This window comes from Loxodonta africana, chromosome 20 (genome assembly GCF_030014295.1).
Source record: "Loxodonta africana isolate mLoxAfr1 chromosome 20, mLoxAfr1.hap2, whole genome shotgun sequence".
In the NCBI taxonomy this organism is placed as follows: domain Eukaryota; kingdom Metazoa; phylum Chordata; class Mammalia; order Proboscidea; family Elephantidae; genus Loxodonta; species Loxodonta africana.
Genome location: NC_087361.1, coordinates 47,946,368 through 48,068,263, shown reverse-complemented (window position 1 = coordinate 48,068,263; position 121,896 = coordinate 47,946,368). Strand labels below are relative to the sequence as shown.

At 40.9% G+C, this 121,896-nt stretch overlaps 1 protein-coding gene and 2 long non-coding RNA genes across 6 annotated transcripts; 2 read left to right on the top strand and 1 right to left on the bottom strand.

Moving 5' to 3' along the window:
• The first annotated feature begins 14,938 nt into the window (after positions 1-14,938).
• MRPL39 (mitochondrial ribosomal protein L39) lies at positions 14,939-55,475 on the top strand. 4 transcript variants are annotated; one of them, XR_010318717.1, is made up of 11 exons: positions 14,939-15,070; positions 16,401-16,607; positions 19,748-19,887; positions 21,943-22,042; positions 23,997-24,064; positions 26,928-27,040; positions 30,143-30,208; positions 31,146-31,299; positions 41,452-41,499; positions 41,971-42,060; positions 45,605-47,256. XR_010318717.1 is itself a non-coding variant. In XM_023548491.2 (10 exons), the coding sequence occupies exons 1-10, from the start codon at positions 14,998-15,000 to the stop codon at positions 50,937-50,939; spliced, it is 984 nt and encodes a 327-aa protein (XP_023404259.2). In that variant the 5' UTR covers positions 14,939-14,997; the 3' UTR covers positions 50,940-55,475. The 4 variants fall into 4 exon arrangements, 3 of the variants coding, with proteins under 3 accessions (XP_023404259.2, XP_010588650.2, XP_023404260.2); XM_023548491.2 differs by lacking the exons at positions 41,971-42,060; positions 45,605-47,256 and adding an exon at positions 50,925-55,475; XM_010590348.3 differs by lacking the exon at positions 41,971-42,060.
• Positions 35,535-70,463, bottom strand: LOC111750721 (uncharacterized). Its single transcript, XR_002785807.2, has 3 exons — positions 70,309-70,463; positions 63,265-63,325; positions 35,535-56,525 (listed from the first exon to the last, which is right to left on the bottom strand). It is a non-coding gene; the product is annotated as an uncharacterized LOC111750721 (long non-coding RNA).
• A 9,907-nt stretch (positions 70,464-80,370) lies between these two features.
• LOC111750722 (uncharacterized) lies at positions 80,371-118,472 on the top strand. The gene is made up of 6 exons (XR_002785810.2): positions 80,371-81,403; positions 81,806-82,727; positions 89,971-90,146; positions 105,436-105,598; positions 107,136-107,209; positions 113,917-118,472. It is a non-coding gene; the product is annotated as an uncharacterized LOC111750722 (long non-coding RNA).
• The last annotated feature ends 3,424 nt before the right edge of the window (positions 118,473-121,896 follow it).

The following is a 121,896-nucleotide window of genomic DNA, read 5'->3' as shown; positions in this document are numbered from 1 at the left end:
CACCGAAATCAAAGGTGGAGATACACTGGCCATTCAAGAAGCAGGACTTATCTTCCTAGGCGCATTCCCTGTGAGGCACAGTTGTATAGCCGACACTGCACTGAGGTTGGCTTTAGAGGATCTTAGAAGAAGAACTGATGCTTTTAAATTACGGTGTTGGCAAAGAATATTGAATACACCATGGACTGCCAGAAGAATGAACAAGTCTGACTTGGAAGAAGTACTGCCAGAATGCTCCTTAGAAGCAAGGATGGCGAGACTTCGTCTCACATACTTTGGACATGTTATCAAGAAAGACCAGTCCCTGGAGAAGGACATCATGCTTGGTAAAGTAGAGGGTTAGAAACCTAGCCAGTGAAAACTTTATGGATCACAAAAATCTGAAACTGATCGTAGGGATGGCATATGACTGGGCAGTGTTTCCTTCCATTTTGCATGGAGTCACCACGAGTCAGGGCTGACTCTACAGCAGATAGAAACAGGAGCTCAACTACTACAGGTATTTTTTCCTTCCCTCCTGTCCCCAGCCACTGAGTGCACATACGCTCACCTTCTCACTCACACACACACACACACACACACACACACACACACACGTGCTCTCACCCAGGGGTGGATTATCCAACAGGCAAGGTAAGCACAGTGCTTCCCTGGCTTACCAGATCATCTGTAATGAACAATTTCACATTTTTTCCATCACATTAAAGATCCTGCTTCTAGGTAAGGCTGGCATCTGTGTCTCTCCCAACTCCATAGCACCTTCCTGCAGAATCAAAGTCTCTTTTCAAATTTATGATCCCTAACATGGACGGATTACCCAGGAAGCAAGGTATGCATGGATTTACTTGTGCCTACTAATAGTGACTAATTTCACATGGATTTCACCACGTCATGCGCTTACCTTGTTTACTGGGTCATCTGCCCCTGGTCTCACCCACTGTTTGAAGGATGCTTAATTATCCAGGTAAATCAAGAATGTTAGAAGAGAAAGGGATTTAGGGAGATAGAAGAAATAAATGCCTTCATTGTGGCATATGAGCTGCGGTTTATGTCCACCTGTTTCTTTTCTTCTCTCTTCTGTTCTTCCTCTTACCACTGCTTTTCTCTTTCCAACACTCCCTTCCCTTCCTTCTGCATTCAAAAGTTCCAACATGTTGACTGTGACTCTTAATTAAGAAAAAGCTACTGGTATTTGGCCAAATCTGTCCACTGCATTTTTCAGTGAGGCATGTCTTTGGCTATCGGTCTAACTTGAGCACAGTCTTCATCAATAGCTTATGATTAAAGGAAACTTTGCTTTCTGCTGTCAGTACCCTTCTGGAAGCATCAAAAAATAAAGTCTCAGCTGGAACTTGGACCAGTCCTAACTGGTCCAAGTGTTTTTCTTCTCCTTCTGCTGGTACGGCAAAAGGTGATGGGAATAACAATGGGAGTTCTTGGTACTGGAAATCTCTCCGCTTTTAGCCTAAAAAGTGTTAGCTAAGTATAACTCATCATTTATGTAAGAAAATGTTATTATTATTATTATTTTTAAAGATACACACTGACTGAAGAATTTGGGGTTTTGTACCATAATACCTGTAATTTATATGAAAATGCTTCATTAAAAAAAAGATGCAAAATGAGGTAACTTGTTAACGTAGGTGGTGAGTATACAGCAGTCATTAAGTTGTTTTTTGTGTGTTGTGTGTGGTTGAAGTGCTTCATACCTTTAAAAAGTTAATAAGAATTAAAAAATTAAGCTCATCTTGATAGAAAGGAACCAAAGTTACTGAATTAATTTGGCGCCCTCTTCCCCCAGGCTAACTTACTGACTCTTCAAAATAGTAAAATAGATAAAATCGCATTTCTTTGCTGTGTTCCTGGCTCCACTTATTCACTTGATCCAAGGGTGGTGCTCAGCAGCAAGACAAGTTTAATTTGACAGAGAACTGCTCAAGTGCTACCGCTGCTAACCAAAAGGTCGGCAGCTCAAATCCCCCAGCCTCTCCTGGGAAACTCTATGGGGCAGTTCTACTCTATCCTATAGGGTTGCTATGAGTCAGAATCGACTTGATGGCAACAGGTTTGGTGTTTTTTTTTTTGTTTACTAGGAGTTGGCAAACTGATTCTTTAGGGAGTACAACAGAAATTTTTACACTTCATTGCCTGTATCTTGCTCTCTCCAACTAATCCTAAAAAAAATCTGCTTTCACATGGAGAAGAGCAGAAGGAAAGAAGTGGAGGGGGAGCAGTGAGGGAAGACTTCATGGGATTTTCACTTGAAGTCCTTGTGGGATGCAAAAGTTTAATGCACCCAGCTGTTACCTGGAAGGTTAGTGGTTTGAGTCCACCTAGAGGTACGTCTGAAGAAAGGCCTGGTGTTCTACTTTTGGAAAGTCAGCCTTTGAAAACCCTGTGGAGCACAGCTCTACTCTGATACACGTGGGGTCACCAGGAGTCAGAGTCGACTCCCCGGCAACTGACTTTACTGGTAGGAGAGGTCAAAAATAAAAACAAAAAACCCACTACCCATCTGTCAGTTTGTCATACTGTGGTGGCTTGTGTGTTATTATGATGCTGGAAGCTATGGCACCAATATTTCAAATATCAGTAGGGTCACCTGCTGTGGACAGGTTTCAGTAGAGCTTACAAACTAACACAGACTAAGAAGAAAGCCCTGGTATCTACTTCTGAAAATGAGCCACTGAAAACCCCATGTATCTGTCATGGAATGAACTGTGTCCCCCCAAAATATGTGTCATCTTGGTTAGGCCATGATTCCCCAGTATTGTGTAGTTGTCCTCCATTTTGTGATTGTAATTTTATGTTAAAGAGGATTAGGGTGGGATTGTACCACCCTTACTAAGATCACATTCCTGATCCCATGTAAAGGGAGTTTCCCTGGGTGTGGCCTGCACCATCTTTTACAAGAGATAAAAGGAAAATGAAGCAACTCATACCATGGAGAAAGCAGTGCCAAGAGCAGAACACATGACCTTTGAACCCAGGGTCCCTATGTAGAGAAGCTCCTAGTCCGGGGGGGATTGCTGAGGGGGCCAACAGAGAGAGAAAGCCTTCCCCTAGAGCTGACGCCCTGAATTTGGACTTTGAGCCTACTTTACCTGAAGAAGTAAATTTCTCTTTGTTAAAACCATCCACTTGTGGTATTTCTGTTATAGCAGCACTACATGACTAAGACAGATGGCAACAGAATATTGTTCAATATAGTGCTGTAAGAGCAGCCCCCTGGGTTGGAAGGCACTCAAAATACAGAGGCCGCAACAATAGATTGGAGCATAACAATGATTGCGAAGATGGCCCAGGACCTAGCAACATTTCATTCTGTCGTACCTGGGGTTGCCACGAGGCGAAGCTGACTTGAGGGCAAGTAACAACAAGTAAATAAAATTAACCCTTCTCAAACAAACATACAATCTTTATTATTCCCTTTTTCTGCTAGCTTTGGGTTTAGTTCATTCTTCTTTCTTCTGGTTCCTTAAGGTATAAAGTGGAAAGCCTGGTGGTGTAGTGGTTAAGAGTTACGGCTGCTTACTAAAAGGTCCACAGTTCAAATCCACCAGGCACTCCCTGGAAACCCTATGGGACTGTTCTACTCTGACCTATACGGTCGCTATGAGTCAGAATCGACTTGATGGCAGCAGGTTTGGTTTGGTTTTGGGTAAGGTATACAGTTAGGTTATTGATTTGAGATCCTTCTTTTTTTTTTTTTTAAGTAAGCATTTACAGCTATAAATTCAGGAAACAACGGAGACCGTTTTTGGCCTGAAAAAGATTTCATAGTCTAATAGAAACATACCAGTAAGACTGGATTACTCATCATTCTACTTGGATGCCTTTCTTAGCCTCTGATTTTAACCAAAATGCACAGCTTACATTCCTAAACTGCATTCAGGCTTTCAGTGTAGAACTAACAACTACCCAAAGGGTTTATGTAATTTTTAATTTTGAAGAACTACTTACTTGATGACAGTTGTGAAACATTCCCAAACCTGTCACATGTAGCAATTCTGCAGTCTGAAACATTGTTACTGGCATTTGCAAGCAAAGCAAAAATTTAAGAAACTGTGGCCAAACCACTTGTTTGTTTGAATGCCAAGCTTCGCTTCTCCACATCACATGCAGTGTCCTGCTGCCAAAAGTTATCAAAATACTCCCACAGTTGTCACAGAGGGGGTTGTTCAGAGTTACTATTTTTTATTCTTATTGTCTCTGTATGTCATTGCCTTGCCACTTCCACTTGGGGATTTATTTGAAGAACCTGAATAACATGCATACAGAGCAGTTAGACGTGAAATAACAGATCGAGAAAATAAGAACATCTGAGATACAACTATAGATATGTAGATATAAATAAAAAACCCATTGCTACTGAGTCATTTGCAACTTGCAGCAATCCTATAGAACAGAGTAGAACTGTTCCATAGGATTTCCCTGGTGGCACAGTGATTAAGGGCTACAGCTGCTCACCAAAAGGTGGGCAGTTCGAATCCACCAGGCGCTCCTTGGAAACTCTGTGGGGTAGTTCTACTCTGTCCTATAAGGTTGCTATGAGTCGGAATTGAGTTTGGTTTGGGTTTGTTTAATCTTCACAGAAGTAGACTGCCACATCTTTCTCCCATGGAGTAGCTGGTAGGTTTGAGCCACTGAACCATCAGGGCTCCTTATATATTAGTATAAAACCAAACCTGTTGCAGTCAAGTCACTTCTGACTCATAGCGACCCTGTAGGTATAAGCCTAAAAACCAATTACCATCAAGTCAATTCTGACTTACGGTGACCCCATAGGACAGTGTAGAACTGCCTCATAGAGTTTCCAAGAAGCAGTTGGTGGATTCGAATTGCCAACATTTTGGCTAGCAGCTGTAGCTTTTAGCCACTGTGCCACCAGGGCTTCCTATATAGTATAAGCCAAAAAACAAACAAACAAACAAAAACCTGCTGCTTGAGTCAATTCTGACTCATAGGACTCTACAGGACAGAGTAGAACTGCCCCATAGAGTTTCTAAGGAGGACCTGGTAGATCTGAACTGCCAACCTTTTGGTTAGCAGCCATAGCTGTTAACCACCATGCCGCTAGAGTTTCCAGGAAACCCCATAGGGCAGTATTCGTTACAGCAGCATTAGATAACTAAGACATTTGCCTTCCTAGGTTCTGGTGGTTCCTGACAATCCTTGGTGTTCCTTGCTTGTAGATGCATCACTTTGATCACTGCCTTGGTCTTCACATGGCCATCTTCCCTCTTGGTGCCTCTTTTTATAAGGACACCAGCCATACTGGATTAGGGCCCACCCTACTTCAGTATGACTTCATGTTAACTGATCACATCTTCAAAGACCTTACTTCCAAACAAGGTCACATTTACACGTATCAGGGGTTGGGACATCAACATATCTTTTTGGGGGGACACAATTTAACTTGTAACAGAGAGTATAGTTAAGGAAATCATAGTGTAACTTGACTAGGGTCAGAGGGCTCAGTAGTGGAGAGCTGGAGTCGATCCTGAGCAGTCTGAGTCTGGAACCTGCGTGTTACCGCTCACTAGACTACATGTCATGAGTTGTTGTCAGTTAGTGTAGATGGCTTTTGGGTGATCAGGACCCTTCTTGTGTGTTCACCCCAGGCTAGATCAAAATTGGATAATGGAGGGAGGAGGGGAAGTCAGACAATTATCGTGGCCAAAGGACTAGGAATAAGGCAGTATAGTTCAAGAATTTAAAACAATAAAAACTGGGGGAAAAGTTATGGATAATTCAGGAAGAGGGATTCTAGAGGAAAATATGTATTTGTTTCAACAAAAGAGTGTTAACCAAATCCCACTGAGTAGATTCCGAGTCATAGCAACCCTGTAGGACAGAGTAGAACTGCCCCATAGGGTTTCCAAGGCTGTAATGTTTATGGGGGCAGACTCCTGCATCTTTCTCCCACAGATCGGCTGGTGAGTTGGAATGCTGACCTTTCGGTTAGCAGATGGGTGCTTTACCCACTGCGCCATGAAAATTCCCAAAAGAACATTACCTTAACCAATTCTCTTCCCATTTCACAGGAGCTATGAGGTTCCATCCTAAATGAAGGACTCTGAGTGAGCTTGTGCTTAGTCTAATAGACTTCCTCCCTCTGCAATAGGGTGGGGGCCGAGAGAAGAGCTGCTGGAGAATATGTTTGTCCTGTTTCATCAAAGAAAATCCATGTTAACATGTGTTTCAAGGATTACACATTTTTGAAATCCCAAGCAAATGGGAAGAGAATTCTTTCAGCATTCACACAACCCTGAAATGCGGGGGTCGATGGGGCTGCTGCAGGGAGGGACTATTTAGTGTTTTGAGGATTGTGATAGTGTGCCAGTTTCAGGAGTCCTGGCATTTTCCACATGCCCTGGTGTTCCCAACTATTCTAGATGCTACCCTGGCATTCTGTACGACCTTGAGCCAAATACTAGCCTTTCTGTGACTCATCTTCTGTATTAAATAAAGAGGGTTGAACACGTGACATTCACTATCCCTTCAACTTGTGATTTGATCTAGAATTTTCAAGACTTACTGGGTCAGTAGCATTTCTAATAAACGTTCTTTGGTATCTATTAAAGAGGTTAGAAACATACAAATTACGTTTTTAACACTATTCACATGTATATATGTGCATGTATGTACCTACCTACCTACCTACCCACCTACCTATCTACCTACCTACTTACTTATCTACCTACCTACTACTTAGGTATCTACCTATCTACATACCTGTCTACCTACTTACCTACCTACCTACCCACCCACCTAACCTACTTATCTATCTACCTACCTACCTACTTACCTATCTATCTACCAACCTACCTACCTACCTACTTACCTACCTACCTACCTACCCACTTACCTATTTACCTACCTACTTACCTACCTACCTACCTACTTACCTACCTATCTACCTACCTACCTAGCCATTTCGTAAAATGAAGCAGAAAATGTTATCTACAAGAAACTCTAGACCTTGGTGATCTGTATTCCTGGTTCCCCCGACTATTAGGAAGGAATTGATAGGATTTTCTTATGGTGGAAGGAAGAAAGGGATGGTTTAAGGAGGAATGGCAGCTGAAGGAGTAGAGCATGTATACATCTTTATATTCAACTTTTATTTTTCCATAAAGTCCATATTCTGACCCACCAACACACACACCACTGCTACCTGAGACCACAAAGAGTTGGCGAGGGATGATGTGGAAGTAAAGATACCATTTGCCTCGTGGTATCACAAGGTAAAAGAAAGATAAGCCATGGTTTGAACGTGTTTTTTTTTCTCTTATTCTTTCAGAGGTGTATACCTATGCACACATATTAGGCCAAGAGGAAGTGAAGGGTGTTGAGTGCCGGTATGGAATAATTGTCTGCTACAAATATCTGTGTTTATTATACAGGATGTGTAAAATGCATATCAAACCAGTTGTCATTGAGTTGATTCCAACTCATGGCAACTGTATGTTTGTCAAAGTAGAACTGTGTTACAGAGGGTTTTCGATGGCCGATTTTTTTTGAGCAGATCACCAGATCTTTCTTCCAAGGACCCTCTGGGTGGACTCAAACCACCAATCTTTCGGATGGCAGCCAACTGCTAACCATTTGCACCATCTGACAAAAATAAGTACCTGAGTCTCTGGGTGGTGCAGTTAACACACTCAGCTGCTAACCAAAAAGTGGGAAGTTCTATTACCACAAAGCATGGATTCCAGCCACCTGCCACAGAAACCAATATTGAGACAGGGGTGTGGTGAGCAGCAAGGCGGTCTTTATTGTATACCTTTATTGTATACAAGAGACAGAGGGGAATGGGCTCCTCCAAAATCTGTCTGTCTCCTGGAGGCTGCGCAGAGAGTTTTACAGAGATGGGTTTTGGGTCTGAAGAGCTCAAGAAATTTGTTAGTTCCCCCCTGAGGTGGGCACGATAACCACGTTCCAGACATGTTGACCTTCTACAAGTATTCTCAAACATCCCCGATGCCATCTTAGTTCCTGTCACCAGGTTGACCCTTTGTTTACTCTCCCTCTCCTCCAGATTTATTGCTTGTTGTTCACTTCTCAAATGGGAACATAGGTTAATTTCAAACTTTATAGGGTCATGGAAAAGACAAAGGGGTGGGGGGAGGGAAACCGCAAAATCACAAAATCACTGGGGTATGCAAAAGTTAACTAGACAAGCTAGGTGAAATCAATACCATAATGCCTGGGATGTTAGACCTATACACTCTCTTTCCTATGCTGCCCCTTTTAGTTCCAATCCTCCAGAGGCATCGCTGAAGAAAGGCCTGGCCATCTGCTTCCAGAAAATCAGCCACCGAAGACCCTAAGGAGCACGGTTCTACTGTGACACCCATGAGGTTGCTGTGAGTTGGAGTCAACTCAAGGGCAACTGGAGGTGATGGTAGACTTTTGCTGAGCCCCTTGAGAGTTAGTTGTAAGTATAATGATACCTAACCCCTAAATATTTCAACATGTACATGCTAAGAACAAGGGCTTTCTCCTATCTGGATACAGTGCTATTATCATATCCAAGAATTATATCACTGGTACAATAGTACTAACATACTGTTCATATTCACATTTCTCTATCACGATAATATCCTTTGTACGTTTTTTTTTTTTTTTTTTTTTGATTCAATTTAGAACAGTTCCCCTACTTTTTTGGGTCCTTCTTTCAAGAAACCAATGTTCTTGAGTAGTTTTTTGGGCAGTGTCTCACATCGTGGATATGTCTGATTTCTTTTCCTCCCGGCTCCTTAGATTCAGGTTAAACATTTATGGTGAGAATACTACAAAGGCAATGTTGTTTACGTGATGATCAGGAGGTACAAATAATGTCAGATTGTCCCACCTTCCTCACTGATAGTTTGAGCATTTGGTTAAGGTGGTATTCATCAGATTGCTCCATTGAAAAGAGTCCTTTATCCTTTTGTGTTTAATATACTTAGACTGTGAATAGCTAACACATTTTTCCCACTGATTTTAGCATTGATTGATGATTCCTTCCTGAACCAGCTATGGCACTGGTAGCTGTAAATTGGTGATTTTCCCTGTCCTTCTATTCTCACTGCATAAGAAAGGCCTGCCTGCCTGCTTCCATAAAGATGACAGCCAAGAAAACACTATAGAGCAGTTCTACTCCATAACACATGGGGTTGTCATGAGCTGGAATTGACTTGATGGCAACGGGTTTGGTTTTCTGGTTTTAATATCCCTACTACATTATTGGTGGCATAGTGGTTAAGAGCTATGGCTACTAACCAAAAGGTCAGCAGTTTGAATCCATCAGCCGCTCCTTGGAAACTCTATGGTGTGGTTCTGCTCTGCCCTATAGGGCCACTATGAGTCGGAATCGACTTGACAGCAATGGGTTTTTTGGTTACTACATTATTATTATTACAGAGTTGCTATGAGTCAGAATTGACTCAACAGCACTGGGTTTGGTTTTTGGTTTTGGTTACATTATTTTTTGGCGTTGTCTTCTAAAGAAAACGTCCCATCCACTTTGCATCCCCATTTATTTTTGAGTATCGTGAGTTGGACTCGACTTGACAGCAATGGGTTTGGTTTTGGTCTCATGGGTTTTTAATGTAGGTAATTTGTTATAATATCTTGTAGTCAACCTTCAGGCAGGAAATGCAAGAGAAACCCTGCAGAGAGACCCTCTGGGGCCTTCTTCACAAAGAAAGAGAGCCCTGTGGAGCAGATGGAGGTACAGAGCCCCGTGACTTAAACTGGACAGGTGGCTTCTCTGCCTGCCTGTAGTTGTCCCGGATGAGGGGCTGTGGAGGACTTGTCCTTTCTTCCTCCTCCTCCTTGCATCAGTATTCTTTTTGTTATTTAAATTTTCCTAAATTTGGACAATGGGAAACCCTTCAAGTCCCCCCCCCCGCCCCGCCCCATGTTACAGAGTAGAAGTGCCCCAGAGGGTTGTAGCTATAACCTTTAGGGAGCCCTGGTGGCACAGTGGTTAAGAGCTATGGCTGCTGACCAAAAGTTCCACCAGCTGCTCCCTGGAAACCCTATGGGGCAGTTCTACTCTGGTTTTGATTTTGGTTAATCTTTATGGAAGTAATCTCCAGGTTTTTCTTCTGTGGAGCCTTTTGGTGGGTATCAATCACTAACCTTTCAGTTAGTAGCCAAGCACTTAACCATTATGACGCAAAAAAAAGAAAAAAACAACTAAACCTGTTGCCATCCAGTTGATTCTGACACGTAGTGACTCTATAGACAGAGTAGAACTGCCGCATAGGGTTTCCAAGGCTGTAATCTTTATAGAAGCAGACTGCCACGTCTTTGTCCCACAGGATTGCTGGTGGGTTCAAACCGCCAGCCTTTTGGGTTAGCACCAAGCGCTTAACCACTGCACCACCAGGGCTCCTATTGTACCACCAGGGCTCCTTGATTAAATGTTGGTTTTCTATCATTTTATTCTAGTTCAGGACCCCCCTAGAAGATCATCTCCCGATGAGTCTGAATCATTGAACCTGATCTGTTTTCCTGACAGCAGTCTGGACCACAAGTGATTTCTTTATTCCTCCCAGGATCCTGCAGACAGTCAGGGCTTGGGAGCTTAGAGGAGATAAGATGGAAAAGGTGGTAAGTCAGGGCCAAGCTACGGAGAGCCTTGGAAGCCAGGCTATGGAGGAGGACTTTGTCTTGCCAAGTAAGTAATGGGGCCCTTTGAAAATTTTGAGTAGGAAATGGTGATGGTGGCTTATAGCAGGTACTGGGGGAAGGATACAAACAACTTGTGTGGGAGGTGGACAGATGTGATTCCTCACTTACGAAGGAATCTGAAAATCAATAGGAAGGTCAATGATAACACCATGTCCAGAAAGAACAACAGAGTCTTTCATGAATTTTAGCTAAGGATTTGTACCTATATCTTATTAAAGATGAATATTAATGCAAGAAAAATAATGTCTGCACAACCTAAGCATTTCTGTAATACTGTTAGAAATTCTTGTCCAAAGTATTGTCAAAAACCCTAATGCGCAGACAAATACCAGACATTAGTGTAACCAAAAATAACTATACCTGTTGCCGTAGGGTGGATTCCGACTCATAATGCAGCCGAATATATTTATTGTGAGTTGATACAATTCAAATGGGCAGCGTCAACCCAAAGGTACCGGGAAGGGGGCCCAGAAGGGGGGGAGGGGTAGTGAAAACAGGTTATATAGGTGGGGTCAGGGTAGGGTTGTCTCCTGAAGGTCATTGTGACTCTTAGAAACAGCCCAATGCCTAAGGCAAAATGATCTCTGCTCGGCTGCTTCCTAGGCTATTGTTTGACTTGAAGGTGACTTTATGAAAACCTTTCCTTAAAGACTCAAGGTTCAAGAGAACACCTAAGGGCAGATGGCTTGAGTGAGTCACCCCAACCCCATGGACACAGAGATCTGGATTCCAGGAGAATTAAAATGGTTTCTCAGGATCTAAAGGCTGTAAGGCAGTGGTTGAGTGCGTAAGCTCTATAGTTAGAGAGACCATGCCCAATCCGTTCCTCTCCTTGACTGTGTGGCTTGGATGAGTGACTTATTTCTCTGGTTCTCAGATTCTTCACTTGTAAAACTGAAGTAAAAAAAGAAAATAGCAGCTGTTATGGTTTGATCTGCATTTGCCCAAAATATGTGTTGTAAATCTTAACCCCTATACCTTTTTTTTTATACCTACAGTTATGATCCCATTTGGGAATGGGTTTTCTGTTATGTTAAAGAGGCTGTACAGAGTCTGTCTTAAGTCAATCTCTTCTGAGATAGAAAAGAAGATTAAGCAAGCAAGCAGAAATGGGGGGAGATAGATGCCAGGCCACATGAGGGTCAGCAAGAAATCAACGAACAGAAGCTGAAAAGAGACAAAGAGCCTGCAACCCTAATTTGGAATTCGAGCCTCCTAAACTGTGAGAAAATAAATTTCTGTCATTAAAGCCACCCACTTGTGGTATTTCTGTTGTAGCAGCACTAGATAACTCAGACAGGACCTGTCTCATTGGGTTGTTGTGAAGGTAGAACAACACTGTTACAGGGCGAGTCTTCCCGGCTTGGGACCAAGCCCTGTCTAGGTTCTTGCCTTCTACTGACCAAGAACGACCAGAAAGGCTCAGAGGCTCCACACGAACAAAGGTTTATTAGTGACAGAAAGAAAGCAGAGACTTGCAAGGGAGGGACAGAGAGAGCCTCTCCCCAAATGGAGGTTTTCCTGGAGTTTAAAAGGGGTTTCTAGGTGAGAAGGATCTCATGTTTTATTCATTGCTTTGGGGGGAAAAAGGCCGGGCTTTCTGAGAAATAGAGGGGTTAAGAAGTTAGGTGTGTGCCCATCTGGAATCCCAGGTGGAGTCAGTTTGGACAATGTCACGTCAGCACTATGCAGTCTCAGTGGCCACCTGACAGACAAGACTGTAAAGTCGCACCCATTCTCACTGCGCATGTCCCGGGATCGGCTGATTCTGTTCATCTCCGGAAAACAGCTTGTAGGGAAGATAGGTGGAACCTCATGCATCAGAGTCCAGAATGTGGGTTATCTTGTTACGCCACCGGCTATGGTGGAATCCTGAAGAACAACTTACAAGAGAGAGATGCAGGATGCCACCCCTATGGCAGGATCCTGAAAAAACAACTCGAGAGAGATATCTAAGACTTTGTGTGTCACAGGCTGCATGTGTGGGTTGTCTTGTAACATCCCTCACAGGATAGAGTCTCAGATCAATGCGCCGGTTATTCTGGTTTTGAGGCTCTCCACCCTTCTGCCCCGTCTCAATACGATGCCAGTAACTGCTTAGCAAGGGGCCTGGCACATAGTGAGTGCTCAGTAATGCTGGCTGTTAGTTACTGCCATTGCTGGCTTGATAATCATCATTACCTCTTGGATAGTTCCAAAGAATATTTTTTATAGAAAAAGGCTGAGGCAGTGAAAGGTGGATGTAGAACAGTTTTACTCTTTACCTATTAAGGGTAAAGAGATGTTTTAGGGAATTCTTGGCCAAAGAGCCACCTGGGGTAGGTCTTGTTAGCTCGCTGAACCTGCATTTTGTCTTCTGGAAAAAGGCTTGTTATACCAACTGTACAGAGAGGCTGTGAGGGTTGATAAAGCTGGCCCCTTGGTTGGCACAGGTTCAGTATTTGTCGGCCATTAGCCTTACTAACATTCTCCCAGTCAAGTTAATTTCTGTGACACCAGTAAGCCCAAATTACCTGCTCCCCAATGTGATTTATGATTAAACTTGCTTAAATTTGATGATCAGTGATTTTGTTTAAATCTTGCTCTAAAATGTTCTGAAGGCGACCGTGTGGTTTCTCGTTGTTGATGTTAGCTGCCGACCGTCTGCTCTGACTCATGGCGGCTCCACGTACAACAGAAGGAAATGTTGCCCAATCTTTCAACCATCTTCACAATTGTTGGTGTAGTCAAGTCCGTTGCTGCTTCACTGTGTATTCTGAGTGCCTTCCAACCTAGGGGGGCTCATCTTCCAGGACTCTATTGGGCAATATTCTGTTGTGATACACAGGCTTTTCATTGGCTAGTTGTGGGAAGAAAATTGCCAGGCCTTTCTTCCTAGTCTGTCTTAGTCTGGAAACTCTCCTGAAATCTGTCCACCATAAGTGACCCTACTGGTATTAGAAGTACTGGTGGCAGGACTTCCAGCATCACAACAACGTGCAAACCACCACAGTAGGCAAACTGACAGACAGGTGGTGGATATGATTTCTAAAAAAAAAAAAAAAATTGGGTGGGGTTAAATGGGGACAGTCTCTAAAATGCTGATGAAACAAAGAGCTTCTCAGGGAATCATGCATGCAAAATTAAATAGGAACCAAAACACACGCACACACGTGTACATACATACAGTTTGTGGTCTCAATTAGGATCTTACACGAAAGTGGTCAGGTAAAATGTAAGCTCAGCCACTTCATTACATGTCTCGTTTTAAAGGTGAACACACTTAATCCTACCCTGCGGGGTTGTCATGAAGGTAAAACCTAGACCCAGGAGACAGTAATCAATAGCGGTGTGGTGTCTTGTCATAGAATTGTTTTTAGCTGTTATTTCCACGTGGTGTGTTCCCATTGCGAGTCAAAGAGCAGAGGGGTAAAAGGCCGAGGGCCGCATTTGTCAACGTACACTCATTAAGTAAAGCCGCAGGGATAAAACAGCTAAATAACTATAGTAACAAAATTCCATACTTTACCTATGAAACAGGAGCTTTGGTGGCGCAGTGGTTAAAGCGCTTGGCTGTGAATAGAGAGGTCTGTGGTTCGAACCCACCAGGCGCTCCACGGAAGAAAGATGCGTGTGCTTCCGTAGAGATGACAGCCTTAGAAACCCTATGGGGCAGTTCTACGCTGTCCCAGAGGGTCGCTGTGAGACCGAGTCCTCTCCATGGCAACGTTTTTTTTTTTTTTTTTTTTTAACCTATGAAATGCTTATTTCAAATAGCAATAATGTCTTGGTACAAATGAATTAGACATTGTGTTGAAGTTTTTCGTAAGCCCGTTCATTCACTGAACAAGTATCTATTCAGTGCCTACTATGTGCCAGGCAGTGCTCTAGGCTCTTGGAAGATATCAGTGAACAAGAGCCAAAAATTCTGCCCTGGGATGCCTTTTTATTATGCTCTGCATATATACATATGCTAGATATTTTGTAAAGAGCCCTATTATAGCGTTCCCCCCAAGGTTAACACGTCGAGTTTCGAGGTCCACTTTAATATGGCTAATTACATGGAAAACCGGGTGCAGAGCTTCTCCAGCCGACCTAAGAAGCCACCCCTGCACACTGAGAGTTAATGAAGCCACGAGCCAGCGCCTGCGCTGGGACACTAGACCTTGCCCGCTAATCCCCATGGCAGCGCCAACGCGCCCCCTGGTGGCAGCTCGCAGCCGGCGCACCGGGCCCGGAACAGAGCTGTCCCACGGAACCCGAGGAGCGCGCTCAGGGTTCCGGGGAAGAGCACCGCAAGGACGCGAGCGCGGCAGTGCCACCGCTGCGATGGAGGCAATGACCTTAGGGGTCCGGGGGCTGCGGCTGTGGCGGGTCGCCCGCGGCGGCGGGGCCGGCCGGAGTGAGTTTCAGCGGCCGTGGGGACGGGGAGCGAGGCCTCGAGGGTGCTGTCGGCCCCGGTTGGGCAGGAGGCGGGGCCTGGGCGCCGCGGGGCCCCGCGGGGCAGAGGCGCAGGGTCTGCAGGGCCGGGTCGGGGGCGCAGGGCTCGGGCGGGGCCGCGGGAGGAGCTTGGGGGGCCTGTGCGGGGAGCCCGGTCCCCAAGGAGCCCTAGTGTGTCCTGTTCCCGTAGGACCGCGCTGATTCCTCGTCAGGTCCCCTGAGCGGGGCTTTGGACAGCAAGCTCGGCGTTTGTCGCCCTGGATGTTGGCGTTCCGCTGTGGGAGCGCCAGGCTGTGGGAGCTTCCTTGTCTTCCTCAGGGCTCTTCCAGAGCGACAGCTTTGCTCACCTGCCCGGTGATCCTGGAAACCCCGGCGGCACAGTGGTTAAGGTCTCGGCTGCTAACCTGAAGGTCGGCAGTTCGAATCCACCAGGCACTCCTTGGAAACCCTAGCGGCAGTTCTCCTCTGTCCTACAGGGTCATTAGGAGTCGGAATCGACTCCACGGCGAGGGGTTTGGTTTTTAATGGGTTTCCTAATGATTCTGGCCTAGTTTGGACTCTACTTCCTGGTGACTTTTTGCCCCTTATTATAAAGCGCAGGAAACCCTGGTGGAGGAGTGGTTAAGACTATGGCTGCTAACCAAGAAGGTTGGCAGTTCGAATCCACTAGGCGCTCCTTGGAAACTCTATGGGGCAGTTCTACTCTGTCTTATAGAGTCTCTATGAGTCAGAATTGACTCGGCGGCGGTGGTTTTTTTAATTATAAAGCACAGATTATAAACCACAGAATTATAATTTTTTAATTATAAACCACAGAAGCAATGGATGGGAGTAGAGATCCGAGGGTGAAGCGGGAAAGTTGAAGTAAAGGCATAGATCTGGGCCAACTGCTGTTTTCTTCTGTTGGCGTTTTGTCTCATTATTGTTAGAAAACGATTTAAGTTTACCTCAGAGCAGCTTTTTGGCAAACTCTTTTTAGAGTTCTCTGGCTTCTTATTCTTTCCTTTTTATATCCAGTAAGCAGTTGCTCTAACACATGGTGACCCCACGTGTGTTGGAATAGAACTGTGCTCTGTAGGGTTTTGCATGGCTGATTTTTTGCAAGTAGTTTGCCAGGCCTTTCTTCTGAGGTATCTGTGGGGTGGACTTGAACCTCCAACTTGTCTGTTAGCAGCCTAGCAGGTTAACTGTACCACCCAGGGATTCAGGAGTAGGGTGGAGTGGAAGTATCAACAGTGTATCATTCATTTTTTTTTTTTCCAGTTTTCACATTCATTGTAATTTTTCCACAGAATTTATAGCGACATCGCCAGCATCTCAGCTGTCACCGACGGAATTGACAGAAATGAAGAATGAGCTCTTTAATAAAGAGAAAAGCAGGCAGTTATCATTAACACCTCGAACCGAGAAGATTGAAGTTAAGCATGTTGGGAAAACTGACCCTGGCACTGTCTTTGTGATGAATAAAAATGTTTCGACTCCTTACAGTTGTGCCATGCGTAAGTAATGGAATCAAGATAATCAATTTTGACCACTTTACATGATCGGTGCCCAAGCACTGGTACAGAGAGGACATGCTGTAATTGCTGCTTGAACTTCTCAGAAGTTCTCCTTTATTTGGCATCTTTGTTCATTGTCTGTTTAGCTCTTGGGAGTGCTGTGGTCTTGCAAAGTTGGGACTCTTGGGCAGAGGTTGTCTCGAGACTTGCTTGAGTCTGGCTAGGTTAGGGAGTCATAATTTTTCTGACAGAAGGATGGCCGTAAATGCATTGTTACTGCTTTGCTTGCTCTTTCTCATGTCCTGGGAGCAGTTACCCTGCTGGTCTCTCATTAAGGGATTTTCGATAAAGAGACTCTGCCCTGGCGTCATAGCTTTTTTTTTGTTGTTGTTGTAGTGTTCCTCTCTAGCTCTTTATAGCCTACTTTGTATTTATTCTTTGCTTGCCACCTGCCTCTTTGTTGTAACATTTGTTGAAGTTCATCTCTGCATGTGGTGGGTATGTGAGGGGAAACGTGCACAGGGTGGTTGTGATTGGGGTGAGAATATTTGTTTCTGTTGTTAGCTTAGGAGAAGTCACTACCCTGTGTGTAATTTAGTATGGGGATGAAGGAAGCAGGCCTGCTATAGATTACTTTTTAAAAAATACTGTACTGTGTTTTAGGTGAAAGTTTACATAGCAAATTAGGTTCCCATTTAACAACTTTTATACACATTGTTCCGTGACACTGGTTACAATTTTCCCAAAATGTCAGCGTTCTCATTATTTCCATTTTACTTGTTCTGTTTCCATTTATCTAGCTTCCCTGCTCCTCCTTGCCTTTACATCTTTGCTTTTGGGTAAATGGTGACCGTTTGATTTAGTATAGTAGATTGTTTAAGGGAGCACATTCCTCACAGGTGATATTACTTATTTTATAAGCCAACTTGTTATTTGGCTGAAAGGTGACCTCTGGCAGTGACTTCAGTTCCAAGTTTAAAAGGTATCGTGGGGCAGTAGTCTTGGGGGTTCCTCTAGCCTCTGTCAGTCCAGTAAGTCCAGTCTTTTTTTAGAAATTTGAGTTTTGTTTACATTTTTCCACCTTTCTATCAGGGACTTTCTATTATGTCCTCGGTCAGAATGGCTGGTAGTGGTAGCCGGGCACCATCTAGTTCTTACTGGTCTCAGGCTAGAAGTGGACTAGTTTCGTCTTTGAGTCTTTGGTTTCCTTTAGTCTCTTTTGTTTCAGATGAGTAGGGACCAATAGTTGTATCTCAGATCACCGCTCACAAGCTTTTAAGACACCAGACGCTACTTACCAAACTAGGATGTAGAACATTATTTTTATGACGTGTTATGCCAGTTGACTGAGTTGTTCCACAAGACTGTGGTCCTAAGCCTTTTAACCCTGTAAACCAATCCCACAAGGTGTTTGGATATATCTAGGAAGTCTCTGTAACTGTGCCCCCACGTGCTTTATTGTATATGTGAATATATGCAGTGCAGTCAAACATGCTTATACACATGTATATAGATACACCTATACATGCACACACATGTACTCACATGTGCCTTCCTATACACATACATGCATACATAAATACCTGTGTAACCCAGCTCATATTTTTTGGTTATTTTACTGTTGTTGCAAAAGTGCACCTATTATAGTATTTACCAAAGTTGTCCCTTATTTTTGCATATTTCTTAGTGTCATTTGTCTTGGTCAAGTTGTGCAGACTTCACCGGTATTGGTATTGCCTTTCCCATCACCAGAAACAATAAGTGTCTACTATCTAGAAAGTGAGTCTCCCTCCCACCTGTGGTAACCAAAGAACGTTGCTTTCTGTGTTATACCTATTCTTGACTTTTTATAAAAGCGAGACCATGCAATATTTGTCCTTTTGTGATTGACTTACTTCACTCAGCAGATAGTCCTCTAGATTTATCCATGTTATGATATGTTTCACAGACTCATTCTTTATAAAGTTGTATAATATTTCATTGTATGTATGGTATATATTGCTTTTAAGCAGAATGTTTGTATACGTAACTTTAACAGAACTGGTAACATTTAAATTTGGAAAGCCCCCAAAATAAAGCATGGCATAGATACACAAACACACAAACACAACTAGCTGCATTGTTCTAACTGGAAAACTCAGCAGTGTTTCCATTTAAGTCATTAACAGCTTCAGTTACAAGCTTAAGCTGGTCTACAGAGAGTACACTCAGCCTTCTTTTACTCCAGCACTTGAATTAGTACTCTGGTGATTGTTCCTTCGTGTGTTTTGTGAGCGTTTGTTGAACCTGTGCTGTGTGAGAGGCATTGGTGTTACAGAGGAGACTGACCCAAAGCCCAGGCCCTTATGGAGATTTGTCCACGTGACATGTAGAAATGAAGCGTCTGAGACTCGTCATTCACACCTTCAGTCATGCAGTAACCTTTTCTCCAGTGCCTACTATGTTCCAGGCCCAGTGCTAGGCTCTGGATATCCTGATAAGTGAACAAAAACAAACATGACTCCTGCTTTTATGGAAATTATATAAAAAATTATATAGTGGCCGATAATTTAGACCCTGTAGTTTGACCACTTTTGTGACTAGCTGCATCCTCAAGAACGTCTGATTGGGATTTCATTCTTGGTCCCTAGAGCAGACCACAGCTGATTGGCTTACATGTGAATTCATATTAATAATTAAAAACTGGTAACTACAGTATTTAACTTGAAGTAAGAGATGGTTTGGGAGCAAAGCCTAAAACCCGTATAGAACAGATTTATTGTGGGTGCGTATTAATACATTTTCACTTCTAAATTGTATGCATGTATATCCAAATATATCTATGATGCTGCTCTCTGAGTATGTGTATTTATCTCTTAGAAAATCATTTTATTAAACATTGACAAATTCATGTACAACTCGGTTCAATGATTTTTATAAAGGGTTTGCATAGTTTTGTTAATAATCAAGAATATCTTGGGTGTGTTGGATATTATTTTTTATTGGTTACTGATGTAACTCATAATGCATTTTTTGCCAGAAAGACAACTTGAAAAATCTTGCCTTTCCATTGTTTTAAATATTAACGTGTTACTTAAATGTGTAACATTTCACTGTGGGTTTTGTTACATTTGAATTATTAATCCATTGTAAACTTGTAGATCTAAGTGACTGGTACTGCAAGAAGTCCATCTTGGCTCTCGTGGACGGACAGCCTTGGGACATGTACAAGCCTTTGACCAAGTCCTGTGAAATTAAATTTCTTACTTTCAAAGATCGGGACCCAAGAGAAGTGAATAAGGTATTTCTGTCTCTCCATTCCCCCACCCCAGCTTTATTATTCTCCATTTTTTTTTTAAAAGCTCTTTTTCTGTGGCATATGAAATGTTAAAATAAGGCCACAGGTCCAATGTTGTGCCGTACTAGATAGTTAGGGTTTTGCTTATTACATCAGGCATTTCCCTAGTTCCCAGATACCTGTGTCATCCAGTTCTCTGTATTTTGGTTTGAGAAAGCTCTATGACATGGCTTTCCTATTCATGTCTTTGTTCACTGTACATTGATTGATCACCCTTTATGTTGTGGGTGGTTCCATTCCCATTGCTACTGCTTGCATTCAGCCTTTGACCATCTTCTCTGAATTATTTCAATAACTTTTTACCTTTCTCTGCCCCCCTGCCCCCCAATACTTAAAGCCTTTCTTCATAGTCCCATGTGATTTTTATTAAGCGACATGTTTGGATCATGCCACTTCTCCCTGAAGACCTTGCTGCCTTTAATGTTCATGTAACCTTCAGCCCTGTTTAACACAGCCCCAGTCTGCTCTTTCAGCTTTGCCCCCTACTGTATTTTTCCATTTTTTCTTCCTTCTGGATGCACTAGAGTACTGTGTCACTCAGGGTTTATGTAACTGCCTGACTTTTGTCGAAGTTACTCCCTTAATGCTGAGCGTTTTCTTTCCTCTGCAATTAAAACCCTGTTCATCTTTTACAGTTCAGTTAAAATGCCATCAGCTCTATGGAACTTTCTGTTTCTTCTTATCAGAATGAATCCTTCTTTAGAGTCTCACAACGCTTTGCTCGTGCCTCTGGGTATAATATTTGATTTTGCCTGTAACAAACTGTTGAATGTATTAGATTCTTGGCTCTGGGAAGAGAGGGACCCTGTCCCTTATTACACCTCATCCTTGATTTGCACATAAATCCAAAAACCAAACCCGTTGCCGTCAAGTTGGTTCCAACTCGTAGTGACCTTATAGGACACGGTAGAACTGCCCCATAGGGTTTCCAAGGAGCGGCTGGTGGATTTGAACTGCCAGCCTTTTGGTTAGCAGCTGAGCTCTTAACCACTGCACCACCAGGGTTGAGCATGTGTTATGTATCAGGCATTGTTCTCGGTGATTTACAGGTAGTAACTCATTTAATCTCATAAAAACTCTACAAAGTAGGTGCTCTTATCTCCATTGTCTAAATAAGAAACTGAGACAAGGAAAGATTAAGCAGCTTGACCAGAGTTACCAGTTTAATAAGTGGTAGAGTCCCGATTTAAACCTAGCCTTTTTACTCTAGAGTTCAATGCCAAGGGCATTTAAAAACGTTCAAGTAGGATTGATGAAGAAGTACGTTTTGCAACTTGCCTTCAAGCCTGAGTTTGTACCTATTTTTGGCACGTGTAATATGGTCCCATAGAATACATTCGGTAGCAGGGCTTGCCACACACAACCAAGTGACCTCACTTTAGTAGAAAGTGCCTAGTTACAGTATTGCCACTAAAGAGAATCAGATGGGCAGGTATGATGCAGGTATCCTGTTTTTTGGCTGAGGTGTTTGCATGGATACCCATACCAGGCATGTGCTGTTAAAATGAAAGCCCACATGGGTTGCTTTGATATAAATATGAGTAACTTGAGTGCTGTCTCATGGATGTGATGTATAAGGAGTCATAAATTTTGAAAAGGTATTTTTTTGCTTCCTGTATATGATATAAATAGTTATACATTAGTGTATTTATATTGTTTTAGCATAAGCTTATTAACAAATTAACTATCATGGGTTTAAAAGAAAGTTACTAATGGATAGTAAAATTTTCTGTTGGTTGCTAACCATTATAGCGTCTGAGGCCTTGTAAGAAATGTGGCAGCAGCGTGAACTGGTACTTCATTTTTCTGTGGATTTTGCTTTGATGAATAAAAGTTGAGGTCATGTCACAGCGTGATGGTCACTATCAGTGCAGGCTGAGAATGGGCAGATATTGAGAAATATTTCCCGAGTCAAAGTTTATCTAAATTTTAATTATTGTGGAAACTTCAGCGAATGCTTAGTACACATTATGTCTGTATGTTTTATTTTTCCCCTAGGCATATTGGCGTTCCTGTGCCATGCTGATGGGCTGTGTGGTAGAGCGCGCATTCAAAGATGAGTACGCGGTCAGTCTTGTCAGTGCTCCAGAAGTTCCTGGTAATGTACATAAATATATGTGTATATATGTGCCCTTCCTAATCCTTGAATATTTTGGTGCCTATTTCTGATGATGTATAGAGTTCATTTATGATTTTATCTAATATAAATTACTGTCACAAATAAAAAAAAAGTCACAAATACATTCCATTTATTATGGGTAACAAAATCCATCCCATTGTGAAGTAATGTGAAATAATAATTAACCCATTGCCATGAAGTCGATTCGGACTCATAGCAACCATATAAAAAAAACATATAGGACAGAGTAAAACTGCCCCGTAGCATTTCCAAGGAGCAGCTGGTGGATTCCAACTGCCGACCTTTTGGTTAGTAGCTGGACTGTTAACCACTGTGCCACAAGGACAATAACTGGTGAAGAGTGCTTCTCCTGAACATGAATTTAGTGGATTACCCTCCACAGTGTCTGTTTCTTACCACTTTAAGTGCTTGTTCCCAAACTGAGTATGTGAATGAGGAGGACCTGGGAGTACAAGGAGGCTTCTGGAAAGAGCTGGGCTTAGTTGGAGCCATTTTACCAGAAAGAGCTGTGGCTCTGGAAGGGGCACGTCTGGAATCAGGGAAGTGGAAGGGTACAGACTCTTCCATGTTCTGGTTGATAGTTCATATTGACATTGTTTGGCTAATGCAGATGCTGGCATTTTTGCTAAAGAAAATTTTTTTGTGTACGATATGCACTCAAGATGAACGACTTGATAGAAAACAAGCAATGGACATGAATGGGCAAGTTCCAAATTGGAAATACTCAATTTCACTTGAATGACATTTTGAAACAGTAATAGGTTACCTTTGTTAGACTGAAAAAGAAAGTGTGATGATAGCCGTTATTGGCAAGTATGTGATGAAGAGTACTACTGTACATTATTGGGGGATGTTTGAAAATGGTGTAATTCTTTTTGGGTTACACTTTGTTCATATCCACCAACGTTTTAATGTGTGCATTCTCTTACACCTGAAGAATTTATTCTGTAGTTACACAAGAAGCTAAAGGTGTGTGAGCATGAATGTCCTTTGCAACATTGTAATAGCAAATACCTGGAAACTATATAAATGTGTATACATAGGGTTTGAATAGATAAAATGTGAGATAGGTCATTTTCAGTGGACTGTTATTTGACTATTAAAAGAATGAAATACAGCCACTGATAGGGTAGTTACTGTGTGCTGTTGAGTCAATTCTGACTCCTAGTGACCCTATGTGTTTAAAATAATTTTAAGTAAAAATAGGATTTCACAGCAATATGTATAGTAGGATCGTATACATATATATATATATTTTTTTTTTAAGAGGGTAGGAGTATATATACCAGAAATATTTGAAAGAAACTCAAGAAATGATTCATAGTGTTGATTTTCTGGGAGGGGGAATTTTTCAGGTACACTGTCTCTACTACGTGAGTCTTTTAGTATGAACATGTACACATTTTTATAAAACGAACAAAACAAAGATGAGGTTATTTAGGAGGTATTAAATAAGAAATGCATCCAATGTTTTGTGAACATTGAGTCATTCATCATCTTATTAAATATTTTGTTCTTTTGGAATTGTTGTATCTAGTAACTATTTGAAATGTGTATTATGATGCTAGAGCCCCATTGGCGCAGTGGTTAAGTGATAGGGCTGCTAACCAAAAGGTCAGCTGTTTGAATCCACCAGCCGCTCCTTGGAAACCCTATGGGACAGTTCTGTTCTTTCCTCTAGAGTTGCTATGGTTTGGAATTGACTCGACAACAACAGGTTTTTTGGTTTTTGTAGTGATGCTGTTCTTGGAGAAAACTGGAGTGTTTTACAAAATACCAGTGATTTGTGGTTAACAAAAAAAAATGGGGTAGAAAAAAGTGACGGAGGTTGGGCAAGCAGCTGGATAATGGAAGCAGTTTTATAACTGGTAGAGTAGGAAGAGATTGCTGAACCTTTCTGTTGTGTTTACAGTGATTGCCGGAGCCTTCTGTTATGATGTGGTTTTGGATAAAAGACTTGACGAGTGGAAGCCAACAAAAGTAAGCCCTTTAATTCTTTGGAGTATTAAATTAGAGTCTGTGCCTTTCCCTGGTTGATGTGGTGGGCCTGCAGCTGTACCTGCTTAGGTCCTCTGGGCACAGTTTGGATACCACTGCCTAAACCGTTTTAGCCTGTTGAGTACCGCATATTCTCCTTTTACCTGAGGGTTACATGTGGAGAACTGGGGGGGAGTTAAAGAATCAGACTATTGATAAAGCTGCCCCCTGAAATAGCAACAAATAGCAAGAGTTTTCTTTGTGAGTGTCCTGCCTTTGTAATAAAGGGTGGTCCTGTTGTTTCAGGACTTGGGGAGCAATACCAGTTACCACTTGCTGTCCCACTGATTCTGACTCATGGTGACCATATATGTGTCAGGATTGAGCTGTGCTCCATAGGGTTTTGAATGGCTGGTACTTTTGGAAGTAGATCAGCAGGCGTTTCCTCTTGTGGACTCAGACTTCCGGCCTTTCGGTTAGCAGCCCAGCATGTTACCCATAGGGTCTTGCTAACAAGCATGACTCGTGCCAGAATTTAGTAGATAGGAGTACTGATGGCTGCCAGAAGGCAACCGTAGATACTTAGTTATGATTGGGGGTACTGTCACTTCCCTCGTAGTTAAGCAGAAGTGTCTGCCCTAAGGGTAGGAAATCTGGCCATCAGAAGAGAGGAGGCAGTATAGTCGTTCCATTTTATCAATCCCATGGTGCACATTTCCCCCCACATTTCAGTTATCTCTGAAAACAGTATATCTTACAGTAAACGGCGTCTTAAACAGAATCGGTAGTGTTTGTTTCTTAGTCGTAAATTTTATATTCAGTGAAAGAACTGTAGTTCTTAAAAAAATCAAAGGCTTTGGAATTAGGAGAAATCCAGGGTTAGATTCTTGCTTTGGAAGTTATTATTTGTGTAACTGAGAGAGAGAGAGAGGAAGGAAAAAGGAAGGAAGAGAGAAAGGGAGGGGCAAGAGAGAGGCTGGGAAAAGATTGGTTCTCTTTCTTCGTGATCTCTGGGTTCTTGTCAGATTCCGTTTCTTCCTTTTCAGGTGTGTCCCCAAATTTAAGAATAAGTTCTCACTTTATTGGGAGAATTAAATAAAGACTGGTTAACCAAGATTCAGCTCTTATTATCCATGACATTTACTGCCTCTTTTTTCTTTTTATTTTTTTAAGTTTTTTCTAAGAAATGTCCTAGCTAACTGCAGACTCCATGGGGTGGGTAGATGGCTTAGAGAAAGTAGGAGAGAGTTACATTGAAGTAGCAGATACACTAAACCATGAATGTGGATATGGTATATGATAAAACACACCTTTAAAGAATAGAAAAGAATTATTTCATTCAAAAAATTCTAATAGGAAATTCATGGAAATGATTTTATTATAAAAATTTTTGTATAGAAATTATTTGCGTAATAGTGGTTGATCTTTGTGAAGATTTATAGTACAAAGCCTCAAATTTTTCAATTTTGGTAAAAATATAGACAATAAAACATACATCCATACAAGAGTTTTTGCTTGTATAGCTCAGTGACAATGGTTACATACTTCACGTTGCGTCACCATTCTCATTGTCTCTCCCCATGTTGTTTCACCACCATTAACTCAGACTCTCTGTCCCTTGAAGCTCTCACCTGTGCTTTAGAGTTACTTTTGGCAATTTGAAGGAGCCCTGGTAGCACAATGGTTAAGGACTCAGCTGCTAACTGAAAGGTCAGTGGTTCAAAACGACCAATCATTTCAGGGGAGGAAGAGGTGGCAGTCTGCTTCCCTAAAGATTTATAGCCTCGGAAACCCTGTTAGGCAGTTCTACTGCGTACTGTAGGGTGGCTGTGAGTTTGAATTTGACTCGACGGCAATGAGTTTGGTTTTTGGCTTGGTTTGTTGATTTGATTTTAACAAAGACATTTCTTTAAAAGAGCACAATGTCGAAGGGAGACATTATTAATTGAGCTAAACCATTGTTTAGCTCAAAGGTGACTTCATGGGATAGTTCAAGGTTTAAAAACTGTTTCCAGGCAATACATTCGGGGGTTCTTCCAGTTTCAATATGTCTAGTAAGTCTGGATTTCATAAGAATTTGAAGTTCTGTTACTTATTTTTCCTCGTTTTGATCAAGACCCATCTATTGGGTCCTTGATCAAAAAGTTCAGCAGTTATAGCTGGGGCACCATCTAGTTCTTCTGGACTCACGGCAGAGGAAGTAGTAGTTCATGGAAGCAGTTAGACCTGCAGTCCATTTCCTTCTCTGATTCTCAGGTCTCCTTCTTCCTCTGTTACTCCAGGCTTCATCATTTTTTTTTTTTTTATTAAAAATCTCATAAACATTATTAGTGTGTAATATTAAATCATTTTAAATGTGTAAAATTAATATTTTCATTAAACAGAAATATAGAGAGGTGAATGTATGGTATTTTTTGAAGAGGGCCGATGGTGACATTTTCATATTCTAGTAAGAACTTTCTGAATCATGTAAACGATAATTTTTTTCCCACTTATTTTAAAAACTTATTTTTACTCATAGTATAAACAATTTTTTTGTGTGTCTTGCTTATTAACATTTCTTCTTGTTGCACCACAGTTTTAATAAATATAATACTGTATAGTTTGGATAAAATGCTTATGAAAAATTCTTATAGGATTATTTTGGGGGATGATTATTAGGGGAGGCTGATAGCATAATTACAAGTTTTATAATTTGTAGAATCAGGAGATATTGCTAACCCTGTATTTTATGGCCCAGATATTCAGTTGTTGCAAATTGATAACTTTTTCCCCTAACAGATTTTAGTTTTTTTTTATCTTGTCTAATTTATGGAGAAATACTTTTAAGTAATGTGTTATTCCGGCTAATGCTTTCATTTTTAAGGAGAACCTGCATTCCTTCACAAAAGATGCACATACTTTAGTTTATAAAGATCTTCTATTTGAAACTTTGGAAGTCGAAGCAAAAGTGGCATTAGAAATATTTCAGCATAACAAGTAAGTGTTCGTTTCCTTAGAAGCAATATTAAGCTTCCCCAAATTATAGATAATAAAAGAAATTTAGCTCTTAACAGTCTTATATTCAATGAACATATGACACCTTTTTATTTTCAGATCCAGGATCTCCTTTCCTCCTCCAGCCTGTTGAGTTTTGTCCATCTCATTTTGCTTATTTCACTGAGGAAACACTGACATCATTAGATAATTTTCTCACTTTGTTTTACTTCTCTGTTTGTTGGGCCAAATATATCCACAAAGCAGCATCATCCCCCTATTCTTCCCTTTGTGAAGTGATAACATAAGTTAAGAACCTTACTCTGTGTGCTTTGCAGCCTTTCCCCCCATCCTTCCACTCTTCGAATGAAAAGGGTAAGACTGAAAACACAAGCAGTTTGGAAGTTGATGTTGTATGTTCACACGGCGAGGTCTTAAGTCTTCTGCATGTAAATTACCCATTTGATGGATTACCTTTGTCAGCATTTTAAATCCTGCTTAGCTTCCCAACTCTCTTTGCCACTCAGGAAGCTTCATCTTCTACTAGTCCTGTGCTCTAGGAAATTTTAATTATTAATCTAACTGAAAATTAGAGCTGATTAGAAAGGGAAACATGTGCTTCGAAAACAGAACTTTTGCCAACTATGCACTCAAAAGTTGTGGAAGGTTATGGATTAGGGTTTCTCTGGGTACTTAAAAGTCGAATCTCACATTCTCATATGGGTAGTTTATTATACATATATTCTCAGGTTAGTCCACAAAGACCCCTTGATACTTACTCTATCTTGTCATTTCTCAAACTGATATCTCTCAGAATACTCTTCCATAAGACAGTGTTTGATATGCTGCCAAAGGTGTACTATGTTCAACTAAGTCTGGAGAAAACTGGCATAAACGAATTTAATCAGTTTTTAATGTACTCATATCACTGTAAAGTCTCCCAAAGTGGACATTAAAAAAAAAAAAAAAAGCCAAACCAAACCCATTGCCATCAAGCTGATTCCAACTCAGAGCATCCCTATAGGGCAGAGTAGAACTGCCCCATAGGGTTCCAAGGAGTGGCTGGTGGATTGGAACTGCCGGCCTTTTGGTTAGCAGCTGAGTTCTTAACCATTGCTTCACCAGGGCTCCAAAGGGGATATAGAAAGTAGTGTTTTCCAATTGCATGTGTCTGTGGAACCCTGTTTCTTGAGTAATGAAAAAACATTTTCTTTATATTGATCACATGTTGAAATGATAACGTTTAGGATATGCTATGAAGGGCCATGGAAACCCTGGTAGCGTAGTGGTTAAGTGCTACAGCTGCTAACCCAAGGGTCGGCAGTTCAAATCCACCAGGCGCTCCTTGGAAACTCTATGGGGGCAGTTCTACTCTGTCCTATAGGGTCACTATGAGTCAGAATCGACTCGACGGCACTGGGTTTGGTTTGGTTTTTTTGTTATGAAGGGCCATAAGGTTTTCACTGGCTAATGTTTTTTTAATGCTTTGCAGAAGTAGACTGCTGGGTCCTTCTTAATTGTGCTCATGAGGAACCTTTGCGTAGATCAAGAGGCAGTTGTTCAGACAGAATAAGGGGATACTGATCTGTTTAAAGTCAGGAAAGATGTATGTCAGGGTTGTATTCTTTCACCATACCTATTCAGTCTGTATGCTGAGCAAATAATACAAGAAGCTGAACTATATGAAGAGGAATGGGGCATCAGGATTGGAGGAAGACTCATTAACAACCTGCGTTACGCAGATGACACAGCCTTGCTTGCTGGAGGTGAAGAGAACTTGAAGCACTTACTAATGAAGATCAAAGACCACAGCCTTCAGTATGGATTGCACCTCAAAATAAAGAAAACAAAAATCCTCACTATTGGACCAATGAGCAGCATCATGATAAACAGAGAAAAGATTGAAGTTGTCAAGGATTTCATTTAACTTGGATCCACAATAACAGCCACTATCAAAAGACGCATTGCATTGGGTAAGTCTGCTGCAAAAGACCTCCTTAAAGTGTTGAAGAACAAAGATGTCACCTTGAAGACTAAGGTGCGCCTGACCCAAGCCATGGTATTTCCAGTCGCATCATACGCACATGAAAACTGGACAATGAATAAGGAAGACAGAAGAAGAATTGACGCCTTTGAATTGTGGCGTTGGTGAAGAATATTGAATATACTATGGACTGCCAAAAGAGTGAACAAATATGTTTTAGAAGAAGTACAACCAGAATGCTCCTTAGAAGCAAGGATGGCGAGACTGCGTCATACGTACTTTGGACATGTTGTCAGGAGGAATCAGTCCCTGGAGAAGGACATCATGCTTGGTAAAGTACAGGGTCGGCAGAAAAGAGGAAGAGCCTCAACGAGGTGGATTGACACAGTGGCTGCAACAGTGAACCCAAGCATAACAACGATTGTAAGGATGGCTCAGGACCAGGCAGTGTTTCATTCTGTTGTGCATAGGGTCGCTATGAGTCAGAACCGACTCGATGGCACCTAACAGCAACAACAGCATAAGGGCCATACTCTGCATGAACTCAGTTTGGGAATTTGAGGATTTAGGTACCTATGGAACATCTTAGTGAGTGATTAGAAGGATCTTGGTTACACAGTTTGGGGCTCAGAAGGCATGTGGATTAGAGGCGGGGATGTGGGGGATATAGATGCTTAAGTGGTAACTAAAGTGCAAATCAAGTTGCTAGCCTCTGGAGAATGCTAAAGTGAAAGGAGGACCTAGAACAGCTCCCTCAGAGACACCACATTTAAGGAAGGAGGAGACAGAAGATTGGCAGAGAGGAAGATACATAGGAGACAGCATAATGGAAGCCTCTGAAAAAGGGCACTTTGAGAAATGGTGGTAAGCGGTGATAAGGAAATGAAGGACCAAAGATACCCATCAGGTTGGCTCCAAGGAGGCACCTGTGGCTTTGGTGAGAAGTGGGTGGAGTCTTGGGGCTGTGGCCAGATCGAAGGGAGGTGAGAAGTGGATAGGGAGCTGGCTCCAAGTAGACACCGCTCTTTCAAGAGGTACAGCTGAACAGGAAGAGAAAGAAGGTACCTTTAAACAGCTTTTGTATATTTAGAGTTTTTTTTTTTTTCTTTGCTGCTTCTCAGGTACAAAATAGATTTCATAGAAGAGAAGGCATCTCAGAACCCCGAGAGAGTAGTCACTCTACACAGGTAAGCAAGAACTTAAAAACCAGCCTCTATTCTAATTTGTAGTGAGGCTTAGCTCCGTTGTTACCTAAGTGAAGGGTACAACTGAAATAGATGAATTTGTACCTTATTTGGTTACTCTTAATACTTTACTTTATATCCCTCTGTTCATTGTTTTAATACTGAGGGAACTGGAGGCTTTAAATTATCTTCAGGAAGAGTTGTGGTTTCTGTTCCTCATTGTTATTTTTATTTCTGCATTTCAAGAGTTGAAAAGCTGCTGTATAAAAATTATAATTTGAGGGTTATTTTAATTTTGAAATTGCACAAAGCATTTATGGTCATGCATTGGACATGATAGTTCATTGCGTACAGACGTAAGGACACTGACTAATCAGTTATGACTTAGGTTAGATGCGTAGGTTAAACCTAACGTGCTCTCTGAGGCGGGGTAAGAGGTCCCTGCTCATGTTGACATTCTTCCTTGGAGCACAGGTCCCACGACAATGCGTTATGCAAAGTTGACTTCCTGGCCTGTATCTGTTTCCTCAATATCACGCCTTACTGATTTGGACTGAGGTTTTTCCCTCTAGAAAGTTGCTTTTGGTGTCTGGACACTGTCCTACATAGTGTATTTAAACTCTGTTGCAATGAGTTGTGGTGAAGCTGAAGAATACCAGTTTTCGATATTGGGTCCACTCGGCAGCACCATGTGTTCAGTGACTTCAAAACCTTTAAAGTTATAATGATGCTAATGAAGCAGAAGGTTCACTTGACTTTAATTTTCAAGGTTTTGGCGGCTTCACTTGAGCTCGTTATGTAAGCGGTTGTTGGAGACTAAATTGAGCCACATAGAATGATCTTAATTAGGGACCTAGCTGCAAAGAGAATAGTTTTTTTTTGAACTGACTATTATAAAAGATTTGATTTCAAGGTTTGTTTATTTTTTAAATCAAATCAGATTTGGTGATTTCATAGATGTGACCGAGGGCCCTCTTATTCCAAGAACAAGTATTTGCTCCCAGTATGAGGTGTCAGCGGTTCACAACCTTCAAGCCACGCAGTCAAGCCTCGTCCGAAGATTCCAGGGTCTCTCTTTGCCTACTCACTTAAGAGTAAGTAAATCTTCAAGTTCTGGTTCTTTCAGTTTGGTGTGGGTGTATTTCTAGACTTGATTTTATACCAATTTGAATGATATAAAATATAATTTTCACTGTCGTATGACACTATATGTTATAAACTCGGGCTTATGATTAAAAACAATTTTACCCAGGATATAAGCAGATAATTTACAAAAGAAACAGTTGAAAATATTACATCGAATTGAGATAGTATTTTTACTTTTTCAAATTAGCACAGAGAAGAGAGTATTGAGGGGGCATTGGGGCGCATATTGGTCAGACCCTTCTGGAATGCCATTTGGTCTTATATTTGGCATGTTCTTCCTGCCATTTATTTTGTGTGTGTGTGCTTTAGGTGAAAGTTTACGGCTCAAGTTAATTTCTCATACACAAATTTATACACACATTGTTTCCCCACAATGCGACAGCACACTCCACTTTCCACCCCAGGTTCCTTGTGTCCATTTATCCAGTTCCTGCCCCTTCCTGCCTTCTCATTCTGCTTTTGGACAGGAGCCGCCCATTTGGTCTCATGTATCTGATTGAACTAAGAAGCACACTTCTCACGTGTATTATTTTTTTATAGTCCTGCCTAGTCTTTGTCTGAAGAGTGGGCTTTGGGAATGGTTTCAGTTCTGGGTTAACAGTGAACTGGGGGCCATAGTTTTGGGGATTCCTCCAGTCTCTGTCAGACCATTAAGTCTGGTCTTTTTATGTGAACTTGAATTCTGTTCTACATTTTTCTCCTGCTCTGTCCAGGACTGTCTGTTGTGGTCCTGTCAGGGTGGTCATTGGTGGGAGCTAGGCACCATCCAGTTCTTCTGGTCTCAGGCTGGTGGAGTCTCTGGTTCATGTGGTCCTAATTTAGTCCTTTGGGCTAATATTTTCCTTGTGTCTTTGGTTTTCTTCATTTTCCTTTGCTCCAAGTGGGATGGGACCAATGAATGTATCTTAGATGGCCACTCACAAGCTTTTAAGACCCCAGACACCACTCTTGCCAGTTTTAATGATCTATTCATGACCCAGAGTCTGTCAGGTTCTACTTTTCTCTCACCTCTTGCTAATGCTTATTTTTTAAAAAATTTTAGATAATTATGGGTTCACACGCAGTTATAAGAACTAACACAGAGAGACCCTATGTACCTTTTCCAACTTTCCCTAATGGTAACATCTTTCAAAACTTTTGTATACCAGGGTATGGGCAATAATGCAGTGAAGATACAGAGCAATTCCATCACCACAGGATCCTTCATGTTCCCCGTTTGTAGCCACACCTAATACTTTTGCCTTCCGCCAGCCTTCCTCTTTACCCCTGGCAACCACTAATCTGTTTTTCATTTCTGTAATTTTGTTATTTCAAGAATGTTACATGAATGGAGTCACACAGTATGTAATATTTTGGGATAGAATTTTTTTTTCTCCCCACTCAGGATAATTCTCTGGACAATCAGCCAAGTTGTTGCAGGTACCAGTAGTTTGTTCCTTTTTATTGTTGAGTAGTATTCTTTGGTGTGGTGGTACCACAGTTTCTTTAACCATTCTCACATTGAAGGACATCTGGGTTATTTTCCAGTTTTTGGCTTTTATGAATAAAGCTGCTATGAACATTTTTGTACAGGTTTTTGTGAATTTCAGTTTTCATTTCTTTTGGTTAAATACTGAATTACAATTGCTGGGTTTATGGTAAGTGCACGTCTAGTTATTTAAGAAACTACCAATCTGTTGTCTAGAGTGGCTGTACTGTTTTAAATTCCCACCCTTGCTGCTTTTGGTATTATCACTATTTTTTATTTTAGCTATTCTGATTGATGCATAGTGATTTCTTATTGTAGTTTTAATTTGTGTTTCCTTGTATTGGGTAATGACGTTGAACATCTTTTCATGTGCTTATTTGGCATCTATATATCTTCTTTAAGGAGCCCTGGTCGTGCAGTAGTCAAGCGCTTGGCTGCTAACTGAAAGGTCATCATCAGTTCGAGCCGACCAGTGGTTCCTTGGGAGAAAAGACTTGGTGATCTGCTCCCATAAAGATCACAACCTAGGAAAACCTGTGGGGACAGTTCTACTCTGTCCTGTAGGGTTGTTGTGAGTTGGCGTTTTGACTCATTGTACATAGTAACAACATATCTTTGGTTAAATGTCTGCTCATGTCTTTTGCCCATGTTCTACTTGAATTGCTTGCTTTTTCAGCATTGAGTTTTCTTTTTTTAAATAATTTTTATTGTGCTTTAAGTGAAAGGTTACAAATCAAGTCAGTCTCTCACACAAAAACCCATATACAACCTGCTACACACTCCCAATTACTCTCACCCTAATGAGACAGTCTGCTTTCTCCCTCCACTCTCTCTTTTCGTATCCTTTTCGCCAGCTTCTAACCCCCTCCACCCTCTCATCTCCCCTCCAGGCAGGAGATGCCAGCGTAGTTTTAAGTGTCCACCTGATCCAAGAAGCTCACTCCTCACCAGCATCCCTCTCCAACCCATTGTCCAGTCCAATCCATGTCTGAAGAGTTGGCTTCAGGAATGGTTCCAGTCCTGGGGCAACAGAAGGTCTGGGGGCCATGACCACTGGGGTCCTTCCAGTCTCAGTTAGACCATTAAGTCTGGTCTTATGAGAATTTGGGGTCTGTATCCCACTGCTCTCCTGCTTCCTCAGGGGTTCTCTGTTGTGTTCTCTGTCAGGGCAGTCATCGGTTGTAGCTGGGCACCATCTCGTTCTTCTGGTCTCAGGATGATGTAGTCGCTGGTTCATGTGGCCCTTTCTTTCTCTTGGGCTTGTAATCACCTTGTGTCCTTGGTGTTCTTCATTCTCCTTTGATCCAGGTGGGTTGAGATCAATTGATGCATCTTAGATGGCAGCTTGCTAGCGTTTAAGACCCCAGACGCCACTCTTCAAAGTGGGATGCAGAATGTTTTGTTAATAGATTTTATTATGCCAATTGACTTAGATGTCCCCTGAAACCATGGTCCCCGGACCTCTGCCCCTGCTACGTTGGCCTTCGAAGCATTCAGTTTATTCAGGAAACTTCTTTGCTCTTGGTTTAGTCCAATTGTGCTGACCTCCCCTGTATTGTGTGCTGTCTTTCCCTTCACCTAAAGTAGTTCTTATCTACTATGTAATTAGTGAATACCCCTCTCCCACCCTCCCTCCCTCCCCCCTATCGTAACCACAAAAGAATGTTTTCTTCTCAGTTTAAACTATTTCTCAAGTTTGTATAATAGCGGTCTTATACAATATTTGTCCTTTTGCAACTGAGTAATTTCACTCAGCATAATGCCATCCAGGTTCCCCCATGTTATGAAATGTTTCACAGATTCCTCACTGTTCTTTACTGATGCGTAGTATTCCATTGTGTGAATATACCATAATTTATTTATCCATTCATCTGTTGATGGGCACCTTGGTTGCTTCCGTGTTTTTGCTATTGTAAACAGTGCTGCAGTAAACATGGATGTGCATATATCTGTTCGTGTAAAGGCTCTTATTTCTCTAGGATATATTCCAAGGAGTGGGATTGCTGGATCATATGGTAGCTCTATTTCTAGCTTTTTAAGGAAGCGCCAAATCAATTTCCAAAGTGGTTGTACCATTTGACATTCCCACCAGCACTGCAGAAGTGTTCCAGTCTCTCCACATCCTCTCCAACATTTATTATTTTGTGTTTTTTGGAATAATGCCAGCCTTGTTGGAGTGAGATGAAACCTCATTGTAGTTTTGATGTGCATTTCTGTAATGGCTAATGATCGTGAACATGTCCTCATCTATCTGTTAGCTACCTGAATGTCTTCTTTAGTGAAGTGTCTATTCATATCTTTTGCCCATTTTTTAATTGGGTTGTCTTTTTGCAGTTGAATTTTTGCAGTATCATAGATTTTAGAGATCATCACCATTGAGTTTTGAGAGTCATTTATATGGTCCAGCTAATAATTCTTTGTGAGATGAGTGGTTTGCAAAAATTTTATCCTAGTCTGTAGCTTGTCTTTTCATCTTCTTAACAGAGTCTTCTTTAGAGCAGAAGTTTTAATTTTGATGAAATCCAGGTTATATTTATGGATCCAGTTTATATTTCCTTTTATGGATCCTGTTTTTGGTGTCAAATCTAAGAATTCTTTGTCTGTCCCTAGATCCCAAAGATTTTTCTCTTTTTTTTTCTAAAAGTTTTACATTTTACATTTAAGTCTGTGATCCACTTTGAGTCAATTTTTTTTGTAAGGTACGAGGTTATGGTCTTTTCTGTTTTTTTTTTTCAGTCTTGCCTAGAGGTTTGTCAATTTTATTAATACTTTCAAAGAACCAGCTTTTGGCTTTATTGATTCTCTCCCTTTTTTTTTTTTGTTTCAGTTTTATTGGTTTTATCATCATTATTTCCCTTCTTCTGCTCGCTGTAGGTTTAGTTTGCTCTTTTTTAGGTCCCTGAGTTGGGAGCTTATTGATTTGAGACTTCCCTTATTTCTGATTTAGTGTTGTAAATCTCCCTTTCGATGCTGCTTTAGCTGTTCCACAAATTTCGATGTCACGTTTTCATTTTTGTTCAATTTGATCTATTTTTTTCTTTTGAGACTGCCTTTGCTCCATAGATTATTAAGAAGTGTGTTATTTACTTTCCAAATGTTTGAAGATTTTCCTTTTCTCTTTCTGTTATTCTAGTTTGATTCTTTTGTGGTCAGAGATATTTAAAAAAAACAAAACAAAACAACCAAAACCACTGCCATTGAGTCGATTCTGACACATAGTGACCCTGTAGGACAGAGTATAACTTGCCCCATGGTGTTTCCAAGGCTATAAATCTTAACAGAAGCAGACTGCCACATCTTTCTCCTGCAGAGCAGCTGGTTGGTTCGAACTAACTACCTTTTGGTTAACAGCCTAGCACCAGTGTACCAACAGGGCTCACATTGTATGAATTCAGTTCTTTTAAATTTGTTAAGGTTTATTTTATGATTTGGAATATGATCTATCTTGTTTATATTCTCTGGGTGCTTGAAAAGAGTGTGTATTCTTCTGTTCTTGGGTCGAATATTCTACTAATGTCAATTTCATTATGTTGGTTGGTGGTGCTGTTGAGTTCTGTGCCCTTTCTAGGCTTTCTAATTGTTTCACCAGTTATTGAGAGAGGGTGTGAAGTCTCCAAGTACAATTGTGGATTTATCTATTTCTCTTCTTAGTTTTTGCTTTACAAATTTTATAACTCTGTTGCTTGTTGCATATACATTTAGGATTGCTATGTTTTCTTGGTGGATTGACCCTTTTGTCATTATGACACTGTTTCTAGTGATTTTCGTTGCTTTGAAGTATACTTTATCTGATAAAAAAACTGCCGTTTTCTTTTGTTAATATTTGCTTGATTTATCTTTTTCCATCGTTTTATTTTCAACCTACCTATATCATATTTGAAGTGAATTTCTTTTAAATGTCATGTAATTGTGTCATGCTTTTTAACTGACTTTGCCAATCTCTTTTAATTGATGTACTTAGACCATTTACATTTAATGTAATTGTTGATGTTAGAATTTAAGACTGCCATTTTATTTTTTTGCTTTCTGTTTGTTTTCTCTCTCTTTTTGTTTGTTTTCTTTTTCCTGCCTTCCTGTAGGTTACTTGAACATTTTTTAGAATTCCATTTTGATTTATTTATAGTGTTTTTGGGTGTATCTCTTTGTATTCATTTTTTTTGTGTGTGTGATTGCTCCAGGTATATACACATAACTTATCACAGTCTACTGATGTCAACGCTTTACCAGTTTAAATGAAGTGTAGAAACCTTGTGTCACTTTATGTCCCTGTACACTCTCTTGTTTTTAATAAAATTGTCTTAAATATTTCCCCTCCATACATTTAGAACTACATTAGACAGTGTTATAATCTTTACTTCAGCTGTCAAACATAATTTCTAAAACTCAAGATGAGAAGGAAATGATTTATCCCTATTTTTACAGTTTTTGTTCCTTTTTTTTTTTAATTGTGGTAAATGTGTAGGTAACAAAACATTTTGTTTTTCCTTTTTGACGTTCTAAGAGTCCTTCTTGTTTCATTTCTTTTCTGTTTAGGGAACGTTAGCAGTTCTTCTGTGGTAGGTCTGCTGGGGTCATATTCTCTTAGTTTTTCTTCATCTGAGAATGTCTTGATTTCCTCTTTGTTCCTGAGGGATATTTTTGCTATTTGGATATTTTCTGGTTGGACAGTTCATTCATCGCTTGAAGAATGTGCTACTTCCCTCTGCCTGTCAGTTGTCATTTGAATTGTTTTTCTTTTGTAGGTAAGGTGTCAATTCTTTCTTGCTGCTTTCAAGATTTTTTCTTTTGTCTTTGGTTTTCGGAATTTTGACTTTAATTTTGAGTGTTTTTGGTGTGGATTTCTTTAAATTTATCCTGTTTGGGGGTCGCCTCTTGGCTTTGTAGGTTTTTGTCTTTGGTCAGCTTCAGAAGTTTTCTGTTATTATTTCTTTGAGTAGTTTTTCAGCCCTGCTCTCTTTGCCTCTTTTTCTAGGCTCTGATGATTTTTTTGTTTTACTCTCATAGGTTTCTGAGGCCCTGTTCATTTATTTTTCAGTCTGTTTTCTCTCTGTTGTTCAGATTGTGTAATTTCTATTGTTCTGTCTTCAAGTTTACTAATTCTTTCCTCTTTCCCCCCTATTCTGATGTTGAGACTACCCATTGAATTATAAATTTTGGTTACTGTGTTTTTCAATCCCAGAATTTCCATTTGCTGCTTCTTTTTATCAGCTATTTCTTTGTGGAGTCTTACATTTCTTTGCTGAAGCTTTCTAGTTTTTCATTATGTAAAGCATGTTCACAGCTACTCACTGAAGGATTTTTATAATGGCTGCTTTAAAATCTGACAGATAATTTTAACATCTCTGTAATCTCTGTGTTGGCATCTACTGATTGTCTTTTTTCATTCCAAGTTGAGATTTTCCTGATTCTTTTTACATTAAGTAATTTTTTATTGTTCTTTAGATATTTTGTGTATTATAAGACTCTGAATCTTCTTTAAACCTTCTATTTCAGCTGACTTCCTATTCCAGCAGGAGCAGTTGGTGGTAGGGGGCACCTCATTACTGTCAGATGTGGGTAGGAGTCTAGGCTCCCCACTTGGCCCTTGTTGACACCCGAAAGAGGGAGGGTGGTTAGTAGGAGTTCTGGCTCCCCACCAGGCCTCCACTGACACCATGAGGGAGGGGATGGCCTAGTTTTGTTGGGTGGGAGTGAAAGTCCTTACTCTTCACAAGGTCTCCGCTGACACCAACACAGCAGCGCTTTTCTTCTAGGTGGAGGAGGAGGAGTCTAGTGCAGTCACCCCACGTGATCTTTACTCACACTGTGGGGATTGGTGGGAAGGACAGACTTGTTACCATTTGGCAGGGATGAATGTCCTGTCTCCCTTCTTGGCCTTCTCTGACATTACCCCAGCAGGAGGAACAGGGTGCCCTGTTCCAGCCTGGTGAGGGTTGAAATCCTCCTATGCTTTACAAGTGTGTTTGCTTTTCCACCCTCAAAAAGACTGTGTCATATCTTCTCCTTTCTTCCTTTTGTTGTCGTTGTATGTCCTTGTGATGATTCTTACTCATAGTAACCCTATAAGACAGAGCTGAACTTCCCCATAGGGTTTCCTAGGCTGTCATCTTTATGGGAGCAGATTGCCAGGTCTTTTCTCTCACAGAGTGGCTGGTGGATTTAAACTGCTGACCTTTCAATTTGCAGCTGAGTGCTTAACCCTTGGGTCACTAGGGCTCCCTCCTCTCTCCCATCAGAATGGCTGAGCAGTCTAAGGTGCTGCATTCAGGTCACTGTCTCCCCTGGAGTCATTGGTTCGATTTCCACTCCTGACATAGCAACCCCTTTTCCGGTGACTCCTCTAAACCTTGTTCCCCACTTCACTCTCAGTTGATAATCTTGTCTTAGACTTCATTGGAAAAATAGAAGTCATTAAACAGGAATTCCATCTTCCCACCACCAGGTGTTCCCCACCTGCCTGCATATGCATCTATGCTCTCTACCTTCTTTTGTAGGATAGTTGATGACCTGTCTCTGCCTTTATAAAAGTCCAACCCTTATACTGGTATCGGTGTCCCAGATTTCATGCCCTCTTACCTTCTCTGGGACGCCACTTCTATAGTTACGCTCCCTTTAATTTTTTTCTGTACTGTTTTCCTCTTTGAAATTATTCCATTAGCATTTTAAATATCTCATCTAAAAAACCTTGTCCTTGACCTTATATCTCCTTTGTAGGGCCTGCCCCATTTTCCTGCTTTCTACCTGTAGGTATCTGTATCTGTAGTTGTTATCTCTACTTCACTTTTCATTCTGTCTTCGATCCACTCCAGTCAGTCTTCTACTCATGCCATTGCTCTGGAACTATCTTGTCAAGGTCTCCAGTGACCTCTGTATTATCAAATGCAACAGCCATTTTCTCTGCTTTTCTTTGACTTCCTACTACTAATTAGCCATTCCTTCGTCCTTGAAACACATTCTTTTAGATGCTTCCATGACACCTTTGTCCCTAGATTTCCTTCAACCTAAGTGGCAGGGCACTCCTCAGTCTCTTGGCTGGCTCTTTCTCCTCTATTCAGTGTCAAAGGGTTGACATATCACAAAGATTCCGTAAATATTCTTATGTCATTTCATATCACCATGGTTCCACCGATCATCTATACTCTAAACTTCTCTTGGGAACTTGTAGACTCCTTTATCCTACTGTCTGCTTGACAGCTCCATTTGTTTGGCTTATAGTTATCTCCTGCTTAACGTGGCCAATGCAGAATTCTTGCTTTTTCTCCACGTATTCACGTCCTTTCCTAGCCTTCTCCGTTTCAGTAGATGGCACCATCACCTGTCTAGCTGTTTGAGGGAATCCTTGATTCTCTCTTCCCCTCATGGCCATACCCTCATCCCACCCATCAGCCAGTCCTTTCAGCTCTTAACCCTAAAACATAGTCTGAATCCATCCACTGCCTACTGTCTCAACTATTACTACTTCTCCTATCCAAGTCCCCCTTTCTCTTCCCTCCCTCTCCTTATTTCATTCTTGCTCTCCACAGCGCATTCTCTACTTAGTAGCCAGAATGACCTTATTAATACACAAATCGAATCACATAATTCCCCTGCTCCAAACTTCGTAACAGCATCCCATGTATAAAATCCTAAGCCTTTACCCTATCCTGCAAAGCCATACTTATCTGTCCCTGCCTACTTTTCTGACTTCACCTCATACCTCTCTCTTCTTCACCCACTGTGGTCTGGCCACACTTTTTCTTCCTTGAACATGGCAAACTGATTCCCACCTCAGAGTTTCTGTAGCATCTGTTTATTGTGCCTAAGTCAAGGATGATTTTCCCTTTAAACATACCATACTGCTCCTTCTCTGGAGGGTTTGTGTATAGATACTTAGACATCTTACCATTTATTATAGATATTACCAGCTCATTTGGTGTCTAAATAGTCACTGGCCCACCCATATGCCTTGCTGTCACCTTCAGCTGGCGTAAACAGAATCGCTGTGGTCATTATGCTCTTTGCAGAGCTGTCATTAATGGATTCCGATAATCCTCTGCTCCATAAGATTAAGGATTAATAAAATTGGTTCTGTGGCTTTACTACTGTCTTCGCTAGGCTTTACTTTTTCTGTAGTGTAATTTGCAAGATCTTCTGGGTCTGCCATGTCAGTGGGGAGATGTCACAGTTGTTAATGACTTTCTCCTTGTGATTGCTCATAATTTGAAGAATGACCTCTAGCATTTTGAAATTGGCTGTTCAAGGAAAGACCTACAGTCAGTGGGAAAGTGGGGCAGGTTTCTTTTTGCTTCCCGTTAGATGGAATGCTTTCTGTGACGGAAATGATTAAAAGGAACAAAAGAGGAAGAATGGCATATTCAGTTCTTAAGTCAAACAAAGCAGCTATTTTATATAGTGCCTTTTTCTTAAGATGGAAACAACCTAGATGCCCGTCAACAGATGAATGGATAAACAAACTGTGTATGTATAGTGTGCCTTTTTTCTTACTCGGATCCACTTTTGTAACCACTTAGCCATGTAAGTACTGCCTAGCTCTTTATTTACTAGTTTTGTTTAAATGCTATGTGAAGACTCAGTCCTTTTTATTTTAACTGTATTGCTTTGTTTAATTCATAGTAAATCTGTTCTTTTTAAGGCACATTTTACAATATGGAATAAGCTATTGGAAAGATCTCGGAAATTGGTAAGTGTTTTTGACAACTAATGAGTAATCTTCTATGAAGACATTTTTATTGAAGTCAAGCAACAACAACCAAAAAAAAAAAAAAAGAGAGAGAAAGAAAGAAATTGTCTCAGTAGCCAAATCAATGCTGTGATTGTTTACCCTAGTAGTATTTTGGTAGAAGGAAAATTTGTAGTTTGGAAATTCTTTTTTGATTTTATTTGTTAATGCCATGGAAATGATAAACTGTAGAACTTCAAGGGAAGGAAGATATTTCCATATAGTAGTTAAAGTTCTTAATGGTTGTCATGGTGTTAATGAGGACTTAGGATTTTTTTAAATAATTTTTTTTATTAATCTAATGAACTCTTAAAGGATTAAGATTTGTCCAGTATACTTTACAGCTGACTTGACTGTTGACAAGTTAAATATACAAATACCTAAAAAAGATTTTCGAATGCTTATGTTTCTATATTTATGTTGTGTCATTAGTATTTAGATTCTCATAAGAAGGAGGGATTATATTCATGAACCACAACTATCCCTATTCACCGTTTCACGTGCTGACTGTTTGTGTTTTAGGTACGTTACCTGATAGCTATACAGTGCAATCTGACCTCATGAGCCCTTCATAGTTACCCTAATTTCCCAGTACTCTGCAGATGTTCTAGTCTAGTTTCAAAGTACACTAATCAGCACACATCAGAATGATTTTCAGGTTAGCCTACTTCTTCCTGATGGCTGTTCTGCCTGGACTCCCCTTCCCATGCTCCTTCATTATGTCTGTGGATCTACATCCTACTCATTCTGCAATACCTTGTCCCAGTTCCATCTTCTCCAGGAATCATTCTCAGAGTAATCTCTTAACAAATACTATCCATTTATACAATTTATTGCTTGATTGTATACCTTCTCATATTGCTTTCTTTGCTGGTACATTTATGTTCAGTCTGCTGATTTATTCAGGGTTTGTTATATTTGTTTGACCCCAGATTTTGAACACATTTGGCATGTGATGGTGGTTACCTTCCTAATGATATCATTATAAAACTGGGCTTTATTAGGGAACTCACAGAGAGAAGTTATTGATTAAGCACAGCCTGATGTCCCTGTGTGAAGGTTATGTAATCTCTCCTATCTTATGAGAAGAGGGCATATTGAAAAGGATGGAATAACTTTGTCTCTTTGGTTGGTCACAATGATCATTTATTTATAATATTGTGTTTTAGGTGAAAGCTTACAGAGCATATTAGTTTCCCATTTAACAATTTTTATACAGATTGTTCTGTGACATTGGTTACAATTTTCACAACCTGTCAACATTCTCATCATTCCCATTCTGTTTCTATTGATCAAGCTCCCCTGCCCCTCCTTGCCACCTCATCTTTGTTTCTGGGTAAATGTTGACCCAAATCTTATGTAGTTGATTGTTTCAGGGAGCACATTACTCAAAGGTGATACTGTTTATTTTATAAGTTAATGTATTATTTGGCTGACAGGTGATCTCCAGGAGTGGCTTCAATTCCAATTTCAAAGGGTATTTTAGGGCAGTAGTTTTGGGGCTTCCTTTAGTCTCTGTCAATCCAGTAATTCTGGCATTTCTTAGGAATTTGAATTTCATTCTACATTTTTCTCTTATTCTATCTGGGACCTTCTATTGTGTCCCTAGTCAGAACAGGTGGTAGTGGTAGCCGAGTACCATCTAGTTTTTCTGGTCTCAGGCTAGAAGAGGTTGTGGTTCGTGTGGGCTGTTTGTCCTGTGGGCTAATTTCTTCTTTGAGTCTTTGTTTCCTTCATTGTCATTTGTTCCAGTCAGGTAGAGACCGATAATTGTATCTTAGATGGTCACTGACAAGCTTTTAAGATACCAGACTCCACTCTTCACCAAACTAGGAGGTGAACATTATCCTTATGAGCTGCATTATTGCCAGTTGACTGAGTTGTCCCATGAGACTATGGTCCTAAGGCTTTTAACCTAGTAAACCTACCTGCGAGGTGTTTGGTTATGTCCTCGAGGTTTCGTAACTGTGCCCCCTATGTGCTTTATTATATATATGAATATATATGTGGCACACTCAGACATATATATACATATGCCTACAGATACACATATACATGCACACACGTGTACTCACATTTGTCTTCCTATACACATATATGCATACATATATATCTGTATGGAAACCCTGGTGGCGTAGTGGTTAAGTGCTATGGCTGCTAACCAAAGGGTCGGCAGTTCAAATCCGCCCGGTGGTCCTTGGAAACTCTATAGGGCCGTTCTACTCTATCCTGTAGGGTCGCTATGAGTCGGAATCGACTTGACAGCACTGGGTTTACATATCTGTATAACCCCACTCATATTTTCTGGTTATTTTTATTGTTGTTGCAAAATTTTATATGTTATAGCATTCACCAAAATTGTCCCTTATTCTTACGTATTTCTTAGGGTCTTCATTTGCCTTTGTCTGGGCCATATTGGGTACTGCCTTTCCCATCACCAAAAATAACAAGTGTCTAGAAGGTAGTATCTAGATAGTATCTAGAAAGCGATTCCCCTTCCCGCTCCCTCTCCCTCTCATCCCTGCTAACCATCAAAGAACAGTTGCCTTCTGTGTGTACACCTATTCTTGACTTTTTATAAAAGTGAGATCACACAATATTTGTCCTTTTGTGATTTCACAATGATCATTTCAGATTAAGAAACAAGGGAAAATATGAACACCTAAGAAGTGGTTGGGAAACACGAGAAGCAATCAATAATTGAATACTTTAAGGAAAAAGAGTGGAGACAGTAAACAGCCATTTTTTAAACATTTATCCTGGTTGAGTTGTCTTCTTCCACTGTCCATTTCACTTATCCAAAGGGAGTAGGCTAAATGCATGGTCCATTGATTCAGTTAACACAGGGTTATTGAGTGTTTATTATGTGTCAGGTACTGTTGTGTTCTGAGGGTACAGAAATGAACAAAATGCACTTGCTGCCCTGAAGGAAGTTACTTTGATGGGATCACTAGCCTTACAAGCAGGCGGTTCAGATGTACATGTGAGGTTCTGGAATAACAAGAGAAGACCTAAAACCTAAACCAAGCTGGAGGTTAGGTTAAGGAAGCCTGCAGGTGTTGGTGTCTTTTAAGTTGGTTTTAAAGGATGAATAAAAATAGGCCAGGCAGATAACTTGCTGGGGGTTATTACATCAGAGGAAGCTATTGGATGAGGTGTGTGGAGGAATGGAGAAGATGGGGAATGTATGGAGAATGTGAATGCACCGGTCACATGGAGGGTGGCAGGGAGTCCAGAGACGTGAGTTGGAGATAGAATATGAAGAGCTTATCTTCTATGCTGTGGAATTTGCATTTTTCCTCCCCTAAAGATGACAGGAGGTAACAGAAGAAATTTGAACAGGAAAGTGACACGATCAGCTATTTCTGTTCAGAAGTTCATTCTGGTGTGTGAAAGAGAGCTGTAAATTAAGCCAGGATTACTTTCAGGGCGTAGAAAATAATACGGTCCTAAAGTTCAGCCATGGCAGTGAGGATGGCTGAGAGTTTCTTAGGTAGAACTAACTGTTGATCTTATGCAGGTGAAAGGAGATGGATTCTCGAATGCCAGGCTGGGGGCTGGGAGAGCCCTCCTCTGAGAGAATGCAGGGGTGGGGCAGGTTTTGGGGCAGTGAGAAATTCAGTTTTAGCACCGTTTGTTTGAAGCATCTGAGTGACATACAGTAGAAATACAGACATGTGGTATTTGGACTAAGCCTGTAATACGCTATACTCAAAATAGAATTATACCTCCCAGCGAAACAGGTCGATTTAAAATAGCTTGTTGCAGCACTTCTGGGTTTTTTTTTTTTTTTCTTTTTAAACTAATGATTTTGTTTTATAGGTGAAATATGAAATGACCCACTTGAGAAGACTAGATATAATATGCCTCAGATTATATTTTGGAAGGAATCATTGTGTTTATAATTTATATTGGTAATGTGGCCCTGTAAGCTTTCTTTCCTATGTAACTTTCTGTAGTAGTTACTATTGAAGGAGAGAGACAAGAACTGTGGAATGTTTAAAATGGTGGATGAGGGTGAAACTGAAAGTGTTTATTCTAAAGTAAAGCTGTTACGTTTTTACAGGTAACTGAAGATCAAACCAAACCCACAGAGGAAAGTGCAGCCACCTAGAAACCTCCTAAGATTTAAATATGTATAATCAGTTAAAATAAAAGTTTTTTTTTTTTTAAATGTAATGTTTGGGTGTGCTTATCAAGATCTCTAATGCTCTTTACTTTTTCGCTTTCTCTAAAGGATAAAACAACTTCCATTGCTTATAATAAAAATTTCACACAAAAACAAACCCCTCTTCTCCCGCTATCCAAATACTTTTTTTTTCAGTCCTTCTTTTCTACACGTATAAACATATATGTACATATGCAAATATAGTCTTCCAAAAGCCTGAGTATTCTATACTGGGCATTGTGCTAATCCCTCCGCAACCCAAAAAACCAAGCCCCCTGCCATCGAGTGAATTCCGGCCCATAGTGACCCTGTAGGACAGAGTAGAACTGCCCCATAAGGTTTCTGAGGCTGTAAATCTTTACAGAAGCAGACTGCCACATCTTTCTCCCACAGTGGCTGGTGGGTTTGAACTGCCAACCTTTTGGCTAGCAGCTGGACACTTAACCACTGCACCAAGTTTCCTGAGCCTTCCATAGGGAAACCTCTCATTAAATCTTTACAACAACCTTTTGCAAATGAGGAACAGAGATCATAGAGCTCACAAATGGCAAAACTGGAGTTTGAACCCAGGCATTCTCACTCTGGAGTTCCTGCTCTTCTGTATGCTGCCTCAGATATAAGGAATTTTGTAGGAAGAGGTTTCTGCTAGTGGAATTACTGACAGACACTATCAGCCTGGCCTCCCACAGGCTTTGCCAAATGACATTCCCAGCAACAGTGTCTGTGAATGCCCATTTCTCCACACCTGGGCAAGCCTTCATCATCTGGTGTTTTTTTTTTCTTTTTTCTCTAATCTTTTGCCAAAAATCTTCTTCCCATTCCAATCTGAGCATTTTATGTTCTGGGCCTGCTGCACAAGTTTCATTTGAAGACTTTGTTTCCTGGGTTGGATCTACTTTTTCCTAGAGTCCATAACTTCCTGTTTCTTAATTAACTTTCTCATTTTATTAGAGTCTGTCTTCACGTTCCTCCTAAGAGTTCAAGAGGTGAGCTCTGTTTTGCACTTATTTTTGGCTGATTGTTTTTTTAGATACAGAATACTAGATTAGAAAACAGTTTTCTTCAGAGACCTAAATATAAACCTGAAAACGGTAAAGATCATGGAAGAAAAAATAGGGACAATGTTAGGGGCCCTTATACATGGCATGAATAGAACATAAACCATAACTAACAGTGTACAAACATCAGAAGGTAAACTAGAAAACTGGGAGCTCCTAAAAATTTGACACTTAGGCTTGTCAAAAGGCTTCACCAAAAGAATAAAAAGAACCAAATTTTTGGCTACGACATCTGACATGAGTCTAATCTCTAAAATCTATAGAATACTTCAATACCTCAATAACAAAAAATAATCCAATTGAAAAATGGGCAAAGGATATGGACACTTCACCAAAGAAGACATTGAGGCAGCTAAAAGACACATGGGGAAATGCTCACACAATCATTAGCCATTAAAGAAATGCAAATCAAAGCTATGAGATACCATATCACCCTGACATTACTGGCACAAATAAAAAAAAAAAAAAACAAAATAACAAATATTGGAGAGGTTTCGAGGAGATTGGAACACTTGTGCACTGCTAGTGTGAATGTAAAATGGTACAGCCAATATGGAAAATGATATGGTCCCTCCTTAAAAAGCTAGAAATAGAAATACCATGTGACCCAGTAATCCCACTCCTAGGAATATATCCTAGCAAGAAATAAAAGCCATCCCATGAGTAGACATATGCGCTCCCATATTTACTACAGCATTATTCAGAATAGCAAAAAAATGAAAGCCTATGTGCCCATCAACAGATGAATGGATAACAAATTATGGTACATACACACAATGGAACACTATGCAACGATAAAGAACAATGAAGAATCCATGACACATCTCACAACGTGGATAAATCTGGAGGGCAGTATGCTGAGTGAAATAAGTTAAATCACAAAAGAACAAATACTGTATGAGACCACCGTTAAAAAAACCCAAGAAAAGATTGATGCACAGAAAAAAAAATCTTTAATGGTTAAGAGGGTGGGGAGGAGTGGAGAGGGGAAATCACTAACTAGATAATAGACAAGTGGTAACTTTGCTGAAGGGAAAGACAACACACAATATAGGGGAAGGCAGCACATCTTGACCAAGGCAAAGCCATAAAAGCTTTCTAGACACATCCAAACACCTTGAGGGACCGAGTTACTGGGGCCGAGGGCTGGGACCATGGTCTTAGGGGACATCTAGGTCAGTTGGCATAACAGTTGGTGAGTAGCGTCTGGAGTCTTAAAAGCTTGTGAGCAGCCATCTAAGATACGTCTATTGGTCCTATCACGTTTGGAGTAAAGGAGAATGAAGAAAACCAAAGACATGAGGAAAATATTAGCCCAAAGGACCAATGGGCCACGTCAACCACAGCCTCCACCAGGCTGAGCCCAGAACTAGATGGTGCCCAGCTACCATCACTGACCACTCTGACAGGGATCACAATAGAGGGTCTTGTGTGGAGCAGAAGAAAAACGTAGAAAATTTAAATTCACAAAAAAGACTAGACTTACCGGCCTGAAAGAGACTGGGGGAACCCCCAATACTGTGGCCCCCCCAGTAGTTAAAGAGCTCGGCTGCTAACTCAGAACTGAAGCCACTCCTGAAGTTGACCTTTCAGCCAAAGATTAGATGGTCTATAAAACAGGAACACACATGAGGAGTGTGCTTCTTAGATCAATCAAGTATATGAGACCAAATGGGCAACACCTGTCTGAAAGCAAAGACGAGAAGGCAGGAAGGGACAGGAAAACTGGATGAATGGACATGGGGAACCCAGAATGGAAAAGGAAAGGGGGAGAGTGCTGACACATTTAGGTGATTGCAACTAATGTCACAAAACAATTTGTGTATAAATTTTTGAATGAAGATGTGCTGTAAATTTTTACCTTTTACAATTAAAAAATCTACAGTTTAACAAGATCATCAGGTGATTCCTACATGTAGATTTTGATCCTATATCTGGGGGGAGCCCTGGTGGCATAGTAGTTAAGAGCTCGGCTGCTTAACCAAAACGTTGGCAGTTCGAATCCACCAGCTACTCCTTGAAAGCTCTATGGGGCAGTTCTACTCTGTCCTATAGGGTTGCTATGAGTCAGAATCCACGTGAAGGCATTTTTTTTTTTAAGATATCTAGGGTTTTTTTTTAGGGTAGAATCATTAGCATCCCCTGGGAACTTGTTAGAAATGCAAATTGCTCAGCAGAGGGTTTAAGTGGAACGAACCAGATGAACGGATAAATTATGGTACATACACGCAATGGTAAATCACAATGGTGAATCTGAGAAACATCTACAACATGGATGACATCTGCAGGGCATTATGCTGAGTGAAATAAGTCAGTGGCAAAGGGACGAACATTGTTTGAGACCATCATTATAAAAACCCAAGAACGGGTTTACACACAGAAAAAAACAATCTTTGAGTGTTACAAAGGAGGGGAGGGGTGGGGAGCGTAAATCACTAGATAGAATAGTGAACTAGATAGAAGCCCTGCTTTAAATGCCTGGGTCTGCTTCATTGGTCCATTTGTCTCCCCCTACACCACCACTTTAAAAAAAAATTTTTTTTTTTTTTTTTAACACCACTTACCTGGGCTTTAATTCTGACAGCTTTATAATACATTTTGATTTCTGGTATGATATGAGTCCTTCCTTAACTCAAAATCGTCACGGTTATTGCAGGCTCAGCTTCTCAACTTCCAAGCAAGTATCTTAAAATCTGTTTTGTCTGGTGCTGTTATTTCTACATCATTTCTTTAGGTCAGAGGTAAATAAATATTTTTCCATTCCTTGTAAACATCATTATGTCTTTATGTTTTCTCTTAAAAGGGACAATAAAGAAAGCTTTTTCTTAAACTCATTCTTCTACAATGATTCTGGATTTGACATTCCTCCAGATAATTAAATCAATGTTTAATTATTATATTTTGAGGCTCTTTTGCTAGCACTGTACAGTTTTAGATTTTCTTTTATAACTTACTGGTAAATTGTTTCTTTTTATCATTAAGTGATAACCCTTTCTATTCTTAATAATGTTATACCCTCCTCAATCTGGTTTCCATAATCAGTTTTTTCTTTAGTTATATTAATACTGTTACACTAGATTTTTGTTAGTATTTGCCTAGTACGTTTTTCTATCCCCTTTCAACCCCTTAATGTCATTACGTTTTGTCTTTTGAAAAGAGTATAAAGCTAGCTTTTTTTTTTTAATCCAGTTGTGGAATCACTATCTTTTAATTAAGAGATACATTTTAATTCATTTATATTTTACTGTGATTACTGATGTACTTTTACCATCTTACTTGGTTTTTCTCCTTCCGTTTTTTTTCCTTTCCTGCCATATATTGGATTGATCCAATTTTTTCGCCCTTCCTTCCCACTTTGTTTTAGAAGTTACACATTGTTTCTATTTTTTCAGTACATAGTATTCCATTTATGTGTGTGCCATAATGTAGTGCATCAGTCCCCTATTGATGGTTAATTTCTAATTTTTGCTATTATAAATAACACTTCAATGAATGACCTTGTACATACATGAGTCCACACATGTACAAGGAGATCCGTAATATAAATTCTTAGAGGTGGTCCTATAGATCAGAAGAATGTATCTTTTAAGTTTTGTTAAATAAAGGTAACATAAGTGTTAAGATAAGTTTATATATTAAGCAGATTTTAGATTCCATACATGGTTAAATATATTGAAGGAAAAAAAAAGACACGAAAAACAAACCCATTGCCATGGAGTCAATTCCAACTTATAGCAACCCTACAGGGCAGAGTAGAACTGCCCCATAGGGTTTCCAAGGAGTGGCTGGTGGATTCGAACTGCTGGCCTTTTGGTTAGCAGCTGTAGCTTGCCGTAGTGCTTAACCATTGTACCACCGGGGCTATTGAAGGAAAGGGAAAATATTTAGTTTCGGGGAGGCTGCTACTGTGATGTTATTTCTAAGAGTTCTTGAAGTTGGATATTCTTGATCCTTGAGCTGAGTAATGAATCCATTCAAGTCGACCTGAAATTGGGACACACATATGCCAAGTACAGGCAGTCAGCAACTTCAGAACAAGTTGTGTTTCCAAAGGCAGTGGAGAATTGGATATATTTTCCCATTCAGTTTAAGCAACTCTGACAAAGGCCCTAAGCTGGGTAGAATACAGAAAAGCTTAAAATAATATTCCTTTCCTACAGGAGCTGCTACTCTAGAAGAGGATGATGTGTACACAAATCACAAAGGTGGGGGAATAGAATGAAGCACTTTACTTATTAAACTGTACTTTGGGAAGACAGAGGAGAGTGATCACTTTCGGGTACACCCCTTTTTGAAGGTCTTGTACTATGTGTTAGGCAGGGGCTAAGGGTCTGCTGCTGAGCTGCCGGCATCTGGGAAAGGGTAGTTTTGGGATGATGGTCTGCCTATGGTCTTGCCATTGTCATCTGGGCTGCCAAATTAGAAGCCTTGAGCCTGGAACATTCCCTGATAACAGAGGCTGGGAACTGAGCCTCCTTCAGTCCTGGTTTCTTCTTATCAGGGAGACTCCTTCTCTGTTTTTGAGCTTAATGAATACCTCTTTGTTCTGCTTATGTGTGCGGTGTCATAAGGCACCTGGCCAACCTCATTACTGTATCTATTCCCAGTGGGGAGGGAACAGTGTTTCCCAAATGCAACATGAAGGGTGTGTGCAGACCACCAGCCCTGCATCGGCTGCGGAGAGTGACCTGCTGGCCCACTATTAAAGCTAACCTTGCTCTTCTGTATATAAGATTGTTCCATCCGATGCCCATGTGTAACTTGTGTCTTTTTTGGCGACTCTGGACCTTAGCTCAGCAGGTAGGATTCTCATAAGTGTAAACTGGCTCTAATGACTTTTGAAGCCCCAGCAGCACGAGGGTGGGAGGCTGTGATAGGATGGCACCACACTTTTCGATGGTTCCATTAATCAACTGATTTACAAGGCAGGACCCTGTCCCCACTCCCTTCTCACTGACTTTCCCTTACTGCTGCTCTAAGCAGCAGCTGATGGCATGGGGCTAGATCATACAAGGTCATCAGCTGGTTGCAGCTGGTGGTAGAACACAGGGCAGCTGGTTTCAGTGGGGTATTATTGAGAAGGTTAGGGTGTTTTTGGCAGGGAAAGATGATGAGACTTGAAATACAATTGCTTCTTATCCCCACAGAGGTCAAGAATAGCATAGGGCATTTATCAGCCCACGTTGCAGAGTCGTTACATACAATGGAGCGTGTAAACAGACATGAGATTTGTATGTTGCAGAATTTCTGCTGAGCACCATTCCTAGTTACCACATAGACAGTAACCTGTGTATAAACCACTGTTTCTGAGAGTTGGTTTATGAACCACCTGCACCACCTGGTTAGCTTGTGAAAATGTAGATTCCTCAGCTCCATGACAGAATCATTTCTTGGGATGCAGCCTGGGAACCTGCACCTTGACAAGCTTTCTAGGTGGGAATCACTTCCTGTCTTATCAGTTATATGTAGAACTTCTCAGTCACTTGTTTGCTAGAATCCATAAAAAACAAACCTGTTGCCATCGAGTCAATGACAACTCATAGCGACCCTACAGAACAGAGCAGAACTGCCCCAAACAGTTTCCAAGGAGTGGCTGGTGGATTCGAATTGCTGTCCTTTTGGTTAGCAGCTGTAGCTCTTAACCATTGAACTTTTATTTACCAAAAATCACCCTTTTGAGCCAATGTGTATAGTAGAGTGAAATACCCACTGTATATTAAGCTCATTTCTGTTTTTAGAATTGGACTTGGAATAACGATGATGTGATCAAGTCAGTATATACTGAAGTGGGCTATGACCAGGAGAGACGGTGGTTCAGCCCTCAAGGGCATCACTGCCTCTAAAGCGGTCATTCACATGCCAACACAAATACTTATGATAGAGTGACTTCAGGGCTAGTGAACTGGGAAATCCCTGAGCATTGCAGAGAAGGATGGAAGAATGACTGAAGATAGAAAAGATACCACTGAAATGACACTTCAGGAATCTACCTAGAAAAAATCCAGTTAGATGTATACTTAGCCAGGTGAGTACTAATTCTGGAACACCTTGATTTGTTCAAACACTACAGTAACAGGAAAAATAACAATAAAAAACCCTTTATAAGAACAATTATTTCCTTATCCTTACTACTACAGGAGAATTTGGAAGCCAAAGCAGAGAGTTGAACTCTTATGTACCAGTGTTAGCTCTTGGTTCCACTGTTGCCCAGTCCTTCTTAATGGGGGCCCCCACACTAGTTATTTTCAAATGTTTCCCATTTATGGACTCTGTTATTTTTCTTCAAGCTCCTTTTCTCTATTCAAGTTCCCCCACTTTCTTTGAGGTACTGGGTGTCTTCTATATTCAGAAAATTTCTAATATTCTGTTTTCTCCAATCCCCTGACTTCACTTTTTTCCCTCTTATTCTTTCTTCTAGTCTCTTTTTCCTCTATGTTTTTAGTTACTGGATTCATCTAACTGCTGACAGTGAATAGACGAGGTCTGGGCTCTAATTCAGCCAATTTCTGGGGAAGTGGGTCAGATGCTAGACAACCCTCTTGCCATTCTCCTCCTGTTTAAAGCAACCTTGCCCTGTATAATTTAGTATTTGATTTAATTCAGTCAGCTAGGTACAAAACTGGATTCCTGTTACCTTCTCCGCCCCCCACAGAGCCCACAGTCAGTTCTACCACCCCTAGCTATTTATTTAAAACAAAATCACACCCATTTCCTTGATACTTAAACATTTCCCCAACCCAAGCACACGCATCTAGTCTCACTCATACTTTGTGAAATTTTGGAATGACTGGGTATGTTAGTCAGAAGGAATCCATCTAATACCAGGAGATCAGGAACTAGAAGCTTCAGAATGTCGGGCAGCAGAAAAAACCCCAGCAACCCTAGAGGTATCTAGGTTCTCTAGATTGTCTTCATGGAGTTGTGGCTTGATCGGAGCTAAAGCATGCTTGGAGAGACCTACTGGGGTAGATCATTTGATTTAGATGACTTGAGATTTAAAAATTTTTTGTTTTTTAAATTTCATCTGTTTACGTTTTTAACTGTGGCTAGTAGAAAAATTTTATTTTTAGTGAAAAAATACACAACAAAACATACACGCATTCCACAAATTGTACAGTTCAATGATATAGGTTACATTCTTTGTATTCTCACCGTCTGTACCCATATTGTTTCACCACCATTAACTTAGACTTACTGCCCCTAAACTTCTCATCTATGCTTGAGAGTTACTCTTGTCAATTTGGCAAGATTTAAAAGTTTTAAAGCTGGTGTTTATTTAACATAATGCTTAACAGACATTGTGCTAATGCTTAACACGCATTAACTCATTTAAGCTTTACTTTAAATTTACTACTATTACCATTTCACTGAAAAGGAAACTGAGGTTTAAAGAGAGGTAATTTGCCTAAGGTCATATAAAAACAAACCAACAAAAAAACACCAACCGATTGCTGTGGAGTCAACTCTGATTCATGGCAACCCCATGTGTGTCAGATAGAACTGTGCTCCATAGGGTTTTTAATGGCTGATCTTTCAGAAACAGACTGCCAGGTCTTTCTTCCGAGGTGCTTCTGGGTGGACTCAAACTTCCAACCAACCGGTTAGCAGCTGAGCATGTTAGCCATTTGCGCCACCCAGGGACCCCTAAGACCATGTAGTGCTCTACAAATCAGGCATTTCAGAGCACAGCTTTCTTAAAGTACCATTTTGATGCCCACAGCTGTTCATTTGAAGAGCAGGAAGGGAACGCTAGATTAGTCTTTTCCACAATCCTAACGTTCTATGACTTGGTAGCTCTAAGCAGCAAACGGGGTTTTGAAGAATTGGGACTCAAAACATGGATTCCTCTTGTAAATTCTCCCTGTAGTCCCAAAGAACACTCTTGAGGGTGACATTAGCTACATGGGGGCTCCATGGAGCCACACATTCATCTCAAGGGTAAGAGGAGAAATTTATCTTGGCAGCACAGACAACTTGAACAGAAAGGGGAGCAAGGCCCAGGGGGTGCCCTTAGCTGAGAACACTCTCTCCTAGAAGTCAGAAATATTCCCTTTTTTTCCCATTGTCCTTTTCTGTGGCAATATCTTCTGAAATTACAATTTGTACTTTGCAAAAGAAAAAAGGCCAAAACAAAAAAAGAAGTTATTTCAAGTCAACTAAAAGCAACTCCAGAGATGTATCTGGTTACGGTGAATAACTGTTCGGCAAAATAACTGCTAAGAAGAACTGCTGCTACAAATATATATTACATTTTTTGGGGGTTATGCTAACTTAATTACAATTGGCTGGATATTTGTAAGTGATATAATTATGGAGAAAGCTTGTACAAAAATCCAAATATTAAAATTTTTAATTAAATTGAATCACTAGTTTTTTTTCTAACAAACCGTGGGGACTAGTTCTCAGATTAATTTTACTACATCTTTTGTAGCATTTTGTATTTTACAAAGTAATTACCCATCTCATGTAAGCCTTACACTAACCCTGTAAGGGATCCCCATTCTATGGACTAAGAAACAGGCTAGAGAGGAAAAGTGAATTCTTTTACCCCATGCCATTGTTAAGTGGCTGAGCTATTGAACTTGAACCTAGATTTGGAACGTACTTTCAAATATGCTCCTTTTATTAAATCTTTGTATTTTATGGGGAAAGACAGGCAGCTGTTTTAGACATCATTTACCATGTTTATTGTTGAATAATCTTTTTTTTTTTTAAAACAAATTCAGTGCCAAAGCCTTTTAATTCCTCTTTAAGATTGAAATAAAAATATTACTTTTGAAACTGAAAATCTCCAAATAGAAAATTGTTACACAGAGGAAAATACCAATTTCTAAGTCTGTTTTAAAATGTTGCCAGACAATCCACGATCTATAACTGGAGAATGGTAAAACCTGTTTCTGTTGAGTCGATTCTGACTCACGGAGACCCTACAGGACACAGTAGAACTGCCCCATAGGGTTTCCAAGGAGCGGATGGTGGATTCGAACTGCCGATCTTTTGGTTAGCAGCCAAGTTCTTAACCATGTACCACCAGGGCTCCAAAAAACCCATTGCCATCAAGTCAATTCCGACTCACAGCGACCCTATAGGGTAGAATAGAACTGCCTCATAGGGTTTCCAAGGAGCGGCTGGCAGATTTGAACTGCCCATCTTCTGGTTAGTTGCCGAGCGATTAACCACTGCACACCAGGGCTCCTGGGAAAGGGTGGTCTTTCTAAATTTTTAGCTACAATGATATGGTATACATTTGCTTTAGAATGTGTTCATTTAGCCTATGTTTCTCTCAGTTGAGTCATTAAGAGTGTGCATGAACAAACCTTAACTTTGAACTAAAAATGACACAAATACATTTTCTAGTAAAGATAAAAACAAACATGTGGGCTTGAAGATTAAAGTAAATACAGACTACTGCAGACAGATCTTTTAAATGACGTTAACCTTAAAACTGAATTTAAAGTGGTACATCCCAGTGACCAGATTATGATTAACAGATTACAAAGAAGTAATAGAGCCGAAGTCTAAGTTTACCCAGCAGAGTGACTCATGCTTCTTGGTCTTCCTCCCACGCAGCCATTTGTTCCATGTGAGCGCTAGTAACAGGCATCATACGCTGTTAATGCTAACATGTAGGAGTTGCTTGAGGTAAAAACCCCTATCACGATTAGCATTAACAGCCTACAGCCTACAGGCAGCCTCCAGCATTCAGGGGATGAGGCATAAAGAATTTAAACCACGGATTTCCCCTTCCTGGTTCGCATCACCTGCAAAAGAGAGAGAGAGGTGGTTGTGTACTTCCATGCAGTTATAAAGTGGGTGTGATAGGATATAAATCTGAAAGCAAAAATAGTCTTTATTTTCTTTTTAAAGAAATACCATCGCTGCTTGCTGTCGAGTCCCTTCCAACTCACTGTGACCCCATGTGCGTCAGAGTAGAACTGTGCTCTGTAGGGTTTGCAATGGCTGGTTTTTCGGAAGTAGATCACCGGTCTTTTCTTCCGAGGCGCCCCTAGGTGATCTTGAACTTCCAACCTTTTGATTAGTAGCCGAGTGTTTTAACCATTTGCACAACTCAGGGACTTCTTTAAAAAAAAAAAAAAAACCCAAGCCAAACCAAATCCTTGTCATCAAGTCAATTCTGACTCACGGCAACACCATGCATTACAGAGTAGAACTACCCCACAGGGCTTTCTTGGCTGTAATCTTATGGAGCCCTCGTGGAGCAGTGGTTAAGAGCTACGGTGAGCTTTGGCTGGCAGTTCAAATCCACCAGCTGCTCCTTGGAAACCCTATAGGGCAGTTCTCCTCTGTCCTATGGGGTCACTAAGAGTCAGAATCAACACAACTGCAACGGGTTTGGGTTTTTCTTTTTTAAATCTTAAGAGAAACAGGTTGTCAGGCCAGTAAACCCTGGGAAGAAATTCATTGAAAGAAAAGAATAGAGAAATTAGCAATGAAAAGATATTTTTATTTTTAAGTGTATTTTAAGACTATTTTTTTAAATTGTTTTAAATTCTATCATATAGTTGTGAATATCATCTTTTAAACAAAATAAAACAAACAGAACCTTCCCCCCCACCCCACTCTTCGAAGTTCCCAAACGCTAAAATCAAATGGGGGAGCTTGTCTTCTGACCCAGTATTATCTTTTTTTGATTTACATTTCACTTGAGAGCTGGACAATTTAAGTGAAAGGCCAAAATAGCAAAAATAGTGCTGTATGATTCATGGAAATTAAAACTGAATTAGCTCACCTGTTTCTAAAGGTAGGGTTCTGGCTAGATTGTCATTCCGTAATAAATAGTGGAGGTTTTACCTTTATTCTTCCAGGAAATATGATACAAACAACAGACGCCCTGCCTACAAACAAATCCATCTTAAAATGCTCCCGTCTGCTATTTAGAGATCCCTCTGGAGAAAGCACAACCCAGTGGCTTTTGGTTTTCACCTACGTTAAGGGAAGTTATGACTTAAGGCCTGCTCTGTGTCTTAAGCGACTTGCCTTCAGCGGCGAGTGGATTAAAAAAAGAAAAAGATGAATTTGATACTTCCTGTAAGAGTCTGATTTTACTCATATAAGTGACATTTCTGCCACAAGCGACTTTCTGGTTTCAGTGTTACTATAGCAGAACCTAGAAGTTAGAGTGTCATTCAAGTATGTGGTCGCCCTCAGCTCAAGAGGGGAACCACCTTCTCTTTCATTTAATAACGAAACCAGCTAGATGTGAAAAGGTGATTAAGTTCAAAAGAAACGTATGAAGTTAAAAATTCCCCAATGAATATATTTGGGCAAGGTAGAATATCGTGGTTGGGAAATTTCCAAACCAAGGAAACATATTATTCTTACTGAGAGTTTTTTTTTTTTTTTTAACTTTGCTATTTTCTGAGATGAACTGTTTTCATGATGAAAGGCTTTGAATTCAATGGTGTCAGTTTGGGATTTTAGTTCATTTTAAAGATTTTCAGTCAACAAAGATTGTAAGGTCCTTAAAAATAAGGACTTTTTGTTCCCCCCTCCACATGACTTGGACACAGCAAATGCTCAAAAAATACATATTAACTTACTGGTGTCACTTTCCTCTTGACCAGGTATAATTCACCTGCTGTCAAAGAGGTATGTCTAAGCCATGTTTCAGGTGAATTGCTTGCATAGTATTCTACCTATAAATTTTACACCTGTTCTTTACAGGCAAAAATCTAGGCACAGGTATTAAAAGAAATAGATTTAGTGTAATAATTGAAGTTTTTTCTCTTTTACCATTTTTTTTTTTTTTGCTATACATACGAACTACCCTATTTGAGTACTCACAAAAGTGGCAAGTATTTTTGATAATGTGCTGTGAGGGGTATTAAGAATTCTAACAGCTTTTATTATTTTATTGGTTCAAACTCTAAAGGTATGTTGGAATAAAAAAGCATCACACAATTCCCCTTTAGTTCTCAATGCTCGCACAGAAACTCTGTGATACTGTCAACTTCTTAGGTGTAATAAATACCGATAATTCAGAGAAAGGAGCAGTTTGTCTGAATAGACTATACAATCTTAAGTCTCACTGAAAACACATTAGCCAAAGCATCACTGCCATGAGGAAAGAAGTGACAAAGTGGCTCTTTCTGGACTCTGGACTCGGTACAGCCTCCCAGCTGTACTGAATGGCAGAGGATGAAGTATACACAATTACGGACCCTGCCATTAGTACTGATAACCAAGTGATAAGAATATGATAAACATCATTTGCTAAGGGTAGCAATCAAGAGAAATGTATGGATTCTACATTATAAATTAAATTGGGGGTCTTGACTAAGGTATTTCTGCAGACATACACCAAACCCTCTCGCTCCACAATGCTTGTAGGCATACAACATGAAATACTCGCTGTCAAAATAAGCTGCCCTCTTGCACAATTCTCTTCAGTAGCTAAAGCTGGATTCCAAGTTCAAAGGAGGTTACTTGAAAGAATTTATTGCTGCTTGAGTGTCAAAACCATTCATTCTCACCTTAGATAAGAAGCTACCAAGTTTATACTGTATACCAGATAAATAATAATACCGACACCTTTCATTCTGTGGCAGGCTACTACTTTTCTTCTGGGAATGAGTACAAAACTGAAAGCAGCATTCCAGGAATTTTTCCTGAATTTCTGCTTTTCTAAAGGATGCATTTTTTTTTTCTGGGGGAAGGGCATATGGCTTCAATATATCCTTTTATTCTTACCTGACTGATTTGGCAGGAGAGAATATATATTCAGAGCTGAACATGTCCCTAGTTTGCCACTAAGGGTCTCTTTTTACAGATAGATCATGTTACTTCCTTGCATAGTTTTATATTTCCCTCTATTTCCATATTTTTCTATTTATTCTCAATGCCAACTAAACATCTTCAGACCAAAGAAACTGCATGTCGTAATGTTTTCTTAAAAAAAAAAAAACCCACCAGTGATTCAATTTCATAACCAAAACCATGAAGTGACAGCAGTGAATTTATTCATCTTAAACTATAAAACTCCTTGGAAACTATTCATTTGTTGTTATAAAGTGAATGTATACCTATTTCTACTGAGAGCCACGATTCTGTACTGATACAGCAATACCAATTTTAGCTCCAAAACCATTTCAATAGGTGGAAAGTCATGTAGTTGATGTTTTTGAAGATGATAATTATTGAGTTTAGATAATTTCCTTTAAATATTTTCCCATTTCTATTTAAATTTCCTGTGTACCAGTCAAAACCATAATCATTACAATGCAATTCAATGGTGATTCCTATTTACATCGATTCACTAAAAGTAGCTGGGGCGTAATTGTGTATGTGAAAGCAGTATTTGGCTTTACCACCAGAATTTATTCTAATTCAATTCTCTATATCCTGAAGCTGCTGTTTTGGTTTAGGTCGTGAAAGCAAGCAGGAAAGGCTAATACAGTTATGCAGAAATCAACATCCTAAGAGACTTTGGATTGGTCATAGTTAATTTTTGGAATAACAGTTTTTTGGTTACCTTTTGTCCTAGGTTCAAAAGACGATGGTGGCTGAAAACTTGATACCGCAAGGATCTTCCTCTCCCCAAATTCTCCATCTGTCATAGAGCTTCCCTTCCATCTGTGGTTGTTAGCTGCTATGGAGTCAGCCCCAGACTCATGGTGACCCCATATACAAGGGGACTGGACCATTGTGATCCACACGGTTTTCACTGGTTGATGTTTTTCAGGAAGTAGATTTCCAGGCCTTTCTTCCTAGTCTATCTCAGGCTGGAAGTTCTGCTGCACCTGGTTCAGCTGCATAGCAACACACAAGCCTCCACCGACAGACAGGTGGTGGCTGCACACGAGGTGTATTGGCCGAGACTTGAACCCGGGTTTGGTGAGAAGTCTGCTGCTGGACCCCCACTGCACCCCTCCTCCCCTTCCCTCTTCTGGTCTTAATTTCTTACCATTAGACCATCTCCTTTGAGTGGGAGAACTAAGGGGGCAGGTAAGGTCTCAGGTAGGCTCTTCTTGAAATACAAGTAAGTTCTTTGGAGGAGAAAAAGTCAGGTTGAAGACCCTCCTGTTGACACACCAACTTAGCCTTGTTTACCAGGTTAGGGGGCTTGTCCGCTTTGAAAGCAGAGCTCACGGACCGAGAGAGGACTCAGGGTAGATAAAGTTAAATGAGAGGGCATGAGGGGTCTGGAGGGAAGACTGGAAGGGACACCCAAAACGGTCAAAAAGCTCACCCTTTTCATGTCCAGCATAAAATAGCCACAACGTTAAGTATCTGAAACAGCATCGCCTTATTTTTAGTTCAGCTCAGCTCTCTGTTTCAACCTCTCTCTATGCTATAAAATCTCACACTAAGTGTTCGATTTCTCAGTAATTCTTCACAAAGACTTCCGATATTCTCTGACAAAAAGCAGCGTTAAGCGAACGGTTTTCTACAGTGTGTCTATCTGTGTAAACTTTCTCATGTGCTTTCTGTAGAACATGCTTCTTCAGTGTTACATCTCAGTAACTGACAGTATAGATAAGTCAACCTCCGTGCTATCAGGAACCAGGGCAAGGACTATTAAATGGCCTCCCCTTGAATTCACGCGAGTTCTGTCATTGAAACGGGATTAAAGGTGTCATGCTTCTGTCCCTGATTAAGATCATAACTCATTAGCACATAAATGCAACATATGAAAGTAAAATGGATCATTTTGTGTTACTGCCATAAATTTATAACATCCCTTCTCTTGATAAGGGGCTCTGGAGGCGCAGTGGTTAAAGTGCTCGACTGCTAAGTGAAAGGTCCGCAGTTCGAGCCCACCAGCTGCTCCGCTGGAGAAAGATGTGGCAGTCTGCTTCCACAGAGATTTACAGCCTTGGAAACCCTATGGGGCAGTCCTACTCTGTTCTATAGGGTCCAATGAGTCAGCATCGACTCCAAGGTAGTGGGTTGGGTTCCTCTTGATATTTTAAAATTCAGAGCTGTTTCTTGAAAAGACCAGTTTGACCATAAAACAGCTTTAACATAACTTGCCTTTCCATGTTTTGAGAATTTAGAAAACGAGTGTTTTCAAGGTATATGCCAATCATGATATTAACACATAAAACTAAAAGCGGAACGTATTTTTGAACTGTCTCAGAAGACAGACAGTATGGATATCGCACTGTAGAAATTTATATCGAGCGACCCTTTGATTGTGAATGCACAAAATTGGCCCTAAAGGATTACTCTGCTTTTCCCCATTTGAAAACCATGACACTTTTACTGAAATGACTTGTGGAACGTATTTACAAGCTCAGTAGCTGTGCCGATACTTTTATTTGGGACTGTAATTACTACCGTCACTCTTCAGGTAAGGACGTGGAAAAAAAACCCAGTTAGGTGTTTTTCCCCAGGAGTCATTCGGTGGAGTAAGCAAGGGAACAGGAATAGAGCCAGCCAAGTCCGGGTCTCCCCCCGGGTTCAGGGCATCCCAGAGAAGGAAGAAACCATGAGCTGATTGCAACATTGATAGTGACCCTATAGGTCGGCAACAGGTTTGGTTTTTTGGTTTTTGAATAATATAAAGTAACTTTTTCATGTTATGCTTCCATAAGAGACTTTAACAATAATTTTTTTGTTTTTCATTTACTTTTGATATCCTCCTTTTTTTTTTCCTCCCTGGGGGTGGGGGTGACATCAGTTATCTAGCCTAGGTGGTTTGTGTACCCTTTAAGGGTCATCTCTTCTATGAAAGGTCCCTGAGGGAGCAAATGGTTTGCGCTGGACTACTACCTAAAGCTTGATGGTTCAAATCTACTCATTAATGCCATGAAAGAAAGACTTGGCAATCTGCTTCCATAAAGATTACAGCCAAGAAAACCCTGTGGGGTAGTGCCACTCTGTAACGCCTGGGGAAGAAGAAAACCCTGTGGGGGAGTGCCACTCTGTAACGCCTGGGGAAGAAGAAAACCCTGTGGGGGAGTGCCACTCTGTAACGCCTGGGGAAGAAGAAAACCCTGTGGGGTAGTGCCACTCTGTAACACCTGGGGAAGAAGACCCTGTGGGGGAGCGCCACTCTGTAACACCTGGGGAAGAAGAAAACCCTGTGGGGGAGTGCCACTCTGTAATACGTGGGAAGAAAACCCTGTGGGGGAGCGCCACTCTGTAATACGTGGGGAAGAAAACCCTGTGGGGGAGTGCCACTCTATAACAGGTGGGGTCACCATGAGACACAATTGATTTGGTGGCAAGGCTTTTTTTTGGGAGGGGAGTGTTTTCTTCTATGAGGCCTCCTCTGTGCACTTTACTTCACAGTGTTTAACCTCAACATTGAATTTCAATCAAATGTCTCATTTAGAACTTCTTACACGTTATCTATTTATTAGTTATACAAACCAAACAAACCCAAACCACTGCCATCGAGTTGATTCTGACTCATAGAGACCCTTTAGGACAGAGTAGAACTGCCACACAGGGTTTCCAAGGCTGTATAACTCTAGGGAAGCAGACTGCCACGTCTTTCTTCCGTGGAGCCGCTGGTGGTTTCAAACTGCCTACCTTTCAGTTAGCAGTCCAGTGCCTTCGCCATTGCGTCATCAGAGTACAGGGCCCCATATATCTGGTATCAAAGGAAAATTTCACTTTTATATTTCTATAGACCATAGTTCACATAATATACATATATATATACACGCACACATATATAGGGAATTCTGGTGGCTCAGTGGTTAAGCATTCAGCTGCTAACCAAAAGGTCAGCAGTTCAAATCTCTCCCTATATATATTTTATAATGGCCTCTAGCAGAGAAGAATTTGTATATTGAGAAGTATGTTAAACCGAGCATGTTCGGTGAACAGAATGTTTGAATTTGATTTTGCCTTTTTAAAAATTCATTTTCTTACAATGCTACCTATACGGGACACCCTGTGTTATAAGGAAAGACCCCAGGCATTTTGCAAAATGCCTTAAACATACCACGCGATGGCTGTACTTGGTGTGCCTCAAGATGTCTCTAGGCCTGATTCTGTGCGTACTCTTAGGCACCAGATATACTTACTCAAAACTGTTCCTCAAACATACATGGACTTGCCCATCTTGCCTCACTGTCCCTTTGCCTTATTTCTGTCTCTGATAGCAAACTCCTAGAAGATGGGTTCTCTTCACCTCCTGGGGTAACTCTCTCTTTGGGTCTCCCCCTCAGTTCTCTCTCCCTCTCTCGAGCATTTGGGTCACTTCTCCATCAGAACATTCATCACACTGAAACCAGACCAAACCAACTACCATTGAGTTGATTCCGACTCATGGCTAGCCCATGTGTTTTAGAGTAGAACTGCACTCCGTAGGGATTTCAGTGGCTGTGATCTTTTGGCAGCAGGTTGCCAGGCCTTTCTTCTGAGGTGCCTCTGGGTAGATTCTAACAGACCAACCTTTTGGTTAGTAGCTGAGTGCTCAACCATTTGAGCCACCCACAGGCTCCTTTTATCACATTACACTGTAATTATGTCAAGTGCCTCTGCTATAGTGAGAGACCGGGTCTTACCTTAGTGCTTGATGCGTAGCAAAACCCAAGAAACCAAACTCGTTGCCGTTGAGTTCATTCCGACTCAAAGCGACCCAACAGGACAGAGTAGAGCTGCCCCATAGGGTTTCCCAGGAGCAGCTGGTGGATTCAAACTGCAGACCTTTTGGTTAGCAGCTGAATGCTTGACCACCGTACCACCAGGGCTCCGGTACACAGCTAACAATAAATGCTTTGAATAAATGGATGAGATACTCAAAAGACATTTCCATTTGTACAACTGGCTTGAATTTGACACTGGACCATTTCAGTATGATTTAAGTGATATGCAGATTCTTGGAGAATTAGTTTAGTAGAAGCTTGTCAATGTGGAAAAATACTAATGAGATTCATTAATATTTCGGATTAATATTGGACCCTCTTAGAGAATTCTAGGTTTGGATCTCAGTTTGAGGATACTACTAGACATAATCATATGGAGTTGTGGGTAAAAGATTTTGTTCCTGTTTTTGTTTTTTTAAACTACACCTGGATGCCACAGTCATATGTTTTGGTTGTGCAGGAGCATGTTCTTATTTTTAGGAGATAGGTGCTGAAGCATTCAGACATGAGACGCCAGGTTTGCATATAGATACAGACACAGAGAGAGAGAGAGAAAGAGAGAGACAGAATGGGACAGACAGCCGTGAAGCCAATGTGGCAAATGTTAATAACTGGTGAATCTAAGCTAAAGGTCTGGAGGTGCTCATTTGATCTGTTTTTTTCAACTTGGCCAGAGTTCCATTCCTGACTCCACCAATTTTACTAGCTGTGTGGCATTGGGCAAGTTAATTAACCTCTTTAAGTCTTAGTTGCCTCTCTAAAAATGGAGATAATGATAGAACCTATTCAAAAGGTTGTTGTGAGGATGAAGTGGCATAATGAATGTAAAACATTTAGCCCCTTGCCAGGCCCCAAATCAGGGCTCAATGGACACTGGCCACAGTATTGATGGCATCAATCATCTATACTTGCTGAGCACCTGGCAAGTGTGTGTCTATCACGTGGTCCACTTGACAGTTTAAAAGCATAAGATACATTTGCTGTTGTATAACTGAATCGTATAATTTCAAGGTTATCTAAAATCATGTGCCAGCCAAATTAATTCTTTAGTTTATGCTAATCTCTAAATCACAAAGTAACTACTAAGGTTATACCAAAATGTTTTCATGGAAATAATTTTCTAAAGTATTTTATTAGTTTTTCTTTTGGAAAAAGGAGAAAAACGCATTCTGAGACTGTTAAAAACTTTTTAAAAAATAAGAAAAACTTTTCTACTCTGTCAAGAATTTTTACAGATGGCTTCTCGGCCTTTTGGCTAAGATCAAGTGAAGAAGTATTAGAGACCACTTTGTACATATGTCCTTTACTTTCTCAGGCTGTTTTTATATCTCACCTTCCAAACTGGTTACTTGAAATATAACCAAGCAACCAGTTGCTGTGGAGACGGGCCCCACATGTATACTGACGCAGAGTAACAGTAAACACTAATACAGGGCTGCCTGTGAGCCAGTCACTGTCTGAATGCTTTACCTACTTATTTCTCCTAACAACCTTAGGGATGATTAGCGTTATCCTTCCCATTACACATGGGGGCACTGAGGCACAGGCAGGGAAGCAACTTGTCCAAGGTTAAGCAGTCAGTAAGGACAGGCAGTCTGCTCTATGGTGGCCTGCCTGACCGTGGACGAGCAATATTCCATTTTGTTAAGACAATAGAACCTGTATTTTGTATACAACAGTCCCATTTACAGAGAAATGGCACGAATGCCGTTTTACATCACTGTTTCACCTTACCTAAACATCAGCGTCACAGTTGCATCCCATCAGCTGTCTGCTATCCTCTGCTAGTCTTTCCTTCTAGCAGTAAGTTCACCCTGCCAACCCATGGGTGGTGATTCTTTTTCAGAATTAGCAAAAATATTCCCAATCTATCTTAAACCATAGCCACTTGACTGACATTAAGCCTCATGTTCTGGCGAGTCCATAGGACCCCAAGGGTAGTAATTGTGCCTTTGGGGAATCAAGTGTTTTTCCACTTTGCTAAGTGCCTCGGAGTCATGTGTGAGCCTGCACAACAGCTGAGACGCAGCCGGTGTTAATTTGAGGATAAATGTGCTTTCGGGGTGGTTTTGCTGGAGGCCCTGGATACTCTAAGCCCAAAGACACTGACTGATGGTCAAACCTTTAGTGGTTCATGGCAGGTGAGAATTATATGGCAGCAATCAAATTAAAAATGCTGTGTTTCCTTAAGTCTGAGATAAAAGGAATATATAATAAAAAGATGTAGTCAGTCCAAAGGTGGGATAAAAAGAGGCTTTAAAAAATGTTAACATTTTTTCCTTGAGGAAAAAGCATTTCACAATTTTATGACCCTGTCCAATTTCAGGGAATGAATGGCAGTTTTGCACTCAGTAAGACTCAAACCCCAAAAAACCCAAACCTGTTGCCATTTTGTTGATTTCGATTCCTAACCACGAGTCATAAGAGTAGCAAAGGAAACAAACTACAGGATACAGTCTATAAAGTCATTTAAATTTATCCCAGTACTTACTTACCCTTATTCTCTCTGGCCAAAGTTGTCTGTTGTTAGCTGCCCTCAGAGTTGCCCCCGGCCCCCCCCCACCATGTACAATGGAGGCTATCAATTCACTGAGTCCAGCTGTGTCTTAGAAGATCTATGAACGTGAGATGGACAGTCATGCTAGAATCAAAGAATTTCATCAGCTTCAGGGAATTCAGAGATGATTCAGTCCCAGCCACCCATTTCAGAGATGAGAGAAATGAGGCACAGGAATGGGTACTAGAAACACACCACGATTCTCAAGCTGGCACTCCTTCCACAATTCCAGGCTTCCCCACTGTGGCATGGAACCCTAACGTCACAGCAATCAAGCTATTAGAATCAGTAACTTCAGCCAAGCAGCAGCCGGGTTCTCACAAAAATGTAGAGACCCCCCTAGTCAAGGACAGAGGTGCTTGGTAACTCTCCACCATCCAAGCCATTCAGTTTTACTAGCTCTAAGAATAGGGATCAGGGGAATGGCCCCCAGGAGGGCCACACTGAAGATTCAAGGAAGCTTGGAGCCTGCTGGCATTGGACGCAAAATTATGTGAGAGGATTTAAATTACGGGAAAAGTGTTCACCACTTCCATTAGATTTCCAAGGAGGTAGGAAAAAGGGGGTAAGAACTATTACTCAACATGTAAAATAAAACCTCCTTTACGTTGAATGGTAGATCTTAGTCATGACATCAATGAGCCGATGAAAAGCTTTTTAAAAAGTTAAAAGGAGACCTTTTTGGGGTGGAGTTTGTGATTCACAGAAGATGGATTTGATGAGATGTCATCAAAAGATTGTCATTTTCCACATTTGCACATGGAAAGTAAAGAAGGGCCAAACAAACGGCACATTCTAATCACCTCAGGTATCGACGTCACTGTGATTGAAAGGACATCAAATAGTGCAGAAATGTACCGTCAGCTTTCACTCTAATCTGTAAGACCCGTGCGGGGAGGGCTGTGCCTGTCCAGCTTCCCCTTGTCCTGCGGGCATCCAATGTGGCCCCTGCCCAGGTGGGACATGACGACCGCCTCTCATAAAGAGAACATGGTATTTAGGAATTTTAGAAAAATCAGTAAGTTACACTCTTCACAAATGATTAACCAGGTAAAAACAAGAGTAGGAGTGCGTACAAACATCAACCACTGTTCTGCCCCAAAGCGCCTGTAAAACTCATCCAACACTAATGCTTCTCTTTCTTTTTAAGTGTGGTTAGGAAGCCGGCTTCTGTGGCCAGCGTGAGGTGACCTCACTGAGTGAGGGAGCTGAAAGGCCATTAGGAATAGTCCATGTGGCAGAAGGAATTACTGATTGGGTTTTGGTCCACTAAAGAAAGATCCACGTCTGGACCCTTTGCCCCATCTGTATCTCAAAGCAGGCTTTACCAAGGGCTTAGTGACACTATCAGGAGGCAATGGTGCCTCAGTGGTAGAATTTTTGCCTTACATGTGGGAGACCAGGGTTTGGTTCCTAGCCAGTGTACCTCATGGGCAGCCACTGGCCAGATGTCTGTCAGTGGAGAGTTGCGTGTTGCTATGATACTGGACAGGTTTCAGCAGAGCTTCCAGACTAAGACAGACTAGAAAAAAGGGCCTGGTGATCTACTTCTGAAAATCAGCCAGTGAAAACCCTATGGATCACAACGGTTGATCGCAGTCGATCACAGGGACGGTGCAGGACTGGACAGTGTTTCATTCTGTTGTGCATGGGGTCCCTATAAGTTGGAGGCTGACCTGAATGTGGCTAACAACAACAGTGGCCTTATTAGAGAAAATACAAATTATTTGAGCCACAAGGTCCTCATCAGTAAAATTGGGTAACACCACCTGCAATTTCATATCATTGTGACTACCAAATTAGACAGTAGACAGGAAATTGCTTTGAAAACTTTATAGCTTATATTTCTGTTCCCACAGATAAGCAATTTGCCAGACAAGACCACGAGTATTGATTTTTTTAAAAAATCAGTCCTATGATTATTAAGAGTTGCGGCTGCCCTAGTTCATCTAGATTATACATAATGTTAAAAAAAAAAAAATCCCAAACCTTTTGCCATTATGTTGATTCTGACTCATGGTAACCCCATGTGTGACAGAGTAGAACTGCTCCATAGAGTTTTCTTGGCTGCAATCTTTCTGGAAGCAGTTTGCCAGGCCTTTCTTCCACAGAGCAGCTGACTGGACTTGAACTGCTAACTGCTGTTTGCAAACCACTTGTGCCACCCTAAAGCCATATGAAAGATGTTTTACTTCAGAGACACGAAAGATGATGAAACAGTAACTGTGGCTTTGAAATATCAACATATTGTCACATAAGAAGTACATGTCCGTTTGACCTCATCTGCTTGATACTGACTGTAAACTAAATTATGAGAATCATTAGAATACCACCGGCTTCTTCAAATCACACAGTCCTAATTTGCTGTGTGATGCTGGAGAAGTAACTTCACCTCTCTGGATCTCAGATCTCACATTTTTTTAAAACGTGGGATGGATTTTGTGTTATATCTTTGTCAGCGATCAACTTCAGTAATTCCAGGATATATTTTATTCACAATGTACCAATATGCCGGTTTTAGATGACACACAGCTCTCTTGGGAGCTGCAAAACAGGCAGGATAGAGACCCACAAAGGTTTTGCGAGAATAAAGAAAGATAGCCAATGTGGTCTGCAAGACTAGGGCCAGGCACAGTGGCGGCACATACATCCAAAAACTCACTGAATATTTGCCCAGTCTTCACGTCTGCTAAACCAAGGCAGTTGATATCTAAAACGTTAGGATTCCAAACTTTTTTTTAATTAAGGCATATTACAAATAAGTTAGTTTTCAAAAGAAAATAACCGAAACACGTTTAGAAGGCAGTTTCTTTTGAGATCCTGTGCCTCAAGTGTGAGGAGCCCTGGTGGTGCAGTGGTAAAGCCCTGCGGTGCTAACCAAAAGGTCGGTGGTTGGAACCCACCAGCTACTCTGCGGGAGAAAGATGAGGCTAGTCTGCTTCCCTAAAGATTACAGCCTTGGAAACCTTATGGGGCAGTTCTACTCTGCCCTAGAGGGTCACTATGAGTCGGAATAGACTGGAATGGACTGGACGGCAAAGGGTTTTGGTTTGGGCCTCAAGTGTGTATTTGCAAAGACCACTTCTCTGGCCATTAGACTGGTCCTGGGCCATGCCACAGGTACGGTCCTCTACCAACTAAGGAAACTCTGCAAAGAAGACGGACCTTCCCTTTTCTCCCCTCCTTGCCACCCCCTATCCCCCTCCCCATCCACTGCGACCTCTTGACCCGTGGGAGGGTGAAACCCTGTCTCCCTCCCGGCCGGGCAGGCGCACGTGGGGCCGGTTGGGCGCGCCAAGCCACGTGCCCTCCGCCCCCGCCCTGGTCCCGGGCCGGCCAGAGGGAACCGTCCAGCCCCGGGCCTCGGCGTCCCGGCCGCCGCGCGGAAGAGGCCGAGAGAGGGAAAAGTGAAGTGGGGCGTACCTGCCGGGCCAGGAGCGGCTTCCTTCCTTCCTTCCGTCCTTCCCGCGCTCCCTTTGTTGGGCGCTCCGTCTCCTCCCTGCGGAGGCTGCAGGCGCCCCGAGGTGGCCCCGGCGCTGCGCCCCGCTCGGCCGCGCACAGGAAGCCCGCGCCTGTGAACGCGCGACCCTTTTATACCCACTTGTGACTCATAACCCATCAGACGCCTTTGCTGTAAACCCCCCGCCTCGCCCCCCTCCTGCCTGTTCTTGGAACCTACTGCTTCAAAAACTTTTTTCTTTTTAAAGGAAAAGTCGAAAAAGCCCAGCGCCCCGAGGATTGGTGATTTCCCCCTTTCCCTTGCTCATGGGTCATTCTGTGTGTGTGTGATTTTTTTTTTTTTTTTTTTTTTTTTTATCGTCTTGACACACGCCGCGTACTTTCCTGCCCCAGCGCAGCGAGGCTGGGGCTCCAACCTTTGTTCTTAATTAAGAGGAAACGCATTCAGATGACGGTCCAGACGCGCCACCCGAGTGTTGGGTCGGCTGGAGGGGAAGTTGCTACTTTTTGCAACTGGGGGTGGGGTGGGGGAGGGACAGGGTGTCTTTACACTCTCCTTGCTGGTGAGAGGGAGCCCAGAGAAAGCCAGTGGAAGGCTATTTCTCCCCAACAGAATCAACTGGAGGCAAGGGGGTCTCTAACAGAGGAAGAGAAGGTCCCCAAGTGACACCTGACATGTGCCCCCCCCCCCCACACCTTTCAAGAGTCAGCGTATAGTTTAGGATGTACACATAGGGTTTGATTACGCTCGGACCTTGCCTACTTTCCAAATTTGTGCTTGGAGATAGTAGAATGCTGTTGCGTGTCCTGGAGTTGATCCCGACTCCGCGACCCTATAGGAAAAGGTAGAACTGCTCCATAGGGTAGGGCTATGAGTCACAATCAATCCCACGGACACAACAACAATCTTTATGGGTGGGGATCGCCAGGTCGCTTCCCTGGAGCCGCTGGTGGGTTCGAACTGCAGACCGTTCTATTAATAGCCTAGTGCTTTACCATTGCGCCACCAGGACTCCTTTTTTTTTTTAAATTAAATCCTGGGATATAGGACTTAAATTTTATTTAATTTTGGCATCACTAACACCGCTCCCACCTTCCCCACCCTCCTACTCCCCCCACCCCAAAAGCATATTCCTGGAGCATATAAACCTAAACCAAACCCACTGTCCTCCAGTCTATTCCAATTCATAGCGACCCCATAGGACTAAGTATAACTATCCCGTAGAGTTTCCAAGGAGCGGCTGGTGGATTCCAACTGCCGACCTCTTGGTTAGCAGCTTTAACCAAGGCCTCACCAGGGTTTCCCCTGGAGGGTAGAGGATTCCATTATTTAATTTTGGCTTCATCAACCCTCCTTACCCTCCCCCACCCTACCAAAAAAAGGGCATATTTTTGGAGCAGGTCACTTGACACATTAAGTGGAAACGAATAAATCCATCAAAAACATGGCAAGTTTTTACTGCAGGCCTAGTTCAGCAACTCATTCATGTGTCTCAGTTTAATAACTTTTAGACTTTGAGGAAGAAGAAAGAGATGTGAGGGGAGGGGTGGGCAGGAGGGGAACACAAGAATGGACGGTGTCCTGATCACCATATGTGTGACTCATGCCTTTTTGTAGATAAGACAGAGCCACTGCTGGATTCCAGGGCAAGTGCCCTATACTTGGAACCTCTACCCTAACGGTGGAAGGCATTTTAGAATCATTTGTATTGAATGGATGTTAGAGAACTGGCTTCTTGAACCCCTGAATGAAATGTCAGAGCCCAAAATGACTCAGTCCTTAATTTACAGATGGTCCAGGTTGGTTAAGAAACTTGGAAGCACTTAGACTTGTATTTCCCCTCTTCTTTATGATGTAAAAAAGAAGGAGCATAATGCTAACAACTCCCATTTAGAAAGCACTGACCCCTTGCCAGACACTGCTCTGTGACTCCCGGTGCAGGCTGATGCCTTCAGTCCTCACTATGATCCATCATGTCAGGGAGGGAGGAACATTATTACATCAATTTCCAAATGAGGAAACTGAGGCACAGAGAGATTAAACACTTTGCCTGAGGTCTTATTAGTAAATAGTGGAGCTGAGATTCAAGCCCAGCTCAGACTCAGGCTGCCTGCCTTCATAGTCTAGTTTCGATACTTGTCAAATCCAAGCAGCATCCCTGAGTGGGGGGAGAGCCACTCAGTGGGGGTAAGGGTTGAGGGAGGCCCATATGTAGCCTGGGGAAAGGAAGCTTGATGCCCATCTGGGTGACCATGTCCTTTTGCTGGTTATACCCAACCAAACCAAACCCAGTGCCGTCGAGTGGATTCCGACTCATAGTGACCCTACAGGACAGAGAACTGCCCCATAGAGTTTCCAAGGAGCGCCTGGTGGATTCGAACTGCCGACCCTTTGGTTGGCAGCCGCAGCACTTAACCACTGTGCCACCAGGGTTTCCTCTGCTGTTTATAACACCTGTAAAATATTTCCAAATTAGGCTGAACCATCTGGAATTGGAAACCCTGGTGGCCTAGTGATTAAGAGATACAGCTGCTAACCATAAAGGTCTGCAGTTCGAAGCCACTAGGCGCTCCTTGGAAACCCTATGGGGCAGTTCTACCATGTCCCATAGGGTCGCTATGAGTCAGAATTGACTTGATGGCAATGGGTTTTTTCATCTGAAATTACCCATAGTTGACCTTTTTCACCGCCATAATGTCAATTTTACATAGTGCTATATAATACGAACAGGGTTTGTATTTTTCAGTGAAGGAATTAATTCCAGGATCATAAGAAAACCTCCCGATTTTGGCCCTGATTTGTGACACCCTGCACAGTGGACATAGAATTGGGCTTTTGCAGTCAGGCAGACTTGTATTTGAAGCTAGCTCTAGCCGTGGGAACTGAGGGTTGGCTTTTCTGTGTCACCGTGTTCTCATCTGGAAAAAGTCTTCCAGTAGGGATGTCTTAGTTACCTAGTGTTGCTGTGACACTGGAGCCCTGGTGGTGCAGTGGTTAAGAGCTCGGCTGCTAACCAGAAGGTTGCTATTCAAATCCACCATTTGCTCCTTGGAAATTCCATGGAGTAGTTCTACTCTGCCCTATAAGGTTGCTAAGAATTGGAATTGACTTGACAGGCAACAAGTTTTTCTGTTTGCTGTACCACAAATGCTACAGGTGGGTGGCTTTAAAGAACACAAATTTATTTTCTCATAGTCCTGGAGTCTAAATGTCCAAATCAGGCTTTTGGCTGCGTCGGCTTCTTCTTTGTTGGTAGCCCTGTGTTCCTTGGTTCCTTGCCCATAGAGGCATCTGTTTCCCCCAATATTTGCGTGCCTGTCTTTGTCTATTGCTGCTGTTCCTGTAACTCAGAAGTGATTAGATTTAGGATTCACCCTAAACGCTTATGACCTCAACTGACTGATTACATTACATTACACCCACAGGTATAGGATATTCAGTACATATTGGCTGGGACACAATTCAATCCATAACAAGGGATATAATAACTAAATAAGATGAGGACTGCAAAGTGCTTGCTCCCAGTGGTAGCTTGAGAAAGTAAGGGCCACTTGCTGGGGCAAGTGTTGTCCCATGGATGTGTCTCTAGGCTTGATTTGGCTGGTTTCATCCTTCCACATCACTCCACATGCCCACCAGAGGCTGAGCGGTTCAAACCTCTGAATGACCTCCCGGATAAGAGTGGTACTTCTTGATAATGCTTGTTCGGGATAATGATGACTAGATTGTGGCAACAAGCGCAACTACGTATGAATGGAGACACCTTGCTGAAAGCATCGTTGTAATTGAACTGCTCCAGGTCTGCTCGGCTTGGCCCTGGAGACACTCAACAGGTGAAAGGGAAAGAAGAAGCTTTATTTGGTTGGCCAAACAAAGGAGCGCACAGGGACTTTGGTCACCTAGCTGCCTCCAAGAACAATAGCCCAAGCGGTTTACATGGGTTAAGTAAATTGGGTCTGGGGTCTTCAGGAGTGCCTTGAGGTGGGGCCAACTTGCTTATTGGTCTGGCCCCAAAAGGTGTTCCTAGGGCAGTCCGGCATTTCTGAACTTGTTCAGTTTAAAAATGGGGCAGGGTAGTGGAGGGCTTCTCAAACCCGATCTTAGGCTCGGACTCCTTGCTTCTGAAAGCCTTCCCCCAATCTTGGGATGCTAAAGTTTGGTTCCAGCCAGCGGGAGAAAAGTTCTGGGGTCACTCAGAGGATGGGGTCAATGGTTCTGTGCTTGTCAGGCGGGCCAGATCTAGTTTTTGCCAGTTTCAGCTGGTCCTGTGATTCTAGTCTCTTGTTTTCCTCAACTTGGTCAGAAACAGGAAGCATACTTAAATAAGGAGATAGCTTAAAGACAGGGAGCTAGTTCCTATATCATAGAAGGTGGCAGGCACAACCGTTTGTCTATTCAAGATGGCGGGCAGACCGCCGATCTCATCATCACTACCACCGTCATCAGTTGCTGTCCAGTCAGTTCTGATTCATGGCCACCCCATGTGTGTCAGTAGAACTGTGATGCATAGGGTTTTCAATGGCTGATTTTTGGGGGAAGTATATCATCAGGCCTTTCTTCCAAGGAATCTCTGGGTGGATTTGAACTTCCAACCTTTCAGGTAGCATGTTAACCGTTTATACTACCCAGGGTCTCTAAAAACACTATAACTTCATGGAATTCTGCAGAAAGCACAATAATCACAGGGAATATTAGGGATCAGGCTATAATCTCTCTCCTTAAAAAATAAATCTTATAAATAAATAAATCCCGTAAATTCCCTGCTGAACTCATCTTGAATCTTTGTCCTCTAGAAGAATCTCCCTTATGAGAGAGACGTTTCTCAGAGTGGGTGATACTTTTTAGACAGTAGGTAAAGAAATAGACCTACGTTTCAGTCTGGGCCAGCTTATTTAATATAGCACAAGTTTTCAGGTCATGTTTGTTTACTCTGCTGGACAATAAAGTGGAGATAATTATTTCATAAACTCAGGGATGTTCTCTGTCCCTCAGGATGAAGTGGGTTCAGCTGCTTCCTCTGGACCCCATTGGTGGTGCAACCATAATTGATGCCTAAGGCTAAAAATGTTGCCTCCACAAGCTGTTTGACTTAATAAAGAGTGTTTTTATTTTTCATAGACAAAGGATCAGAGTTTGGTTTTTTTTTCTTATAATAATTTAATTTTTTATTCCTTTCACTGTTTGTAACATTTTGGAAACCCATATCCGAAGTCTGTTTCCCTCACCCATGTTTCCTCTGTAATGAATTTTTGGCTTAGAGTGTTAGGCGATACTCTCAAACACTGGGATATCTTTCCCTTCAAGGAATGTACCCCAAAAAACTGAACCCATTGCTGTCGAGTCAATTCCGACTCATAGCAACCCTATAGGACAGAGTACAACTGCCCCATAGAGTTTCCAAGGAGTGCCTGGTGGATTAGAACTGCCAACCTTTGGGTTAGCAGCCGTAGCTCTTAACCACTACGCCACAAGGGATGAAGGAGTGGCTTTCTCTCTTCTTCATATAGATGAACTTTTCAAATTAGGGAGAATTAACCTTTTAGCCTTATCGTTCCCATTCACTTTTTCCCAAAGAATAGCCTGTAAATCAAAACCCATTGCCATAGAGTTGGTTCCGACTCCTATCAACCTTATAGGACAGGATAGAACTGCCCCATAAGGTTACCAAGGAGAAGCTGGTGGATTCAAACTGCTGACTTTCTGGTTAGCAGCCAAACTTTTAACCACTGCCCCAGTGGGGCTCCAACCAAAGAAGAGCAGTGGAGTGAATTCTAAGCTCTGTGTAAACTTTTTTTACTGCAATGAATTACAGGCTCTGATCAACATGCTCTCTATTGTCTAATTCTGTACCCATCAAATGTCTCATGAAAATCCTTTTGTCTGTGTATTTGCTGCCTTCTGTCGATGATGTCTTTCATAATCTTAATGTTTAAACTTTTTTGTCAATGCAGATTTTTTGTCCCGGGGCCCATTTCTTCTTTTTTATGTTTTGGGAAGCTAGGTTGTCATGGTCTGTTGGAAAATTTCATATAATGGGGGAAGAATTAGGGTCTTGGAACCACACTGAGATTCTGAAAATATTTTGGTTCATAACAGCGTTGGTGGGAACCCTTGTGCTTCCAAGTTTACCTTATTACCTATGGACAGAATCCCTCCGTCCACCTCCCACACCCCTCACTTCACTTGGTTATCTGACCTCAGCCATGTTCTTATCTCAACGGGCCTGGCTCAGGGTTCTCAGCTTCGGTTGGTGAATTGATGAGTCACTAGTAGTAAATCACTCTCCACTTGTCTTTTTTTTTTTTTTTTTTTGTGGTCCCTGGTGTGACTGGGAAAACTCTGCACACCCGTACTGGCTCCTTTTGTGTTCTGTATCTGCCTGCCAGGGAGCCTGTATAAGCCAGTCACCTAGAAACACCCAGCGCTGCTCTGCCGTTACTCAATGACTATGATGATGGTGTTAGATTTTTTCTTGAATTTTTCTATCTGATTATAATTAGATGTAGCTTTTTCTTTACACAGCTTTATTTTTAAAATTATTTAAATATCCCCAATGGCTCTTTTGAACTCTCTTTGGCTTCTTTAGGCCTGTTTTAAGACTTGACATCCACAGGAGCACTGAAGAAGCCCAGGGCTGGGCTGGTTGTTGTTACCTGCCTACCAGTCGGCCCTGACAACTGGACAGAAGGCTGTCCGGCCCTGTGCTATCCCCATGATTGGTTGGGGATGGGACCGTTGCGATCCAGAGGGTTTTCCTTGGCTGGTTTTCAGGTGTAGATTGCCAGGCCTTTCTTCCTGGTTCATCATTGTCTAGAAGCTCCGCCAAAACCTGTTCAGCATCGTAGCAACACACAGTCTACACTGACAGACAGGTGGTGGCTGCACATGAGGTGCACTGGCCGAGAGTTGAACCTGTGTCTTCTGCAATGGAAGACGAGAATTCTACTATCAAACCGTCACTGCCCTAGAGCTGGGCTCAGCAAATGGGAAAAAGTGGATCCAAGCAAGTCGAATGAATGAAGAGTGGCAGTAAACTGTAGGAACTGGACCAGGTCTTCAAGTGTGAGAATATCATTGGTGCAGACAAACGAATTATAAAAATAATACAGATACCTGAAAGGTACACCCACCAGAGCTATGTTTAAGATTCTTTCTAAAAAATGCTTTCAAGTGATTTCTATTACTAAATAAACATAATAGAAAGACCTCATTTTCACACATGCTCATTCACTCGAGAAGCCTTCGTGGTACAGTGCTGCTAACTGAAAGCTCAAAAATTTGAACCCACCAGCCACTCTGTGGGAGAAAGATGTGGCAGCCTGCTTCCTTAAATATCTACAGCCTTGGAAACACTATAAGATAGTTCTACTCTACCCTATAGGGTTGCTATGAGTTGGAATCCACTCAATGGCAACGGGTTGGCTTAGCTCTTCACTCAATCTTCAAAAGACTGGGTAGCTAAAATTCCACCTTTTGTAGAAATGACTGATAATTATGATACCACTTAGAGAACAGAGCTTTAGTTGTACAGAATTCTGTTCTTTTTTGAACACTGTGTTTTGTTGGAATTCCATCTATTTATTCTTCGAGAAAGCTGCACCTGGTTTCTGCACCCCACATAGTCTAAACTTTTTGTCCAAACTCTTATGACATTGTCCTATTATTAACTTTTGCATTTAATACTACTTTAGTTGATTTCTTTATTTAGATGCATTTTTGGTGTTTTTGTTTTTATTTGCCAACAAAAATGTAACGCTTTCAAGAACTAGATTCATGTTTAAATTACTAAATTCCTATTCCTCCTAGTACTTAGCAAAGTACTTAGCGTTAAGCACAGAGTGATTGATCAGTAAGTTCTGAATTAAATTTTGCTAGAAGACAGGAGGAACCCTGGTGGCACAATAGTTAAGAGCTCAGCTGCTAACCAAAAGGTCTACAGTTTGAATCCTCCAGCTACTTCTTGGAAACCCTATGGGGCAGTTCTATTCTGTCCTGTAGGGTCTCTATAAGTTGGAATCGACTTCATGGCAACATGTTTGTTTTTTTTGGTTAGAAGATAGGCGGCCAACAGAAAGGTAGCAAGTGTATATCTTCAAAGTTAACGTAAGGAGATGTACTATGTTGTGTCCACAAACTGAGGGCCCATGAAAGCTAATAAAGCGTATCTAGTTTTTTAGTATTTTAGTATTTAGTATTTAGCATAGTTTAGACTTATGTGGATTAATAAAATCATTTGCATTGACTCGTCAATGCTTTTACTTGAAGGAAAAGAGAAATTACACCTACTTCTCACTTCTGTCTCGTTATCCAATATTTCACATTTGCTACAATAGTAAAAAATCTACCATCCAGCTATGTTGTTCGTTAATGACGTATGCCTGGCAGTAACGTACACCAAGGTGTGAGGCAAGAGTAATGCTGGCTGTGATGGTTAAGGTTATCTGTCAACTTGGCTGGGCTATGATTCTCAGTATTTTGACATTTATGTAATAATGTAATTTGGCAGTTATGTAATGATATATTCATCCTCCATTTTGTGATCTGATGTGGTTATCCTCCATTTTTGTATAACACTGATTTTCACGTAATGACCTTATCTTTGGAAACTAATCATGTTGATAAGTGAGGAATGGGTGTAGTTAATTTTCAAGTTGGCAGTTTGCAGAACTCTTGATTTATGTGACCAACTTTATTCCTCTCTAATCTTTCCCATCTCAGTAATTGACATCCCTATCCACTTTGTTGCTCAAGCATCCCTTCTTTCCTGCTTTATCTCACCCTTTATGTCTAATTCGTTAAAAATTCTCTGTGGAGCCCTGGTGGTATAGTGGTTAAGAGCTTGGGTCCTAACCAGAAGGTCGGTAGTTCAAATCCACTAGCTGCTCCTTGGAAACCCTATGGGGCAGTTCTACTTTGTCCTATAGGGTCGCTATGAGTTGGAACCGACTTGACAGCACCTAACAACAACTTCCTCTAAAGCATAGCCTGACTCCATCTACTTCTCTCCGTTTCTAGGGATGGGAGTTAAGGGGAAAGATGGAGCTGTTTCTTATAAGACACTGAGCTTCTGTTAACAGTAATAGAAAATTTTGGAAATGGATAGTGGTGATGACTGCACAACATGATTAATGTAATTAATGTCACTGAAGCATACATGTGAAAAATGTTGAAATGCAAATATTTTCTTTTGTATATATACTTAAACACAAAAAATTCTATTGACTCCACTTCTACACCATGTATGGACTCTACCTCTGACTCTCTCTACTTCTCTCCATTTCTGCTTCTACTACCCAGTGCAAGCCACCACCCTCTTTTTCTTGGCAACTGGCTTACCTTCACTCTTTGCGTCCTATGACACATATATAGCCAAAGTAATCTTCTAGAAACCTAACTCCCATCCTTACTCCAAACTCTGTAATAACTTGCCATGGGACTCAGAATAATTTCCAAATTTCCAACCTGGTCTGAAAAGTCCTGTAGCATCTGACTCTCGTTCACCTCTTGGACATCACCTCCTGTGCTTTTCTCATTCTTACTGCACTTCAACCACAATAGCCTTATTTCTGTTCCTGGAACCTATTGACCTTGCTTTCATCTTAAGAATTTATATTAACCATTGTGCTCCTTCTGACTTTATGTCCCTAAAAAGTAAGAGGGAAAGTTCTGAGAAAATAAGCAAGCAAAACTGTGGAATTAAACACTATTGCTAGTCCTGATCTTCTAAGGGAATAAACTTCCTTGTTTCCATTAAAATAAAATGGAACTGTGCCCAGTGGCTAAGACAGGCAAGAAACCCACATATCTTTTTTCAGAAGATAACATAAGCACTTCAGCATAGCTTTATAAATAATTTGGCTTCTTTGGGAGAAGATGGTGATCCAAAGAAGGTCAGGGTTGAGTAATGTGTGAAATCTGAGGAATGTAGCTTGATAGAGATCAGAATCTTGTCCTAACCACATAGTTGCCCTTCCTCAAAGCAGGGTAAGCCAACACCCGTGGTGCTAGATGGTCAGTTCATAAGGTCTAGGTCATTGCTGTTATGGACACTAGTCCTCTACTCCAGGAATTAGTATATTTTACACAGTGAGGGTACATCTGAAGCCCAACAGAATCCCTTGATGCTGGAAGACATAAGTGGTCTTTCTCTTAGGATAACTCATTTTCACCCATTTCCCCAGAGTTTGGTATACATCTTTTGAGTAGTGGCAAGGTAACAGAACTAATGCTAGCATTGTCTCAATGCAAAGTTAAGGGTTTTGGGTTCAGACCAGAGATATTTTTTCTTACCTCTTGTTGTGGACTGAATTATGTCTCCCCAAAAGCTATGTTGAAGTTGTAACCCCTGTGCCTGTAAATATAATCCTGTTTAGAATTAGGGTTTTTCTTTGGTTATGTTAATGAGATCTTATCAGAGTGGGGTGGGTCCTAAACCTAATCCTTTCTGGGTGATGTCTTATAAAAGAGCAGAATAGACATAGACACACACAGGGGGAGACAAAGGCCATGTGACAATGGAGACAGATATATCTACAAGCCCAGGAGCAACAAAGATTGTCCTTCTAGGAGCTGAAAGAGACATACAACTTTTCCCTAAAGCCAAGACCCTAAATTTGGACCTCTAGTCTCCTGAACTGTGAGACAATAAATTTACGTTCTTTAAAGTCACCCACTTTGTGGTATCTTTGTTATAGCAATGCTAGGAAACTAAGACACTTCCTAATTCAAACACAGGTTCCCAGAGTGGTAACGGGAGGGCCCCCAAGTGTATTTGTGCCAGCGTGGAGGGTTACGGATTCTGATAGGGTTGGTTTTGATGTTCCCCACATTATATAATGACAACACACTACTAGGATGTCTTCGCATGGGAACATCACAGTAAAGAATAAAGCTCCATGAGATCATAAAATGTAAAATGACGTAAACCCACAGCAGGGCGGCTACTTGGAGAGGAGCTACCTTCCATGAGCTGCTCATCTCTGGAATATGGTGATGTCACCCTGGGATGACAGTTTTATAGCAGAACCTCTACCTCCACCAGGTACCTCGAGGAATCAGGTAAACTAACTCCTTCTGTACCGGTTTCCATATTGTTTATTCTTAATGTCCATTCATTCATTCTTTTATTTAACAGATATTTATTGAGTATCTATATGTGCCAGGCATTTTGACTGGTGTTGGGAATACAGTGGCAAAGTTCCTGGTCTCATGGAGCTTAAATTCTAGTGAAGTTTTCTTTCCTTAGGTTTGCTTCAAGTTTATGTATTTGACTGGACTTTTCTAAAGAACTAAGTCTTGGATTTATTTTCTCAGATTCATTTTCTCTTCCACAGTTATTTCTTTCTGCTTTACTTCTACTTTATTTTGGTTTAATTTGTTGTCATTTTTTCTAATTCCTCCAGTTGAATTTTAGTTTTCTTATTGTTTATTTTTTCTCTCTTTAAAAAAAAAAACTTAAAGCTAAAAATATTTCTTTGGAGGCGGGGCCAAGATGGCTGACTAGGTAGAAGCTACCTTGGATCCTCTTGCAACAAAGACTCGGAAAAACAAGTTAATCGATCACATACATGACAATCTATGAACCCTGACCATCAAACACAGATCTAAAGAGTTGACCTGAGTGACAGAGACTGAGAACGAACAACCACGGGGAAGACGCGACTGTTTTCAGAGCCTGGAGCCAGCATCCCAGTCAGGAAACCTTGCCGCCGGGCTTTGGACTGGGCGCAGGGGAGCTGAGCAGGGCATCCTGTGAGGGCGCAAACACGGGAGGCAGCCCTACCCCCCTGAACTGACCTCGGGAGAAGCCCAGCCAGTGCACGCAGGCAGCACAGCAAAGCGGCTGACAGGAGGAGAAGTCACCGGGAGGCAGCGACTGGTTTTGGAGCCGGGAGTGCGGCGTCCCAGCTGGGAAACCTTGGCACTGGGCTTTGGATTGGAAGCGGAGGAACTAACCACGGCTTCTGAGACAGCACAAGCACGGGACGTGGGCCTGACCCTTGGGGGAATCTCTACCCAGCCAGGACACACAGTCGACACACCCTCCTTGGGAATCTCAGATAAAACAGTCATCCCAAGCAAGATAAGTAACTTCGTCTATATTCTGGGGTGCTACTTTCTCCTATTTATCTGAACCCTCCCTGCCCCTTCCCAGGAGGCTTTATTAATATTGGAGAGAACTGGGCTGTGCTTATTATTTTTTTTTTCTTTCCTTTCTTTTTTTTTTGGTCTTTTCCTAACCCATTCTCCTGACCTGAGAGAAGCAGCTACAAAAAACCCAGGGACCAAAAATCCTTCCCTAATTGGAGTAAAAACACAGAACCAGCTCCAGTCAAGCATATGTGATCCACAGTCTTGGGCTTTCATCCCTACAGGGAACAAGGTGGCTATTATAATGCAAAGACATTTCTGACAGGGATCTGCCTGCAATTGTTTTAGCGGATTACTGGAAAGACAAGTTTCCCAGGTCTGATATCTCTGCATATTCAACAGAGCTCTCACTGACCCACAATGGGGAACTGAGGGCTGAAGCGCCCCCCAGACAACCTAGCCTCCTGCCTTAGGGGTCTAAGGAGGGTGACACCTACCAATCTGTAGAGATACTTATATTGGGGGCCTAAGGTACAGCTGCAGAGCCCACCCACCAAAGTGCTTTAGGAATAGAGAAACTCCTACCTCACTGGCACTTGGGGGAAGTCTGTCAGCATCCTGCCCCCCCCCCCGGAGTGTGAACCCCTGCTGCTACTAGAATCTGATGCACACAACTATCACCACTACTTCTCTAGGTGGATAGGTGACAGTCTGCACCACACACTTGATGACACAAAATCAGATTCTACTCAAGAATAGTGAATGGACTCAGGCTTATATATCTGGTAACAGCCCAAACCAGCTGGTAATAAGACATAAGTGATTCAAGGGCTACAACAATCAAGACAGCGCAATCTAGTAGCCCATCTACGTATACTGAAAGAAAACAAAACAAGATAAGACTCAGTGAGCAAATATGGAATAAATCACTACAATATCTTAGTGATGGCTCGGAGACAGCAGTCGATATCAAACCACATAAAGAAGCAGACCATGATTGCTTCTACAACTCCCCAAACTAAAGAATCAAAATCTTTCCTAAATGAAGATACAATCCTGGAATTGCCAGATGCAGAATACAAAAAACTAATTTACAGAATGCTTTAAGACATCAGGGATGACCTCAGAAATGAAATAAGGCAATCTGCAGAAAAAGCCAAGGAACACACTGATAAAGCAGTTGAAGAACTCAAAAAGATTATTCAAGAACATAGTGGAAAAATTAATAAGTTGCAAGAATCCATAGAGAGACAGCATGTAGAAATCCAAAAGATTAACAATAAAATTACAGAATTAGACAATGCAATAGGAAGTCAGAGGAGCAGACTCGAGCAGTTGGAATGCAGAGTGGGAAATCTGGAGGACCAGGCAATTGACACCAATATAGCTGAAAAAAAATCAGATAAAAGAATTAAAAAAAATGAAGAAACCCTAAGAATCATGTGGGACTCTATCAAGAAGGATAACTTGCGTGTGATTGGAGTCCCAGAACAGGGAGGGATATCAGAAAACACAGAGAGAATAGTTGAAGATCTGTTGGCAGAAAACTTCCCTGACATCATGAAAGACGAAAGGATATCTATCCAAGATGCTCATCGAACCCCATTTAAGATTGATCCAAAAAGAAAATCACCAAGACATATTATGATCAAACTTGCCAAAACCAAAGATAAAGAGAAAATTTTAAAAGCAGCCAGGGTTCAAAGAAAGGTCTCCTACAAAGGAGAATCAATCAATAAGAATAAGTTCAGACTACTCAGCAGAAACCATGCAGTCAAGAAGGCAATGGGATGAAATACATAGAGCACTGAAGGAGAAAAACTGCCAGCCAAGGATCATATATCCAGCAAAACTCTCTCTAAAATATGAAGGCGAAATTAAAACATTTACAGATAAACACAAGCTTAGAGAATTTGCAAAAACCAAACCAAAGCTACAAGAAATATTAAAGGAAATTGTTTGGTCAGAAAACAGGTAATATCAGATACCAGCACAACACAAGGTGACAGAGCAGAACATCCTGACATCAACTCAAATAGAGAAATCACAAAAACAAATTAAGATTAATTTTAAAAAGAAAAAAACACTCGAAACAGGGAATCATTGAAGTCATTATGTAAAAGATCACAATAATCAAAAAGAGGGACTAGATACAGGTGGCGTAGAACTGCCATATGGAGAGGGATACAAGGTGATATAGGACAATACAAGTTAGGTTTTTACTTAGAAAAATAGGGGTAAATAATTAAGGTAACCACAAAGAGGTATAACAACTCCATAACTCAAAATAAAAACCAAGAAAAACATAACGATTCAGCAAACATAAAGTCAAATACTATGAAAATGAGGAACACACAATTTACAAAGAAAAACGTCTCAGCACAAAAAAGTAAATGGAAGAATGAAATTGTCAACAACACACATAAAAAGGCATCAAAACGACAGCACTAAACACATACTTATCTATAATTACCCTGAATGTAAATGGACTAAATGCACCAATAAAGAGACAGAGAGTCACAGACTGGATAAAGAAACACGATCCATCTATATGCTGCCTACAAGAGACACACCTTAGACTTAGAGACACAAACAAACTAAAACTCAAAGGATGGAAAAAAATATATCAAGCAAACAATAAGCAAAAAAGAGCAGGAGTAGCAATATTAATTTCTGACAAAATAGACTTTAAAGTTAAATCCACCACAAAGGATAAAGAAGGACACTACATAATGATAAAAGGGACAATTGATCAGGACGATATAACCATATTAAATATTTATGCACCCAATGACAGGGCTGCAAGATACATAAAAAAATTTTAACAGAACTGAAAAGTGAGATAGACACCTCCACAATTATAGTAGGAGACTTCAACACACCACTTTCAGAGGACAAGACATCCAGTAAGAAGCTCAATTGAGACACGGAAAACCTAATTGCTACAATCAACCAACTTGACCTCATTGACTTATACAGAACACTCCACCCAACAGCTGCAAAGTATACTTTTTTTTCTAGCACACATGGAACATTCTCTAGAATAGACCACATATTAGGTCATAAAACAAACCTTTGCAGAATCCAAAACATCGAAATATTACAAAGCATCTTCTCAGACCACAAGGCCATAAAAGTGGAAGTCAATAAAAGAAAAATTAGGAAAAAGAAATCAAATACTTGGAAACTGAACAATACCCTGCTGAAAAAAGACTGGGTTATAGAAGACATTAAGGAGGGAATAAAGAAATTCATAGAATGCAATGAGAAAGAAAACACTTCCTATCAAAACCTCTGGGACACAGCAAAAGCAGTGCTCAGAGGTCAATTTGTATCGATAAATGCACACATACAAAAAGAAGAAAGAGCCAAAATCAGAGAACTGTCCTTACAACTTGAACAAATAGAAAGTGAGCAACAAAAGAATCCATCAGGCACCAGAAGAAAACAAATAATAAAAATTAGAGCTGAACTAAATGAATTAGAGAACAGAAAAACAATTGAAAGAATCAACAAAGCCAAAAGCTGGTTCTTTGAAAAAAATAACAAAATTGATAAACCTTTGGCCAGACTGAATAAAGAAATACAGGAAAGGAAACAAATAACCCAAATAAGAAACAAGATGGGCCACATCACAACAGACCCAACTGAAATTAAAAGAATCATATCAGATTATTACGAAAAATTGTACTCTAACAAATTTGCAAACCTAGAAGAAATGGATGAATTCCTAGAAAAACACTACCTACCTAAACTAACAAAATCAGAAGTAGAACAACTAAATAGACCCATAACAAAAAAAGAGATTGAAAAGGTAATCAAAAAACTCCCAACAAAAAAAAGCCCTGGCCCGGATGGCTTCACTGCAGAGTTCTACCAAACTTTCAGAGAAGAGTTAACACCACTACTACTAAAGGTATTTCAAAGCATAGAAGATGACGGAATACTGCCTAACTCATTCTATGAAGCCACCATCCCCCTGATACCAAAACCAGGTAAAAAAAAAAAAAAAAAAGACATCACAAAAAAAGAAAATTACAGACCTGTATCCCTCATGAACATAGATGCAAAAATCCTCAACAAAATCCTAGCCAGTAGAATTCAACAACATATCAAAAAAATAATCCACCACGACCAAGTGGGATTTGTACCAGGTATGCAAGGCTGGTTTAATATTTGAAAAACCATTAATGTAATCCACCATGTAAATAAAACAAAAGACAAAAACCACATGATCTTATCAATTGATGCAGAAAAGGCATTTGACAAAGTCCAACACCCATCTATGATAAAAACTCTCAGCAAAATAGGAATTGAAGGAAAATTCCTCAGCATAATAAAGGGCATCTATACAAAGCAAACAGCAAACATCACTCTAAATGGAGAGAGCCTGAAAGCATTTCCCTTGAGAACGGGAACCACACAAGATGCCCTTTATCACCGCTCTTATTCAACATTATGCTAGAGGTCCTAGCCAGAGCAATTAGGCTAGATAAAGAAATAAAGGGCATCCGGATTGGCAAGGAGGAAGTAAAATTATCTCTATTTGCAGATGACATGATCTTATACACAGAAAACCCTAAGGAATCCTCCAGAAAACTACTGAAACTAATAGAAGAGTTTGGCAGAGTCTCAGGTTATAAGATAAACATACAAAAATCACTTGGATTCCTCTACATCAACAAAAAGAACATCGAAGAGGAAATCACCAAATCAATACCATTCACAGTAGCCCCCAAGAAGATAAAATACTTAGGAATAAATCTTACCAAACATGTAAAAGACCTATACAAAGAAAACTACAAAGTACTACTGCAAGAAACTAAAAAGGACCTACTTAAGTGGAAAAACATGCTTTGCTCATGGATTGGAAGACTTAACATAGTAAAAATGTCTATTCTACCAAAAGCCATCTATACATACAATGCACTTCCGATCCAAATTCCAGTGACATTTTCTAATGTGATGGAGAAACAAATCATCAACTTCATATGGAAGGCAAAGAAGCCTCGGATAAGTAAAGCATTACTGAAAAAGAAGAAGAAAGTGGGAGGCCTCACTCTACCTGATTTTAGAACCTATTATAAAGCCACAGTAGTCAAAACAGCCTGGTACTGGTATAACAACAGGCACATAGACCAATGGAACAGAATTGAGAACCCAGATATGAATCCATCCACATATGAGCAGCTGATATTTGACAAATGCCCAGTGTCAGTTAATTGGGGAAAAGATAGTCTTTTTAACAAACAGTGCTGGCATAACTGGATATCCATTTGCAAAACAATGAAACAGGACCCATACCTCACACCATGCACAAAAACTAACTCCAAGTGGATCAAAACCTAAACATAAAGACTAAAACGATAAAGATCATGGAAGAAAAAATAGAGACAATGTTAGGAGCCCTAATACAAGGCATAAACAGAATACAAAATATTACCAAAAATGACGAAGAGAAACCAGATAACTGGGAGCTCCTAAAAATCAAACACCTATGCTCATCTTAAAAAAAAAAAAAAAAAAAGACTTCACCAAAAGAGTAAAAAGACCACCTACAGATTGGGAAAGAATTTTCAGCTATGACATCTCTGACCAGCGCCTGATCTCTAAAATCTATATGATTCTGTTAAAATTCAACCACAAAAAGACAAACAACCCAATCAAGAAGTGGGCAAAGGATATGAACACGCACTTCACTAAAGAAGATATTCAGGCAGCTAACAGATACATGAGAAAATGCTCTCGATCATTAGCCATTAGAGAAATGCAAATTAAAACTATAATGTGATTCCATCTCACTCCGACAAGGCTGGCATTAATCCAAAAAACACAAAATAATAAATGTTGGAGAGGCTGCGGAGAGATTGGAACTCTTATACACTGCTGGTGGGAATGTAAAATGGTACAACCACTTTGGAAATCTATCTGGCGTTTTCTTAAAAAGTTAGAAATAGAACTACCATACAACTCAGAAATCCCACTCCTCGGAATATACCCTAGAGAAATAAGAGCCTTCACACGAACAGATATATGCACTCCCATGTTTACTGCAGCTCTGTTTACAATAGCAAAAAGCTGGAAGCAACCAAGGTGTCCATCAACGGATGAATGGTTAAATAAATTGTGGTATATTCACACAAGGGAATACTACACAGTGATAAAGAACAGTGACGAATCTGTGAAACATTTCATAACATGGAGGAACCTGGAAGGCATTATTCTGAGTGAAATGAGTCAGAGGCAAAAGGACAAATATTGTATAAGACCACTATTATAAGATCTTGAGAAATAGTATAAACTGAGAAGAACACATACTTTTGTGGTTACGAGGTGGGGAGGGAGGGAGAGTGGGAGAGGGTTATTTACTGATGAATTAGTAGATAAGAACTACTTTAGGTGAAGGGAAGAAGAATACTCAATACACGGAAGGTCAGCTCAGCTGGACTGGACCAAAAGCAAAGAAGTTTCGGGATAAACTGAATGCTTCAAAGGTCAGCGGAGCAAGGGCTGGGGTTTGGGGACTATGGCTTAAGGGGACTTCTAAGTCAATTGGCAAAATAATACTATTATGAAAACATTCTGCATCCCACTTTGAAATGTGGCGTCCGGGGTCTTAAATGCTAATGAGCGGCCATCGAAGATGCATCAATTGGTCTCAATCCACCTGGATCAAAGGAGAATGAAGAACACCAAGGTCACACGATAACTATGAGCCCAAGAGACAGAAAGGGCCACAGGAACCAGAGACTTACATTATCCTGAGAGCAGAAGAAATAGATGGTGCCCAGCCACAACCAATGACTGCCCTGACAGGGAGCACAACAGAGAACCCCTGAAGGAGCAGGAGAATAGTGGGATGCAGACCCCAAATTCTCATAAAAAGACCAGACTTAATGGTCTGACTGAGACTAGAGGAATCCCAGTGGTCATGGTCCCCAAACCTTCTGTTGGCCCAGGACAGGAACCATTCCTGAATACAACTCATCAGACATGGAAGGGACTGGACAATGGGTTGGAGAGAGATGCTGATGAAGAGTGAGCTACTTGTATCAGGTGGACACTTGAGACTGTGTTGGCATCTCCTGTCTGGAGGGGAGATAGGAGGGTAGAGAGGGTTAGAAACTGGCAAAATTGTCACGAAAGGAGAGACTGGAAGGGCTGACTCATTAAAAAAAATAGGGGGAGAGTAAGTGGGAGTATGGAGTGAGGTGTATAGAAGCTTACATGTGACAGACTGACTTGATTTGTAAACGTTCACTTAAAGCTCAATAAAAGTTATTTAAAAAAAAGAAAGAAAATAAAAAAAGAAAGGTGAAAAAAATATTTCTTTGAACACTGTTTTTGCACATTTCCATTAGTTTTGATATGTGTTGTTGTAGTTCTAGTCATTTTTAATTAGTCCATAAAGTTTCTTCTTATTCAAGGGTTTAATAAAAGACTTAAATTTTTTTCTAGTTTGTTAGTTTTGTGTGTGTGTAGTTTGTTTTATAGCGGTCTTTTTTTGTTAATGTTTTTTCTCAAATCTTTCTAAGGGGAGCTATTTCCAGCTGTGGCCATGTGAGAGGTTGGTGATTCCTCTCTTCAAGAAAAGAAAAAAGTACAAAACTGGACAAGATTATCGAAAACAACAATTTCAAGAAACTGGAAATCAACCAGAGGCAGATACCAAATTGAGCCGTTTATTCTTTAAAAACTGCTGGAACTTCAGGTAAGAACACTAGGAGTAGGGCCTTTTTGACTTCCACCCCTCCCTTCCTCTACAGCTTGGTTGGCAAGGGCTATAATTTTTTTGCTTTTTTAAATTGTATTTTAGGTGAAGATATACAGAACAAACTAGCTTCTCATTAAACAGAACACACCCTGTATATGACTTTGGTTAATAACCCAATGACTTGTCAACACTCTCCCTTCTTGACCTTGGGTTCCCTATTACCAGTTTTCTTGTCCCTTTTTGCCTTCTAGTCCTTGCTCCTAGACTGGTGTGCGCCTTTAGTCTCGTTTTGTTTTATGTCTGTCTAATCTTTGGCTGAAGGCTGAACCTCCGGACTGACTTCATTACTGAGCTAAAAGAGTGTCTGGGGGCCATACTCTTTGGGTTTCTCCAGTCTCTGTTGGTCCAGTAAGCCTGGTCTTATTTTGTGAGTTAGAATTTTGTTCTACATTTTTCCCCAGCTCTGTCTGGTACCCTCTATTGTGATCCCTGTCAGAGCAATCAGTGGTGGTAGCCAGGCACCATCTAGTTGTATTGGACTCAGTCTGGTGGAGGCCATGGTAGATGTGATCCATTAGTCCTTTGGAGTAATCTTTCCCTTGTATCTTTAGCTTTCTTCATTCTCCCTTGCTCCCCAAGGGGTGAGACCAGTGGAGTATCTTAGATGGCTGTTCACAGGCTTTTAAGACCCCGGACACCACTCGCCAAAGTAGAATGTAGAACATTTTCTTTATAAACTATGTTATGCCAATTGAGCTAGATGTCCCCTGAGACCATGGTCCTCACAGCCCTCAGCCCAGCAATTCGGTCCCTCAGGGAGTTTGGATGTGTCTATAGAGCTTCCATGACCTTGCCTTGTACAAGTTGTGCTGGCTTCCCCAGTGTTGTGTTCTATCTTACCCAACAAAGGCTATACTTTTACCACTGTGGGGGTGGCCATGAAAACCAGTAGTTTTGCTGCCAGAGTGAGTAAACTCCTTTTAGGTGGAGGAGAAAATCTTGGCTTTGTTCTTTAAAAGTGGGGGATGTGATTGTGAACAAATGGAGAAAAGCTGCAGCTTTGCTAGTCTGAGGATGTGGTCCTAGTTGGAGTTAGTGGTGGACCAGCCAGAAATTTAAAGGAGAGATCTTAGGAATGAAAAATTCATAGAAAAGCTGAAATAAGCTCTCTACATACCCGTAAGTAGGTGACTAGAAAACCATACATGCATGGAGGAGATCTGACAGAGCCTGGTGAAAAATGAAAGCAAAGGGATACTTGAGAATACTTGAGTTACTGGCTGTAACTTTCCCAACCAACACACAAATCAGTTGACTGGAGGTGGAAGTCCTATAAGAATAAGGTATTTGAGCTCAGCCTCTGCTGAAATCGTTGGCTTACCACTAAGATATTGAAGATACAGGGAAGCTTCTAGGAAGATAGTTAAAATACAGATATAGGAATAAAAAACTAAGCAGAGACATTAGTGATTCTACAGTTTAATTTCAGGTAAGTTACTTATAAAGTTAAAAATCCACAACCTTTACAAAAGTGCAATAGAATACAAAATTGCTGCAATATATTTTCTAAAAATATCCACTTATTTTTATTGTGGTTTAAGTGAAAGTCTACAAATTTAGTCAGTCTCTCATACAAAAACTTATATACACCTTGCTATGTACTCCTAGCTGCTCTCCTCTTAATGGGACAGCACACTCTTCCTCTCCACCCTGTATTCCCCGTGTCCATTCAGCTAGCTCCTGTCTCCCTCTGCCTTCCAGACAGGAGCTGCCCATATAGTCTCATGGGTCTACTTGAGCCAAGAAGTTCACTCCTCACTAGTATCATTTTCTGCCTTATAGTCCAGTCCAATCCCTGTCTGAAGAGTTGGCTTTGTGAATGTTTCCTGTCTTGGGATAACAAAAGGTCCAGGGACCATGACCTCTGGGGTCCCTCTAGTCTCAGTCAGACCATTAAGTCTGGTCTTTTTACAAGAATAAAAATGTCCACTTCTTAAACAAAACTTACTAAACATGTAAAGAAATAGGACAGTGTAACTCATATGCAGGAGGAGCCTTGGTGACACAGTGGTTAAGTGCTCGGCTACTAACCAAAAGGTTGGTGGTTGTAACCCACCAGCCACTCCACAGGAGAAAGATGTGGTAGACTGCTTTCATAAAGATTACAGCTTGGAAACCCAATGCGGCAGTACTACTCTGTCCTATAGGGTGGCTATGAATTGGAATTGACTTGATGGTAATTTTTTTTTTTAATTCGTATGCAGGGAAAAAAAAAAAAAAAAAGCAATCGATAGAAACTATGGGTCCAGATGTTGGATTACAGAGAAAGACTTCAGAGTAGCTTTCTAAGTATGTTCAGAGAATTAAAGGAAAAGGTGACAATGACTTAACAACAGGTTGTATCAATACCAAATGGAATTCTAGAGTTGAAAAGTATAATAACTGAAATGAAAAATCTACTAGGTGGGTTCAACAGCAGATTTGTTATGGCTGAAGACAAATTGAGAACCTGGAGAAAGATCAGTTGAAAGAATCCAATCTGAAAAATAGGAAGAAAAAAAAAATTGAAGAAAAATAAACAGAAAGAACCTATACTACATAAAAACATACCAATATACATGTGATTGAAGCCCCAAAAGGGAGGTGAGAGAGAACAGAGAAGAAAAAATACTTAAAGAAACAGTGGACAAAAACTTTCCAAAATATCTGCCTATGCATCCTAGAAATGCCGTGAACCTCAAGTAGCATAAATGCAAAGAAAACCACAGCTAGCGATATCATAGTCCAACTCATGGGTGGATTAACCAGTAAGCATGGCTTACAGTAAGCAAGGTATGCACAGGCTTAATTATGTTTACTTACTTATCTGTAAAGCACTATTTCACATGAATTTCCCCACATCCTTGATGTGATGAAAAACGGATGAAATTGTGCACTACTGATTGATTAGTAAGTAAGCACAAGTAAGCCTGTGTACACTTTGCTTACTGGATCATCTTTCCCTATTCCAACTGCTGAAAACCAAAGACAGAGAAATCTTGAAAGTGGCAAGACAAAACTCATCACATACAAAGCATTAATAATACTGTTAACAGCTGCCTTCTCACAGAAACAGCAGACCAAAAGTTAGTTAATTGCTGCGAAAACAAATCAACCAACTGGCCAGCCAGGCAGCCAGCCAGGCAGCCAGGCAGCCAGGCAGCCAGCCAGCCAGCCAGCCAGCCAGCCAGCCAGCCAGCCAGCCAGCCAGCCAGCCAGCCAGCCAGCCAGCCAGCCAGCCAGCCAGCCAGCCAACGAATCAACCAACGAACCAATGAACCAGCCAACCAGTGAACCAATGAACCAACCAATGAACCAACCAACGAACTAACCAAATAACCAATGAACCAACGAACCGACCGACCGACCGACCGACCGACCGACCGACCGACCAGACAAACTTGACAGTCAAGAATTCCGTAACCAGTAGAACTAACCTTCACAAGTGAAGGTGAAATAGAGACATTCCTAGATAAACAAACACTGAGAGAATTCATTGCTAGCAGCCTCATGCTACTAGAAATGCTAAAGGAAGTCCTTCAGAAAGAGAGGAAATGATATAGATGTTAACTCAGATTCATAGGAAGGATGAAGAGCATGGGACATGTTAAATATTTAGATAAATATTAAAGATTGCATGTATGTTTTCCCTCTTTCCTTAATTTCCTTAAAAAAACATAAGAATGTTTAAAGCACTCGTTAAAACCCTGTATTGGGTTTACGGTGTTGTTGGGTTATGATAATAATGGCACAGACGTGGAAGGAGGTAAAGAAGGAATATCACTACAAATTTGTTTATCCTTGGGGCAATTTTAGCCACCGGCTGTCATGATAGTGGGCGTGGTGAATCTGATCTGAACGCAGTCCATTTGATTTCATTATCTGGAGGTTAGTAACAACTTTGCTACTCATTTAAAATAGACATTTACCAAGCACATCATTAAACATAATCAAATACAGAGAGAACTTATGATAAAAAACATCAATCTTCTGCCCCATCCTTCTCCTCTACCATTTCTGCTCCCCAGAGAGCCATTTAAAACACTTTTGATTTTTTTTAAACAGGTAACTTCAGTGTATTTCTAAATGATGTGTTTATATCATTGTCACTTCATCAGATAGACACATATACCATACATTTCCTCTTTCCTCTCTTCTCAATATAGTTCTATCTTCCCTTCTGATTTCTGTATTAGTTACCATTGTACTCCTTTATTATTTGATACATCAAAGTCATGTATCACTTTGTAAGATGAAGATATTACAAAGAGAAAGAGAACTTTTTCTTATACTCTCCTCTCCACTTACATCTTTCAAATCTTTTTTTTTTTTTTTTTGTATTCCTACTTGCATACTACAGTAAACCACCACACATCTGTCAGCTTGTCTTACTGTGGGGGCTTGTACATTGCTGTGATGCTAGAAGCTATGCCACCAGTATTCAAATACCAGCAGGGCCATCCATGGTGGACAGGTTTCAGCTAAGATTCCAGACTAAGACAGACCAGGAAGAAGGACCCATCAGTCTGCTTCTGAAAAGAATTAGCCAGTGAAAACCTTATGAACAGCAGCAGAACATTGTCTGATATGGTGCCGGAAAACTAGCCCCTGAGGTTGGAAGGCACTCAAAGATGACTGGGGAAGAGCTGCCTCCTCAAATTAGAGTTGACCTTAATGACACGGATGGGGTCAAGCTTTCGAGACCATCATTTGCTGATGTGGCCTGACTCAAAATGCGAAGAAATAGCTGCAAACATTCATTAATAGTCAGAATGTAGAATGTACAAAGTATGAATCTAGGAATTTGGAAATCATCAAAAATGAAAGAGAATACATTGGTATCCCAGGCGTGTGTGAGCTGAAATGGACTGGTATTGGTCATTTTGAATTGAACAATTATATGATCTACTATGCTAGAAATGACAGCTTGAAGAGGGATGGCGTTGCATTCATCATCAAAAAGAACATTTCAAGCTCTATCTGGAAGTACAATGCTGTCAGTGATAGGATAATATCCATACACCTATAAGGAAGACCAGTTATTACGACATTTTCAAATTTACACACCAACCACTAATCCCAAAGATGAAGAAATTGAAGATTTTTACCAACTTCTGCAGTCTGAAATTGATCAAACATGCAATCAGGGTGCATTGATAATTACTGGAGATTGGAATGTAAAAGTTGGAAGCAAAGAAGATGGTTCGGTGGTTGGAAAATACTGTCTTGCTGTTAGAAATGATGCTGGAGATCACATGACAGAATTTTGCAAGACCAACAACTTCTTCATTGCAAGTACCTTTTTTCAACAATATAAATAGTGACCGTACACATGGACCTCACCAGATGGAATACACAGGAATCAAGCTGACTACATCTGTGGAAGGAGATGATGAAGAAGCTCAATATTACCACTCAGAACAAGGCCAGGGGCCGACTGCAGAACAGACCATCAATTGCTCATATGCAAGTTCAAGCTGAAACAGAAGAAAATTAGAACAAGTCGATAAGAGCCAAAGTACGACCTTGAGTATATCCCAAGTGAATTTAGAGACCATCTCAAGAAGAGATTTGACGTGTTCAACACTAATGACCAAAGACCAGACAAATTGTGGAATGATATCAAGGACATCAAACATGAAGAAAGCAAGAGGTCATTAAAAAAACAGGAAAGAAAAGACCAAACTGGATGGCAGAAGAGACTCTGAAAGCTGCTCCTGAGCATTAAGTAGCTAAAGCAAAAGGAAGAAACGATGAAGTAAAAGAGCTGAACAGAAGATTTCAAAGGGAGGCTTGAGAAGACGAAGTATTATGATGACATGTGCAAAGACCTGGAGATAGAAAACTAAAAGGGAAGAATACACTTGGCATTTCTCAAGCTGAAAGAACTGAAGAAAAAATTCAAGTCCTGAGTTGCAATACTGAAGGATTCTGTGGGGAAAATATTAAAGGACACAAGAAGCATCAAAAGAAGATGGAAGGAGTACCCAGTTATTATACCAAAAGAATTGGTGGTCATTCAAGCATTTCAGGAGGTAGCATATGATCAGGAACCAGTGATACTGAAGGAAGAAGTCCAAGCTGCACTGAAGGCATTGGCAAAAAACAAGGCTCTAGGAACTGATGGAAAACCAACTAAAATGTTTCAACAAACAGATGCTGTGCTGGAAGTGCTCACTCGTCTATGCCATGAAATTTGGAAGACAGCTACCTGGCCAATCGACTGGAAGACATCCATATTTATGCCTATTCCCAAGAAAGGTGATCCAACCAAATGTGGAAATTATCAAACAATATCATTAGTATCGTGTGCAAGTAAAATTTTGCTGAAGATTAGTCAAAAGCAGCTGCAGCAGTATATCAACAGGGAACTGCCTGTAATGCAAGCTGGATTCAGAAGAGGGCTTGGAACGAGGGATATCATCGCTCATGTCAGATGGATCCTGGCTGAAAGCAGAGAATATTGGAAGGATGTTTACCTGTGTTTCACTGACTATGCTATGGCAGTCTGTATGCCGAGCAAACAATCTGAGAAGCTGGACTATATGAAAAAGGATGTGGCATCAGGATTGCAGGGAGACTCATTAACAACCTGCGTTATGGGGATGACACAACCTTGCTTGCTGAAAGTGAAGAGGGCTTGAAGCGCTTACTGATGAAAATAAAAGACTACAGCCTTCAGTATGGATTACACCTCAACGGAAAGAAAACAAAAATCCTCACAACTGGACCAATAAGCAACATCATGATAAATGGAGAAAAGATTCATGGTGTCGAGGATTTCATTTTACTTGAATCCACAATCAACACCCATGGAAGCAGCAGTTAAGAAATCAAAAGATGCATTGCATTAGGCAAATCTGCTGGAAAAGACCTCTTTAAAGTGTTAAAAAGCAAAGATGTCACCTTTAAGACTAAGGTGCACCTGACCCATGGTGTTTCAATCTCCTCATATGCAGGGGAAAGCTGGACAATGAATAAGGAAGACCGAAGAGCTGACGCCTTTGAATTGTGGTGTTGGTGAAGAATATTGAATATACCATGGACTGCCAAAAGAATAAACAAATCTATCTCGGAAGAAGTACAACCAGAATGCTGCTTAGAAGCGAGGATGGCGGGACTATGTCTGTCATACTTTGGACATGTTATTGGGAGGGATCAGTCCCTGGAGAAGGACATCATGCTTGGTAAAGCAGAAGGTCAGCAAAAAAGAGGAAGAACCTCAATGAGATGGATTGACACAGTGGCTGCTACAATAGCCTCAAGCATAATAATGATTTTGAGGATGGCACAGGACCTGGCAGGGTTTCCTTCTGTTGGATATAAGTTCACCATGAGTTGGAACTGACTCGATGGCACCTAACAACAACAACATTACAGAAAAACCTGAGAAAGCTGGAACCTGAGTAAGATGAAAACCTGTCAGAGAAGGAAAATTCAAACATTTTCCACTAAAATGAGCAAAGGACAGTGGTAAGACTGCATTCTGCCAAAGGCAGAAAACTTGTGAGACCCAGAAAAACAAGACTGTTCCATCGAGTTCTGACTCTCACAAGTTTCACTGTATAATAGTTGATGACATTTACAGACACTCCTCACTTATCAACATGGTTAGATTTCAAAGACCAGGTAAAGATTGGCATTATGTGAAATTTGGCATTATGTGAAATTTGGCATTATGTGAAAATGGAGGATTACCACATCAGACTACATCAGATCACAAAATGGAGGATGACTACATTACATAACTGCCAAATTACATTAGTGCATAACTGCCAAACCACGGAGAATCATGGCCCAGCCAAATGGCACAAAATGGATAGATTTTTTATTATTGCCGTAAATGCAAAATGTGAGATAACGAGATAGCCTATAAGTGAGTAGTAGGTTTACTTTCTGGTTTGTGACAATGATGAAAGGTTTCATATTTTGCTTATAGGTAAGTGCTACAGGTTGAGACTCAACAGTCAGTATTTATACTATTAGTGTGCATTATTACATCATTAGGGGATAATATGGTTCTCCACTAGAACAGTGTTGCCTTCGCCACAGCCTCATTTCCCCTCCCTAAACTCTCCGTAATATTATCTATTATGAAACACAAATACTCTTTGTCATGGATTGAATTATGTCCCGCAAAAATGTGTGTATCAATTTGGCTGGGCCATGATTTCCCAGTATTGTGTGATTTTCCTGTATGTTGTAAATTCTGCCTCTATGATGTTAATGAAGGAGGATGGGCGGCAGTTGTGTTAGTGAAGCAGGACTCATTCTACAAGACTGGATTGTGTCTTGAGGCAATCTCTTGAGACAGAAAAGAAAGAAGCGAGCAGAGAGACAGAGGGACCTCATACCACCAAGAAAGCAGTTCCAGGAGCAGAGCGCATCCTTTGGACCTGGGGTCCCTGAGTGGAAAAGCTCCTAGTCAGAGGAAGATTGATGAGAAGGTTGACAGAGAGAGAAAGCTTCCCCTGGAGCTGACAGCCTGAACTTGGACTTCTAGCCTACTCTACCGTGAAGAAATAAATTTCTCTTTGTTAAAGCCATCCACTTGTGTTTCTGTTATAGCAGCACGGAATAACCAAGACACTCTTTTAATTGGCATTTTCAGTTTAGAAATTTTTTTTTTTTCTGTATGTGTTTAGGAGCCCTGGTGGCACAGTGGTAAGTGCTCAGCTGCTAATTTAAACGGTTGGCAGTTTGAACCTACCAGCTGCTCTGCAGGCGAAAGATGTGGCAGTCCTCTTCTGTAAAGATTACAGCCTTGGAAACCAGTTCTACTTTGTCACATGGGGTTCCTATGAGTCAGAATTAACTCAACGGCAATGGGTTTTTATTATATCTTTGAATATTTTTATTACACTTTGTTGATCTTAGGAGTAGCCATAAGTATCACCCATTTATTCGACTCTCAAGTTTGAAGGCAAGTGAGAAATGAGGCCTAGGAGACATAATAAAGGAATTTAATATGTCGTCCTTATTTCCATTAAAGCTGAAAAATACGACTTTATTGCGGAGGTCAAATGGGCTTATAATGTTCCCCCTGATTTAGACAACTTTACTCACCCTGTCTCAGGCCCTCAGCTGCCTCTCTAAACTTACCCCAAGACAGAGAGCAGGCTGTGCCTCTCTACAAGCAGACAGACCAGAAAATCAAACCATATCCGTCACCGTTGAGTTGATTCTGACTCATAGCAACCCTATAGGACAGAGCAGAACTGCCCCGTAGGGTTTCTGAAGAATGGCTGGTGGATTCAAACAGCTGATCTTCCCGTTAATAGCCAATAGCCGAGCTGAGACACCAGGGCCTCAGATCAGAAGCAGGGACCAAAAAGGCACTGATTCACCCATTTTCCGTCATTTATTCCAAATTTACCAATCAGACAAATTACTACATTTCTGAGACAAATGAATGATAGGGCAAAGTGAAGATGGAACTGTTGTCCCATATTTTTTCTTCTTGGAGACTGGACTAGTGATCCTCTCATGTAAATATAAAAATAAATCAAGGGGAATAGGAGCCCCTCCAAACTTTTTTTTAGTGTGTGTGTTGGGGAAATTCTCCTTCAGGCTTCAATTATGTTAGGCTATCTTTATCTAGCTTCCATAACTTTTAGTTTCTGTCTGATTGCTTTAATCTCTGTATTAATCACTGTACTACCTACACCTTTCCTCCAAGTCTGTAACTCAGTCTGCGAGCATGTATATTATGTTTCCTGATTTTTTCTAATCTTTTTAGATGTGGGATATGGTAGGCAGAATGGCCCCCAAAGACATCCTAACCCCTGGAAACTTTGTATATGTTATGTTACATGGCAAGAGGGAACTTGTAAAGGTCATGAAGGTTGTTGTTGTTGGGTGCCGTTGAGTCAGTTGTGAGTCATAGCAACTCCATGTGACAGAGTAGAACTGCCCCATAGGGTTTTCCAGGCTGTAATCTTTACAGAAGCAGATGGCCAGGGCTTTCTTCTGTCAAGCAGCTGAGTGCCAACCTTTTAGTTAGTAGCTGAGTGCTTAACCATTGGGCCACCACGGGTCCTTATTACCTAAAACTCATTGCTGTGGGGTTGATTCCGACTCATAGCAGCCCCGTAGGACAGAGTAGAATTGCTTCATAGGGTTTCCAAGGCCGTGATCTTTATGGAAGCAGACTGCCACTTCTTTCTCCCATGGGGGGGCTGATGGGTTCAAACCGCCAACCTTTCGTTTAGCAGCCAAGCACTTAATCATTGTGCCACCATGTCTCCTTGGACTCTTTCTTCAGGTTCTTAAAATAGGAAGAATATCGGATAATTCAGGTGGCACCAGTCTAATCACATGAGCTCTTAAAAGAAGAAAACTTTGCCTAGCTGGAGGCAGAAGGAATTCAGCAGAAGTCAGAGAGATTCAAAGGAAGAGAGGAACTCAGCATCCAGTCGCTGGTTTGAAGATGGAGGGGGCAACATGAAGAGGGATACAGGTGATCTTAACCAGCCATCCAGGAAAAGGGTCCTCGGTCCTGCAGCTGCAAAGAACGGAATTTTGTCAACAACTTGAATTAGCTTGGAAGTAGATTTCTTCCCCAAAGACTCCAAATAAGAGCCCAGCTGACCATCGATGTGATTTTGGCCTCGTAAGATCCATAGCAGAGAAAGAGTCGAGCCCACCAAAAGTCTGACCCGTTAAACTTTGAGATAATAAGTTTGTGTTGTTTTAAGCAACTAGATTTGTGGTAATTCATTATGGCATCAGCAAATAAATGGAGATATTAGTTAGAAATGCCATGATTTGATGACTGTTATGTAATTTGAGGAAACCCCAGTGGCGTAGTGGTTAAGTGCTATGGCTGCTAAATGAAAGGTCAGCAGTTTGAATCCACCAGGCATTCCTTGGAAACTCTATGGGGCAGTTCTTCTCTGTCCTATAGGGTCACTATGAGTCGGAATTGACTCGACAGCAACGGGTTTTATTACGTAATTTGAGGGTGGGAAGGGCAGGAAAGGAGTCATGCTACATTATCTGATTCTGCTTTAGAATCTTCTTCTTGGCCACTGTTTTTGGGAAATTAATATATTTAGACTACTCCCTTTCTTTCAGAACTACTGGTGAATCAATTTTGTTGTTTTTGAAGTTTATTTGCTTCAATTAACGTTGTACTGGAAGGGAGAGCATCTGTAATATGGTTTCAATCAGCTATCTGATTCTAGAAGTCTCTTGCTCATCAAATCTTCAGACATGAGAATAAGGGAGCATTCCATGAGTCTAAAATCTAAACAAGTCCCTGGGTAGTACAAACTCTTAAGCACTTGACTATTAGGAGGAAGGTTTCCAGTTCAAACCCACCCAGAGGCTTCCCTGAAGACAGGCCTGGCAATCTGCTTCCAGAAGGTCACAGCCTTGGAAACCCTATGGGGCAGTTCTGCTCTGCACAGATAGGGTGGCCATGAGTCAGAATCAACACGATAGAAACTAACAACAATGATGAACTAAAACACATCAGTAAAAAGAAAAGGCTATTGAAAAATAAAATAAATTATATACTCACACACACACACATAATAACCAAGTTCCACTCTAACTTTTGAAGAGAATCAATAGTAGCCTAAAACACTCATCTTGGTGCTGTTGATGAAATATTGAAACATAAGAATGAATTTCTTGACAAGGCCTAGTTTTATTGTTTTGGTCTTTTGATTTTTTATTCCACAAAATTTGCTGGGCACCTATCTGTAGACACAGCATGAGATGCTGAAGGCTCAATAATGAGCAAGATAGATAGACATTATCCCTGCCTTTTTGGAGCATTTGTGACAACCCAGGAGATGAGGTCTGGCCCAATGAAGCTGTTTCTGGGCCCCCGGAATGTGTGTAATATGGCTGACCCAGCCCCTCTCCTGTATTCCTGGGCTATGTGGTGTTCCTGCTTCAGGGTGTATGGGAAATACCAGTCCTTAAACAAATGTCATGAAGTGGAGTATATAAGCATTTATGGGAATGTGGGATAGAGGACTGAACTCAACTGGAGGATCAGATGAAGACATCTTTGAGGAAATCTGTAAGATAAATAGGAGTCCCTGGGTGGTGCAAATTGTTAATGTGCTCAGCTGCTAACTGAAAGGTTAGAAGTTTGAGTCCCCCAGAGGTGCCTGGGAAGGAAAACCTGTCAATCTACTTCTGAAAAAATCAGCTATTGAAAACGCTATGGAACACAATTCTACTCTGACATACCTGGGGATGCCATACATTGGAATCATCTTGATGGCAGCTGGATAAGATAAATGGTGATTAGGAGCTAACCAGGACAAAGGAGACTGTCGTGAATTGAATTAAGTCTACCCAAAAAAACGTGTGTATCAACTTGGTTAGACAAGGATTCCCGGCATTCTGTGGTTGACCTCCATTTTGTGATTGTAATTTTACGTTAAGGAGGATTACGGTGGGATTATAATACCCTTACCCAGGTTGCATTCCTGATCCAATGTAAAGGGAGTTGCCCTGGGGAGTAGCCTGCACCACCTTTTATCTCTCAAGAGACAGAAAGGAAAGGGAAGCAAGCAGAGAGTTGGAGACCTCATACCACCAAGAAAGCAGCGCCGGAGCAGCATGTCCTTTGTCCCTGAGGTTCCTGCCCTGAGAAGCTCCCAGACCAAGGAAAAACTAATGACAAGGACCTTCCTCTGGAGCTGACAGAGACAGAAAGGCTTCCCCTGGAGCCAGCGCCCTGAACTCAGACTTCTAGCCTACTGGACTGTGAGAGAATAAACTTCTCTTTGTTAAAGCCATCCACTTGTGGTATTTCTGTTATAGCAGCACTAGATGACTAAGACAGAGACCTGGGTAGGTTGCCAGGTAGAAGTGGCAGCAGGAAGCTCGAGAACGTAGGAGATACAAAGAACATGGTAGAGTGGCGTGACTGGTAGACATTTTGTATACTGAGAAGACAGTAGGGTGAGGTTGGTTAACTGCTGGTCACCAGCTATAGGGTAATACCATTCTATCAGTCACGATCAGCTGGCACAATAACTTGGGGAATTGGGAAACAAGCCTGATTTCTAACACATCTACTTCTCTAAACACTATTTGCCCATATTCGGTAGGATGGGAAAGTTCAGCACAGATAGAGTGAAGATGGGGCTCCAGGTTACTTGTTATCATCATGTTGAATGGCTGGTGAAGACTCTTGTCTTTGATGGATTCCAGAATGTAGTCGCTGACTACCCTGTATTCCTTTACTTGTTCATTTCTTCATTTAATCAACAAACATCATTAAATGTCCTGTTTGCCCCTTCTGCTTGATCTTAAGTCTTTTTTTACTGCACTCCTTATTGTTATTATTTTTAATTTTATTGTGCTTTAGGTGAAAGTTTATAGTGTAAATTAGTTTCTCATTCAAAAAATTTATACACAAATTATTTTGTGATATTGTTTGCAGTTCCCACAATGTGTCAGCACTCTCCCTCTTTCCACCTGGGGTTCTCTTATCCATTCTTCCAGTTCCTGTCCCTTTTTGCCTTCTCATCTTTGCTTTTGGCTAGGTGTTGCTCATTTGGTCTTGTATACTTGAATGAACTAAGAAGCACATTCCTCACTTGTGTTATTGTTTGTTTTATAGGCCCATATAATCTTTGGGTGAAAGATGGACTTCTGGGAGTATCTTCAGTTCTGATTGGCACAATGCCCAGGGGCCATAGTCTTGGGAGTTCCTCCAGCCTCTGTCAGACCAGCAAGTCTGTTCTTTTTTTGTGAATCTGAATTCTGTTCTACATTTTTCTCCCTCTCTGTCCAGGACCCTCTATTGTGATCCCTATCAGAGCGGTCAGTGGGGGTATCCGGGCACCATCTAGTTCTGGGCTTAAGCTAGTGGAGGCTGTGGTTCATGTGGCCCATTAGTCTTCAGGACTAATATTTTCCTTGTGTCTTTGGTTTTCTTCATTTTCCTTTGCTCTGAATGGGTCAAGATCCCAGACGTTATTCATCAAAGTAAGATGTAGAACATTCCCTTTATGAACTATGTTATACCAATTGACCTAGATGACCCCCAAGACCACGGTTCCCAACCCTCAGCCTTTGATGTTAATTCTTGGATACTGATCTGTATTATTTTCTACCACTGCTGTAACTAATTACCACAAATGTAGTGTCTTAAAACAGCACACATTTATTATCTCAGATCTCTGAGGTCAGAATTCTGAGGTCTCCTGGGGCTAAAGTCAAGGTGTTAGCAGGTCTGCGTTCTTCCTGGTGACTCTAAGGGAGACCATTTCTTTGCTTTTTCCAGCTTCTAGAGGCACCCTGCATTCCTTGGCTTGTGGCCCCTTCCTCTATCTTCAAAGCCAGCAACATGGCATCTCCCTGACCCTGCTTACATTGTCACTTATCTTTCTCTGACTCCCTTCTGCCTCCCCCTTTAAGGAGGCTTGTGATTACGTTGGACCCACTGGATAATCCAGGGTAGTCTCCACATTTAAGGTCTGTTGATTAGTAACCTCATATCCATTTGCAACCTTAGTTCTTTTTGCCATGTAACATAATGTATTTATAGCTTCTAGGGTTTTTTTTTTTTTTTTAGGGATCAGAAAGGGTCTTTAGGTGGCACAAATGGTTAGTAGTTCAAACTCACCTGGCAGTATCATAGAAGATAGGCCTGACAATCTGGTTCCATTAAGATTACAGCCAAGAAAACCCCGTGGAGCAGTTCTACTCTGTATCACAAGGAGTCACCATGCCTCCGCCATAGCTAACAACAACAACAGGGATTAGGATATGGACAACTTTTGGAGGGCCTTTATCCTGCCTACCATATGATCCCTTGGAATTTGCTTCTCATCTTGTCCCTTTGGGCCATATAAATCTCTGATATCTTTTTTTTTTTCCTCTATCTACCCCTCTCTAGAGGAGTTGGTCTCTAACCTATGACTCCCTTTCCCTTCTATATCTCACGAGCTTCATACTCATGGGCCCAGCTGACTCCCTGGCCTCCCATTTTCTGGCCTGCCCTCTTCATGGTCTATTATCTACTCCAGATTTGAACTCTGGGCACATCTTATCCTTTGCCCCTGGGCAAGCGAATCCATTAACTTCTCAACTAACATGGAGAACTAAGTGGTTAAAATGTAGAGAGCTCACTATAGTGACTGATTGTAATAAACCCTCCTATAATGAGTCCAGCATTGAGAAATGACAGATGTTGCACTTCTTGGTGGTAATGCAGGAACAGCCACTGTATTTAAAATTTTAATCATAACTCATTCATTGCTTTGCTTTTCAGTTCACTTTACCAGGGGAAGAACAGTGTTGGAGATGGATAACGAAGGAGATATAGAGCCAGAGAGTGTTGAAAGTAGTGCTCATTATCACTTATTATTTTTCCAAGGTGTTCAATGGACCTACTCTAACCAAGGAGCCTACTTCTATTTGCTCTTAGATGAAAGGTTAGTGGAAATCCCCACCCCTTTTTTTTAAAAAAAGAGACAATATCTCTCAAATGAGCCATTAGTCATGTGAAAACAATGAAAAAGATTTTAGCTTCCACTTACATACATGAACAAATTAGGCAAAAATTTCACAACAAATCACAAAAACTTGTTGGGTTAGGAGCTGAAGACATTTCACAATGGTATGAAGATATTTTGTTATACAATGTATTTTATTTAATTCTATTAGGAACCTTGGATTTACAATAGTTGAAGAAAATGCCCCTGAACAATTTGGTTATACTATTTTTTAAAAATTGTGAATAATACCCATTTTTATTTTTTATTCAATAGGCAAAGCAATGTTCATTTCTATAAGTTTGTAAACCTTTCCTTAAATTTGTTATGGATAAAAATTAAACATCTCTAGAAATGTTTACTTTTTTTTTTTTTTACTTCAATAAACCAGTTTCAAGGTTCTCTAAAATATAAAATAACACTTTGATGACAACTGATAAATGAGGAAAAAAGATAAAATGATATGTGCACTCATGGTTTTTGGAAAGCTTTTTCTTTTTTTTTCTTTTGAAATGCCAGGGTATCAGTGAGACCAATGTACATGCCATAACAAATACCAGTTGAAAAAAGTAGATGCTGTTTTGTTTCTTTGATAATCCCCAGGCTGACTTATTTTACTTTTAAGACTTTGAAGGCTGGTTTCATGGCCAAATGAAGTGGAAGGATATAAAGCCTTTTATGGACATACAGTTCATTTTGCCAGAAAACACCTATTCAGAAAAGAGTTAAGTTAAACTTTAAAAATAAAAAATAGATGTATTAACATGATCTCTCTGAAACCTGTCCTTCCAATAAATGGATTCTGTTTGGGTTTGGTTGGACCGTAGGGTTGAGGGGATGATGTTTGTGAAAGTTTGAAACCCTGAGTGTTCTGAAAAATAGTTGGAGGGACCTGTATTAATTTTAGGAGTCCCTGGGTGATGCAAACGGGTAAACACTTGGCTACTAACTGACAGGCTGGTGATTTGAACGCATCCAGAGATGTCTTGGAAGACAGGCCTGGCAATCTGCTTCCAAAAGGTCTTGTCTTGAAAACTGTACGAAGCAATTCCATTCTGCATACATGGGGTCACCAGGAGTCGAAATCAACTTGAGGGCAACTGATGTGTTTGGTATGAATTAATTTTGGTTTTTCCTCTAAGAATCAAAACTGAACTAAAGATTTATGACAAGCTCTCTGTTAGGCATTTAGGTAAATGTGTTTTTGCTTGGCTGGTGTAGGTTAGTGGGTAGAATTGCAATGAGGTGGTACTACACTGTTTAAGAACATTTGAGTAAATAAGTCAGTCAGCAATTCTTAGTGCCCCTGAAGTTCAAAATCAGCCATTTGCGAAGTAATTTGCTTGTAACATGGACAACAACTTTAATTAGTAAATAGGTATCTGACAAACCTAATGGGCTTCTTCAAACGTGCCATAGAAAAAGAAAAACCTTTCTTCATCACTTTCTCTGCCTAATTTGAAATAATTTTTCCAAGGCTTGGACTGAAAATGCTAAGTGGCATTTGAATGTATCATCTGAACTCATCAGAAACCTGGGAGCAGAGAGCAGGTAAGACATGATGTGAAAGATAAAAAATATGAATGGAGAAAGCAGTACATTATTTCTTTAAATATTGACAGAATTTACTTAAAGAGCAGATATTGAAGAAGGAACATGAGCAATACAGAGGGGACTTTTTTTTTTTTTATGCTATGGTGCGGTAATGAGAAAAATCTAAATTACATTTCCGGTAATGTCCCAAGATTCAGTGTTACACATTTGACTTTAAAGAAAGCACATGGTGAAAAAAGAAACCAACTTGTATTCTATGCTAAGGAATAGAAGAGTTGGGACCTTGAGACGTGCTTCAGAGAACCATGTGGGTGGGGATTTTTTAAATACATTATCCATTTGCAACGCATTCAGAAAATTTTGATCAAGAGAATACATTGATTTTAGTAACTCATGGGATTTCACACTTTCTCTGAGCAATTCAAGTTTCCTTCTTAGAATCTTTGAACTGTTTAAGCCTGAATTGTATCATGTCATAAGTTGAAAAATTTCTGGGCTCAAATATAAAATGATTTTTAAAAATAAAGTAGAAAAAATGTTTTAGTAATACAAATTTTGATAAGATTTGAAAATTGAACACGTCAGGTAGTACTCAGTGAAAGACAAAAGGCTTCCTAGGTAGATGCAATAGATCCCAGCATGGAATTCTTCACTCTCCTGTCCATACTCGGAGTGTGCATTAAAGCCTTTGTATAGTAGAAGATAAAAGCACGGCTGCTAACCAAAAGGTCAGCAGTTTGAATCCACCAGCCGCTCCTTAGAAACCCTGTGGGGCAGTTCTACTCTGTCCTATAGGGTCGCTATGAGTCAGAATCAACTTGACAACAATTTTTTTTTTTTTTTTTAATAAGAGTAGAACTGCCCCATAGAGTTTCCAAGGAGCGCCTGGTGGATCTGAACTGCTGATCTTTTGGTTAGCAGCCGTATCACTTAACCACTACGCCACCAGGGTTTCCTTTTTTACGGTAGAAGATAGATAATCAAAGAGATTGAAATTAAAAATTAGTTACCTAAATACCCTTTATTTATGTAATTAAAAATTCACATATAGCAAATTGTATTCACTTTGGTAGGCATTTACAGAACAACAGAGAACGTAAAAGTAATCGTTGGTGAAAAATGAGTTGTTTAATAACAATACAAAAATCAAAACCATACAATTTGATGTACCTTAAAGAACAGGATTACTTATTGGTTCTCTGTTAATCAACATTTTAAAATGTGCTTAGTGTAAACTGGAATTTCTTAGATTAAAAATCTACACTAGTCTAGAGCCTTACAGTTTAAGACAATTAAACATTTTGAATAGTTTTATTTCTGTCTACCTCTTGCTTCCTAAAATTCCACTGAAAGGAAAATACTTTTGTGAATAGCAGGAAATTATATTCTTAATATTTAAATATTTACTTTAGAGAAAATGTTTTGAGTTTTACTCATAAGTGAAGCTTTGGAAAGTGCATGAGCTTGACAACTGGGTATGAGTCAACATGAATTTTTGACAAATATATCCCATCAAATGAATCGGCTTTTTCCTGTAGCTGAAATAATCATGCTCATAGATGTAAACCTCAATTGTCCTCCTCTTGTTTCCACAAACAAAAGCCTGTCTAGACACAGTTTCTTATATGCTTACTGTTTAATAGATTTTATAATTCCTGGAATATAGTCATACCACCTACCTTTTGCTGGGCAACTACTTTGTGCCAGACCCTTTTCCAGGAACTTTCCATAGTTGCACGTTTAATTCTCCAAAAGTCATGGGACATATATCCTCATGTTACCAATAAAAAAAATGGGGCTCAGAAAGCTTAAGTGACCCATACTCTAAGCAGCAGAGGCAGAAGTAGAGTTTAAGTCCATCCTTCTCTGTGGCCTCTGCTCTTTGCCTCACCTCCACGGTCTCCCCCAAGGCCAAGGACAGCACTGGCTCTAGGGTGACCTGAACCTGGGAAGGCCTCAGACAAACTGAGATGAGTTGGTTACTCTATGGGTAGGTGTGATTTCCTGGTTACTGGACAGTCAGCAGGAGCCCTGGTGGTGCAGTGATTAAGAGCTCGGCTGTGTTGTAGGGTAAAAACATCAGAAAGTTTAGTAAAGCAAAAAGAAAGTTTTATTCAGCATATATTCAAAAAGTTGAAAAAGTGGGAAGCAGACAAGCATGCTGCCAGAGCTAATGTCTGCCTGAATCCAAGGACTTATTACAGAACAGACAAGGTGGGAAAATGGACAAGCATGCTGCTACGGCATGTCTGCCCAAGCCCAGAGAATAGTACAAAATAAACAAGAATGGGAAAACGAACAAGCACGCTGCCATAGCCATGTCTGCCTGACTCCAAAGGAAGTTACAGAGTCGTCGGTATATAATCACATTACAAATGGGCAAAACCATTGAAAGCGTCACCTTTTCACAGATGGGCTAGAAACTGTGATCCTACACTTTGAATTGCATTTCTTAACAGTCATTGGTACAGGTTTAAGTAATGACCATCTGGAGGGCCTTCAGTGGTCCATCAAATTTTCTATTCACTAAATGCTAACAGAAAAAGATAAGAGTGGAAAATCGTTTGTATTCTGTTTGGCTTTATGTGAAAAGTTCTCTACAAGATATTTTTCTTTCCTGAAAGATAATTTCCAAGATTGTCCCATCTATTATCTTTATCTCAGGGCCCAGTTGATGTGTCCTTGTGAGTCCTTGTGAGCCCTTGTGAGCCCAGCTCCAGCTAGGTCACATTCTCTATGCTCAAAAAAGGACAGGGAATAATGACTCCAATATTATTTCCTAAATCAGCTGCTAACCAAAAGGTCAGCAGTTCAAGTCCACCAGCTGCTCCTCTGAAACCATATGGGGCAGTTGTACTCTGTCGTATAGGGTTGCAGTGAGTTGGAATTGACTCTACGGCAAAGGGTTTTTTTTTTTTTTTTTTGGACAGACAGCAAAGCCAGGCTGTACTTTTAGAAGCTCTCTCTCTGTTCCTGTTAAATGTACTGGTGACGCCATTGTTCTAACTAGTAAAGTATAACTCAGAGAGCTGCCTCCTGGAACAGCTGGGTGCCTGTGCTGGCCATATTTGACACATAGGGAGAACTGAGTCAGTTATTTGTCAATCCCCAGTCTGGGGTGTAACTCCAGAACTCTTAGATAAAATGTTCAAAACCCACTGTCTAGGATTCCTACAAAGTTTAAGAGAATGTTAGTCAGAGAATGTTTAAGAGAATGTTAAGAAAGTTTAAGAGAATGTTAGTTTGCTTCTTTGTCTCTGAAGCAAGAGGATCAGGATGTTCTCTGATGAGAATGCTTTCTTTATTAATGTAGTATGTCACCTAGCAGCCCTTCCTTTTCAATCTAATCTAAGCCATTCCCTTGTGAGCACTGGAGTATTGATACCTTGTGAGTTTTGTCCAGTCTAGTCTGTTGCCTTGTGAGTATTCTTACATCTTTTTTTTCATCTAGAAATTTTTTTTTCAGTGGGATTGTACCTTTCTCGATAGTGTAATATATGTCTTTAGGTCAGCATAACAGGTAAGAAGATCACAGGCTCCGGGAACAGACTGCTAATTCCTACCCGTTGACCACGAGAAAGTTAATTAAGCTCTCTGTACCTGCTGCCATCATCTGTAAAATGGGAACAATGATAGTTCTTACCAGACAGGGTTGTTGTGGGGATTAAATGAGTTATTTTATTTAAAGCGTCATATAAAATGCTAGCTGTGTTCTGCTTATGCCGGCGGCTGATCTGGGTGATAGATACTGTTCTTTGTGGGAGTGGAGAGTGGGTGCTTGGCCATAGCTGGGGAGTGTTTGCCATCTACATGTATGCTCAAGGTTTTACTGCCACTTTTTATAGGAAATAGGAAATTATTAATACTTTCTCTTCTCAGTGTTCTGATGGATCATTTGGTGGCGCCGAGAGTGTGGTGATTCCCTCTGGAATTTAGAGAGATAAAAAAAAAATTTTTTTTTTTTGGTAGCAGTTATGAATTTGAGAGCAGAATATTTTTTCTTCTGTATAAACTGAGGCCAAACTCTCTGGTCATTCTTAGTGCTCACTTTTTTTTTTTTTTTCTGTAAATTACAAATGACTCATAAATATTAAAGCTAGTTTTTTTTTTTTTTTTTTTTAAAAGGGAAAACATTTCCTTGATTAGTTATGACACATCACTTTACGTGTACCACTTTAATCTAGTGGACTAGGATCTCTAAAACAGTATGAGATTGCAAACCAGTGAGGCTTGGCAGAGCCTGAAAAGCCTTGCCCAGTATTACAAGAAAGTGCTTCCATTAAAGTGTAAATCTCGAGTGAGAGAAACTACAACTTTGTAATTACTGTTCAGAGACTGGCACACACTTTAGGATTTATGCCTTTAAATAACGCATGATTTTTAAATAGGCTTAGCTGCAATCTGCCATGTCCACAACACTGTGTCTGTGATTCAGAACACTTATTGACAGAATGAGTCATTCTTCTGTTAGTCAACAGAAGCTGTAGTTGATTTAAGGAGGAATGTTGTGGAAGAATATAGAGCAATAGCAGATTTTTAGTAGAGATTGGCATGTGTAGCTATAAAAACAATAAACAGAGGTAAAGATTTGAAGCAATATGTCATGGCTTCCTTCCTGTTTATAAAGCAACGCAATATAACTTACATAACAATATTAATAGTTGTTTATTAAATTTTAATAAGTGTTAAGCATTATGCTAAGTATGTTAATAATTACTATTTAAATTCAGAAGTTGTGATTGAGTTTAGGGAGTATCACTAAAATGTGATATATTGATGGACATTATTTAGAGGTATTGATTTTGGTGGATGCTCATTGGACATATCTGCTATCCAATGGAAGAATCCCCAGGTGGTGTAATGGCTAACATGCTCGGCTATTAGTGAAAGTTTGGCAATTCAAGTCTACCCAGAAGTGCCTTGAAATAAAGGCCTGGTGATCTACTTTTGAAAAATCACCCATTGAAAACCTCCAAAAACACGGTTCTACTCGGCCACATGTAGGGTTGCCATGAGTTGGAGTCGACCCAGCAGCAACTGGTAGTTATTATCCAATAGAACAACAATTCTAGAAACACAGAGGTGAGTCTATGTAAAGATGTTGTAATGGGGAAGACCAACATGTATTTACTAAGAATTAGAGGATCACCTTTTTTAAGAGGCTTCAGGTTCTCTAAACCAATTCCCAAATATCTCCTAGGTTATTATATGAAACATGTTCAATAATCTTTGAAAATGGAGGAAGCATTTCTGGAGCAGTGACCTCTGAATGTTTCAGGCCAACATTACTGTCCTATCTGCCCCTGGCATCTAAGTGTTGAGGGTGCTTATAAGAGAGGGGAACGCTTAGGCAAGGCTGAGGTGTCTGAAAAGGGTATCACTAAGTAAGCCAGAAACTGACTCAGCAGCAGAGGTCCACCTTCCTTCCCCGGTTGTCTTACATTCCTCTCTCCTGGGTATTGCATCTTGTACTTGGGTAGTCTTTTAGTCCTTGAGTGATAGGGAGCAACTGCCCAGAGAGCTGACCTGTCAGGATCACTAAATGGCAACCAGAGTAAATTAGAAATTTGGTGCTGGTTAACTCAGCTTCCCACTAGCCACATTCTAGATAATTAGCAATATATAATAAAAAAAAAAAAAAAATTTTTTTTTATATAATAACTGGTAATATATAAATTGTACCCTCATCCCAGGAACTGAAGGAGGGCTTTTCCTGCTCAGTAAAGTCTATCTTGAATATAGATGTGATGCTTGGAGATAAGGCAGCCATTTTGTGACTGTAACGAAGTTAGAACTTTTGAGAGAGAAAAAATGTATTCTTCTTTCTCTGTTTAGAATTCTGTAACTGTGCTAGTACAAATTACACAATGCAACTTCAGAGTGTCACCAACTCTAAGACCAACCAGTCAGCAGTTGCCTGAAGTGGGCAGTTGTCAGTAGTGCAAATTCTAAAGCCAAATATACCAAAAAAAATTTAAGAAGTTGCTGTCGAGTCGATTTCAACTCACAGTGACCCTATAGGAGAGAGTAGAGCTGTCCCATAGGGTTGCCAAGGAGTACCTGGTGGACTCGAACAGCAGACATTTTGGTTAGCAGCCGAGCTCTTAACTACTGTGCCACTAAGGCTTCAAAACCAAAAATGATGGTATAAAAATTATTAATGTGTGAGTGTTCCTAGGTTTTCATTTTCATCTGTTTCCTGAGACAATTCTAGTTTCTTTGGGTGTATCATGTCCTTTTCTGCACCATTTGAGGGGGCTACCTTGACTAAGATGGCCTTGGGGGCACAGTGTTTAAGCACTTGGCTGCTAACTGATGAAAGGTCAGCAAATTGAACCCATAAGCTGCTCTGCTGCTAACCAAAAGGTCAGCAGTTGGAACCCACCAGTGGCTCCTCGGGAGAAAGATGCAACACTCTGCTTCTATAAAGATTACAGCCTTGAAATCCTGTGGGACAGTTCTACTCTGTCCTGTGGGGCTCCTATGAGTCTGAATTGACTTGATGGCAGTGTGGTCAGGTCTTAACTAAATGATACATTTTTGACTCTTGTGATGCAGATTAATTTTAATATTAGCTAATTACATTAAACTAACCAATTAATTAAATTAATTAAATCAAAACAATCTAAATCAATGAATTGAAATACATTAATTTAGTTAAAATAAATTAACACTAACATAATATTTCTCTACGTGTCTGTCAGGTTGTTGGATGCCCACAGAAGCAGTGGACAAGAAGTCAAACGATGTATTGCATCGGGCAAATCTGCTGCAAAAGACCTCTTTAAAGTTAAAAAGCAAAGGTGTCATCTTGAAGACTAAGGTGTGTGGCCAAAGCCATGCATGGTATTTTCAACCGCCTCATATGTATGCGAAAGCTGGATGATGAATAAGACTGAAGAAGAATTGATGTCTTTGAATTGTGGCGTTGGTGAAGAATATCGAGTATACCGTGGATTGGCAAAAGAATGCACACATCTGTCTTGGAAGAAGTACAACCAGAATGCTCCTTAGAGGCAAGGATGGCGAGACTTCATCTCACATAACTTGGACATGTTATCAGAGGGGACCAGTCTCTGGAGAAGAGCATCATGCTTGGTAAAGGTCAGCGAAAGAAAGGAAGACCTTTTACGAGATGGATTGACATGGCATCTGCAACAATGAGCTCAAGCATATCAGTGATTGCGAGGATGGTGCAGGACTCTGCAGTGTTTTGTTCTGTTGCACATAGGGTCACTATGACTCAGAACCGACTTGAGGGCACCTAACAACAACAATATAATATTGTTATTGATGTTGATTAGTAGGTAAGGATGATGACAAAAACAACAGTAACTTTACAGGTCAGGTCAGGAGAAAACTTTTTTCCTTTTAATAATTTATTTTATTTTTTGTTGAAAATATACACAGCAAAACATACACAAATTCGACAATTTCTGCATGTACAATTCAGTAACATTAATTACACTCTACAATATGTACAACAATTTTTGCTGTCCTTTTTCAAATTGTTCCTCCTCCATTAACATAAACTCACTGCCCCCTAAGCTTCTTAGCTAACCTTTTGAGTTGCTATTGTCGATTTGATCCGATTTAGATAATTCTTTAAAAGAACACCATACTGAAGGCAGACATTCTAGAAGAGTTTTTTTTTTTCCTTTTTTGGGGGAGTGTGTATAAAAGAGATAGGAAAGCAGCTGTGGCAGGTAAGGAACATGGATATGAGGTTCAGGAAACTCAAGTGTGGCAGGAACTACTATAGGGTTAGCCATTTGACACCCTGTCTAGCCTCCTTGGAGTCCTGGTGATACAGTGGTTAAGAGCTCAGGCTACTAACCAAAAGGTTGGCAGTTCAAATCCACCAGCCACTCCTTGGAAATCCTATGGGGTGTTGCTACTGTGTCCTGTAGGCCACTATGAGTGGGAATTGACTCGACGGCAATGGGTTTGGCTTTTTTTTTGGTCTAGCCTCCTCATCTCTTGCTTTCCTCTAGCACAGAGGCTGGAAACCATGTGGCCTGTTATATTATTTACTTACTAAATGGTTTCATATGCTTCTTAATAAATTTTCTCATTGGGACAACCACATTTGATTTTTGAGAATGAAAAATCAGTTATCTTTACACTCCTGCTGAAGGAATGTTGAACAAATATTTAAATAATCTTCCTTTGAAGGGGAACTAAATTTATTATCCTCCCTTGTCCTGACACTGGATCTCAGGTTCCAGCTAATTCCTACATCATGGATTGAGGTGTTTCTGACATCTGAAGAGACAGCGTGGACTTCCGGTTGATAACATATGATCCAGCTATTGATGGCGCTTCCTAGAGCTGACCGAGGCAGGGGTTCAGCTCATTCTTCCAGGAATCAGCACATGAGACAGTTTCTTCCAGGACTCCAGCCTATTACTGTGGGTTTTGGAGTCTGACCCAGGAAGCGGAGGAAGCAGCTCCAGTTCACATGATATAGATGTCCTGGGAGTGGGGAGGGTAGACCGTCCTGCTCATGGAGAAGAGAGAGACTGTTTTCCATGACACCACCTTGTAGTTTATCTGATGGGTGTACAAATACATTCAATCAGTTATTAACTCAGAATTCAGTCTTGAAAGCAAACATGGCTAAGTGCTTATCTAGCTCTGCTATGACTAAGGTTAAATATCTTTAAACAGGCGGGTGGGTCAGTACAGGATGCAAATAAGCCAAAGATCTGAATTGCACAAAGAGAATAACTATGCTACTGATCCAAACTTGGCCGCATTGCACACTGTTGTTTAATAGAATTGACTCATAGCAGCTGTGGTCATTTCCAAGCGGTCCAAGGATTGGATAGAGAGGCAGGAAGCTCATGGTGTATGATGGTCACCTAAATTGGAATGGAATGGCACCTCAAGTGCTTTAACTCTCTCTCAAACATACTCACGTGTCTTGGTCCTTTGAGACACTGAGGTTCATTGGCACATAGGTACCCTTTTGCTGATTAGCCTCAGTCTTGATAGCAGATCATGATTCTGGCCTGGGTCTGGATGCTGAGGACTGGTGTTCTGTTAAATATAGTACACCACTTGGGGATCCTGCTTTAGAGTGAAAGAGGAGGAGCCCTGAGGACTCTTTGCTTAAGCATTGGGCTGCTAGCTGAAAAGTTGGTGGGTCAACCCATCCAGTGGCTCAGTGGGAGAAAAGACCTGGCGATCTGTTCCCACAAAGATTACAGCCGAGAAAACACTATGGAGTAGCTCTACTTTGCCACATTAGGTCACTATGAGTTGAAAATCAACTTGATGGCACCTAACAAGAACAACAATGGTGAAGGGGCTGGTTTTTAGAATGGAGGCAAGGAGAGGGCTAGCAAACTGATTCAGGACTCACATCTGGAGATTGCCCGAGGTATGTCATGCATCAGGATTGGTGCTTATTGGGCATCACATTATTTTGCAAAGGAATATTGCTGGTCCTGGGTAAATCCTAAAGAATTAAATTTTGACTTGGGACATCTTAGTAGATCCCTTGCAGAAGTGAATTTCTGAAGACAATGAACTTTAAGCAAATATACCTTTCAGCAGGTCTGTCTTTAGACAAGGCAGGGCCCAGTGCAGGAGTCCAAATTGAGGCCCAAATATCATATGACGAAATAACAAAAGGCAGCAGTTGTGTTTCAGTGGTTGATTTTGCCTTTTATGCGGAAGACCCAGGTTTGATTCCGGGCCAGTGCACCTCATGTGCAGCTACCACCCATCCGTCAGTGGAGGGTTGTGTGTTGCTATAATGCTGACCAGGTTTCAGCAGAGCTTCAAGACTAAGGTGGACTAGGAAGAAAGGCCATTGAAAATCCTGTGGGTCACAACTGTCCAATCCTCAGATGATCATGGGAATGACACAGGACAGGGCAGCATTTCATTCTGTTGAGCATGGTGTTTCCATGAGTCTGGGGCCAACTGGATAGCAGCTAACCAGTAGTACAAATTATAACTCAGGCTAACAATCTTTTAAATAAAATTCGTTCTGTCTTCCTACCTTGACAAATACACCTTTATAATGACCTGGGAGACCAGGTTCAAACTTATAATTCTCAGACTTCTTAGAATTCTGTGCTAAAATGAGGCAGCTTAGCGAGAGCTGGCCCTAGCCCCTTCCTGCTCCCCTTTCTCCTCACCACCAGCACAGTCTTGTGCTGAGAGGGGTTTCACCAAACTTCTAAGCTGTGTCCCTAGTCTCTAAATACAGCAGCCCCTTAGTGGAGCCTTTGGCATCTTGCAAGCCAATGGCCGGAGTGATCCGGTGAGGAGTCCTGGAAGCAGGCTCAAAGAAGTTTGGCTGGGGAGTTCCAGAGCCCCAGATATCCAAGGGGCCATGATGGTTCAGTGGTAGAATTTTTGCCTTCTTTTTTTTTTTTATATGGGAGACCCGAAAACTCTGGTGGTGTGGGGGTTAAGAGCTACGGCTGCTAGCCAAAAGGTCTGCTAGCCAAAAGGTCGGCAGTTAGAATACACCAGGCACTCCTTGGAAACTCTGTGGGGTAGTTCTACTCTGTCCTATAGGGTCTGTATGAGCTGGAATTGACTTGATGGCAAAGGCTTTGTTTTTGTTGTTGTTGTTGTGTTTAAAGAATACTCCAGGGGGTATTTTTCATTTAAGGTTAACTCAGGGCAATAGTCTCAGTATTAATCCAGCTTCAGTGGCTCCAGAAATCCTATATTCCATGAGAATTTCAAATTCCATTCCACGTCCCCCCCCCCCATAAGGATTCTTCTATAGAATCTTTGATCAAAATGTTCATAATGGTAGTTGGGCACCATTCAGTTCTTCTGGTCTCAAGGCAAAGGAGACAATTGTTCATGGAAGCAATTAGGTATTGTTGCACTCCACCAGACTAGCAGCAGGAGTGGCTCTGGGGCCACAGATTGGATTCTGAAAAAAGAGGCAGAAAAAGTCAGGTTGATGAGATCTAGCTTTTATTTGGGAACTTACAGATAGAGGTTGGTGCCAAGAGTCTTGTGACAGACAATGACAAACAGAGTTACCCTGATAGAGGTCCACATAGGGCAGTATGTGGTGGGGTTTTATATATATAGTGCTTACTTACATTTATACCAAGGATATGTGCAGGGGGACCAGGAAAAACATGTCTGATCTATGATGGATAAGGTCATTTTTGTACTGGTTAATCTGTTCTAATTGACATTCACATGAAGTCAGGAATTAGGTGTGTTTTTTCCTGGCCAGGTCGCTGCTCAGTCAGGTACTCTTGTTCTCCCCCAGAGTCCTTTGTGGGCAACACTCATCTTGCATTGTTTGTTGCCCTTACAGTATTCCATTCCATTTCCTCCTCCTGTTCCTGGCTCTCCCTCTTCCTCTATTGCTCCTAATAATTTTTAAATGATTATTTTTTGCTAAGAGTTTACATTCTCACCCACACCATGATTGGTGTGTGCTCTCTAGGAAAAGTCGGTATTGGTTCTATCTTGATGTATTGACACTGGCTCTTTGGGGAGTATCCTTAGTACCAGGGAATGCCTAGAACACCCTGACCCAGTCAGGGGCTTCCAACTCTGATGGGCCCATGCTAGCTATCTATATTCAATGCCTGGCAGGCCAGATGTCTATGGAGGAAGACAAGGCCAAGGGCTTATATCTCTGAGTTAACCACCACTCAATAATTTCCTAAAGTCAGAGACTCACTTCTGTCTACAGGTAATACTCTGTCTTAGTTAACTAGTGCTGCTGTAACAGAAATACCACAAGTGGGTGTCTTTAACAAGCAGAAATTTATTCTCTCCCAGTCTAGGAGGCTAGAAGTCTGAATTCAGGGTACCAGCTCTAGAGGAAGGCTTTCTCTTTCTGTTGGCTCTGGGGGAATGTCCCTGTCTTCAATCTACTCCTGGTGGAGGAGCTTCTCAGTGCAGGGACTCTGGGTCTTAAGGACATGCTTTCTGGCTTTTGTTTCTTGGTGATAGGAGTTCCCCATGTCTCTCTACTCGCTTCTCATTTTTATATCTCAAAAGTGATTGACGTAAAATACAGCCCAATCTTATAGACTGAGTCCCGGCTCATTAACATAACTGCCTCTAATCTTGCCTCAATAACATAAACCCATTGCCGTTGAGTCGATTCCAAATCATAGTGACCCCATATCATAGAGGTAGGATTTACAACACAGGAAAATCACATCAGACTACAAAATGGTAGATGACCACACAATACTGGGAATCATGGCCTAGCCAAGTTGGCACACATTTTGGGGGGACACAATTTAATCTATAACACACTTCCAGTGTCACTTTGGATGAAAGTAAAGCTGCAGAGTAATTGAAGCCCTCTGAAAGTTGCAAGATCATACTACATGGGCAGCTGGTCTGCTGCACTGAGCATGGGATATTGCTGTATTTACTTCTGTAATGCTCAGGCATTGTGTAGTCAGTAAAACCTTCTGAGATTCTTGTACTCAGGCTGGTCTCTGTTTTTAAGTAAATCCTTTTGTGATTTCCATACTGTCACTGAGGTCCACATTGTACATGTTGGGTCACCAGAATTAGTTTATTTTAATTTGGGGAAGCACACTGTAGGGTTGCCATAGGGATGGAGATGCAGGTTTATATGCTTGTGTTCATGTGAATAAATGTGTGTATGGGCATGCGTACCACGTGTTTACTTTGGAATCAATCAGAGAATTTGAGGATGGATGTTGTGGGGAAGGCAGAGAGAGGGGTTATCTTCTAGGCTTATATAGTATTGAGAAATACAAAGTTTTTACAACACAGGGGAAGAGGAGTCCCACATAACAGCTTTCTGGCCATTCCCAGGGGGAGTTAAAACCCAACAGAGGAATCAGGCCATATTTCTTCTCTTAGTTCTCCAATTTTTTCCTTTATCTGCACAAGCAAGGATAGAAAAGAGAATTATTTTTAATTTTGCAGCATACAACTCCTAAATAATCAGGATATAGTAAGCAGTCCTGTATTCATTGTGACCAAGAATGACAAGATCTTTCTGATAGAAAATACATCCCGGTTAGCAAGACATGGTGCTGAGAATTTATATCTTTTGTGTCACTTCAGTGAGTTATGAAGCCGATTTCAGAAAGCTCCCCGTTAAAATTGGAGATGTTATCTGAGAAAAATTAACTTATTGTTATCTATTAGAAAGTTTAAGATTTTTAAATTGTGCCGTCAAGATGCATTGATAATTATGGATGATTGAAATAAGAAAGTTGGAAATAAAGAAGAAGGATCAGTAGTTAGAAAATACAGCCTTGGCAATAGGAATGATGCCATAGATCATATGATAGAATTCTATAAGACCAATGACTTATTCACTGGAAATACTTTTTTCAACAACATAAATGATAACTATATACATGGACCTTACCAGATAGATTACCCAGAGATCAAACTGACCACATCTGTGGAAGGAGTTGGTGGACAAGCTCAATATTATCAGCCAAGACACAGCCAAGGGTCTACTATGGGGTAGACCATCAATTACCCATAATTGAGTTCAAGCTGATGCTGAAGAAAATCAAAGGAAATTTATGAGAGCCAAAGTATGATCTTGAATACATTCCATCTGAATTTGGAAACCAACTCAAGAATAGATTTGAGGCACTGAACACTAATGTTGTGGGATGACATCAAGGACATCATACACAAAGAAAGTAAAATGTCATTAAAAAGACAGTAAAGAAAGAAAAGGCCAAAACGGATGTCAGAAGAGACTCTGAAACTTGCTCTTGAGTGCAAAGTAGCTAAAACAAACAGAATAAACTATGCATTAAAAGAGCTAAACAGATTTTAAAGGGCAGCTTGAGAAGACAAGGTAAAGAATTATAATGCAATGTGAGAAGATCTGGAGCTAGAAAACCAAAACAGAAGGACATGATCAGCATTTCTCAAGCTGAAAGAACTGAAGAGAAAATTCAAGCCTAGGGTTCCAATATCGAAAGATTCTATGGGCAAAATTTGAATGATATAGAAAACATCAAAAAAAAAAAAAAAAGATGGAAGGGATATACAGAGTCACTGTACCAAAAAGAATCAGTCCACACTGAACCATTTCAGGAAGTAGCATATGATCAAGAACCACTGGTACTGAAGGAAGAAGTTCAAGCCACACTGAAGACATTAGCAGAAAACAAGGCTCCAGGAATTGTTGGAATACCAATTGAGATGCTTCATTGAAGAGATGCAATGCTGGAAGTGCTTACTCATCTATGCCAAAAAACTTGGAAGACAGCTACTTGGCCACTGATTGGAAGAAATTCATATTTGTGCCCATTCTACCATCAAATCGAATGTGAAAATTATAGAACAATATCATTAGCATTTCATGCTAGGAAAATTTTGCTGAAAATAATTCAAAAACGGCTGCAGCCGTACATTAACGGGAGCTAACAGAAGTTCAAGCTGGATTCAGAAGAGGATGTGCAACAAGGGATATCACTGCTGATGTCAGATGGATCTTTGCCAAAAGCAGAGAATACCAGAAAGAGATTTACCTGTGTTTTATTCACTACAAAAAGGCATTCTACTGTGTGGATCATAACAAATTACAGATAACATTATGAGGAATAGGAATTCTAGAACACTTAATTGTGCTCGTGCAGAACCTGTACGTACAACAAGAATAGTAGTTCAAACAGAACAAGGGGATACTGCATGGTTTAAAGTGAAAAAAAGGTGTGCAGCAGGGT

Bases quoted from the DNA above. Each gene is read 5' to 3' on its own strand.
- MRPL39 (XM_010590348.3), top strand. From the start codon at position 14,998: ATGGAGGCAATGACCTTAGGGGTCCGGGGGCTGCGGCTGTGGCGGGTC. The intron at 24,065-26,927 runs GTAAGCCCTTTA...TTCATTTTTAAG, and splicing joins ACGAGTGGAAGCCAACAAAA to GAGAACCTGCATTCCTTCAC. The intron at 41,500-45,604 runs GTAAGTGTTTTT...ACGTTTTTACAG, and splicing joins TGGAAAGATCTCGGAAATTG to GTAACTGAAGATCAAACCAA.